The sequence below is a fragment of the Manis javanica genome, chromosome 2 (assembly GCF_040802235.1).
Source record: "Manis javanica isolate MJ-LG chromosome 2, MJ_LKY, whole genome shotgun sequence".
Lineage (NCBI taxonomy): Eukaryota > Metazoa > Chordata > Mammalia > Pholidota > Manidae > Manis > Manis javanica.
This window is the reverse complement of record NC_133157.1, coordinates 34,718,834-34,822,779: the sequence shown is the minus strand read 5'-3', so window position 1 is coordinate 34,822,779 and position 103,946 is coordinate 34,718,834. Positions and strand designations below refer to the sequence as shown.

At 39.6% G+C, this 103,946-nt stretch overlaps 2 protein-coding genes and 1 long non-coding RNA gene across 12 annotated transcripts; all 3 read left to right on the top strand.

The window, feature by feature from the left end:
- The first annotated feature begins 845 nt into the window (after positions 1-845).
- Positions 846-1,805, top strand: LOC108404242 (olfactory receptor 13C7-like). The gene has a single exon (XM_017671770.3). The coding sequence runs from the start codon at positions 846-848 to the stop codon at positions 1,803-1,805; it is 960 nt and encodes a 319-aa protein (XP_017527259.3).
- Positions 1,806-11,483: 9,678 nt separating this feature from the next.
- RECK (reversion inducing cysteine rich protein with kazal motifs) lies at positions 11,484-77,827 on the top strand. 10 transcript variants are annotated; one of them, XM_073227604.1, is made up of 22 exons: positions 11,484-12,183; positions 22,513-22,571; positions 26,645-26,669; positions 28,291-28,365; positions 29,257-29,293; positions 32,748-32,833; positions 34,402-34,449; positions 47,052-47,085; positions 49,193-49,390; positions 51,965-52,232; positions 54,961-55,140; positions 60,299-60,511; positions 61,973-62,109; positions 64,080-64,220; positions 65,024-65,212; positions 66,703-66,825; positions 69,291-69,462; positions 71,462-71,654; positions 72,862-73,072; positions 74,289-74,362; positions 75,192-75,347; positions 76,219-77,827. In XM_073227604.1, exons 2-22 carry the CDS (start codon positions 22,555-22,557, stop codon positions 76,438-76,440), a joined length of 2,799 nt encoding a protein of 932 aa, XP_073083705.1. In that variant the 5' UTR covers positions 11,484-12,183; positions 22,513-22,554; the 3' UTR covers positions 76,441-77,827. The 10 variants fall into 10 exon arrangements, with proteins under 10 accessions (XP_073083705.1, XP_017529496.1, XP_073083713.1 ...); XM_017674007.3 differs by lacking the exon at positions 26,645-26,669; XM_073227612.1 differs by lacking the exons at positions 26,645-26,669; positions 49,193-49,390.
- A 6,202-nt stretch (positions 77,828-84,029) lies between these two features.
- On the top strand, positions 84,030-91,971 carry LOC140844993 (uncharacterized). The gene is made up of 3 exons (XR_012123610.1): positions 84,030-84,153; positions 89,766-89,933; positions 90,715-91,971. It is a non-coding gene; the product is annotated as an uncharacterized lncRNA (long non-coding RNA).
- Positions 91,972-103,946: the final 11,975 nt, after the last annotated feature.

Below are 103,946 nucleotides of genomic sequence, written 5' to 3'. Positions count from 1 at the left end.
AGCATGGATTTATGTTTGCTTCTGTTAAATATTTGGAAGCACCACAAATCTGGAACCACCTCAACCCAATTTCAGGGCTAGAGAGTATTTGAAGCTGAGCTACAGCACCAATTGATGTGTACTTCCTTCTGATTCACTCTTATTCCTATGGTGCTGCCCTTTAGGGGACCTTCACAGTGGGCCTTGTACTTCAAATCTGTTGCAACTTCCAGGAGCCTGTCAGTTGTGCTTCTCAGCCTCTCAGAGGCCATCTCCAGAAGCTGCAAATGTCATTAGCACAGCTAAATTTCTGCCATCAGACTTGATTGTACTAACATGCGGGCTTGAAAAGGGGAGCTAGGAAGCCCTTTCATTGGTATGCTGTGATTCTCATGGAATCAGATAGACCTGTTAAACTTCAATGGTCTGTAAGATCATCTGGCCTCACCCCACTTTGCACAGAGGAGACAGGGCTTGCTCAGGGCCACGCAGCTCTAGTAGCCTCAAATGTTGGATTGACTTCTCGGAATTCCTGTTTTTTCTAGAATCACAACCCATAATTCTTCATCTCATTACCTCTCCAATGCTTAATGCAGATGTTTTATATAGTTTGTCCAGGTATTAAAATTATCATCTGCAGGAGAGTTAGTCCACATTAACTTTCATTCTTAGTAGAAACTAAAGTTAAACACTGATCTCTACAACATTTTTCCTAGAATCTCATAGAGACAACCCAATTGTAGGAGCTATTCTCCAGTTGCTCAGCAGAGTGGAGAATGTTGCCCTATTGCTGAGGCACTTTTGGAGTCAGAAAGTGCTGATACTGACCTCAGCAGAGTTCCTGCAGGTGGCAGAGCAGATGCACCATGGACAGGTCCAATCAGACCTCCCCCATGGTGGGGTTCATTCTCCTGGGCCTCTCTGCCCACCCAAAGCTGGAGAAAACATTCTTTGTGCTCATCCTGCTGATGTACCTGGTGATCCTGCTGGGCAACGGGGTCCTCATCCTGGTGACCATTCTAGACTTCCGCCTACACACGCCCATGTACTTCTTCCTGGGGAACCTCTCCTCCCTGGACATCTGCTACACAACCTCCTCAGTTCCCCTCATTCTTAGCAGCTTCCTGACCCCCAGGAAAGCCATCCCCTTCTCAGCCTGTGCCGTGCAGATGTTCCTCTCCTTTGCCATGGGAGCCACAGAGTGTGTGCTTCTGGGCATGATGGCATTTGATCGCTACGTGGCCATCTGCAACCCCCTGAGGTACCCTGTGGTCATGAGCAGGGCTGCCTACGTGCCCATGGCTGTCAGCTCCTGGGCAGCTGGCATCACCAACTCTGTAGTTCAGACATTTCAAGCCATGAGGCTACCCTTCTGTGGGGACAATGTCATCAGCCACTTCACCTGTGAGATCCTGGCTGTCCTCAAGTTGGCCTGTGCTGACATCTCCACCAATGTGATCAGCATGGTTGTGGCCAATGTGATCTTCCTGGGGGTCCCAGTTCTGTTCATCCTCATCTCCTATATCTTCATCCTCACCACAATCCTGAGGATCCCATCAGCTGAGGGGAGGAAAAAGGCCTTCTCCACCTGCTCAGCCCACCTCACTGTGGTGGTCATCTTCTATGGGACCATCCTCTTCATGTATGGGAAGCCCAAATCCAAGGACCCCCGGGGGGCAGACAAGCAGGACCTTTCTGACAAGCTCATCTCCCTCTTCTATGGGGTGCTGATCCCCATGCTGAACCCCATCATCTACAGCCTGAGGAACAAGGACGTGAAGGCTGCTGGGAGGAACCTGGTGAGTCAGAAACAACCAACTGAGTGACTGTCTCAGATTCCCAGACTGCCAGAATGCAAGACCTCCAAACTCCCCATTGTACCCCTAGGGAAATGATAGCCCAGAGTAGAAAAGGGACTTCCCATCGTCTGTGTTGTGGGCCATGTAAGGATGACTAAAAAGTAAGCTGGTTGCCCCCCAACCCCTATTGTTCCAAGACCCTAGAAGGAAAGAACCTTCATATTTCTAGACATGCTGGCTAGTTGTTGGCTTTGTACACAGCCACAGGACACCTTATCACAGCTATTTTATGCTAGCAAAATCTTAGATTTTCTTCCACCAGAAGTTGGTGCATATCTATGAAGAGTCATTGATGTGTACAAAATTAAGAGACAAACACAGAACCTGTTTTTAGTAGAACTGGTTTCTTGGAATGTGCTGTTCAGCTCTATGTAGAACTGCTGATTACTGTACATGCTTGGGTGTTATCCTAGAGGTCTGTGTTCAGTGAGAATAACATGAAAAATATCATCCATGCTATCATGGTGTATTGCCCAATAGCACCATGCCAAGAATTCTCCTCTAGTCTTAGCACCAGGAAAAGAGGGCTCCTACATGGAGCAGTGGGGCTTATGCACGAGGAAGCACGGTGAGATGTTTGCAGTCTCCTTCTCGGACCCAGTTCCAGCCATGCAGTGGTGCAGTGCTGCAATGTTGCGAGGCAGCCGCTCTTGATTTCTTCTTCCCCGCACAGACTACACAACTCACAACAGTAACACCAACCAAACATTCCTGTGGGGGCGCCCAGACTATAAGGAAATCCAAAAAATGTTTTTGGGAAAGCAAAGTGTTATACTAATCCCCACACAGTTATCATTGGCCATTAGTAAGGGTTGCTCCCCGCTCCCCCGGCTGTCCTGTTGCAGCCCAGGTATGAACTGTGGGTCTGCAAGTTTAGACTCTTGGGTGATCGTAAGCAACCACAACAGCATGGAAGGTGGAGGCTGTATCAGGGAGGAGGCCTTCAGACAGAAGAGAAAATTCTACTCAACCTGGCTTAAGAATAGCATGCATTTATTCAAAAGTAGGACCAGACTCAGGTTAATCAGGCTCTAGCTCCTGTGCTCCGACATCTCTTGACTCTCCACTCGTCGGCTTTGTTCTCAGACTGACTCTTCTCATGGTCACAGGGTGGTTGCTGCATACCCTGGGCCTGCTGTTTCCCTTCCAGAATAGGAACCAGTGGTTCCCACAGTCAGAGAACAAATGTCCCGGGGTTTGCTCTGACTGGATGCATGTGAAAGACAAACCCACTGCAGTGGCAGGTAGGATAAGATTATGCAGCTTGATTGAGGCCAGTAAGGCCCTCCTCTGGTATGGAAGGTGGGGTCAGTCTCACCTAAGTCGATGGTTGCTGTACAAAGGAAAATCTGGAGTCGTTAAGAAAGGCGTATGGAGCAATGGATCCTGGGAGAGCAACCGACAAATGTCCACCATTTTCTGGGGCTGGGTAAGGCTTCCTGACTCTGGGAAATCTGTGGAGAGTAGACTGCCTCTTGTTGAATACTGAGACAGAACGTTCTCATTCGATGGTCAGTTGGGTGCTTCATGTCAGACTTCATTTGATTAAAGGAAATAAATACAAGACTCAAATTTTTTGTACATCTGAGTTTTTGTCTTAGATTCAGACCTGTTCCCGTGTGTTTGTATCATGTCTCAACTCTGCAGCTGGGAAGGCCTCTTGATGGTCTTCAGTTTGAAGTAAATCACACCCCTTCCTGGTTTTGTGATTTTATAATTTTTTTTTATTTTTAATTACCCTTTGCTCCACTTCCTCACCTGTTTTTATTTTTTTGGCCTCAGATGTATTTTTGGGTTGCCTCAAATCCTTTGTGGGATGATGCCAGGCATCAGTTGAAAGGCCAAATATGCCAACAAGGCAACAAGCAAATAAAAACAAACTAATGGCAAAGCATGGCGGTGGGGAGGTGGGAGGAGCAGTGGTCCAGCCGGTGTAGGCTGCAGCCCCTCACAGCTCCTTGCTCTGGGTGTTGTGGTCCCTCTCCCTTGTTGTCAGCTAGTTTGGGACTGGGGAGCCTTGAGGTTCTTTCATGGCTGACCCTCTAAGGCAGTGATTCTAACCCCAGGTCCCCAAACTGGTATGAGACTAGAGATGGGGAAATGGGAGGATATTAAGTCACCTTCCAGTGTCATGATTCCTAGGGCACCCCTGCCCCACACTGTCCCCTCAACCCCCAGGCCCCTGGATTTATTACATGTGTTACATGACATACATAGGAGATGGTGATTATAATTACTTCCACGTGTACTTAGATTTACCTGACTACAAACCCCTGTGAGCGGAGCTCGGGTCCTTTGTCATGGACACCCCAAAGGTATGTCTGTGCTCTGATAAGAGCACTTGAAAGAGTCTGCTCATTCCCAGATTCTGGGCCGTGGCAGAGGTTCCTTTCATGCAGGATCGCATATACAATGTAAAACTACTTGCAAAGAGATTAGGACTTCTTGTGGACTTTCTAGGAGAAGAGGGGAAAGAGAAAACCAAGCTCTATTGACCTTTTCTTTGGGCTTGGGGACAGGGAGAGGAGCTCTGTTGGAATCTCCTTCCCTGGAAATCTGTAAAATGAGGATACTACTCTTACTGAATTGACCATAATCCTAACCTCCTCACGACCCAGAGGTGGGTGGGGCCTCTGCAGAGAACAAGGAAATGGTGTGCAAGCACACAGGGAAGGTCTGGGGCGCCTGGGTGGCATCTCTGCTATCTCTCATTCTCTGTACTGTCTCTGCATTTACCTTTGTTTCATGATCTCCACTGCATCTACTTCCTGTATTAATGTGGTGAGAGCAAGTCTTACTAATGGTTAATAAGAGGGGCAGAATTTGGGATTATTGGAACACATTGCTTCCCTCAAAATAGTTTTAAAAATTCCTTTATAGTATGGGCATGTATAGTTCAGACTCAACCAGCCTCAACTCTGTTAAAATTTCTGTTCTTGAATTCTATGTGATTTGCCTGAACAACCCAAATAAATTCTTACTTAAGAATAAAAATAAGAGAAAAAATTTATTTGAACTTCCACAAGTGAATCTTTGTTCTTATAACTAAAAGAATGAAACTAAACAGATTGGGGTGAAAGTTCATTCAAGAGTCAGTGGCTCACAGCTGGTACTGGCTGTAGACTCAGAGACAGGATTCCCAGGGGAACCTCAGGGGACCAGAGCTGGTGCTATTTGCCACCAATTAAGACTGATGCTGTATTCCCTTTGGGGTTAAGTCTAGGACCCTGAGTTTTGTGGAAAGTCCACTAACATTCCAAATTGAATTATTATAACAGCTTCTTCTAGCACTCCCAAAGAAAGCAAGATAGCTGTTCGAAGGCTGACAGGGTAAGGGAGGACTGGGAGAGGTATGTGAGGAGAGATGGGCTAAGCCACCTTGCTTGTCCCTCTAGAGGTGCTCTCAGCCCAGGCAAGGCAGCCAGAGAGCTACCTTCCATTTCTGCCCCCAAAACCATTTGCCACAGTGAACTGCTTGACTCAGTTTTTTGCCTTCTCTGGGCCTCAGTTTCTTTGTATGAGAGCATATTGCCCTATTGCTCTCACTACACAATGAATATAAGAACACCTGGGGAAAGCTCAGAAAAGAGCTTTCATCCCACAACCTGCCACTCATTGATTAGGGGTCTCCTCTGGGCTCTCTCCCAATTCATGCAGTCCACAGTTCATGAGCAATGCCTCCAAACTTTTAATGCCACTTAAGGCACTATTTGAGAGTGTTGCGGGTGCTGGTTGTGGCTCTGGCTCCCCATGCCTGCTGCAAACCTGCCCCCTGGTGGATATTTCTGCAAGCTCTTGAGGTCTGGGCTTCTTGAACTTCAATATGCTCCCAGGTTGCCAGGGGGTGTTGAGAAAATGCAGGTTCAGATTCAGTGAGTCTGAGGAGGGATCCAAGAGTCTACCATCTCTGACAAGTTCCCAGGTGATGCCTACGCTGCTGCTCTGGAGGCCACACTTTGAGTAACAGGCCTTAGAGGACTTGGGACAGGTCGGAGGGACTGAGGAGGAGGCAGGGAAGCAACTGCTGTATGCAAGGCTCTTGCTATGTGCCTAGTACTTGGCATCTGCAACCAGACTGTTCTCTCCAATTTGAGGGGGCCAGGGGGCAGCAGTTTGTCCTGTGACCTTACTTCTCTTACAGATCTAAGAAGAATTGTTGTGTCAGTTTGTTCAGTCTTTCATTTATTGGTACACAGTGGTGACTTCCAAGTTTCTCACATGCTAGACCAGAAACCAGCCATTCCCATTGCAAATTGCTCTAAAGTGCAGTCAAGTACAAATAAATATAAAAATGTGCTTGAGTGCAAAGTCAGAAGATAACTATAGCAAAGGAGAAATACATGTCCAATTTTGCAGAAAACATAATTACTATATTTCTAAAAACTAACCAAGAAACTATTAGCAGTAATAGAAATTCAGAAAAGTAAGACAGGAATAACTTCTCAATAATCAATTGTATTCCTAAATACCTTCAGTATACAGAAGAAAAAAAGCAGGAATAATATCCTATTTACAGTAGCAACAAGTATCAAATTACTAAGAACAACATGGTTCCAGACAGGAGACTGAGTCAAGAAAAAAAAGAAATCCTAAAAGTGTTACAGGAGTATAAGGAAAGGCAGTGAATGCCCAGGCTCTAGAGAGAAGAAATACAATAAAAATGACCTTAATTTCTAAGGTGGAAACTCTCAAATTGTAACAAATAGAAGAACTTTCTAAATATGTATGCTCTTGTGGTCTACCCCACTATATCTGAGGTAAGGCCAATAGGAAATCTGGATTTTAAAACATAGTGATTTAGAGTTTTTCAATCTCCCAAAAGACTACTGAACTACACAATTTGCTAGTGAAGAACAGCTGAACAGTAGGAGGATCTTTTTAAGGTAACAATGTTAGATTCTTCCTACCAGATTTCAATTTACTATAAAGTAACAATTACTGAACTAGACACCACTGATTTTTTTGTTTTTTCAAATCAGTGGTATCAGAGGTACCAGGAAATTAATTCCAACTATAAGATGTTAATACATATATAGTCAGATCAAAATTAATTGCATGAAGAAGGAATCACTTTTTAATAAATAATGGGAAAGTAACAACACTCAGTTGAGTGAAGGTTTTCTTTGATCCAGACATCACATCATATGCTGCCATAAATTTCAGATGGATTAGAATTAAACATAAACAACATAATGATTATAAAAAACTAAAAAAGGACAGAATGATATATTTATTCCAGCTGTGGAAAGGAGCATGATTCACTATTTTGGAAGAGAAAGAGGGTATCAGAATTAAAACAGACATGTTCTAACACACATTGTACAAAACTCTTGGATAACATAGTCTGGTCAAATGCCGTATTTGTTTTGAGTTTCTTTAAAAAGTGTGCATTATATATATATATATTTCTAGATAAATTTTGATATGTGGTAAGACAACAGACACATGCAAGTTTGTTATATTTTGATAATGGACACACTAGAGGCCACTATCATATTAACATGTGTGCTGTTGACTATTTTGTATGGACCTTGGAATAAATCTTTTCCTGCCATCTCTGTACATTTTTTGATCATCTCTAAGTGTATCCTTGATTAGAAAAAGTGCAGTTCTGCACTGATCTTTTATTTAATCCAAGACTATGCACATCTGCTCACATCTAATTGTACCAGAGAGGACATGTGTACTGTTCTCTATTCAATGTCAGGCAAGGCCCAGAATCAGCTGCTTGGTGCATGGTCTCATCATGGTGTCAGGGCCAACTGCACAGCAGCAAGTGAACATGTAACTGGTCACACAGTAATAATGTCATGTTGTAAATGGCATTGGGATTAACCATAAATTTGGAGTGTTTCCTCTCTGATTATATATGACAAGGAATTTGAACAGTTATCCATTCTTTTTAGTGAATCAATATTTCTTCTGATTTTCAATGTCTCACTGCATTTTTTAAACTAACAAACTTTGATTATTAGAGCAACTTTAGACTCACAAAAGACTGAGCAGAAAATACAGAGAGTTCTCATATACCCCCATCCCTACACAGGCACATTCTCCACCACTCTCAACATCCCACCCCAGAGTGACAGCTTGTTACAATCAGTGAACCCACATTGACACATCATCACCCAGAATTCATAGTTCACATTAGGCTTCACTCTTGGTGTTGCACATTCTATAGGTTTGGACAGATGTATAAGGACATGTATCTAGCGTTACAGTTTTGTACAGAATACTTTCACTGCCCTAAACATCCTATGTTCTTCTTCCTCATCCCTCCCTCCCTGCTAACTCCTGGCAACCACTAATATTTTCCTTGTCTCCATAATTTTATGTTTTCCAGAATGTCATGTTGTTGGAATCATACAGTATGTAGCCTTTTCAGACTGGCTTCTTTCCCTTAGTAATATGCTTTTTAGTTTCCTCCATGTCTTTTCATGGCTTGATAGCTCATTTCTTTGTAGTGCTGAGTAATATTCCATAGTCTAGTTGTACCACAGTTTATTTATTCACTTACCTACTGCAGGACATTTTGGTTTTTTCCAAGTTTTGGCAGTTACAAATTAAGCTGCTATAAATATCTATGTGCAGGTTTTTGTATAGACATAAGTTTTCAGTACTTCTTTTTCAAGGTACCATCTTCATGAAGTCTGAGATTGTAAATTGAGCTATTTCCAAAACTGTGACTCATCTGGATGAATCAGGATTTTCTCTAGAGTAGGCAACCAAAACAAAATACAGAAACTAACTGGAAGCTGAAACTGATGTGATTGCAATTATCATTCATAATTCCAGATTTCGAAGTTTTATACTCATCAAAATCTCATTTATTATCTTTGACTTCTCATTCATTATCTTTGAACCTATTAAATAAAGGCAGCTATAAAACACAGCTTTTTTCTATTTTATATAGCAGGACTCTTAAGATTTTGTTAGAAAAAGGACCCACTGCTAAAATATAAAAATATTTTTTACTTTTGAAAATTCCTGAAATAAACAGGCAAGGAGAATAGATATCAGGGATAATTTCATACTCACAGGCCCGTGTCTTTAGAGGACTCACTGGTGGCCAGCAGGATATTGTACCAGTATCAGAGGTTGAGGGTCCCAATGCTAAATTTTATAACACATTGGTTTTGGATGCCTTGGGGTAGGGGTTCTCATCCTCCTGTGAGATCCCAGTATAGGGGCCGGTGGGGCGAGGCAGAGGGAACCTTTGTTCTCCAAAGCCATACTCCCACTTCTTCCATTAATAGTGAACATGACAGCAGTTAGAAAATATTTTCTCTATCTTGGCAATCGCTGCCAAGCAACAACTTCTAGAAGGGCTGCACAAGTTTTTGCTGGACAACTGTCTGTCTCGGCAAGTGCCCTTCCTGCTTTATGAGTAAAATTTAATCTCAGTCACTTCAGTTGGATCTCAGCTTAGTCAAGGCTTCTCCCTAGCCCCCTCCCTAGTTTTGAGAGGAACATACAGAGCCAAACCCACCACCTGGGCCTGGGAAAGAAGGGAGGACAAATGACCCTCAGTTGTCATCATCAATCCCTGTTGACACCTGCTCTCTCATCTGGTATCCAGTGGTACAGACCATGCAAATAATAGCTGCAGCCTTCTTGTTCTCATCTTGAGGCCCCTTCAGGCTCTGAGCTCTCCCTCAATTCCTGCCCTGCCCCCTCTTGAAGGGCATAGAAAACATTCAGCCACTATTCTGTGGTGCTCTAGGTGGGGTGCAAGGAATAGGACAGACTTGCAGCCATTTCTGCTCCACACATCATGCTGAGTGTGCAGGGGAGTTTTAGGAGGCTAGTCACCTCTCAGAGCTCCAAGGGAAGGAGGTTCAGATCTTCCCTTCTATTTTTAAGCCTTTCTGGGGTTCTAAGTCCCACCCCACTGCATCTCCCAACAAGGGACCCCTTCTCTCCAGTAGCTTGCCCCCTCCCCCATCAGAGAGAGCCAAGTTGTTGCAGACTGGTGAGGGGAGGGACTGTGTCTGCCTGATCAGAGTATTCTTCCAAGTCTGTTGTTCATACAGATATTTTATGCCCTCAGCCTTTCAGGCTAGGTTCTGATATCTCAGAAGCTTTTAACTCTTAAAGCCACTCTTTTTGCCTGGAATTTCAAATGTCTATTTTTAAAACCAAAAAGCTAGGAATTTGTTGTTTATTTTTCTACTCTAATAATTATCATTGAAGAAATGAATGCCTTCCCCCATGTTTTAGTTCTAGTGAAGGAATGAATGGGAATAGAAGTATATTAATTAATATTTCAGAAAATGGACCCACTATATACAAATGAAGCCAGATATCATGAAGTCTTAAAGAATTCAAAATGGACTTTTTCCTTATCAAGATAGGTCAGTTCATGATAATAAAATGTGTTTAGGCTAAACAAACCCAGAAAAATTATTTCCATTAAAGATTAACTTCACAAATGTACTATGTATAAATTCCAGAAAACAGTATATGGGATCCTAGTTAATTAAAATCAACAAAACCTGCCAGGTTACTAATCAAAAAGTTCTCTTCCTCCAGATACCTGAGTGAAATCTGGATCTACATGAAAGAATGAGGAGAATCGGAAATGCTTAACATGTGGGTAAATATAAAAGATATTACTTTTCATTTTATAATTTCTTGTTTAATAATAGACTATTTAGAGCAATATAATAATAGTGTGTGGAAGCAAAATGTCTGACATTAGCACCAAAGATGGGAGAGGGTAAAATGGAAGCATACTGTTGCCTGTCCTTATATTTTACATGAAATAAGTCATTATTAGAAGATAGTATACTGTAATAAGTTAAAATGTAAACTATAAACCCTAGGGCACCCACTGAAAAATCAAACAAACATGAACTGAGGAATTCTGGGCAGAGGAGATACGTGTTATGACAGAGGGGTGAAAGCAACTAAAAGGTCTGGAACAGGGTGAGAGGTTCTGCCAAAAGGATGGTGGCAGGGATACAGGGAAGGTGTGGAGATGAAGCTGGAAAAATAATTAAGTCCAATTGCTAAGACCCTGACACCATGTTAAATACTTGTACATCATTCTATCCTAGAGGAGTTGCCTCTCAGAGAGTTTAAAGCAAGTGATTTGTCATCAGAGCAAATGTTTGATAAAGATTATTGTAACTTCCTTTTTCCTTTTGTTTTACTCATGTTTTCATGTTATCCTTTTGTAAACTTAAGAGAATTGATACAGAGAGACTTAAAAAACATACAAACCAACTTCAATATAGGGACTTTGTCTGGGACTTGAAATACTGTTAAGAGGATTATGAGACAATAAGGGAAATGTTAACAACTGGATACTTAATATTAAGGGATTTAGAAATTTGAACTACAGTTCTGTTTTTTTTTTTTAAAGAGAGGGGAGACAAATAAGTACAAATTCAGGACCAGAAAGCGGGAGGGAGAGGGAGAGAGAACTGGTGCTTTGATAGCCAGCGGACCCTCTCACACATTTCCCATGGTAACTTTGCAGGTAAGGAGTGGAATGGGGACCCACCTCCAAATTGTCTCTTAAAGTTTACATTCAACCTGACATTCAATGCTATGTCTAGATACACGAGCATCCCCTTCCCCACCTTTTCCTAAAAGGAATAGGTTCTTAACAGTACATCAAAGACACATCGAGGCTGCTTGTGCTGAAGAGCTTTAATGGTGAATCTGTGCCTCAGGCCCTTGTCAGGGGACCATGTCTTCGGCAGAGCCCCCAGATTTTAGTGGAGGACGGGTTGTCCCAAGTGGCACAACTTCTTTGGGGGTAAGGCAAAGTCTAGGCAAAGAAATATAAGAGGATCGTTGAGGGTACGTAAAGGGAGAAGCCCCTTTGGTTCAGCCTTGGATTATGCCCTAGTTCTTAGGTGAACTTAAGTGTAATCGTGGACAGGTCGGTCTCCTCTCTGAGCCTCAGTGAGCCCATCTGCAAACCACGGGAGGTGGTAGAGGCGTTCTCAGGGCCCTTCCAGCTCTGACATCCTCTGGCTCCGCTCTTGGAGAACGCTGGCTGCGGGACTCTGCGTCAAGAGCGGACGCACAGCTGGGCCGTAACAAAGAGCCGCAGTCCCGAAAGCGTTCCCGCCCCCAGCAGGTTTTGGAACCTACTCGCGGCCGAGGGGCGGGGCTTGAGCGCGCCGCAGCCAATCACGAGAGGTCCAGCGCCCCGGGGCGGAGCCTTTGCGAGTGCGGCGGCGGCCAGGCTGGGTCCGAGCATCCCGTAGCTCCGGACCCCCCGGCCCGGACATGGCGACCGTTCGGGCCTCCCCACGAGGCGCGCTGCTACTTCTCCTGGCCGTGGCGCGGGCCGTGGGGGTGACAGGGGGCCTGGCTCCGGGCAGTACGGGTAAGTGCTGAGGCAACGGTTCTGGGCGGTCCGAAGCAGTCGCCTGAGCGCTCCAAGATGGCGCTGGGCAGGGGGCGGGAGTGCGCGAGGGCGTGAGACCCCCCGGCCGGGCCCACGTCCGGTGACCCCGGGGCCGGAGTCCCCACAGGCGGGAAGGCGTGCCGGCACGCGACGGGCGACGATTCCTCTCCACCCTTGCTCTCTCCGCGCCGAAGGTCTGCTGACCTGGGAGCGGCGCCCGGGGTTCGAGGCCTGGCTCTGTCACCCACTGGACAGGTTCCCCCTTCGCCGCCCCGGCAGCTCACCTGCCTCAGGTCTCCGTCAGGAGAGGGTGAAAGATCTTCTCCCAGGATCGTCGCCAGGGTTCGACCGCATTTCCGAGTCGCAGCCGGCTTTCGCCCGCCCTGAGCAGTGGTGGTTACTTGCACTGGATCCCCAGTTTAGAAAGGCCGACGGCGTTGATGGACCCTGCAGCCTGCCAGGTTCTAGACTCAGAAGAGAATGGCTGAGCTGCTGCTCTTCCCTGTGTGTCCAAGACAGCGCTGGGCTCTGGCGGAACACAGATAAAAAAATTTGTAAGAAAATTAGTAAACTCTGCTCTCCAGGGGCTGGCATGCTTGAGGAAAGTCTTGTTCTTGCTCTGGAGGAATTAAACTAAGGGCGGTTAGGAAACTGTTCAGTTCTTATTGAGTGTCTCCCACGTGCTGGGCTTTAGGAATTGATGCCAACTTCTGCTCTTCAGGAGCTCTCTGGCTAGGAGGCTGGGTACAACAGGACACAAGCAGCTGGAATTCAAGGTAGAAGTCACCAGGGGAGATGAAAGGCTGTGGGTGCACAGAGAGAGATGATGTGTACCTGGAGTGGGAGGAAAGTTGAGCGATCCTCTTGCTGCACTAGACATTAAAAGATGTCTGAGATTTATACATACAGAGAGGTACATTGCTTACAGGGGGAGACATCTAGAAAGAGCAAAATCAACCCAAACAGGGTGTTAAGGTCATTTACAGTATTAAAGATTTTTTTAAAAACCATGAAGTATTCAAAGAAGGGAGAGAATTGTGTCAGGAACCTAGGATTAAATAGTAAATTTAGCTGTCAGTTAGATGGAAATCAAAGGAGAGACAATGCTATGTATTCTTGGCTAAATCAGTTTACCTTCCTGGGCCGCGGTTTTCTCATTACGTTAAAGAAATTGATCTAAAGCACTTCCAAAGTTATGGTCCATAGAATTCTTGTTGGCTTTTCTCATTACACAATTAGCTGGTTCTGTGGGAGGTAGAGTCGAGTAGTTAGGAATACTTGGACAAGTTACTTAACCTTAGTCCTTTTGTGCCGTAGTAGCCACATATATATAGTACCTTCTCATAGATTTTATTGTGAGAAATAATGAGGTAATACATATGTAGCACTTACAAGCATATAGTAAGCACTGAAATGTTAGCTTTTAAATAGGTTTGGGACATAGCACTCCTCATTAAGTCACAAAACATGTTAGATTCACAATATAGGATCCAAGGATTCCTGTGGTAAAGAAACTTGCTTGTTTGGAGAATGAGGAAATGACTGCTAATTGGTATGGGGTTTCTTTTTAGGGTAATGAAAAAATGCTCTGAAATTTGTGGCAATGGTTATACAACTCCATAAATACACTAAAAACAGTTGAATTGCACATTTTAAAAGGATGAATTTAGTGGTTCGTTATTGTTAATATAAAAACAGGAATATTAAAAATTTAAAATTTTGAGACTTAAATCTGGCAGCTTCAAATGGGGAGTGACAAGTGCTGGGGAAAGACTTTGATAGAGAAGAGGTAGAAGCAAAGCAAGGAAATTGTTTGCCTATAGTGTAAGTGGTTGCCTTATTTGAGAAAGCATGCGTGGCTGTTTGTGATGGATTGTCCATAGACTTAGGTTTTGGTTTGCTTAGGTAAGCTGCTAAGGCATTAAAGCCACCGCAGTCTAATGACCTCCTTGTTTAAGTAACATGATTTATATCTCAATAAAATTATTGTAGAGAGAACTTGTTTGCTTATAAAATGCTATTTATAATACCTAAGGCATGCTTTGGAAAATGCTGGCCTAGATGATTCCTGAAGGCTCTTCCAGCTTTAAAAGTCCATGGTGACATAGAGTTGCATTGTTTGATAAGAAGAAAAATTCCAAGTTTGATCTAAAAGTGAGATTTGGCTCTTGCACTAAATTCTAGGAAGTGTATGTTGCCTGGTTCCTTACATTAAAGGACATTGAGTAATACAATGGACAAAAGCATCCACTGTGGACTTGTAGAAAGTGTGGAAATGTTCTTCAATCCTAAGCAAAAATTGAGAGCACAATATTAAATTGTATTTCAATGAAGGCCTGGCTTGTATTTCTGATTAAGACAACCTTCTTTCCCCCTCTCCTTACCTCTCTAAGGATGGGTACTCGTGTCCCCAGTGGTTGGTATAAGGCTTTACGAGTCTTATCTGTTTTAACTTGGAGATTTTCATTCCTGTTCCTGGGAGGTGGCAGTGAGGGAGGGTGATATTATTTGCCCAATGATTATTATCGTTTGTGAAGTTTGGCCTTCCCTCTACATTGGAGTAATGCTTCACTTCCTATTCCAGTGTACAGTCCCATTCCCCGGTAGGCCCCCTCCCTGCCATACTTGTAGTGTTCCCTTTGGGGGATTGGATGGGACCCTATGCTGCAGTTTTAGGATCTGTGTGTCATGACACCTGATAGTAGCTCTGTTCCTATTTAAGGTGTTCTGTAATAGTACAAAAGAGAGAAAGATGTGACATTAAGGGCTAGGTTTCAGTAAATTGACATTTAAGAAATTACGTAATAGCCTAGAATCCTGGAAGAGAATGTAATGAATTTCAAGTTAGAAAAAGCAAACGCCTTTCTAGAGGAAAGTAATAAGAAGCAGATTTTCTTCTCAAAAAAGTATCTTGGCCCACAGTTTAGAAAGAGCTAGGATTGGTGATAGACCAGATATGATAGTATATTCTGATACGCTGCTAAAAGTTCCTGTCTTGTATCCATAGATTTAAGTAGTCTTTTGTTAATCATACTTTCACAATGGCATATTTTCACTGTGTGCCATTTTTACAAGAATGTGGGACAATGGCAAGGAGGTGGTTTTTATATGTTATAAATGTGGCTTTTTAAAAGAACTAAACAGATAATGCAGGAATTTGTTTATTCAAAAAATATTTATTGAGTGCTTACTATATGCCAGGTATCGTTCTAGTTGCTACTCTCAAAGAGCTTACATTCTAGAGGAGAGAAAAAGACAATAAACAAATAAAATGATTTCTGATAGTGATAAGTATGCTATGAAGGAAACCAAATGGTAACAATTGTGTGATTAGAGGGGAAGCAGTTCTTTACAGAGTGATGACAAGAGGCGTCTTTGAGAAAATAAATTTCAGAACAAGAGATCTGAAAATTGTGAAGGTGCTGTCCTTAGGGAGGATGGGGATAGGGACCAGGAAGTGCAGAGGCCCTAAAGCAGGAAAGAACCAAAAGTCCTAACAACAAAGTGAGCAAAAGGGTAGCTGGGGCTGATGGTACTGAGCCTTACAAAAAGCCACATAAGGATTGTGCATTTTATTCCATGTGCAGATAGAAACCAATAAACTTTTAAGTCAGACTTTTAAGTAAGAGATGTATGCTTTGATAAATATTTTAGATTTTTCTGCTGAATGAAATGAAAGGGTTTGTAGGGATAGGAGTCAAAGCAGGGTGACTAGTCTAGTCTTCTGCAGATGATTGTGACTTAGAGCGGTGGTGAGGATAGAAGGAGAGAGGTTCAGAATACATTGCTGATGGGTTGGGTGTGGGAAGTGAAGGAAGGAGGAATTAAAGATTATGCATAGATTTTTACCTTGAGCAATTTATGCCATTTACTGAGGTCGGGAGGATGGAGAGGAACAGGTTGTAGGAGGGTTGGCAGATAAGCTAGGAAGAGAATCAAATGTTCCATTTTTGTATATGCTTAAGATGGATATTAGGAATAACTGCCTCAGATCCATTGTTCATTAAGCTAAATTTCATACCTGTAATTAATCTATTCAGTAAGTATTTTTTGAACTGTTAATAGGGCCATATACCTTGTTTAGTCACTAGATAGAAAGTGTTAAGCAAAACAGACATGGTCTCTGCTTTCATGGGGTTAATAGTGAGAGTCATTTGCTTTAGTTGTTTCATAGTGATGAGTGTCTGGGTTAATGCTCTTTTGGTCCCTAAAGGAAAGAAACCAAGGTGCCTCAAGATTAGGGGGCTAGTTAATGTAGCATCTAACAGGGACGTGCATGGAAATCCCAGGATAGGAAATTCAGCACAGCACAACCTCAGGAACTGCTGTGGGAACTGGAGCTGCCAGGAATGAAGCTTACTTTTAAAGACAGTTTCTACCTCTCATAGCTTCTCTCTGTGCATCTCTTGCATTTCCAGCTCTCCACCAACCAGCTTCCTCTATTTACTCATGGTTTCTGCACCACCATAAAACTTAAACTTCTCCAGCCCCAGCTCTTGACCTTATAGCTGCAGAGCCCACCCCCAAATGGCTGCATGTCTCTGTTCTTGAGTATATGATTGGGTGCAATTTATCTTTCGCCCTAGGCCAAAAACTCATATGATGTTTTGCTAACTAATTGGTTGGTCACCGTATGAAATGTGGTACTGAAGTGGTACAGTGAAACTTTTTCTGTGAAAAGGCCTTGTATAACTAGGAAATTATTACTTATTAACCAATGAATAAAGTTTTTGAGCTGAGCACCATGCTAAATGGGTATAAGAAATTTACAGTTAATCTGAGGATATCATAAATACACACATGAAATGATTAGAGATGAGTTAAGTGTTAAAGTTTCCAGTTCTGACTGAATAATAGGCCTTAAATAACAATAACAAAAAAAAAAGATCCAAAAACCACTCTGGCTTGGAGTTGTTGGAGAAGAAAGGCTTACTAAAAGTTGAGATGGGATTTAAACTTTGAACGATGTTTGCAATATAGGTCAGCAGAAAGAGGACCCTAAGCATTTCAGGCAGAAGGCTGTGTTCAAGGTAAATGTACTCAAGGCTTTCATTGTTAAAAAATAATAGAAAGTTAGAAGAAGACTGGGAAATGATAGATAGGGAATAATTGCAGGAAGTCATTGAAGGCCCTTCATTGGAAGGCCCATGATATCATGAAAGGTCTACTCTAAAACTAATCTGGGAGTCATATTGGTAATAGAATAAAGTAAATACAATTGGCTCTTGTGGTAGTGAAGTATGAGGCAAGCAGTGGAGGATATCTAACTTGCAACTGATTGGGGGGGTGAAAATATATATATATATATATGTCTAGATAGATAAAGCATTATGACAAGATGTTAGCAATGTTGACTACAGGTAATGGGTATATGGATAATCATTTTTTGTTTGGTTTTTCCTTGGCTGACGATAAATTTTGTACATAAATGCAAACACGTGTATTTTTAAAGGGATAAATGTGACAGTTACAGGAATGCATTTGTAAGTTAAAGTTGCAGTTTTAAATGTTTTAAAATGGTTGTGAGTTTCCAGGCTGTTTTGAAAAGAAAAATTTGATTTAAGGTAAGGTCAAACTTTTCATTAACATATCTTTTTTATTTAGAATGACCTTTTTCCAGTGTCAGCTCAGATTTGGTTTTTCCCCCCTCATTGTGGGATATGTATATATTCTGTTTTAGTAATTCTTTAGGAAGACATTAACTAGAGGAGGGTCTTTATGTTCTTTAGAAAAGAAAAACAAGACTGGCTTTTCATTAACCAAATTGAATTACAGGTTTTAGGTGGCTTCTCTGGCAAAATCCTTTTAACTTCAAAAAATCCTGTAGTTCTATGAATATTTTGGTTTTAGATTAGGTGTGTGTTTGTTTTTTTTAATGCTGGGTTGGTTTTAGAAGTTGCTTTTTTCCCCTTGTGGCAGGAGCATGTGCTTCCTGCTTATTTGCCTCTCTTTAGTACACATGTGGCCCAAACTAACAACCAAACCTTGATGTTTCTAATTATTGATTAATTCTGCTTGCATATTTCTAGGTTACGCTAATACTTTCTTAAACTCAGCATGCTTGGCCTTTAGCAATCAGTTTTGCTTTTTATTAATTTTATAATTACAAACTCTTAGAAGAAGAATGCAAAATATGACATTCATTCTTATGTCTTTAATGAGGATAACACCTGTGTTTTTATTTTCATCATGTCAGTATCAAGTTTTATTTTAAACTAATTTACCTTTATTTGTTCATTTTATGAGAATAGGCAGAGTTTTAAACTATTTTTCTTGAAGAACAAGAAATTAGATTAGACTCAAATTGTAAAAACAAAACATTTCTAGAGTTCATTGTCTTCTCTTGTATAAAATATTAGGTCTTGAGAGTACTTTTTGCACTCTAATAGCTGAATGACCCAATTAACCCATTTTAATACCTCTAAAAAAGACAAAGACCTTTAATTGACACATTAATTACATTTGAATCCCTTCTTCCATGCTTAATGAAAGCATATGAGTTGATGTTAATTTCTTAGAAAATATGCAGTGTTAAAGATTCTAATAAGTTTTTGTTGTTTCAAAGGAAGAAAAATGTACACTAATATAATAATAGCTAAGGTTAAGAATAAAGTATGAAAAATGTGATGGAGCATTTGTCCCCTTGCCTGTTCACAGAGGTGGCAATCTTCTCCAGGGAGGAAATGTACTATTACAGAGGAATACTTGGTTGGGAGGGGTAAGGGGTTGGGGAGTTATTACCAGAGGATTTTGGGTTGCCCTTTTTAACACCATCTTGTCGGAAATAACAGAAGGCTTTTGGAAAGACTAGAAAGGAATATGTCAGAATGTCAACACAGATCTGGCAAGACAGTGCGAGTATAGATCATTTTCCTTTTTCTTTTCCACATTTTGGGGTTTCCTAATGAAAAAAGGAATTATTTGAAAATTTTAACTTTGGGTGTCACTGCTATAAATTTGACATTTACAATTAAATAGGAAAAGAATAGGCTAATTTTTTTTTAATAAAACCTTCCATTGTTACAGGACTATAACATGTTTTCTGTTTCTGTTCTAAACAGACCTTTGCTCCAACAAACTTTTTCAAATATCCCTAGTCCCAAATCAGACTCTTGTCTGCCTGACTGTTTACTTTTTGCTAAGCCTGTGCTTATTGGGACCGTATGTTATCCTGAGTTATCTTTGCTCGTGATCAGCTGGATTTTTTGCCCTCATATGACCTTTGTGTTAGATAGTATGAAGTGGCAACTTCTAGAGCACTTCAGAGAGCACATCAGTGTCACACAGGCGAGCCTTTTTTTATACCCCCTGCCTGCCTTCCCTGTTCCAGTGAGGCTAGGAGCATAACAGAATCTTAGAAGATGGAGGTAGCATGGTGTGGCATGGCAGGGGAGGGTGGGTGTTGGTGAGAAAGCTTCATGAGTGATTGGGCCCACCTTGAAATTGAGCTTCTAAGAAAGTAACTGTAGCCTTACAAGCAAGGAAATTTTTTCTTGTGAAACTTAGTGAAATGTTAATGTTCTTCGGAATTTTTAACTTGTATGTTCAGAACTTCAGAATACCTTTTCCCAGAGAAATAGTGTTAGAAAGCCAGCCCCACAATAGTCTTTTATGAAACCAAACTATAGTAATATGCCAATAGTATATACCCTGTTGTTTTATGTGAAAACAATTTTCAGTTTCCAACTTAGAAGTCTTGTTGGTAAGGTCTAAAAGGACTTTTTTAATTCATTTACTTGTTCATTTCTCCCCAGTACAAAGCCTACCTGCAATCAAAAAGGCTCTGCTTTCCTCTAAATTTGTATGCCAAAATTGTATAGATTTCAATTGCAAAGATTGTTGCAAATATATATATATTTAACCATCTTATCAGATGTAGCTGCCTGAAATGTAGTATTTTCATCTCCTTGTCTCTTTTGTCTTGCCAGTCTAGACAGCCCCTGATCCATCCAGCTGTATCTTTTTCCAGTGAGCTGTACTCTAGAAGAGTAAAAAAGCCCTGCTGATTATCTCCATAGCCAATTTATGAATTTCTCTGGACCCATAATGCTGCTTGGCAGCAGTTTTCCTTTTTTTCTAATTTGGTGTTTCTCAAACTGGCATTCTGAAATGTTAGTAAGTAGCATGAAAGAAGTGTTGTGTGCCCTGAGAAATCTGTCTAGTGATTCCTTTTTAGGAGATTAATAATGCATATTAAAATATTAAAGCCTTCATGAAGTACAGCAGTAATTCTCTTTTTTTAATCCTCTATTTCCCAATTTATTTGAACATGAAGCATTTTTTCTTGAGAAATAGATATCAACAACTCATGAAACAGTGTTTCATAGGACACAAATTTGAGAAATATGTCTGTAGTTGCCTCCTTTATTCTCCAGAGTGGCTGTTCCAGACCTCTACAGTTTTACCTCAAGTCCCCAACCCCATCTCAACCCTTTATGTTTTCAGATATAATCTCCATTTCACCCGAAAATGAATGTCAGCTTCCCACTTATTTTATTAGTGTCCTTATATCCTTTCCTCTTGTCTAGACTTTGTTCTACCGTTACACTGAAACCTGGATGAATTCAGAAAGCATAACATTTATTCACTATTGTACCCCTGACCCCAAACACAGTGCCTCTTGAACCCATATCCCTTTCCAGCAATTGCCTCATTTCTCTGTATTCTGTTTCAACCACAGCTGGCTTTATGGCAATTCAATTCTGGCACTTACTACCCAGAGTTAAAACAGACTCCACAAGTTAAAGGGCATGGTCCCCAACCAGACTGCCCTTACTCCAGCCACCAGCCACACTTTGGGGGTCCCTAGGCCACCCACACTTCTGACCAACTGGCTGTAAATCCTGGCTTTCCATGGCCCCCTCAAAATTGGTAATTCACTAAAATGACTCAGAGCTCAGAGTGTAATCATAACTGTGATTACAATTTTATTACAAAGAATACAAATCAGGAGCCAAATGGAGAGATGCACAAGGCAAGTCTGGGAGGAAATGCAGGCCTGTGCCCTCTCCTCATGGAGTCAGTGTGCATCACCTTCCTGGCACATATGTCTTTACCAACCAGGAAAGGTCCCCTGAGCTTCAGAACCTAGAGTTTTTATTGGGATTTCATCACATAGGCATGATTGAGTTACTGGTGATGTGGTTGACCTCAATCTCCAATACCCCTGTCCTATGGAAGTTGAAAGGTCAGGCTGATATGTGGCTCAAAGCCCCAACCTTCTGATCACATGACTAGTCTTTCTGGCATGGCCAGTCCCCATCCTGAAGCTATCTAGTGAGACCATGGGTCACCTTATTGGCATAAAAAAAGGCATTCCTGTTACTCAGGAAATTCCAAGGATTTAGTCTCCAGGAACCAGGGACAAAGGCCACTCTAAAGAAGGTGGGTGGGGATTCCTGCCTTGATCCTGCATCCCCCTGTAACTACCACTCTTTTTTCCTGCAGTCATTGCCAGACTTATTGAGAGCCTATTTGCTATTCATACTTCCTCACCTCTGGTTTGCTCCTTAATATCATTCACTTATACCAGCTCCACAGAAAGTACCTTGTGAAGGTCACTAAGTGGCCGCCTACTTAGTAAATCCATTTCCTTTCTTAAGTCAACCTGACTTAAGTCAACCTTTCTTAAGTCTAACCTGAATGTTCTGGTCCATGATACTAACCACTCCCTCTTCCGTGATGTCACACTCTCAGTTGACCTGCCTCTCTGACTATTCTATCTCAGTCTCTTTCCTTGTTTGTTCCTGTGTCTCAGATACTGCTGTTTTTGAGAATTTGTTGCTGTGTCCACTTCTCACTAGGAACACTCTCCAGGCAATGACTTTCTTTTCCATATACCTTCTTTGTGCTGATGACTTCCACATTTGGATCTTTAGGCTTGGCTTTCTGACTTTACTGGAATTTCCATCTGGATGTCCTGTAGGAACCTTAAATTTAACATGTCCAAAACAAAATTAACTGTCTTTTTATTATTTAACCTTTCATTACAGATATTAATAGAATATAGCCCATAGGGGAATTGTAAGGATCAAATGAGATAATAAACTAAGTAAAATTCTGGCACATAGAAAGTACACAATACACAGTAGCTATTACTCTTACATGACAGTCTCCCATGGCAGCAACCAAGCCCTCAAACCTAGCATTGACCTTGGTTTGTAATGGATGCATAGTGAAGGTTTGTTGAGTTAAAATGAATAATAATAATAATCTTGGATAAAGAGTTTGTATAACTATCTGATTTAGCTTAATCATATTGTCTACTTAAACAGTAGGCAACATCAGGTGTTTATTTTTTCTCCCTAGGTGCATTGTGTTGTAATCATTCAAAGGATAACCAAATGTGCCATGATGTATGTGAACAGGTAAGCTTACATAATAATTGTAGAGGCTCTTAGTTATATAACTGTTTATTAAGTATAATTGTTTTGGAGAAATGTGTTGGACAGCACCTTAACCAAGAGATCAGAGTTCACATTACCAATAATGGAATAGATTTAACATGTGTATGCTGACTTAAGACACTGAAAAGAGCACAGTGTCTTTAGTAGGATTCTTGCCAAAAATGCATAACCTGAATCATCAGAAAGCAATAGTGAAACCGTGATTGAGGGATATTCTTCAAAACAACAGCCTGTTCTCTTCGAAGGTATCAGTGTTAGAAAAAGGCTAGGAAACTTCCAGATTAAAGAAACTAAAGAAGCATGACCACTAAATGCAACTCATGAGCCTGGATTGGATTCTGGAATAAAAAAAGATTGCTATAAAGGATGTCATTGGGATAAATTGGTGAAATTTGAATATGGACTGTAATAATATTGTATCAATGACATCTTAAATTCGGTGATTCTATTGTGGTTTGATAGTGTCTTTGTTCTTAGGAGATACATGCTGGGGTTAAGGAATGAATGATCATGTCTATAATAAATTCTAAAATGTTTCATCAAAATAGAATATGTAGTAAGTGTTAAATGTTGTGAAAAGTAATGAGTGAGTCTAAATGAAGGCTATGTGGATGTACGTTGTGCCATTTTTGAAACTTTTCTGTAGGTTTGAATTTTGCTGGTTGAGCCTTTTTAGGCAAGTTCCCCTGAGACAATGCCTGTTTGTAAAGTTTTATCTTCTTTAATCATCTTGATTGTATAGTTCTAGGCCTAAGCACTTGGGACTTAATGGTGTCAGTCATCTTTTGGAGGAGTTCTCAAATAATAATCTGGATTTTGTCACTTTCTAAAATTTAGAGAGCTACATAACTGGGATTAAAACTTCTCTCAAACAGTATTTTGAATTTAGTAAGAATTTACAAAATACTCTAGTTATAAAATAAGGCAGTGACTCAACTCATCTGATGGCTACTGTAGAATTCATGTCAAAACACTATAGTAAATTACATTTTCTGCAAATTTACTGCTGGAACAATAGCTTTTAATAGCAAAAGTGGCCCCTTGATGGTGTCACTGAAAGGGAGCTTTTACAGTAGCTCTGCTACTTTTGGAAGCATTGCTTTCCTGATTTTTTGCTTTGTTTCCTCTTGTTTTTTCCACTGGTGTTCCATGGGGTGATTGATTTTTATGAGGCCTCTGCAGTAGGCAAGGTCTAATTTCTTAAAATCTGTAATGTTAGAATTTCTTTAACTTAGCAATTTAAGTGAACACTATAGTCACCTTAATAAAGAACAGTCTTCCCTGACCAAGTTCTTAACAAATGAGAGATAAGGCAAAGGAATAAGGCAGATAGGAACCCAGATATTACTTCTCTTACTAGTTACCCAGATGTTGAATGTACTTTTATATCCAGATACACACTAACCTACAGAATTAGACAATCCCAGAGGCAGAGAAGGAAGGGTTGGGTTACACATGTTTGCTTCCTCCGAACAAACTTAACAGTCAGAGAAGTCAGGCATCCCAGTTACTGGTAGAGTGAATGAGTGTGGTGTGGAGAGAGGCCAGACTGCCAAGACTAGCAGAGCTCGCTCAGAATAAGACTGTGTATCAATCATACCTTAATAAAAAATTTAAAAACGAAAAAAAAAAAGAAATGCCAGGAGTGAAAAATCATTATTTATTCAACCCATAGGAAATGAAAAAAGAATGGAGTCCTAACGACATACAGGTTTTGAGTTGCAATGAATAGTCTACCCTGATGGCTATAGGAGGCTGGGGAAAAGATTTGGTTTCAGGGGAAGGTGAGTTGCTGAGCTGTCAGTGGACAAAGAAACCACAGTATGAAGACAGTTTGGTGATTTGGAATTAAAACTTTAAGGACTGGAATCTAGATAATAAGTGAGGGCTGGTGTTTTATGATAGTAAAATAAGGTGTCAGGTGCCAAATGAAAGTCATGAAGTTTGAGAAAAGAACTTTTTAAGTTTTAAAAAGAAGATAGTTAGGGGAGACAGTTATTCTAGAGAGGTGATGGTTGTTTCCTTTGTTTATGCTGAATCCCCCAGTGCTTAAAGTAGTGCCTAACACTCAAAACTCTAAATAAATATTTCTAGATTGATTGGAGTAGTGGGGCTAAAAGTCATATGGCAGGGATTTAAACTTTTTTTATTTAAATTTATTATGTACAGAATGTGTTCAGTTTTATGTTATGTCTTATGTTCCCAATTACATTATAAATTCTTTGACTTTAGAGACGTATCTTACTCATTTTTGTTGTACTCATACCCCTGCTCCTGGAAGCTGATCAGTGAATGTTCGTATGTTGATTGATGAAGAAATGGTTGCAATGAAAGGAAAAAGTAGGATATTAGTTGAAGTCAGTAAGTCAGTGCAGGAAAAGATTTGTTCCAAGATGAGAGGACTTTGCTAGTTGGAAGACAAAGGGAAATGAGTTAAGACAGAGGGAGGAGGTAAGTATGGGTAAAGAAACCTCTCAAGATCAGGATTGTTAACCCTGTGATCTGATTTTTTCTGCCTTGAATGGGGTATAAGTTCAGTCTTTAAATTTTTTTGCTATGAGATGATTTGTATAATCATAGCATATATATCTGGGTAAGCGTTCATCTTTCTTTTTAGGTGTGATTGCTAGTTGTTTAGTGAGAAAAGTAACTGCTTATGTTTGTGTACGTTGTTATCTGTAAGTATATACGTGCTGCCTTCTTTCAGCTAAATGTATTTCCAGTAACTGTGTTTTTCAGTTTAATTCATTCTCCTTAATAGAATCATCATTTTAAGACAGAAGGGACCTGACAGATTGCCCAACTTCTTAGTTTTGCTTGTTAGTTATTCAGGAAACTGGAATCTGGCAAGCAAAATTTTCTATTTTTTCCTGATGTCCCAAGATGTATTGTTTCATTTACTTCTTACATCAGGTCCTTGAAGGAAATAATGTTGCTATCTGCATTTTATAGGTGAGGAAATTGAGGTATAGAAAAGTTACTAACTTGACAAGTTCTCCAAGCCGGTAACTTGAGGAGCAGAGGCTCAAATCTAGATGTGTTTGATTACCAAGTCCATGCTCTTAGCCACCAGGCTATGGCCAAGAAGGCTGTTAGGCTCACTGTTCTTCCCGTTGTTCTAAATGGTTTCAAGTACTTGTAGGTTTTCTGCTTTTATTTTCTGGTATTCTGTTTTGTGAGAAGATGGAGTTGAGAGAAGAGGGAATGGATCCTGGCCTTCACCGTGCTGCTTCCTGAAAGGAAAAGAGGGGATACCAACTCCATAGTCCAAATCAGGTTTATTGCTAAACCTGAGAGGGACCTCTGTTCTGGCGAGCAGAACAAAGGGGGGAATAAAGGGTCTCTAACAGGCCAAGAGGCTTTTTATGGCCAGAGTTTTTGGTGGGCTCTTTGAGGGGAGGGGTCAGGGAAAAGGTGGGCTTGTGGCTTGCTGACATGTCCTCGGAGAATGCTTGTAGCCTAAGGTGAAACCTAGGTCTCTCTGAGATGGTGGACGGGCTTATTCCAAAAGGCGGTACTCTTGTCCAAATTCTGTCACTTCCCATTCCACTACCAACAACATGTTCATTCTTTCTTTTCTTTATTTCCATTCTCTTTTTCACTCTTTCCTACCTTTCATTGTTGTCTTTTCCATCTATTTTTTTAAATTAAAGTATCATTGATACACAATCTTATGATGGTTTCAGATACACAACACAGTGTGGTTCAGGGTTCACCCATATTATCAAGTCCCCACCCCCTCCATTGCGGTCACTTCTACCAACGTAGTAAGATGTTATAGTCATTAACTATATTCTCCGTGCTGTACTACTGTCCCGGTGACCTGCCTATATTGTGATTGTGAATTACAGTGCCCCTTAATCCCCTTCTCCCTCCCCACCCTCTCCCCTTTGGTAACCGCTAGTCCCTTCTCAGTGTCTGAGTCTACTGCTGTTTTGTTCCTTCTGTTTTGCTTTGCTTTTATACTCCACAAATGAGTGAAATTATTTGGTATTTGTCTTTCTCCATCTATTTTTCTTTTCATCTTTTTACAGTGGGAATTTTCAACTACACACAAAGGTAAAGAAAAGTATAATAAACCCCATATTCAGCTTCAGCTATTAAGTCAAGGCCAGTTGTGTTTTCATTTATGCACCTACCCCCTCCTCCCTCCTATTATATTGAAGCAAATCTCAGGTCATATCATCTGATTCTTAAATTTTCAGTTTGTATCTATAAATTATAAGTACTAGGAAAACAAACTATAATACCATTATCACTTCTTAGAAAATGTGGCTTGCTGAAAGGAAAAGAGGGGATCTCAAATATCTAGTTGTCTTTCAGATTTCTTAATTGTTTTGTAACTTTTTGTTTAGTTTTTGTTCTTAGTTTGAATCAGGATTCAGGTGAGGTACATGTATTGCAATTGGTTATATGTCCGTATCTTTTGATCTATGAGTTTCTCTCCTTGTACTTTATCTGATGAATAAATCTGGTCATTTGTCCTGCAGAGTTTCCTAGTCTGAATTATGCTCTTTGCATCCTCATGGTATCATTTAATGTGTTCCTCTTTCCTCTATATTTCTTAGTAACTGGTAGGTAAACTTAGAGCATTCTGTGTTTGTGATCCAACACAGTAGGCACTAGGCACAAGTGCCAAGTGAACACTTGAAATGTGATTAAGGAGATTAAGGAATAAAATTGCAGTTTAATTTTAATTGATTAAAGTTTAAATTTAGATAGCAACACATAACTAGCAGCTACCTTTGGAAATGGACCCAGAAGCTTGATCAGACTCAGGTTAGGTTTTGTTTTTGTTTAGTCTATTTGGCAAGTCTTACTCATAAACGGTTACTGCGTCTGGTTGTCTCTTTTTGTATCATTACCTGTCATTGTTGGTAATTGGCTAAGTGCATTAATTCATTAATTCACTAGGGGTTGCAAAAAAGTAGTAGTCTAGCTCTCTTCACCTATTAATTGTTGGTAGTTTTGGAGAAAAATGACTGCCAAAACTAACTGAAGGTAAATCCTTTTTCATTGTCCTTAGTACTATGGATTTTTACAGTCTTGACTATTTGCATATAACCATGCAGGTTTGATATATATAATGATTATAATTTACTGGGACATTGAATTATAGTTGCATTAATAAAAGTCCTATTTGAAAGTGAGCCAGTTAGCCTGGTGAGTGAACTTGTCGGCTCCTCCGCATCTTTATTAAAAAATAATTTTGTCTCTATTTTATGGCATTTTCGGGAGAAGTTATACCACAATGCTATTCACAAATTTGTTCTTCACCAATGTCAAGGGTGTGACCTAGTCTGTTTTTTATTGTGGTCAGTTGACTAAAAGCGTTTTTTAGGACAGCTTAGGATAAATTTATCTTTTTTTTCTTTCTTTGACTGTTTTCATGTCTCTTCCTCTCCCCTATCCTTAAAGGTGGTAGCCTGGTTTTCTCTGGTTTTTGACAGTAGAAAAGGGTCTAGACTTGCTCTATTTGGACTTTCTTGATTATTTGCCAAACTAACAAACCTTTTAAGAAATATTATCTCAGCTTTAACTTGGGTCTTTCCAAAGGTTTACCATTTATAAATAGAAGTTGAAAAATATTCTAGACAATTGATAAATCTAGAGGAAAACAAATTTTATCTCTTATTTCATATGAAAAATGTTACAAAAACTTTTTTTGTATGTCGAATAGATATTCTCCTCAAAAAGTGAATCCCGACTAAAACATCTGTTGCAGCGAGCTCCAGATTATTGCCCTGAAACGATGGTAGGTCTTGTTTAATTTTACTACAGAAGCTTTTGTCTAAGGATCACTTTTATTAGCTTTGGTGAATTTATCAAAACGATTGGGGTGTGTAGTCCAAATGATAGACTGAACTAGATACTTTAAAAAGACCTTCACACAAATTGCTGGATAGGATACTGTCCTCCTTTTTTTATTGTTTATTCTATAGTGCAGGTATAAGAACAATATTAAATGTAAATGCAGTCTAGTCTTTAAATTTCATTGTAATAGTTTATCTGAAACTTGGAATTTTACTTGTTATTATATTTTGATGATTTTATGAAAACCATAATAATTCTACTCATTTTGTTTTGAAAGTTGGATTTGGGATAAGGGAAAATATATGACTTCTCATTATTCCTATCTTCCCATTTTCTGGTATACTATAGATATATTGCTTGCCTGTTGGAATCATGTAACTTAAAATGTCTCTAATGCTCGGGCCATCCTCAGTATTTGGGATGCTCATGGGCCAGGCTAAGAAAGTCTGCTTACATGAGAGAGCCTCTTTGGATATGGTAGCTTGCATGACATGTAGCGGGAAAAGTGATCAAACAGTTATGGATGACACATTTTTCCTTAGTCACTCCACAGACACTTTTGTCATTGTGCTTAGAAACAGTGGTTCCAATAAGTATCCTGCGTAAACCCCATCCTTAGTGCTCTTAGATGATGGGGAAAGAACAAGCAATATTTCTATATCTCAGTTTTATTTTTTCTTCCCTGAATAGCTGCTTGATACTCATATAGTTCTAGAACATTGACTGTCTAGAGACAAACATAATCAAATTAGCTATACATAATTTCTGTAGAAAATGTCATACTTAGGAACTCATTATCTACATAAAAGCCTTTTGGTGATTACAATTTTAGGTTGAAATTTGGAGTTGTATGAATTCATCTTTGCCAGGTAAGCAATAGAAGTGTAACATTTAGCACTTTATTTTTAAAAACTTATTCTGAGATTGTAAAATCTGTGTCATAGTCCTATAACCTAATATATCCTTGAGTTTGTATTCTTTCTCTTAAGCAGCTGAATTTTCAGATGTATAACTTACTCTTATTCACTTGATACTTAACAGTATGCTTGTCTCTGCTGTTGGCCTCATAGTGAAACTGGTCTTGAAAAGATCACCAGGATCTCTTGGTTCCTATATCTTAAGGTTTTTTTCTCAGTATTTACTCTCTTTGATTTCCCTATGATACTTGATATTATTGACCACTACCTCCTTGTGACTCCACCTTGGCCTTATGACCTTGTCCTCTCTTAACCTCTTTCCTCTTTAACCCAATAAAATGGTTATTCCTCTGTTTGGTCCTCTTCCACACTGGCAATCTCTTTGCTTCCCACAAGTGTTAAGTAATCACCTCTAGGAAGACACCTTTCAAATTCAAGTTATCATTTGTGACTTCTGGACATCTCTACCTGGATCTCTGCATCCAGGTGACATCCAAAGTGCAAATCTAAAACCAACTTATTTTACAGCTGCCTGTCATGAATGACACTAGACTGGAAACCCTCAAATTTTCTTTGACTGCTTTTTCTTTTTAGCTCCATTGACTCTTCCCTTTTAAAATCTTGCATCTGTCCTTTCTTCTCCTAGTTCAAGCCTTTATTATTGCACTCTTGGGATAGGAGATTTTAATAACCTTGTAACTGGTGTTTCAACAGATCATAGCTGTCCTCCCCAGTACCTCAGGGGATATCCACTTCCATTGGATAAACTCCCTAGCCTGGCATTTATGGTCTCTGGGATCGAAGCTCATTTTCCAGTCCTGGTTAAAGCCAGTGCCTTGAAAAGATATCTGAGTATGTCTTATGCATGTCTGAACTCTAAAGGCTTTCACATTGTTTGAAGTTTGCATTTCAAACAAATTGCACTATTTTGCCTTCCTAGAATTTCCCATGTCCACACATATACACACAGAGTTTCTACCAAACTATATTCCCCATAATGGGATAAATCATATACTTTATTTCATATCCCTCATAGTAACTAATGGAGTGCCTTGTACATAGTGGGGGTCAGTGAATGTAAATGCTTGTTGAGCAGTTTAATATTTTCTAAGAGACTGCTGGGTATGTGGAAACAGCAATATACTGCATTATTGTAGTTTACAGAGTTTATGACCTACATTGATTCCATTCAGAAGTCTTTCTAAAATGTGAGTGATTCTGAATAGCCAGCAGCAGAGGAAGCTATACTAGGCAATGGGATTAGAAGGGAGTCTGTTACCCTTTGTACCCTTAAAAAATATAGGGATAAGAAACTTATGGGTACGTGGTATTTTTAGCCATTTTTAATAATTGGGGTGGTTTATAATTATGCTTTGAGAACTTTGTGGGGCATTTGCTTTGCTTCTGTCTTGTTTTTTAGCAAAGAGTGTTTGTATTTGTATTAAGTCCTAATTTTATTTGGATCCTTGACATTTTTTAAAAATTAAATATAATTTAGTGTACGTGTGGATTTATAGATCTATGTATTACATGAAAGCAGCATAATGCATTTCTGAATAGATAGGAGGAATTTGCAGCATCCTTATAGGCATAAATCTTTAAATCTTTTCATAATTGTTATTTGTGTCTTCTAATTTTACATTAGGAGTCATTCATTGACATTTATGATTGCAAAAAGGGACATTAAAAATGCATTAAAACACTTGTAAATTGTGTTACCTTTTGGTATCACAGTAATTTGGTTGAAGAAATAGCTGCTGTGCATTGAACCAGAATAGTCATTTTGTCCTATAATTAAGTGTATCCATCAAAATCAGTCCTCGTTCACAGGAGATACTCCAGTCATTTACTGTGTATCAGGTTTTAAAGAGAAGAGTATCGTGGGTTTTTATGTATTGTGGGCATTTAATTTGAATACAATGATACTTATTCCCTTTTTGTTTGCTTTTTAAGTTAAATTGGAACCTTTGCCCCCAATTCACAGTCTCAAGGTGAGGAAGGCTTCTCCTTGCTTTCCGTAACCTGTATATCCTCAGAGATGTTGCCTACCTAAGAGTGAGAATGACCTAGAGAGAGTTTAGGGTGGGCAGAGAGAAAGAAAAAGGACCTTGTAATTCAGCTGTGAGGGACCCTGAGAAGACTGATAGCATTGGGAGAAGGGGTTGGGGGAGGGACTTAATAATTATGAGGCCCTACTGTCTGAACTAGTTTTCCTATGTTCACCTCCTTTGACTTTTAGTGATATCCATGATCCAGTCTGGCATGCTGTTTGTGTTTATCACTACTTATGACCAAAACACTTGAACATTCTTTTTTTTTTTTTGACACAGGAAACACTTTTATTTATTTATTTTTTTTGAGAGGGCATCTCTCATATTTATTGATCAAATGGTTGTTAACAACAATAAAATTCTGTATAGGGGACTCAATGCTCAATGCACAATCATTAATCCACCCCAAGCCTAATTCTCATCAGTCTCCAATCTTCTGAAGCATAACGAACAAGTTCTTACATGGTGAACAAATTCTTACATAGTGAATAAGTTCTTACATGGTGAACAGTGCAAGGCAGTCATCACAGAAACTTTTGGTTTTGATCACACATTATGAACTATAAACAATCAGGTCAAATATGAATATTCGTTTGATTTTTATACTTGATTTATATGTGAATCCCACATTGCTCCCTTATTATTATTATTATTATTTTTTTTTAAATAAAATGCTGAAGTGGTAGGTAGATGCAAGATATAGGTAGAAAACATAGTTTAGTGTTGTAAGAGAGCAAATGTAGATGATCAGGTGTGTGCCTGTAGACTAAGTGTTAATCCAAGCTAGACAAGGGCAATGAAACATCCACGGATGCAGAAGATTTCTCTCAAAACAGGGGGGGTGAGGTTCTAAGCCTCACCTCTGTTGATCCCCAATTTCTCACCTGATGGCCCCCCTGCGACTGTGCCTGTCTTAGGTTGTTCCTCCCTTGAGGAATCTTACCCATCTCTGGTTAACCAGTCATCTTCTGGGGCCATACAGGGAAATGTAAAGTTCGTAAGTGAGAGAGAAGCCATATTGTTTGAAAAGGTTAGCTTTTTACTTCTTTGCAGATTTATGCCCTGTGGCTTCTATGCCCAGCATTTGTCTTGAGGTATCTTTACCACTTGGAGGGATTATGATACTCGGTAAATTCAATATGAGGCGTGAATTCTATTTAAGGGTTGTAATTAGGAAGGAAGAAGAAAAGCTATAGAAGTAGCAGATGGAAGAAAACATGGGAAGATTATTTCTTTGACATATCTTCTTGTGGAGTAACTTAAGCATGTATAGGTTTTAAACTACTAATTAAATTGCATGCACACATTAACATAATAGGAATACAGTTACAACACTTGAACATTTTGTTTTTAAGGTGTGTTTAAGAAGTCTGATGGCTGGGTTGGCTTAGGCTGCTGTGAACTGGCTATTACCTTGGAGTGTCGACAGGCATGCAAGCAGGTAACACAGGGCAATCAAGCTTTTAAGCAGCGTGGAGTACAGTGTTTGGCTGTGCATATGTCATGGACCTCTCCTGCCTCATACCTTTGGAGTAGTGACCCATAAAAGCTACAAACTTAGTGTTTCTTGCATAGACCCTTCCTTTTAGACTTGCTACTTTTTCAGTTATGGCTGCTGCACGTAACAACCTCAGCTTTGTCTTATTCTTTCTTAATTTCTCTCCACTGTGTAAAGAAAGAATATTATAGGAATCAAGGCATTTTGTCCTTTGCCTATGGTCAATGCTGAATGACTCCAAAAGGTCGTGTAAACGTAGTGCAGTGTGCATGGGAGCAGGCGCAGTTGGCTTACGTCCTCTCTGTTCTCTTTCATCATGGGTTTGCCCTGAGCACGTTCTATCCCTACTCTGCTCCGAAGGTGAGAATGACTCCCACAGTAAGTTATGACTTCTCTTTGATTTGATGTATCTCTGTCCCGTTCAAGTTAGGCCCCTGAATTCTTGTTCACTGTATATTTTCATAGTGGTTTCTCACAGTGCTTTGAGAAAACTGGTCTCCTGGCTTCTCATACTCTAAATGGTGAGAGTAGACTAACTGGGAAATCCAGGTGGACTTGAAACCACAGCTGGAAAGCCTTCTCTTACTTTCTGTTTCTAGTGACTGGTCTCTGAGCAGGAGTGTATGAGACACGGTACCATCTTCACTGTCATCCAGACCACCATGCTGTGTAGCCTGAGCAACACTCATTGGGCAGCACACACAGCCTAGCTATCTGATGCTCTTCTCCAGACACTGAAATACAGCTGGGTGGCAGAAGATTTGGACTCTAGTCAATCCAGTGGGATGTAAAATAGTTGCCAGTCCATTTTGTTTCTTGCTCTTCCTGTCCTCACCAGCTAGCCTGTTGAAAATTGCTTGAGCCTTGGTGATAGAACCAGAGTGATAGAACAAGGAACAGAGCCCATGGCTCTAGAACTGTCTCTCTAAGTAGGGACTGATGCCATGTGGAAGAATAACCACCCCTTAGCATATTTGTTTGGGTTTGCTTTATGTATTTCCCTGAGCATCAGTTTCTTCTGTAGAAGGGACAGTATCTTCATAAACTTACTAAGAGAATTACATAAAAATAACATTTGTTAATTGCCTAGCATAGCCTTTCCCTCTTTAGCTATCCCCTCCATTTTATATGGATCTTTTCTGAGAAAATTGGCTCATAAGTCAGTATGAGAACTTAGGATATGAAGGGTTAAAGAAAAAGAAAAATATAAATACTCTGGCAGAGCTTCAGAAGAAAATTCACTGCAGCAGAGCTTCACAACAAAATTTGCTACAGAGTGAAATTCAGCTTAAAAAAGTTCTCTAGCATATGAAGTAGGCTCTGGGGCTGTTTGTTTTAAAGAAATTGCATGAAGTTTGTTTGTTGTATTTTAGGAACTTTTAAATACTTGAGCATAGTTGGTGAAATAAAGACTACTATACCAGCAATTAACCTTAGTAATTTGTGTTCTTTTTTAAATCTATGCTGAAGAGCATGTGTAATCAATTAATGGAAAATTTATTATCTTTTAGGCATCTTCAAAAAATGATATTTCCAAAGTTTGCAGAAAAGAGTATGAGGTATGCATTTTATTTAACAAAATTGGGTAGACTATTCAGATGTTCCCAAAATTGATAAAAATCACTTAAATTTTAACAGTGAATCATTCTTACATAAATTGCTTTTTGCCTTACAGAAAATACATCCTTTACAAAAATATTATTGTCCTTGTTTAGAAATGTTACGACTTTGACTTGTTGAAATACAGTATTAATAGAAAGAAATCATAGATACAGAGGATTTAACCTATAATGTTTTCATAATAAAGCAACTGGTTGTTTCCAAGGCTGTAAAATTGTTTTTCTTAGGTTCCATATCCTCTTTTGCCCTTTTTCCTGTACCTTGATCCATCCAGGTATCTATCTTTATAAACTCCCTCTAATCAGAAGGAACAGAATCACACTGTCAGTGTGTAACGACTTTCGTAGCATTTTGCATTTGGGGGGAAAAGGACTAAATTACAATGGCTGTATTAAATGTAAAGGACTCTTGTCTCCCAGTGGTGGTACTTCAAGCACTGTGGTATCTAAATGGAGGAGTATTAGGGCAGGGATAGAGGAGGTATTTCATGTAATACAGATATGTACAGATACAGATTGTCCCTGATGTGAAAAACTCCTCATTGGGACTACTTTGTTCATAGTGTAAGACCATATAATTAAAGATGCTTAAGTGCATGTGCCTCATTTACCATACTTATATATGAACATTAGGACTCCTGTTTTTTTTAATAGTATGTATTCTCTTGGAGAAGAACAACTCTCATAACTGCTTCTAGATTTTAGTTCTGATTTTTTTTCTCAAAGCCTATAATTATGTCTCTTAATTTTTTTGGATTAAAAAAATCTCATTTAACTTTTGTCCCTTTGTACTATTTGCTGTTATATCTTTTTCTCTGAAGACAAATTTCCAAATTAACTGCAATTCTCTGTTCTTATTGAAAGGAACCTTGCTACAAAGAAATGAGAGCTTTCTTTTTTTTCTTACCTCTCTACCTTTGAAATAACTAGTTTTAGTTTCTCTTGAATGAAGTGGCTAATTGTGATAATTCCTTCTTTTCTCCCACATGATGTCTGACACTGTCCATCTCCTGTAGCCTGTCCATTATTTTAGTGTGCTTCCTTCTCTTGTCTGGATTTCTGCATTGCCCTAGGAAGTCTGCCAGTATGTGTTGATGAAGGACGGGACAGGAAAGGTAAGAGAGAGAAATGCTGTCCTATGAGAGAAATACTAAGAGTAGTTTACTTTTCCCAGTCTGTCCTCCCTTATTTGGTCTAGAATTAAGCAACTGTTTTCCAAAAATCTACATGCCAAGAGGATTCTTTTGTATGTATATGTGTGTGTGTGTAAAAAATATACATAATATATATTAAAACCTGACCCTACAAATTATCCAGGATAACTCAAGACTGATTTCTTATATATGTTATTAAGAAATAAAAAAAGAGAAGAGAGCACCTTAATGCAGAAAGAGTATTCTGCATTATAAACTCCAATTAACAGTCGCTTTCATGATTAATGAAGTCTAGGCTTAGAGAAATAATGGCTATTTATTTTAATGTAAATTGGGCAACTTTGGGTGTAGTGCAACCTATTTTAACTGGACTGGTTGTTCATCAACATTAGAATAATTTGTAAAACTAGGTTTTTAGTATCTTACCTTACCACTGGAGTGGTCCCTGGGGTGAACATCTAGATGTGTAAGCTATTCCTTTAAGGCTTACAATTTTAGGAGTTAGCATGTACCCTGAAGGATGGTTTTGTGTAGTTTGATTAAAGATTCAGAGAGTGAACAATTACATTTGGAGGAGCTAATATTTATTTTTACTGGTAAACTGATGCAGAAACCCCTTTTGAGGGGATTTCCTGAGAAATAGACTTAAATGAACAAAGTTAAATAAATTTTTTATGCCATTTAGGGTTCTGTTGTCCAGCCAGACTATGATAAGCCAGTTAAGTGTAAAGTATTGTTATGTCTGACTTTATAACATCTGGTTTCTTTCTTATAGAAGTCAACAAATATTAGACTACCAAGGGAGGGCTGTGTATATATATATATATATATGTATATGAAGGAGCACAGACTTTGGAGTCAGACCTAGGTTAGAATTCTGGTTAATCTACTTGTAACTTAACTTTGAATACTAAAAAAAAACTGTATCTATTTGAGTCAAGACAATTAACATATATACTGCACACACAAGGGCCCAGGGAAATTAGAAAGCAGAGTGAGCATTTGGGGAGTTATCAGTGAAAACTCTGTGAAGGAGAGAAGCCTGGAACAATTGGTATTAATTTGGATCAATAGCATGTTAACAAAATGCACGTGACTTGTGCAGGGGGCATAAAGAAGATAGGCCTATTTGGGGCTGATAATCTGTGCTTGGATAGGCAGGCAGTGTGGAACCAGATCCTGGAAAGATGATGTTTGGGGGCTCAGCCCTTTAGTAAGTAGAGGGAGATGATGAAGATTCTGTAATAGGAGGCCAACATAATAAATAACAAATTTGATATTTTAGAAAGGTTAAAGCCTTAGTTATGTACACACTGTTTTTAGATCCCCCAAACCTCTCTTAGTTAAACACAGTTAAGAACCAAAACTAGGATGATAACAGTAGAATCAGGTATTCAGGAATAAATCAGAGATTCGAAGGTAGAATCCATTAACAGGATTTGTGATGGATTATAGATGATGTTCAGGGAAATATAAAAAACAATTATTAGTGAAAAGACAGGTAGAACTGAAGAAATTATATGGAAAAGCAGCACAGAGGAATGAACTAAGAGGTTAAGGGACATGAAGGATAGAGAAAGTGTTATAGTTGGAAAACTAGAAGATGAAGAATGTGGGGCAGAGGTAATATTTAAAGAAATTAGACAGATCCTCAGGAGTTTTTAAAAAGAATCCACACATTACAGCCAAAGACCTTAAAAGCAATCCAAAATAATAAAAATAAAAAAGACACTGCCTTCAAAGGAGACCAACAACTGATTTCTCAAAGCAACAGGAGGCAGAGACAGTAGAATGTCACCTAAACTGTTCAGAAAGAAAATAACTATCAACCTAGAATTCCATATCCAGCAATAATCCTTTTTCAGTAAAGTGGGCAAAATTAAGATATTTCCAGACACCAAAAACAAAGACTTGCCATTACTAGATTCTTTCTAGAAGTCCTCTAAGGGAAGTTCTAAAATATCTGTAATTATTTGAGATGCAAAATGAGAATGATGAAATACAAAGTGACTGAGTTAAAACACACAGATTATATAAAACAATAATAATGTATTACTGAGTTTTTAAAAGAGAAAGTACACAGCAACAAAAGCATGTATATTTGGAAAGGAGTTTAAAGAAATTCAGGTTATTGAGTGTTAGGTCTTTTTAAATGTAAAAACTCCTATCTCAGAGGTAGTTAGGAATACAGGACTAAAAATAAGGAGAGGTACCATGACCAAGTCGACTGTGAAGTAACCCTTGAACACTGAGATAGAAAGAAAGCTCTATAAAGGGGAAAGTATAGACAGAAGTAGGGAGCTAGGTTTTTGAAAATTATTTTTTTAGGAACTGGAAGAGAAGGAGTCAGATACTGATCTGACACTTTAATAGGAGGACCCTACCTGTGTTCAGTGAGAATGTTAGAATGAGATAGTCGAAGAAAAAGAAAACTTCTTATTACAGGAAATGTGCATGCAAAGACTTATTGGATCCACATATTGTGGAGGGGATTTCTACAGTGGACAAGAGACTAAGCTAATGATATCCCAACTCTTCAGTTCTCTTATTCTGACCCATACTTAAGAAAGTACTTCCTTTAGCATGTAGGAGTACTTCTTTCAGAATCACTCCTGTTTGATTAGAGCTATCAGAATCAACCAGTGGCTTGATAACTCTGACATGGACATGTTCAAGTGTCATGGCATGCTCAGTTCTAGGTTCTCCTTGCATCACTGGTTTGACCCTTGGACCTCTTAGTAGTATTGGTCAGGGCTCATGGGTCTCTGATGTTAGAACCAGGGATGATATTCAGAATATTCAGCAGCTGGAATGATAGAGGCACCAACAGTCAGAACAGATGCTAGTTGTAAATCATCGGTATAGCCATACTTCTGCACCTTGACTGATAAGATCTAAAGTAAAAACTAATTCATGTTTTCCGTGAGGTATGAGACATCCATCTAGTGTAATTCTTTTTATAGTCTGTCTATAAGTTGGCTGGAAACATTTTCTTCTAGCCACTGAAATAATGATTTAAAAGAAAAAAATTGGTTGTTGATAGTTATTTTCTTTCTTGAACGTCAGGGTAAACTCCAAGGTGATGTGAAGCTGTTGAGTTTCCAGAGACTTGTTAATGGCTGTAAAGTAATGAGACAAATTTTAGTTTCAGGTTCATAAATCCATTTCAGATCTTTAATGTCAGACCTTATCTGCCTGCCATTCTTTTAACTCAGTGGCCATAAACATAAATACCTTTCCATTTGCTGCATGAGCCCCTGAAATGCTACAAATTTGTCATCAGACTTTTACATATTTACTTGTTTCTTCCTTATGTCATAGGTCCTTATCTATGCTTTTCTTTATATTCTTTTCAGAAATATCATTTTCAGTTCTTTCTTCGCCTACTCCGTTCCAGTCATTTGATGTTGTTTCATTAAGGAAAATGAGAAACTATAAAGGAAAGTCAGTGGCAGATATTTTTGTGAGGACTCACTTTTTAAAAAATCTTAGGGCATTTAAGTTTTAAACTAAATAGTTGCTAAGCAAAACCGAAGTAATGTTTTCTGTCCTGGAGCTCTGGCTCTGTGAGAATGCCAAGATAAAATTAAGGCTCCAATGATATTAAAAAGAGGCTCTAAGAACCACAAAAACACAGATGGTTCTTCTTGTGAGTTCCAGACTCAGTTCTGTCAGCACCACCCTATCAACACACAGCTAAGTGCATAAGAGAAGGGGGCAGGTGTGTATTCTAATTTCGGAATATTCACATGTTCAATTCAAAACATACACAATAAACAATAAAAAATAAAAAGGTAGGTCTCTTTCCTACCTCTTGTAATATAGCCACCCAGCTCCTAAAGTCATCAGAGATATTTTATGGAGATAAAAATAAGTACATGTGTATACAGTCCTCTTCCACCCCCTTGTAGCACAAATGGTAGTTTATCATACATTTTATGCCCCTGGATGTCAGTGTTTGGTGCATATTTAGGTGTGCCTGCATGGGCTGTACAGTGTACCCTTAAGAAATGTTCTGCTTGAAGGACTTATGTGTATTGATTTTATTTAGTTCCTTTTTCTCTCAAGTTAACCTTTATTCTAGATTTACTACTAGAAGCATAAAGGAAGGGATGAAAAAAATAGCCCTAAAAATGGAGAGAGAGGAAGGCAGGGATGTCAGGACCAGTAGGATTGTCTGGTGGCCTTCTGTGCCTCAGTGTGATTGGGTCTGTGCTGCAGTGGTCCCAGAATAGTAGACGCTCTTTTATGGCAGATGACAGCCCAGGCTGTGTATGGTCCACTTTGAGGGGTTTTAGCAAAATTAATTATGTGGAATTTTCCCCCAGCAAAGCCTTCAGGACCTACATGTAAAGCTTGTTTTAATTAATTAATGTTGGGTGAGGAAACTCCAAGAATTATCAGGATATAGTAAACAGAAGACTGTGACTGGGGAGTTTGTAAATGGAAAATACTATACAGATATGCTGTATCACAGTTGATTTTGAGCCGTTACCTGCAGCTGATGAGCTCCAAAAAGAGCGAAACCTGTTAGGTCCTGCAGTACTGGCTTAAGATAGCATAAAACCTTGATTATGTTCCATTTGTATGTTGCATTGTTTTGTCATATATTGTACTGGGGAAGGGAATAATTCCTATTAGTTTCCTTGTGCTAGTGTATTTCCCTACTAGTCAATTCTCAGAAGTAACCTGACTGGGATTATCCCTGAAAAGAAATCTGATCAAGTCTTGAGTAGATTGTGACCTGGTCTAATCTAAATGGGCAAGTTTTTCCCCCCAGTCAGTCTCACCTGCTCCCATCTACAATATTTTTGCCCCAACAATACAATACAATAATTGCCCCAACATGATGACACCTCCAGAGTCTTTTTTGAGTTCCTGGATCACTATTGGATGTATGTACTTTTGATGTCCAACTGGCATTTCAGATCAGCCAGAATGATTGTTAACCTTCCCTTGCCTGCCCTTCCTTCCACCCTGCAGAACCCTGCACACATACACATCCCAAAACAAAACCCATTTTTCTTACATTTCTTGCTTGGTTGGTCAAGTACAAGTACAATCTTCCCAGAAATATAAATTAAAAGCTAAGAGGTATTGTCACCTCTTTCCTCTTTCTTACCACCTCCCACAAATAACTGACTATCAAGTCCTAAAGAGTTGCCTCCAAAATACATCTTAAATCATTTTCCTTTCCATAGCCTCAGCCACTGCCTTAGCTCGGGCCTTTATACCACTGCCCAACTAGCTTTCCTATCTAATTCCTCCTCTTATTTACTATATCCATTTCTCCTAGGGTGATCTCTTTAAAGATCAAATGTGATCATGTCACTCTGTTAAAACACTTCAGTGGCTCACCTCTAGGATACTTAATGTTCTTCAGCCTGGTATACTAAGCTTTTCTCCAGCCCTAACTCATCCCTCCTTTACACTTCAGCAGCATGCTGCTTATAAGTTCCCAGATTGACCGTGTGATTTATTTGCTGGTTGCTATTGTACAACTTGTTTGTTCCACCTGTAATTCCCTCTCCCTGAATCTATGCATTACCCCCATCTGGTAGTATGCTGGAGCCATCTCCTACCAGCTGGGAAAAGTCATTGTTAAATATTCAGAAATTCTACAAACAGGTTTTTAACTTGAAAGCAGCAGCCATGATTGGGTTATTTACACCCAAAGAGCAAATATTACAAATCAGGACTCCCCTGCCTCCCGTCACCCCTGCAAAAGCTTGTCCCAGTACACCACTACTCCTATCCAACTGGCAACCTTTGCCTCAAGTTCTGTCTTAGATTTCTTCTTTAAAACCTTTCCAGCCCAGCCCTCTTCCCTACAAACACTTGATTGCTACTTCTAAATACTTAACATGGTTTACTTACTGTATAATGTAACTCTTTGTTTATATGTCACTTTTTAATACTTAACTCTTGAGTTCCTGGGGCAGAGTCCATGTCCCAGTTGTCTGCATCTATCATTTCTTCACTCATTTGACATTGATTGCACTGATACATACTGAACTGATATATTTAATGTGTACTAGGCACTGTTCTCAGGGTACAAAGATGAAAGGATTTAGCCACTGTCTGCAAGAAGCTCGTTACCTAGTCCCTGGGAAGAGAGAAATTCAAATAGTCCATTACAGTACAGTGAGACAAGTATATTGCTGGAAGTTTGTAGAAGACACATTGGAGAAAAGAGAACCCTGACCAGGGTATTGGGGATGTCTTAGCAGAGCAGGTAAGATTTAAACGAATGATTTGAACAAAATTTTTATAGATAGAATTTTTTAATAGTAAGTTTTTCCACTCTGGACAGCTAAATTATATAGGGCTCTTTGTTTCAGAGAAAATAACAGTTTTATGTGAAACCCTGTATAAATGTCTATGAATTAGTCATTCCTCAAGTGAGTAGAGACATCACCGAATACTGTGTCTGTTATCACGATGTGTAGCAAACCATCCCTAAACTCCATACCCTAAAACAAGAACAGTTTACCATCTCTCGTTAACCTAAGGACCAGTGAGGCCATTCTGATCTAGCCAGTCTTGGCTGATTCTGGCTGGATTCACTGTTGCATCTGCAGTCCAGTTGGCAGGTCTGCCTGGTCCTTCCTGGTTTAAGATGTCCTTGGCTAAGCCAGGTTAGCTCTTCTCCATGTGTCTCTCCCAGCCCTCTGGCGGGTTAGCTCAGGCATGTTTCCGTGGTGGTGGCAGGGGCCAAAGCGAGGAAGTGGAAACATGCAAGTGTATGTGCAGGCCTGTGCAGGCCTCAGGCTTGCTACTGTCCACTTGACCAAGGCAAGTCATGTGGTTCAGTCCAGAGTTTATGTTGGAGAAGTAGGTACAGGGAACTGAAATACTGGGCCATTGCTGCAGGCCGTCTACCACAGATACGTACTCTGTGCCAGAGTCTGTCTAGACCTTGTGTTGTTTTGCAGATGTTAGTTACCAGTGCATTTGCTCCCAGCTGGTTGGATGCTCTGGTGATAATGAGCAAACTTCTCTTAGCAGGTTAGACCTATTAATCTTACTTGTTTTGGGTGTTCACTTCTTGGATTATTGAAATGACATTTATTGTTTGGGAAGCAGAAGAAATAGAAGAATCACTTGTTTAGTGATACCCACATTGTGATACTAAACTCCTTTGCATATTCTAGTCACTTAAACTTGTTGACTGAAAAGGCATGGTGTCCACAGCAAGGAGAAAACATCTTGTTGTAGAGATTTAACACATGTCTGTATGAAAAGGTCAGTTATTTAATGTCTCCAACAGCATTTGATGAGCTAGATTCCTCCTATGAAATGCAAAACTTTAAACTGGGAGACATTGCAGTCTATCTGTTAAAAGCAGACCTTATGTGTTGAGGCCTTAGGAACAGAGTGGCCCCTTTACTTGTAAGTAGTGGCCTTGGGAATAGAGATCATTAAATAATAGTTTGTAAAATGTGCTCTTTTGGGTCCTTGTCAGGAAGTGACTAAAACATCCAAATTTCAAACCTGTTTTTTTTTTTTTTTTTACAAGATTCACAGGATCAGTGTTTGTCTAGTGTTCATCCTCCTCATCATCAGTGAGAATGGGAGAGGGAGCTGGAGGAGCCAGTAGTAGGAAGGCGGTGGATAGAGAAAGGATTGAGACAAGTGGACAAGCAGAGAAATGTCAGAAAAAGTTCACAGAAGTGGAGAAGTGAGTGGCTGGGACAGAAAATAAATCTCAGGGCTAACTTCTGAGCAAGAGATTGGCCCAGCAGAGTTTACCTTCCAGACGCACCCCAGTGACTCTTTCCCCCTAAAAGAAGGTCACTGTGGCATGAAGGCTCATGTAGGGTTTCCTCAACTTAGATTTTGCCCTGTATCTCAGTTTTTCTACCAGGTGTGCCCACAGGTTACCTGCCTCACTAGGTGGAAGGGCTTGTTGCTGTTCTTGAAAACTAGTGGGAGTAGGGCAGGGAACTGGTTAATAAAAGCAGCTACTGATTTAATGATAAAAAATTTTAAGGGAAATAATAAACTCAAGAGATGATTTTCTTTTCTTTCACAATTTAAGGTGCCAATTTTAAAAGTAGGAAACTGTTGAAGTAGATTATTCTGTGGATGTAAATTCAGCCTTGCTTTGGCTGCATGCAGAAAAATAACCTGAAGTCTTCCTACAGCATAGTGTCGGGAGAGCGCTGGCAGAGCAGCAGTCTGGGTTCTAGCCCTGGCTCTGCTTTCTGCTTACTAATCTGTCACTCCAGCTGCATAGTGAAGGTTTTTGGATTTGAAGATCTTTTGGGACCCTGTCAACTCCAGCACACTGATATGTTCTTTGGATCTCTGAGGCTGTGGTAGATCCTTACCTTGGGAACACTAATTTTGATCGATTCTAGAACAAAATGGGTAGGGTGAGGAAGCTGTAATACGGAGGCACATTAGGTACTGTGTGGGTGGCAGAAGGTCAAAAGAGGCTCGGTTCAAGTGAGTATAAACCATCAGTTACCTCCTGCTTTTCCCACCTGATGGCAATCCAACATTTAAAAGACTTCGGAATTGACTCTAGTTTAAAGACCGCAAAATTGGCCGCCTTAAGAAATGAAACTATAAGTTAATATAATTAATGTAACTCATTATGTGTATGTCTTAAGCTCTGTCAGACCAATCTGCAATAGTTAAAGCAGTGAAAAGTAGAGTTACCTGTAGTTGACACCATAGGAATAGCTACCTAAGGTATAGCTTCTACTGAGGTATAGTTACCTAAGGTTAGAAATCTTATCAAAGAGTGGGTATATGATCGGAGTCTTTGAAATCACGATTAGTGTAAAGTAAGTAGCAGAGAATGGATAAACGCATCAAATACCAATACACTTGAATGGAAGACCGTTCTTTTAAAAACTTAAAATTTATAAAGATAACACTAGAGATGTAAAAACAGTAAAATTAATACTGGAGGTGCTGTCACGTGGAAATATAGAAGGTTTTAATTCAACAAATTAGGATAAACCTATGCATGAAAGGTCTATCAGTGAACATTAAAAGAAATGAAAATGCTTGGAGAACATCTCTGAGCTCCAGATGAGATTCTAGGAAGATAACTGTGCCCTTTTATGACATGAGTCAGCAAACTTTCTGTAAAGCATCAGATAGCAAATATTTTAGGCTTGCAGGCCAGTGGTCTCTTGTCTGGTTAACTCTACCATCATAGTGTGAAGTAACCATATACACTATGTAAGTGAATGAATGGGTGTGACTGTGTCCCAGTAAAACTTTATTTACAGAACAGGCAGCAGGCAAGATTTGGCCTGTGTGTGATAGTTTGCAAACTTATTTGTAAATGAAGCTAGGGTCCCTAAGTATTTCTCCTTTCTAAGCCTCAGTTTCTTTCTGGCTTCTGTCAAACAAGAAATTGCTTTAGATGATCTTTGACATTTTTTGGATTTTGTTTCCTTTAATACCTTTCTCTGAAGCCAAGTGACCCACAAGGCTGACCCAAAGAGATATCTTTTTTTTGTAATGTCAAATTTTTAAAAATCCAGTTTGAACAAAACTGTAGGTCTCTAGAGCAGAGTTTCTCAACCTTGACACTATTGACATTTTGGGCTGTATAGTCCTTTGTGGTGGGGAGCTGTCATCTACATTGTTGGGAGATTACCAGCACCTCTGGGATCTTCTACCCACTAGATGCTAGCAGTGTACACACCTCTCCCCCCACCAGTGAGGACAACCAAAAGTATGAGATGTTGCTGAATGTTCCCTGGGAAACAAGTTACCCCCAATTGAGAACCATTGCTCCAGACACTTCAAGAGCAGCTAGAAGAACACCAAAATGGGAAATCAGGCCTTGTAACCCAGGATGACCACCAAGATAATAAACGCATTTCTTCAGGTACAAGTTCCAAAAAGCCCAAACCAAAAGGAGCAACCAGCTTATTAGAGAGAGAAGGGCTGTGAGAATTGTTTTCACACAATCAAAAGGGGCTGCAAAGCTGGTCGTAGATTGGTTTTTAATATTGATTTCGATCATTTTATGGAAAATGTTCCTGAAACCATTGTACCAAAATAGAGGGCTAGCTATAATAGGTAGGTGAAAAGTCAAACTAAAACAAAGAAAGATGGATGAAAAGAGATAGAAAAAAGATTATTATTAAAGATCACCAAGAATATTTACTTTTCACTACTCTTACATAGCTTGATGAGATAGCTAACAAAAAGGATTCATACTGGGTAAACTCATTAGCCCTTAGGTGTGAGGCCTTGATGTTGTTTTTTGTTTGACTTTAACAAATGGATATATCAAGTATGGTTTATTCCTGCAGTAGAGTATTATTTAGTGGAGAAAATTAATGCAATACAGCTTCACACAACTACATAGATGCATTCTTAAAGACAGGTTTTAAATGTCATAAAGCTGGTTCTTTAACAAGTCCAGATCCCATAGCTGGCTTATGATTTAGCTACTGCTAAAAGCCAAAATCATCTCTACTCAACAATAAGAATGCATTTGATTTCCATCTACTTTTTGTTTATGCTCATATTATTTTTCTTAGGAATTCATTCTCTTCCAGTTGTGAGTGATACTAATCATAGCTGACAAGCCTTCAATATCCAAATGGATTTGAATAAGGAATTTTTTGTTCTTGTCTTGTTTTGCTTCTTATTTTCCTTATAGTGACTTTAACACAGTGTGATGTTTTCTGAACAGTAATCTAAGAGCTCTAGAAATACAAATTCTATTCTCAGTCTCTGCTTTTGACTTGCTCTGTAACCTGGGGCAATCTTCCTGCTGCTAGGGAAACAGCTTCTTCATCTGTAAACTGGTTGAGAGATTCCCCATCTTTGGCCCCAGGATGGCTACATAATCATTTTTGAAGCCTTGTTTAAAATTTAGATTTCTGTGCTTCGCTCCCAAATTCTGATTCTGTATTCTGGGGTAAAGCCTGGGAAGCCTAGGTGGCTCCAGTGCATGGCCCTGTTTAAAAACATTTGAGATGATCTCTAAGGTCCTTTCAACTCTAAAATGCAGTGGATATATGGAGTGTGAATTTCCCTAAATGTCCTTTATTATATTATTTTCCAGAAGCTTTTTTATATACTGCAAGAAATAATTGAGATTAATACACTGGAGATCCCCCCACTGATCCCCCAATGTTCCATCATTGGTACAGGTTTACATAATAAATTTGGTTTGCTATAATGTGATCATCTTATGGCTCAGGGTGATAACCTTGATCCCCAATATGTGTTAGAAGATGGTTTCTCTTTTCAGCAGAATGCAATCTCATAGCTTCTTTGTTTTAAGTCTTGGATTTAGAGAAGAATTAAATAGTTTGAAATCCTGATTTCCACCTAACCATAAAGTGGAATGAAATTAGGAATTCTATGTGGTGGTTAATTTATTTGTTTTTCTTTAATTTACAGAATGCTCTTTTCAATTGCATTAGCAGAAATGAAAGTAAGTATTATTGTCAAAGGTTATACAAGCAGTCCAAATAGTAAAACACAGTTTACAGAATACGATTTCGCTGTTACAAGACCCTAGCATTATGATGTAGGCTTTTAATAAGCCATCTGAAGGAATGTGCTCAGTAGGATTCTGATAGGCTCTTTCCTCTGGGATATCCAGCCTTTCATGAATTATAACAATTCCCATGTCCTAATTGCAGATTTACAAATCAGATACCAGTGCCAAATGGAAAGATCATGCCCCGCTTGAATAAATAGTGTCACTTTCAGAACTTAGGTGCTGCCATGCAATGTAATGTAGCACTTGCTGAGGGTTGCCTCTCAGTTCATTCAGTGTTTATTGATTACTTGCTCATAGATGGGCAGACGCACATCTGTGTGGGACACATCTGTGCACAAAGAACTCAGGAATATGGTGGCCTTGGGAATGTGTCACTGAAAGCTCTGTGAAAGTTCAGAAAAAGGGATCACATCCTGCCGGAGTGCTTAGAGGTGACTTCATCGAGTTGGTGTCTGAGCTGCACCTTGAAAGATGGACAAGATATGAACAGTGGAGACTGAAAGACATTCAATCTGAGATTCAATAATGAGAGCGGTTAGAGATGGGAAAACACATCTGAGGAATGAAGAGCTATTTAAATTAACGTGGCAATGGGACGTATCAAAGTATAATAAGAAACATTAGTTGTCTATACTTTATCTTCTATCCTTTCTGGAGCTTAGTTCAAAGTTTCCCGGATAGTGCCTGGCTAGTAATCTTATATCCTCCCACATTGGTGAGGATGCCAGCCTCCTGGAGGAATCAGAAGATAGGCATCTTTGTCCTATTTTCACTGTCTTCTGTCCTGACCATCCCTGTTATTCTCACTGAGCTTGACCTGGTAAATGCAGCCATTAGTAACTGTTCTTTGTGATGAAACTGAATAGTTCAACAATGAGCACAGTTGTTTGGTAATGATTTAAAGGTGGCACAGTAGGTATGAAATAGTTTCCTGATCCAGGAAACTGAGGCCTGTCCTGCATCACTTCAGTTCTAGTTTAAGTAATTTCTATATGATTTTGTCATAATTTCTGGAAGTTCTCCTGAATTCCCCGTTTATTCTAGAATTCACTGGAAACCTACTTCTGATTCTTTCATAGCCATTTCCTGCTTGCCTTTCTCTTTACCTTTTCCTGACATCCCTCTACCTTGGTTCCCTTCAGCCTCCCACAGATCCCTTAGCCACACCTATGGGGGCCTCTTGCTCTTCTCCAGTCTAAGTCCCATATCTCACCCCCAACCACTCATGTAGCTCTCCACAGATACCTTAAATGGTCCTTCTTGATTTTTAAAAATACATAAATCCAGAATGATACTAACTTTAAATGTGGGTTTTACTTCTCAGTGTTGAAGCAGGTCATATCAGTTGTGAGGTAAACACTGTTTCAGTGTGGGCACATTCTTGCAGATGTTCAAATGGTATAGGCCTTTGGGGATTTTGTTTCAAGATATACAGTTATATAATTGTCAAATTTATGAAATGATCCTCATATCTCTTAGTTTTTACTGGTCCTATTTTATAAATGTGAGGCGTTTGGAGTTCTGTTTTATCTTGGTTTTGTTAGTTTTTTAATGCTTCGCTTTGTAAATCTCCACAAATCTTATGTGGAAAGGGACTGTTCCACTGGTTCTCAGCAGGGGCACTGTTGGCATTTTGGCAGACAGTTTTGGTTATGTGAGACTGTCCTGTGTGTTGCAGAGCATTTAACAGCCAAGACCCCCTCTGTACTAAATGCTAGCAGTAGTCCCCAAGACATCGTGACAGCAAGAAACACTTCCATATGCATCCAAAACCTCCCAGAGGGTGGTACTGCTTCTGCTGAGAACCACTGGACTGCAGATTATAAATTGATGAATAAAGACTTTCTTATACAAGTGAGCACCTGAATGTCCCCATGGCTGTGCCTACAACAGTAATGCTGATTTTAAGTACTTGTTCTATGCATGATTTTATTTCTCAAGTTCAAAAAGACACATATTATTCCATCATTATGATGATTTAATGTTAGCCAGTAGCTGTTTCTGTTTCAGTGTCATCTCCTGTCTTTCCCCTTAGTGGGCTCAGTGTGCTGCAGTTATGCAGGCCATCACACAAACTGCCGAGAATACTGTCAAGCCATTTTTCGAACAGACTCTTCTCCTGGTCCATCTCAGATTAAAGCAGTGGAAAATTACTGTGCCTCTATTAGTCCACAATTAATACATTGTGTGAACAACTACACCCAGTCTTATCCAATGAGGAACCCAACAGATAGTAAGTAAAAGGGACATATTCCTCTCATTTCAGTCTTTGGAAAAATAATTTGCAAATAGGAAATCTGTGTAAATATCTACAGTCTGGGTCATTTCCATTGGTGGTTTAGATTTGGGAGACTGGGCATTCCTGTCAGAGCTAAAAGATTCCAAGAAAGATGGAGCTGTCAGTGGTGTGAGGAAACAGGCTCTGTCTATCCTGTGGGTGGGAGAACTCACTGTAGGAAAGGTTGGATGATGACCTTGAGATTTCTAAGTAGTCATACCCTTTAATCTAGCAATTCCATTACTCAGAATTTGTCCTTCAAGAAAATGCAAAAATTTGAAAAAACATATCTCCATGTAAAGAATGTTCACTACAACATTGGAGGTAATAGAGGAAAACCAGAAATAACCCAAATATCTATCAATAGGGCATTGACTAAAATTGATTAAATAAATTAATGTATCTATATAATAACAATGCTATACGACCAAGATAAAGAAGTCCAAGAATACAATAAGCAAAAAAATCTAAGCTACAATAAACAAAAATGTTAAATTGTAGAACTAAATGTATAATATGGTGGTTTTTAGTTATATACCTGTTTGTTCCACATTGTATGTATCTGTAATGTTTGAATTTTTACCAATCAATAGTTACTGCTTTTACAGTAAAACATCATAAAAAGGAGAAGAGATCTTGATATGTTTTAAAATCAGGGCCTCCTAATGAGCCTGCACCTTATGGGGTTTTCAAAGGCTCAGCTTTGTATGTCCTATAATCCATTTTCTTCATTTAGAGGTGATCAAACTTTATTAAAGAACTGGCATGTTAGCCAAACTGACAGAAGACTTATAAGATTTATAAGCTAGATGCCAGTGTTTTGATTTATACTAGGACATTGAAAGACTTGTTTTTATAAACTCAAAAGCAGTGTTATGTGCCTTGTTTGTCCAGCATCTAAGGCAGGATGCTAAGACTTACAACATTCTGTGGTGTGGCTCTGTGATAAAAATCAAAGGATGCAGCATTTGCAACAAATAACCTTCATCTATATTTTAGAGGCAGATCTGTCCTCACTGACATTTAGGCTGTACTTGGTGCTGCTGGAGCTAAGGTGATAGCAGCTTAAAAAAGAAAGCAGAAAAAGAAAGGTAGAAGAGCAACCATCTCAAATGTCTGTTCTAATACATAGGAAACCTGGAACTACAGATATACCTGAATAGATTTTTTTTAAAGTCAAAGACAACTAAAGCTACTTCAGAGAAGCCCTTCTGAATTCTGTAGTCTGGTTGATAGTATTCTATTACTTTCTGATTCATTGTAGAAAATTAATGGTGGAAGCAAAGTGACAACTTGTCAGAGTTTGCTATTATATATTATTTAAATTACAACTTAGATTAATAAACTTACACAGATATATAAAGCTTTATATCCCAGAATGTAATGAAATGTGTTTGTGGTTATTGCTATTAAAATTAGTCATCTCTCATGTCCTCTCAAAAAAAAACACCAGGCAGTCTCTCTCTGAGAGGAAAAAAAAAAAAATCGCATATTATATGATTCTATTTATATAAAATGTCTAGAATAGACAAATCTATAGGGACAAAAGTAGATTAGTGGTTGATTAGGGCTGGGAAGAGGGGCATTAATTAGGTAATTGGAAGTGACTTTTAATGAGACCAGCTTTCTTTCTGGGTTGATAAAAATATTCTAAAATTGTGGTGATAGCTGTACAACTCTGAAAAACCACTGAATTGCACACTTTAAAATGTTGTACTTTATGGAATGTGATTTATATCTCAATAAAAGTTTTTTGAGAAGTAAAAAAAAAAAAAATTCCAAGGATAAGTGAATTCCAACCCAGAAGCCTATTTCCTCCTGTTATGGACTGCATGTTTGTGTCCCTCCCAAACTCATATGTTGAAACTCTCCCTCCCAAGGGGATGATATTAGGAGATGGGACCTTTGGGAGGCAATTAAATCATGAGAGTGAAGCCCTCATGGATGGGATTGATGTTACGAGAGCGCTTGCTTCCTCTTTCTGCTCTCTGTCATGTTGAGGGGACAATAAGAGGTTTGCAGACTGTAACTCAGAAGCAGGCTGGCATCCTGATCTCAGATTTCTAGCCTCCAAACTGTTGGAAATAAATTTCTGTTGAAAAAAAAAAATTAGTCATCTCTCTCGTTTTCTCTTTTTATCAAGAAAAGAATCCCTTTTTAAGTAGTTGTTTCTAGCCTGAAATAATTCCAGTTTGATCTACAATACTTTTCCCAGGAACATAAAATACCTCACATGTAAGGACTTCTTAGGTGTAGGATGGTCTTTTATTTAGAGAGGAATGGTGCTAGATACTCCATGACTGGGGACAGTGGTGAATTCTGGTAATTGATACCTAGCCCACCTTTAGCTCTTCACTTATATGCTACACTGCAAAGTAATGGAGAGAGGATTTGGTAGGCCCTGTACACTGCAGGTACTGACATATGATTCAGGGTAGTAATAGTTTCCACTGTGCCACCACGTTTTTCTGTTCTGAGCAGTGCCTGACAAAACCAGCTAACTAAGTCACATGTACTCTGAAAATGTAGGTTTATATTGCTGTGACAGAGCTGAAGACCATGCTTGCCAAAATGCCTGCAAGAGAATTCTGATGTCTAAGAAAACAGAAATGGAGATTGTTGATGGCCTCATCGAGGGTTGTAAGACTCAGCCTTTGCCTCAGGATCCTCTTTGGCAGTGTTTTCTTGAAAGCTCACAATCTGTTCACCCTGGAGTCACTCTACACCCTCCTCCCTCTACGGGCCTTGATGGGGCTAAATTGCATTGTTGTTCTAAAGCGAACACTTCAACATGTAGGTCAGTATCTCATTTTCCTTTATTAAAACCAACAGAAAATAGCATTTTAATTAATGATTTTAAGTCTAGCAAATGTGTGCTATGTTTTTGCATTGTGCAGACTTGAGTTTAGAACATATAAAATCTTTCATTCTTTCATCCCGCAAGTACTTACTGAACATGATGCATATATGAAAGATTGTGTACATTGAATGCTAAAAGCACTGTGTTTTGGGATGTGGAGGATTAGCATTGGCAGGGCAATACATACTTAAATATGGTGCAATGTGGATTCTACCCCCAAGTATATCATTAAGTCAGCTTACAATTTAGAAGGTGTTTTGATATGACATCTCAGGGGTATTCTTTTCATTAAGTTATGAAACTTTGAACTTAACCAACCTTTCATATATATTGGTGAATAACCTGGGTTGGCACTTAGATAGCTGTGTGTTGGCATTCATTTGTGATAAAAAATTAATAATGCAAATATAGGATGGAAGAAACACAATCTAGAGACAAGAATAAATGGAGATAACTGAGGTCATGGTAGAACTCAGGTGAAATAAAAGTTTGCATTTTTAGAGACATTTTGGGTGAAAAGGGACCACATATTACTAGAATATCCTGAAGTGAATATGACATACCATGATTGGTTTGCTTATCAAACTTTACCAAAGGTATAAAAAATCTGGAAAAGATCCAAAGAAAATTACCAGAAGAGCTTAAAGAGAAATAAAGTTGGTTATGAAATTAAGGAAATTGGGTTGCTGCTAGGAATTAATAATTTATGGGAGAGACATTTATGGAAGAGATACTGAGTAATTTGAATATCCACAAAAGAGTTTATGTCCTAAATTCACTGGAGGTTGGACTGGCTCTGTCGTCACAGAAGAACTTGAGTAAGAAATAAATAGCATTTGCCCTCTCTTACCTTGACGTAAGATCTTAGGGCTGGCAGAGAGAGGGCTTTCACGTCCATTCACTTTTGTTCTCATGAAACCTTTTAAAATGATTGGTGTCAATTTGCATAATTTCTATTTATATGTAAAAAATGAACTCAGATGTTAAATAGTCTGTCCAAGGTGCTACAGAAAGTTAAGGACTGGAGAAAGGACTGTTTTCCAGGTCCGGGTACCTAATGTAATGTGATGGCTGCTTCCTCGTCCTCATGACTTGTAAGCTCCTTTGAGACAGACCTTGTCCTTTGTTCACCAGTGCATTTCTAGTGCCCTGAACAGGGCCTCACTCAAAATAGGCACTCAGTGAACTGTTTATTGAGCTTATAAGAACAAACTTATTAAAGTAAAGATACCCTTCTTGTAGGGCTAATTTTGAGGGTCAAATAAAATCTGAAGGAAGTGAAGAATTTTTCCTTGTGACTTTGCATATTTCACTCACAGTATTAAAATTTTGTATTACGTGTATTACTTTCTTTTTACATTTCTATTACATTTATAAATTTAAAAAATTTAACTTGAATATAATATGTGAAAGCCCTTTGTACTGATATTAGTTTAGCTATACATATGCACTTAAGTTGTGTTGTGATCATTGAGTACTGAAAAATAAGAATGTCATATATTAACTACTATATATAGTATAATACAATCATATAAATACTATCTACAGTATATAGAAGCTTTGGAATTCATAAGCCTTTACATGTAAACTATCTTGGTATATCTTAAGGAATATAAGTGGCTTTGGAATCGTTTCTTAGGGAGAAACTAGTGAACCCTAAAGGATTCTGTGCTTTTTAAAGGAAGTCTGAGACCGTGTCACGGTTTACCTCCTGTGACTGAGATGTAAATATAGTGGAATATGTCTTTGTGGAGGCAAAACCATATGTTTTACTTTACTTTAAGTAAAGGTAAAAGAGAAATCAGTGTTGAACCACTGTAATGTACATTTGATTAAAAAAAAAGTGAAGGTGAAACAATTTCTGTTTCACTCAGCCTGATTGCAGAACTAGCCCATGGGACAGCCCTCTGTGAAATTACACCTCTTACCACCATGCTGGCTCTCAAAGGGCTTCACTGAAACCTTTTAGTCAAGGACCCCAAATAGGTTCAGTCAACAGAAGAGAGATTCCATTAAAGAGAAAATTATCCCTACAATTGGGGGTTTTGGAGAACAAGTAATGACTGGGAAATGATCACTAAGAAAAAAATGAAAACTATCTGTTGTAATCTTAATTTAAAATAAATCTGATAAATCAAGGGAAAGAACTATGTATGTAATATTATCCCTATATATGTAATATATCCCTAATTTCATGGAAAATATATTTGTATTCATATTGAAAGAAACAGCAAGTGCTAACAATTATCTGCAGTCTAGATGCTGGAATTAGGACTAATTTTTTCTTTGTCCTTTACTATTCAGTATTTTCTACCATTAAAATGTACTCATTTCAAATCAGAAAAAAAGAGGAGTCAGAAATATAGAGGGAAATAACTGTGCCAAGAGGATGTACAAATACTATAATTAAACATTAAGTTTAGCACTTACTGAACTTTCTAGCAATGGCAAAAAGGAAAGAGATAAATGATAAAAGAAGGCTAACTTTTTCATGAAAAAGATCCTGGCTTTAAATTCTAGGTGATAAATGTTAGTCTTTTGGGTTTTCTGCTTTTTTCCTCATTTATATTCTAAAGTATAGTACATAGAATTTGAGTTTTATGCAAATCAAATATTTATTCATTTGGCTCATCTGTATGTTTCTGTATTTGGTTTTTTGTTTCAGGGAACTGTGCACTAAACTTTATAGCATGAGCTGGGGCAATACACAGAGCTGGCAAGAGTTTGATCGCTTTTGTGAGTTTAATCCAGTGGAAGTGTCCATGTTGACTTGTTTAGCAGATGTTCGGGAACCTTGCCAGCTGGGCTGTAGAAACCTTACTTATTGTACTAATTTTAACAACAGGTAGGAGCAAATTATTATACATGGAATGGAAATATTTTATCATTAATTACCTTGTTTTTAATTAAGTGAAAAAAACACTTTAGTCTGATTTTGTTCCTGCTAAGCTAAAAGGAAATAGTATTTCTTTATGATTTCATCTTAAAATCCTGTATTCCATCTGATAAATCACCTCTGGGAATGGAAGCACTATAACAAAGTCTCTTCTAATCTAGAGATACTTCAAGCTTCTAGAATTCAGAGTCTCTTCTGCCTTCAGTCTACCATTCTTCCCGAATCCCTTCTACTACACCAGGAGTGGGAACAAGTCATTGCAGAATAAGTCACTGTGAACAATTTGGTCACCCAAATGACTTCTTGTGGACAGTTTAACTTTGAAGGACCTTCAGACTAGTTGAGGTTCCCATTTAATGAATCCCCAGTTTCTTACAAAAAATTTTCTTTATAGAAGCAATTAGAGTAGGTGTTTTCCTGAGGTATCAAGTATAGTAAGAAAAACAAGGGCCAAGAACTAAAAGGCTGAAGAAGCAGGAAAGAAAGCAGAAAAAGGGCTCCGGCAGCATAGAGAACACCATTACCAGAAAACTCAGAGAGTTTCTGAAGAAGAGAGGGCTAGTTAGGTGAGCTGCAGCCCAAGGATAAAGAGGGCAAAAAGGAAGAGAATGATTCATTGGGCCAGAAGGAGGTTCAGAGGATGTCTACTTCAAGCTAACATATATCCTATCCTCTTAAAAGTATTCAGATTATTATATTGAGTAAGAAAATTGAGATATCTTTACGCCTGGTAGTAGAGTGTTAGCCAATAAGTACCTGGTTTAGAGATTGAGCAAATTTGAAATCCATGAAATGTTTGCAGTTAAACTTGGACACCTAGTTCTAGCTTCTGGAAATGGTGAAATAATTTGTATCAGACTGATACTTCTGCCAATACCAATCATGAACTCTGAACATAACATTGAAAAACTGTTGTCTTGAAGGCACTGGAGGGTGACCAAAAGCAGGAGGGGCTACGTCTCACAAAAGGTAGAAAGCACACTGAGTGAGAGCCATATTTGTCCAGTTTTCATTCATGGGCGTGCTCAGTCATGCTCAGTCCTTTTGTGTGGCATATAGAAATCTATCCAAAAGCAACAGTCTTGGGCTGAAGAGTTAGAGATCCAAGTTTGGGGCTGCCAGAGTGGCTGGACATGTAAGAGGAAAATCTCAGGAAGCAGGGAACCATAAAAGCAAATGCCCTATAGTCTGATACAAACAACCCTTAAATCTTTGAATTTGATAAATAATTGGAAAGTGAAACTTATCTTTTTAAAAATACTAGTTTATATAATTGCATCAAAAACATGAACTATTTAGGGACATATTTGACAAAAGATGTAAAAGCCAGAAAACTTTGCAGAGAGAAATTAAAGACAGCAAATAAATGGAGATAGTATCATGTGCATGGATTAGAAGATTCAATATTGTTAAGATGTTAATTCTCCTGAAACAGATCTCTAGATTCAGTGTAACCCCCAAAAAAATCCAACAGCCTTTTTAAAGTAGAAATTGCCAGACTAATTTTTAAATTCATATGAAAATACAAAGGGCTTAGAATAGCTAAAACAATTTTTTAAAAAGAAAAAATTTAGAGAACTTACAGTACCTGTTTTCAAGACTTATTATAAATAACAAATTAAAACAATGTACTATTGGTATAAATTTGGACAGATGGATCAGTAGGACAAAATAGGCAAGAATATACCCACACACAGTAAACTGATTTTCAACAAAGGCAGCAAGGCAATTCAATGCAAAAAGAAACATTTTCAGTAAATGATGCTGGAAAAATTGAGTATCTATATGGGGAAAAGAAAAGAACCTCAACCTCTGTCTCATACCATACACAAAATTTACTTCAGTGGGTCATAGAACTGAACATAAAAGCTAAAAATATAAAGTTTCTAGAAGAAAACGTGGGATATCTTGACAACCTTGGTATAGGCAAAGATTTTGTAGACAGGACACAAAATGCACTAATTATAAAAGAAGAAAAACTAATGAATTAAACTTCAGTAAATAAACACTTTGTTCACCAAAAGACACCATTTAAAATTCGAAAAGGGAAGCCACAATCAGAAAGAAAATATTCAATACTTCACATGTACACCCCCTGACACACACACACACACACACACACACACACACACACACACACACACACACACACACACACACACACACACACACACTTGAGTAAGGACTTGTATCCAGAATATATAAATAATGCCTGCAACCTCATAATAAAAAGTCAAACAATTCAGGTTTTTAAATGGGCAAAAAACTTTCAAGAATCCTTCACCAAAGACATCAAAATAGCCGTTTCAGTAAGCCAGGTGGAGAAAGACAAATACCAAATGATTTCACTTTATTTGTGGAGTATAAAGGCAAAGCAAAACAAGGAACAAAATATCAGTGGACTCATAGACACCAAGAAGGAACTAGTGGTTACCAAGGGGGGGAGGAGGAAGGGGAAAAGGGGCACAATAATTTCCGATCACAGTATAAGGTGGTCATGGGGACAGTAGTATAGTACAGAGAATACAGTTAATGATTGTGTAACATCTTACTATATTGATAGTAACTGCACTAGAGGGGGTGAGGATTTAATAATATGGGTTAACTGTTGAGCCACTCTGTTGTATATTTGAAACCAACATAAGATTGTATATGAATGATACTGTAATTAACAAAATAGCCATTTCAGTATATGAAAAAGTCTATTATAATTAGTCATACAAAAAGCAAATTAAAACTTCAGTGAGATGCCTTTAACACCCACTAGAATGGCTAAAGTTAAAATACTGACAAGCATGTGAAGCAAGTGAAACTCACAGACTGCTACTGCGAGTATAAGATGAATGAAGTGCTCTGGAGAGTTTTCTTGCAGTTACTTAAAAAGTTAAATCTATGACCCAGCAATTCCATTCTGAAGCATTTACCCAGGAGACATGAGAACATGTCCAAAAGAAGACTTATGTAGCAGCCTTATTAAGAACACAGAATGGGGAAAGTTAATAAAACATCCATCAAGAAGAGAATGAAAGAACATACTATGGTGTACCCAAACAATAGAGTAGGCCACAGCGAGAAAAAAGGCCAAACTACTGATAAACCCGTTTAGATGAATCTTACATGGAGTGTAAGAAGCCCAAAACAAAAATATTCTTTTCAAGTCCATATATATGAGATCCAAGAATAGGCAAAAGTAATCTATGATGATAAAGATCAGAAAGTTATTGCTTCTAGTAGAAGGGGAAATTGATCAGAGGGGGGCATTAAGGGAACCTTATGATGTGATGGAAGTGTTCTATATCTTGTTTAGGGTTTTGGTTACATGGGTGAATACAATTTTCCAGACTAATTGAACCTGAATTCTTAAGATCTGTGCATTATATTGTATATAAATTATACTCCCATAAAATATTTTAAATTAATAAAATAAATGTTAAAAATTGAACAATTTTGCTCATCAAAAAGACATTAAAATTAAAAGGCAAAAAACCATAAACCCATAAACCACGAGAAAATATTTGTAATACATATACCTGATGAAGGACTTATATCCAGAATATGTAAAGAACTCTTACAACTCAGTAGTAAAAAGACAACATTTTAAAAAGGGGCAAAAGTCTGGAAAGATGCTTAACGAAAGAAGATATCTGAATGGCTAATAAGTGCATGAGAAAGTGTCCATCATGATCAGTCATCAGTGAAATGCGAATTATAACCAAGATACCACTATACACTAATAGAATGGCCACAACTAAAAAGACTGAAAAGCGTGTAAAGCAACTGGAACTTTCATGCATTGCTGGTGAGAGTGTAAAATGCACTTTGGAAAACAGTTTGGCAGTTTCTCAGAAAATTATAATCCAACAGTGCATTTTATAGCTGTGAAAAGAGACATGAAAACTGGAAACAACCTTAGTATCTATGAACAGGTGAATGAATAAACCAGGGTCTCTCAAAGTGTGGCCCATGGTCCCCAAAACCCCCATGCAATCAAAACTATTTTTGTAATACTAAGATGTTATTTGTGTTCTTCACTCTCATTCTTACACGAGGAAACAGTTTCCCAGATGCTATATGACTGATAGAGGAATAGATTGAATGCAGGAGCAGATTTAATAGATTAAAATCCAGCTGTCTTCTATTAAGACATCAAAGAGATTTTCAAACTGTAAAATAGTTCTAGCCTCACTAATTTTTGTTTTGTTTTGGAAAATATAGTTTTCATAAAAATATATTAACATTTAAGGGATTTATCATTTTAAATGTATTAATAACTTTAAAATACCTCTCAGTTTTGATTTGTGTGATATTGGTAGATATCACCTACATAAACAAAAGCTTTTTGAGAACCCTATAATTTCGAGTGAAATGGGTCCTGGTATCAAAAAGTTTGAGAACCACTAAGATAAACTGTGGTATATTTATAAATGGAATATTACTCAATAATAAAAAGGAACAATTTACTATATAAACAACATGGGTGAATTTCAAAAAGATTGTTTAGTTAAAGACAGCAGACCCAAATGAGTACATACAACATGATTCCATTTATATAAATTTCTAGAAGAGGCAAAATTAATCTCTGGTGATATTAGTATGAATGGAGGTACTCTCTGGGATACAGTCAGAAGGGAGGGCATTGACTGGACAGGGTCACAAGGGAACTTTCTGACATGATGGAAATACTCCTTAATTGATTTAGATATGCTTATATGGATGTACACATCTGTCAAGTCATACCAGATTATATCATAAAATCTGCATTTTCTTTTTTATAATTATATCTTAATTTTTAAAACTTGGACTCATCTATTTTGTGAAATGAAAGAAATGGTAAGGCCTAGAGATGATAGCACTGTCCCAAGTGTTTTGAAGTTTTTAATTGACTCACAAAGACCTGTGTTAAAAAAGAAAACATGTAGTCAGAATCTTAATGCTAGTGTCTATGCTGTTCATATGTTCAAAGCTGACTTCCTTTGATGGGTTGCATGTACTTTCTTATTTAAGAAAATCAGATTTTCCTGGTGCATTAGTATATCAGGATATTACATGTTGCTTCTCTCTAGAAAATAATTGCCTCTTGATTCCTTCTGGTCTTTTTTCTCTTTAGGCCAACAGAACTTTTCAGGAGTTGTAATGCTCAGTCAGATCAAGGAGCCATGAATGATATGAAGCTGTGGGAGAAAGGAAGCATAAAGATGCCATTTATCAACATACCTGTTCTTGACATTAAAAAGTGCCAGCCGGAAATGTGGAAAGCAATAGCTTGTTCACTGCAGATTAAACCTTGTCACAGTAAATCCCGAGGAAGTATTATTTGCAAGTAAGTTTCTTTCATCCTAATGACTCTACTTTTGATCCAGACCCTCCATAATCTACTCCCAAAGCCTATCTTCAGAGTTTTCCCTCCTACCACTTCCCTTTGCCCACCACCCCCACATGTCAAATGCTTTCTCACTTTTTCCTCCTCTGCTTGAAATATTCTTCCCCCATCACCATTTGCCCATTACCTGTCCTTCGTAGCCCTTCTCAAATGCTTGTCATTCCTCTGAAATCTCCCCGTATTTCTCCAGCTGATAGTAATTTGTCCATACTACAAATTTCTATAGACATCTGTTTTTCTTCCCTTACTGAATTTGGTTCAAGAAGCATTACCTTCAGTGCACAACTCTATTTTTATATTTTAATTTTTGTATTTGTCATACATTCTGTTAGACTTTGCTCTCCTTGAGTTTCTTTTTTTCTTGTCTCCTCTTTCCTCTTTCTCTCCTTTTCAGGGTTTAGCATAATCCTGACACACAGTAGGTATTCCATAAATGTTTGAAGAGTGAAGGAGTTAGTGAATATATTCATTAGGGCCTGTTGGTAGTAAACATTTCATGGATGGTTTGCTTAGGAGATCTAGGAGAAAGTAAAGATGAAAGCTTCTATGGCCTGAAACCCAAAGCATTAGCTATGTAGTAATATATGCTATCTGGTCTATGAGCGTCTTTTTTTCCAAAAAGCTTTTCCAAAACCAAGTTAATACCCAGTCCCTAAGTTGGTGTGTGGCTCAGTGCTGCTGCGCATTTGATGACTGATTGCAGATTATGTCAGCCTTAAACAGGATCCAGATCTATAATCTGACATGACCTGGGGATGACCTGAGTAGGGGAAAAATGAGAGGTAACTGTTGGGTGCAAGTGAGAGGCAATGCGTAGGAAATTTATAGACTCTTAGCCCAGAAAACTCATAGAAAAAGAGACAAATCCCAATTGAAGACTGAGAAAACTTTAAAGTAGTGGACTTTCCAATAGTTATGGGCCAAGCACCTTAATGTTGATAACTAAAGATATATTTAAAAAGAAAAAAGGAAGGTGGGGAGAAGGAGGGGAGGAGGGCAGGCAAGGAGGAAGGAAGAGGCAACCGAGCATTGTGTCCTGAAAGAAGGGACGGGTGATTTTGCAAAGAGCAGAGCAGACTGGCCTAGTTTTTCTTTCAGAGACATTGAAGAGCCACAGTCGTGGAGGTAACAGTAAGTTAAGAATGATTGTAAAATTTGAGCAAGGTCTTTGATCTCAGATAGGAGAAATTTAGGGGTGCTTTGATAGTGTGATATGTCACTTATTGTTCAGCCTGAGGTCCTTTATGACTTCTGTTGTTTTTTTCTGTACTTAACTGCTAACCAATTGTGAAACATTGTTATGAAAATTCACTTTGGGAAGCCTCAGAAGTAGAACTGATTTTGACTAGAACATGAGAAGGTTCCTTGGACCCTAAATTTGTGTGTATTTTTCTTTTCAAGGTCAGATTGTGTGGAGATTCTCAAGAAGTGTGGGGACCAGAACAAATTCCCTGAAGACCATACTGCTGAAAGTATTTGTGAACTTCTGTCACCTACAGATGACCTGGAGAATTGTATACCTTTAGATACATACCTTAGTAAGTTCTTCTTTTTTCAGATTTCAAACCCTTCTCCCTGCTATCTCTGACCATGATGTGTGTTTGGGATGAGCATGTATCTGGTTTAATGATGCTATCTCAATTGCAAACTGTTACTTTATTTGCCTGGCTTTTTTGGCCCTGGGAAGAATTGTCATTTTAAAATATGTAAGCAGAAATGATTGCTGTATCAGTCAGAAGAGGTGGTGAACTGCTGTCAATCAGGAATTCTGAGCATGAATCATGAGCCACCATTCTCAGATAACCAGCTCCGTATCATTGCTGTCTCCTTGCCATGGTTGACCAGAAAGTGGAATTTCCCCCAGGGAGTCTTCAGCTTTTTGTCCTCAGTACAGTGGACCTGAGCCAGGCATTGGCTTGGATTTACCCACCAAACAGGGAGGAAGGAATGATGGTCTGGGTTAGCACATGAAAGTGGAATTTTTATCTCTGCCAAATACTCCTGCCAAGAGTTAGAAGAATAAGGTGGTATCTCATTGAGGGATCCTGGAGCTGAGCTTCCTGGCAGGAGGTGACTATGTGTTAGAAACCAGAATAATAATAATAACTCACACCAGTTAGGGTGAGGGAATAGCTGAAGCTACCACCAGGGGGCATTAGGTTCCTGAGCTGGCTGCAAAGGTGGATGGGGAATTCAGTTCCTGTGCACTTTGCTTTCCTGTATCAGGTAGGATTAAGTTTGTGAATAACAGAACAGATTGAAGTAAAAGAAAACCCAGAAATAAATGGCCCAACGCTGTTATGGTGGCTCAATCATCAGGAATCCAGGCTCCCTTTTCTTTCTCTACCATCCTCAGTGCGTAGCTTCCACCATCAAGATAATTAGATGTACTTTATCATTAAAATGGCTACTAGAATTCTAGCCACTGCATCCTAGTATAAGGGAAAACTACCTTAGTTGTAAGGGAAACTGAGAAAGATTCTCTGTTTAGCTGTGGGCCTATTGCCACCTTAAGTAAAATCGGAGCTCCACTAGTAAGCAGGAAGAGAAGAGTGGGTGGTAGATTTGCAGCTAGTAGTATCAGCTGCATTTTCTCAAGACCAACAAGCTATGTCCCTTAGCCTTTATGACCAGGATAGCAAAAAAAAAAGAGAGCATTAGACTCGAATATAGATCTCTGTGACTTTCAACATACCAATTTTTTGAGTCTCAGCTTCCCTATTTGTAAAATGATTGGACGGATAAGATAAACCTGAAGAACCCTTTTACCTCTATTGGCCTAAAGTCAAGTAAGCAAAACTTACTCTACCACAGCCCAGACTCTGTGAGAACAGTCAAATATATACACAGAAGGAGGAAAAATAAAGAAATGCTTTTTTAAAAATTTCAGTACTCTCTTTAAATATCATATGCACTTTATATTAAGTGAGACACTTCCTTGGTCATTATGTCACAAGTTAACAAATAAAATCATGGTACAGGATCCATTTTACCATAATAAATTATTACCACTTCTGGTAAAATATACTAAATTATCCATCTTAGACATAAACACCTATTTAACCACCTTATCCAAAATATACCTGTCACTTTCCATCCCTTTACACTACTTATTACTTAATATTATCTGACTTTTTTATTTACACACACACCCCAATACACAAAGTCTACTTAATGTCTATTTCCTGACTAGAATGTAAATTCTGTTAGAGATTTGTCTAACAGAACTGTATTGCCTAACAACTGTCTAACAACTGTATTGCCAGTGTGTAGAACCTTGCCTAGCATACTGTAGATACCTGATAAATAATCAAGTGAATGAATGTATGTATGTTTATGCTAACTTGACAGATGACCAAAGAATCTGTGTTTTAGTAACTTGCTAGCATCTGGCCTTGCTTTATGTTCATGAGTTCTCCGTTTGTTCCAGCCACAACTATTTCAGATAATTAACAGAACTCTGTTACTCGTATTGGTTGGTTAAATGGATCTGTTTTTGGTCTTGCAGGACCAAGTACTTTAGGTAACATTGTAGAAGAGGTCACTCATCCCTGTAACCCAAATCCTTGCCCTGCTAATGAGCTCTGTGAGGTCAACCGCAAAGGATGTCCATCTGGAGATCCCTGCCTTCCACACTCTTGTGTTGAAGGTAAGATGTAGATGGGATGGGTGTGGGATGGATGTGGATATGTGCTGCTGGCATTTCTTTGTGGGGATTCTCTTTGGAGTGAGGTTACAAAGAACTTTATTTTCTAAATTATATTTTTCTGTAATGTTTGAAGTTCTCCCAATAAACCTAAAAAAAAGACAAAGGCAAGTGTAATATTCAGTAGTTATTTAGATTATAAACTAATATCAGTCTAAAACTAGACTCATAATGAGTTAGAGGGTTCTTAATAACAAAAGAAGAGAAAACCTTTAGCCAGCCTTTCATATTTTCTTTTCCATGTTGTAATGTTTGAGATATACTGCACATTGTGATTTTTCTCTTCTTTTCTTTACATATGGAGAAATGGCATACTGAGTGGGATGTGCAGTTATCTCTGTAAAGATTAATGTGTTGAAATGTTAATGATTTAAGGCTGATTTAAATTTTCATAGGGAATGAGGAGGGCTAGCTCTAGAATGAAGAGTTTTTATATGATAGAATTTTGATAGTCTTTATCTTTCTAAGCCCAAAGCCAAAAAAAAAGTACATATAGCATTTTGGTACTGAACTATAGCTAACTTTTAGGTATAGTTCCTAAATCACCACCATCTCACAGAACATGGAATTTTCATTTGAGAGGATGTTTTTGGCCAGTGAACCCAACCAGCTCCTTAACTTGGTGGAAGTTCTATTATATAATCTTCAGAGGCCACACAGTACCTATAAGACCTATGTGAAGTATATGTCACTAAACAGTCCCATAGAACAATACTGTCTCTCTCAGCTAATTTTTGTTTGCGCAGGTTGCAAATTGGGAGAAGCCTCTGATTTCATCGTGCGGCAGGGGACACTGATCCAGGTGCCGTCATCCGCAGGGGAGGTTGGTTGCTACAAAATTTGCTCATGTGGACAAAGTGGACTTTTAGAAAACTGTATGGAGATGCACTGTATAGATCTTCAGAAGTCTTGTATTGTTGGAGGAAAAAGAAAAAGTGAGTCTTGAGCTGTAATTGTCTTTTGTTAACTTCGTAAGAAGAGTATTGGATGGATTCTTACTGAAAAGTAAGATCTATAAAGGAGATATTCCAGAGCAGTATTTTTCAAACTGTACTCTACAAGGCACTAGGACTTCTAAGGAATCCTCTAGAAGCCTCCTCAAGAAGGGGCTTTTAGCTAATAATGATTAATTAATACTTATTGCCACCTATTTGTGTGCCAAGAACTAGGCCAAGTCTTGGGCTGCGTTACCACATTTGATCCTCCCAGTTGCTCTTTGGTATAGGTACTATAGTGAGGAAGCTGATGCTCACAGAGGTCACCCAGCTAATAGGAGTCAAAAGCAGAATTCAGTTCCTGGCCTGTTTGACTCCAAAGCCCTTGTCCTCTGCAGGCAAGGATGGGGGTGTCCTCCTCCCCACTCCCTCCTCAGCCGTGTCTCTCTTCCCTGGGCCCCTTTACCCAGAAGTATAAGTCAGAGTTTGACATTGTGGAGAGCAGACTGGGGATGGGAACTACACTGTTGATTAGGGGTTGGGAGGGAGCACATTAAAAGGTGTCACTCTTTGATGCCTTCTCTGAACATCTTAGGGTCTTGCTTTCTCACTGCTTCCTTATTAACCATCTTTTGCCCAAACAACTGTCCGTGTCAATATATGACTTCAACAACTGTAGGAAAAAAATGCTACTTTTGAGCATGTACTTCCCCATACCTGTTCACTCTACTGTCCTACCCCCACCTCCTTCCCCTTACCCATCAACCAGGCAGTTCAGCTTCTATATGTCTCTTGGTTTACTCTTCTTTGTGAGATCTTATTTGAAAGAAGAATACTCTTGGCTAAAGAAGCTTTCAAATTTCTGCCCTAAAGTAAGTCAGTTATTCATTTCTTAGTCCATATTCTACCTAGCTAAAATGTAAAAGAAGTAACTTACACCACAGAAAATATCTGAGGAGAAGCAAATTCATTTCTTCTGTAAGTTTTCACTGATTTGAATGCTTGTTCTGTACAGAATGACATCTTAGTGCCTTGTGGAGCTGACACTGGGATGAGGGACTGAGGTCATGCTTTACATGATAAAATGGGAGAGAATTTGAGCCACAGAAAGGAGCAGACCAAGTGCTTTTCAAGGAGCTAGTCATTCCTGCCAGAGCATTGGGAGAGTCTGCCATCCAAAGATGGCATTGTCTGTCCTGAAGAGACAATGAAGCTCTAGAAAGAGGACGGCAGCATTTGAGGCAGAAAGGGCAGCCAGAAACATCCTCAGAGCATAGTGAGCAGTCTCGTGAGACTGGTACATTAGGTTAGGGGTTTGGAGGGATATGGTGGGAGGTAAATATGAAAATGTAAGTATTGTAGATTGAACGCCCTTCAGAAATAATCTTTCAACAATTTCTATCTTAAAACACTTAAAACTATCAAAATTTTGTTTATGATGTATTTATAAATGCATGATTTATCAGACTTTTTATTTATCTTTCTCTCAGGTCATGGAACATCCTTTAATATCGACTGCAATATCTGTTCTTGTTTTGCTGGCAATTTGGTGTGTTCTACCCGCCTGTGCCTCAGTGAGCACAGTTCCGAAGATGACCGTCGCACCTTCACAGGTAACCATGTCACCCAGAAGCTGTCTTCACTGGGCTACCATCCTTCTGTACCCGTTTTCCCTTCAAGACAGCTTCTCTGGTCTCACCTTAACTGCAGATGTACACAGTTAAATAAATACATCATCTGAGAACAGGGTACTTTCCCTCTCTGGTTCTGTTTCCTCCCCAGTAAGTTGAAGGCTTTAAACTAAATGGTTTCTTAGGGCCCTCCAAGCACTACTGTTTTGGCATTCCATGCGTCAAAAGAACAAGGCCAGTGATTGGAATGGTTTTAATTAAATGAAACTTTTCTACCTGGTAAAATACCCATTTACCCCTATCATTATGGGGTAATGTCTAAAATGTCCATCTATTTTCTAAGTTTGTTTCTGTTCTTATGTTTTTCTCACCACCTTCTTTTTTGACCTTCCTTAGCTTTCTGGTTCATATAGGTAGAGACGCCTATAAACAAAGCTATAGGTAGGAAAGTAAAGAATGTTTCTCCCAGTCTACTACATAAAATCTAGAATTTAGATGCTTAAAAGTCTGGCTTGGGGGATTTCTGGAATGTTAAGGAGTAATACCAAAAACAAGACAAAGACAACAGTTGTAAACTCCTCACATGGGTTCTTTCCACTGTCATCTCTGTAGGAAGGGGCAACAACAAGAAGGTAACTTGGGAAATTACTGTAATTCTGAGACTTAAGAATTTTTAGTGCAATCAGTCAAGAATACTACGTTCTTGACCTTCCCGTGCTTTATGCTGCTAGTATTATGCTCGCACCAGCTATAGTACCAGTGAGATGGGATGCTCTTTTCTCGAGAAGAAGCTGCAGCTGCCGACAGCAACAGCACAGCCCACGGGTATCTATCTGCTGGTATCTGCTTTCCCCAGATCTGAAATATTTTGGTTCTGGGTAAAGAGAAACCAGGTAGCTGCCTTGCCCTATTTCATGCTGCTGCAGCGGCAATCAATTCTTCTTTCCCTGGAGTTAGTATTACACATGGAGTGGGGTGGGAGTGGAACAGAATAGGGATTTACCAGCCTTGTATCTCCAGCCCATTGGAAACAAGAAAGGAGATGAGAAATAAGTGAATGGCAGACAGATGGGAAGGTAAAGGCAGTACTACTTCCACCCCATTCTGTGTCCACCCTGACGAGTACCCACTTTCTGCTTTATTTTTGTTGTTATTCTTTATTATTGTCCTTAATCTGCTCTGCTCTGTTCTGATGAGGACAATTAAATCTGCTTAGAGAAATCATAAAATGATGTGGGGATAAAACTAAAGTTTACATAGAAGACATTTATTTATTTACATCTAAATGTTTTTAGAAGGTGAACTTTACAACTTGCAGGACCCTTTTTTAGTGTGTAGCCCCTAATGTCCTAGAATAAATTAAGTTAGTGACTATTCAGCTAGCAGACTTTAAGCAGATTTTACTGGCCACAAAGTGTGCTGTATTTCCTGGGACTCAGATAATGCCTCAGTCCAAACATGACTGTAGCTCTGGGAGGAGAGGATTCCCTGCCTGGCCTAAGTTCCCTGTGAATTTGGTGAGACCATATTAAGGCAAGGGCAAGAAGTTGGGGATTAAAGAATTTATTCTCATGTCTTGCTCTCTCTGTGCTTGCACCAGTAGGGACCGCCTCTTGTACAGCTCCCAAGGTCGCTCTCTGTAGCCGTCCTCAGGACCCTCCTCTAACACTGGGAGGAAGTCTCTGGGTGGGTCCCTGGTGACTGGCAGATGCCTGCCAATTCCGTCCCAGGAACACAGGCAGAGGAGAGAATGAGTGTTTCCTCTCTACTCCTCCCCTGGGCAGGTACTCCTTTGATTGCCTTGGACTCTGTCACTGGTAAATATCCCATAAATGTGCAAACAGGATACAGTGGGTGCTATTAAGGCCAGCAAGAATACTGGTCAGAAAGTTCCATTTTCCCCACAATGACTCAGAGAGAGACATTCCTAAAAATTCTCAAGTCTCTAAATCAAAATAATTTCCCAAGTTATCTTCTAGATGTTGCTCCTCCCTACAGAGATGAGAGTGGAAGGAACCCATGTGAGGAGTTTATACCAGTTGTCTTTGGCTTGTTTTTGGTATTACCCTTAACATTCCAGGAATCCCCCAAGCCAGACCTTAAGCATCTAAATTCTAGATTCTATATACCAGACTAGGATAAACAGTATTTTCCCTTTTGTAGCTTTGTTTATAAGGCGCTCTACCTGTGGGTCAGGGTCCAGAGGCCCTCAATTAGATGGCAATAAATGGAACAAAGGAAAGCCATTATACAGACAAATGGCTTTTCAGAGCCTTGCCATCTTTAAAAACACTGTGGTAGATTGCAGGGATGTTTCCCTAATTAACTTACAACTCTGTTTTAACAGGAGACCACCACATGGTTGTTAGTGGTTTGCCTTAACTGAGAAATACGAAAGGAAGGGGAACGTACAAGTACGCATTGTTGAAGCTGTTTCTTCTCCTCAGGTCTGCCCTGCAACTGTGCTGATCAGTTCGTCCCTGTGTGTGGGCAGAATGGGCGCACGTACCCCAGTGCCTGCATTGCTCGCTGTGTGGGCCTCCAAGACCATCAGTTTGAGTTTGGATCGTGCATCTCAAAGGATCCATGTAATCCCAACCCCTGCCCAAAAAATCAAAGGTAAATCAAACGGCTCCTTGTCTTTTCCAACTGAAGACTGACACTAAGCATCTAGTGAAAATACAAAGATGAAGAGTTTGGAGTCTAGATGGAAAGAGCCATGTAAAGCTGCTTGGTAGTGTGCAGTGACTGGAGGCCCTGATGTGGAGCAGTTGATGCAACTTTGAGGAGGTGTGGAAAAGCCTCTAGAAGGTGATAACTAGGCTGGAAAGAAGAGGAGGAGATTACAGGCAAAGTTTACAGTGGAGGAAAGGTGGTGTTGGTGAAGGCAGAGAGCAACAGGAGCAAAGATCTGGGCAGCTGAAAATGAAGAGATACTGTGGTGTATGCTGGGAGCTGTGGCAGTTGTGTAAGCCTGAAACCAGTGTGAAGCAAGGAGAGGTAGCTGATTAAGTGGGAGAAATGGATGTGTTCTTATTATCAGTTATTTGTGCCTAATAGTAATGGGAAATTTTCTTCCACTTACCTACCTCCATCTTAGCAACTGAACATGAGAAATCCCTGGAAATGCAATGTCGGTGTTACATGAAGTTATTTGTTTAGGGGCTTCTTCTTCTGTACTTTTCTCATGAGCTCAAAGTAAGTTGAGCTAGCCTTAATGATGGACTTCTGTATGTGGTGGCTGCAGGGCAAGTGTCCTGCCAACTCTCTTAGGTCTCAGGCTTCTAGAACTGGAGGTTTGGCTAGCTGCCTTAGAGACCTGATCAGGACACATCCCAGTGCCACAGTTCTTTACTTAAGAATGGTTTTGTTGGGAAGAACCAATTGCTTCTCCTTCCTGAAAACCCTGGTGTGGTGTGGAAGGAGGCATCTTTCTAAACTTTAGGACACAACAATAAGCAAGACAAGCCCCTGGCTTAATCATATTTACTTTAACTTATCCCCCAACTTCTCAGTCTTTCCTATTGATCCTCTTAATATCTGTGTACTTTAATTGATAACGTTTCTTCTTCCCAACTTACCAAATTTTCCTGATATTCCTGGCTCTCATCCCTTCCATGTTAATAGATAATGAAGTACTAATATTCTTCTCCATTATTTCTCTTCAGATATCTTAAATTTCCAGAAATCCACAACTCTGTGCATTCTGATTTTAAATCCCATCATAAACGAATAGTGATGATGATGGTGGTGGTCATTTCAGTGCAGGAGACTTATCCCTAAAAAGAGTAGAAGTTATTTCTTTAAGATTAAAATAATGCTAGCTACTATAGTCTCCTTTTATTTTATAGTCTGATATTTGTGTATCCTATTATTTCAAATGCCCAGTGAAAGCTAAACATTTTAAGAGGTCTTGTGTTCTTACAAAAAATTATAAATACCCTATATAAAAATGAGGGAGGCAGAAACATCTAAAGAAGAAAAGACCTGCATCCCTAACCCTTCTAAAGAAGTTCAGAAATTAAGAATGATGCAAGGCCCAGGTATTGCTAGGAAAATAGGGAATTCATGGGGTGGCATTCTCTCAGTGATTAACAACTAGACAATGTCATGTCCTCGGTCTTGTAAGCACAGAAACCTGAAATTTACAGCACATACTGGGAAGCCTTCTCTTAAAATAGGCTCATATTAGGAAAGCTAAAAATTAGGCCCCTGAAAATGCTTCATTGATTGTTGACTACCAAGGCCTCTAGCATCAGACCCCAGTCCACCTGGCGGCCTTCTCATATGCCACTTCTAGCCTGTGCGTCCTTTGCCCCTGCCCTGGGTCTCCTGTGCCACACCTTTGCTCCTGCTGCCCCCTCGGCCCCAGGTCTGCACTGCCCTCTCCATCCTCCAGGCTCCCAGTCAGAATGACTTTTCTGTATAGTTTTCTACCTGATAGCCCACTTTTTATACATGCTTGACTCCCCATTCTCCATAAGCTCTTGGGGCCAGGGACTCTTTCTGATTGCTCTCTGCTGTCTCCTCAGTCGCCGTTCCTGTCCGTGCTTTCTTTACTGGCCCCATAGGAGTCCCTTCTGCCACTGGCTCAGGGTGCTGCATTTGTGTTTTTCAGATGCATACCCAAACCACAAGTCTGCCTGACCACTTTTGATAAATTTGGATGTAGCCAGTATGAATGTTTGCCACGACAGCTCACCTGTGACCAGGTCCGTGATCCTGTTTGTGACACAAACCACATGGAGCACAGCAATCTCTGTACTTTGTACCAGAGAGGGAAAAGCCTCTTATACAAAGGCCCTTGCCAGGTACAGTTATTTAGCTGACAAACCCACGTACACTGAGCATAAACTCGGTTTTATGAGATGAATCAGCAGTAAGACTGCTTGAGGGTCTTCTGTGAATCCTGTCAAATCTAGAGAACTCAGTTCTCTACCAAAAACGAGCCACCCCAAGACTAGTTTTTTCTCCTAACTCAGAGGGTTCTCTTGCTAGTGTGTGTACCATTGCACATCACGTGTACAAGCAAGAAGAGAGTGGTTTCTTGCTGCTCATCTTCAGGAAAGAATTTGAAGTTGCACACACTGGCATGAGTCAGCACCATTTTCACCTTCCATAGTTCTGTGGGCCCTCATTAGAAAACAGCTCAGGAAGAATTCAAATTAAAACAACCAAGAAAAGGGTTCTTTTCCACTCTTCCCACCCAAGTCCCACCCACAGTACTGAAAGTGGTTGGAAATTTCTCGAAGACTTAATGTCTTTTTGCATCAGTTTGCCATTCAGTCTTTTAGGGTTGTGAAATCTGTGTTCACTAAAATAACCCCAAAGACAACTGCACTGAGGTTTCCCACCTGCACACCTGATCTGTGTGCTGGCCCCTCTGCCTGAGGGAGCCTGTCTGTGGGCCCTGCATCTTGCCCACAGCCAGCTAATACCTCACATGACTGCTTCTCATTTCCTGGTTTTTCTTTGTCAGGACGATCCCTTCAGGTTGTCTCCCTCAGAGCTCTGGTATTCAAGTACATTGATACCTTCTACTCTGAATTCCCGGTCGTCAGTTCCTACTTGTTCCTTCTTCCTGGCTACAAGTCTTCTCTTACATATTCCTAACTTACCTGATGGATGCAGTCATCTCCCACTGATCTCTCCACTCGTCCCATACCTAACAGGAGATGATAAGGCCTCTAAATTTGCATGAAGATTGATCTTATTTCCTTCAGTAGGCACTTAGAGTAATAGAAGCCTGGAAGAAGGGGGACTTTAATCTCATTCAGTGCACAATGAATGAGTACCCAAGTCCCAGAAGAGCTGAGAAAAGTAGTCTCTCTAGTTCATCTTGGGACAGCCCCTACCCCATGTTAGCCGACCTCAGGAGCTTTAATTAAAAGGGTCCCAGAATTTATACCTGCGTCCTTTTTCTTTCCTGAAAATAAAGGACACCTGCTCTGCCCTCTTGGTTAGGAAAAGTGCACCACAGAGAGGTTTTCAGGCTAAATGTGCTTTGTTTGCCCTCAGCCCTTCTGCAGAGCCACAGAGCCCATCTGTGGGCACAATGGAGAGACATATAGTAGCGTGTGTGCTGCCTACTCGGATCGTGTAGCAGTCGATTACCATGGGCCCTGCCAGGCTGTCGGGGTCCTCTCAGAGTACAGTTCCATCGCCGAGTGTGCTGCCGTGAAGTGTCTTTCGCTCTCAGTGACTGAGTGCAAACCCATCATCCCACCCGGTAGGCTGGCAGTATCTGAGGTGGGGCAGGGGTGGGATGGATGAGACTTGCTTGTCCACTTCCAGAGAGTGAGTTACTGAGGGGAAGAGAGTTGACTAGTTTATTTAAGCTTTTCAAAAAGTCTTAACTCTACCTGGTGCTGATTAGATGCATTACTCTATGTTGACCTTAAAAAGCTGTGGATTACCTTAGACATCATCTGGTCTGCAGGTTTTAAAACAATGTGTCCAATTTTTTCAAGCAAAATCTCACACCAAACTGTTACTAATGTAAATAGATAATTCAGCATTTAATTACTAAAATGATGGTTATTTGTTCGAATGTATAACATTTATTATAAATTTAATGAATAAAGAATTAGTAATTAATGAATGAATAGTTGAAGTACTTTTGATAAACACAAACATTTGAAATTGAAAACAGGATAGTTGTCTTAGATTGGCCCTAGTATCTACTTCATTTAGTTACATATGATCAAGAAAATCTTGTTTCATACAAACTATTATGAGTGGTAACCATTTTTTTAAACAGCTTACCTTACAGTCCCTACATTTCAGTTAAACAGAGGTGCAAGATACTTTATCCCAAGTCTGCACAGACTGGTTAATCTGGAATCTAACAAGTTATTCCTCCATCCATGGATTCCCCAAATGTTTCCTGAGCTTCCGCTATGTGCCAGGCCCTCTTCTAAGCATTGGGGACACGGCAGTGAGCAAAGCAAAGTTTCTTTCCTGGAGACCACATTGTGATATCTTGTTAGCATTTTCTAACAGTTCAACATATTGTTTAAAGTTCATTTGATGACTCTAGCACTCATGGAATCCCTGATATACTTGCTCCCTTTTTTTTTTTTTTGGCAGACAGGAAATCAAGGGCCCAGGAAAGCACTTGCCCAGGATCCTGCAGTGAATTTTGAGGCAGGGCAGGGTCTAGGCCCCACATCACCTGCAAGTCCAGCTCTCTCTGTGCTGTCTTATACCACAGCTGCCTCACCCTGAGAAGTGGTAAAGGATGAAAGCAGGGAGGGAGGAAGGATTTTGGCAAACACATAGATTATAAGACCCCAGGTTGGTCACAAAACTCAACTATAAGTGCAGTCATCCATAAGGACAGCTGTAACTCTCCCAGCACAAAATGAAGGGTTGGTAATTTCACCAACTTTATGAATTCTCCTGGTTTCTAATTCTAAACACATAATATGGTTTCTGTTATCCAGGTGCTTGTTGTCCATTATGTGCTGGGATGTTAAGAGTTTTATTTGACAAAGAAAAACTGGATACTATTGCTCAGGTAAATTGCTTTATGTGGCAGATATTGTTGAAACCTTATTGATAAGCCTATCAGTAACCATCCAGAGAAGAATGTGTTGTCCTGTTTGTAGATGAAGAAACTAATTTGCAGAGAAGCAACTTGCTGCAAGCTGTATAGCTCCAAACCAGCAGAAGTAGGGTTGAACTCAGGCTGTCTAGCTCCTGACCCTGTGCTCCTTTCCTCTACACCCTGGCTTGTAGGGAGCTCTATCTGCACATCAGTCAGCCTGAGCCTTTCTTAGAAAAGGTCCCTTGCTAGCATAGTAAGCAGAGTTTGGGCTAGAAGCAGAACCAGGGAGCCAGAGACTGGGAGATGCCCAGAGGGTTTCCTCCCCTCACAGTCTCCTTTCCTCCTGGGGGTGCTTCCAGGGCCTGCCACCTTCTCATAATAGTTCTTCCCCTTCTCCCTTGCCTCTACCTGACTTTTTCTGCTTGCTTTTATGGAGACAGGGCTTCAGAAATACAGCAGCCAACACCTGCCACTACCTGGAAAACTATCCCCATTTGGACTAAAACACCTGTATTTTTACAAGAAGGGGACTTTATTTCCCTATGGCCTCCAACTCAGAACAGTCACTTAAAAAAAATGTTTCTGATGAGAGTGTTTATCTGGGCCACAAAGCTTGGACAAAACCCCACTGGAATGGACTCTGGAGATCTAGAATTCAGTCCTCAGGGCCCTTCTGGGGCCCTGCACTTTGGGGCTCCTTGGTCAAATGACCCTCTTCCTCTTAGGCAAGGCAGCTTAGGCACTAACATGGAATTGTTCTTTTGTTTGAAAAAGTAGAAATATTTTTTTTTCTTTCTAGGTAACAAACAAAAAGCCAATAACAGTTCTGGAAATACTTCAGAAAATCCGCATGCATGTGTCTGTTCCACAGTGTGATGTATTTGGGTACTTCAGCATTGAATCAGAAATTGTGATCCTGATTATTCCTGTTGATCATTATCCAAAAGCTTTGCAGGTGGGGTTCAGCATATGCTGCTGACTTATCTTCAGGTGGTCTTAGAAGCGGGTGAGGAAACGGAGGCATTTGGAAAGCTAGGCAGAGTAGGAGGGAGGAAAGCTACGCAGTTAGTGAAGGACAGGGCTGCGCCTGGTGAGCATTTTCCAGGTGGCTGAGGTTGGGTACACATTGGACAACAGGACGCAAAGGAGCTGGAGAGGGTGCACACTGGCTCAGAGTGTGCCGAGACAGAAGGCATCTGCTCATCATACAAATAAGGAAGCTGAGTCCTTCCCAGGGAGGGGAGGGACTGACCCAGGTCACACAGCGACACAGCCAGAGTAGACTTCTGTCCCCTGAAGACCATGTTCTCACTGAAGAGGGGGAGCACCCCCAAGCTGGTCCTGTGGGCCCCCATTTTTCTTCCTGACAATCTAGACATGAACCTCACTCACTCATGCAGGCCCAAATGTCAGCATCAAAATAGTGAGGGCTCAAGTGAAGGGGGACTACAAGCAGTTTATAAACCACCACAATCCGGAAGCTGATTAAGCCTAAGTGCTTGCTTGCTGATGTGTAAGTAGGCACTGGAAGTCCAATCCCTGTGGCTCTGTTTAACCACATAAAGATAATGTTTAAGTGTAGATAAACGGTGAACAGGATGTGAGCAGAGAAAGGCTAGTAGTATTGTGGGTCTTTTCTAATTTGATTGCCATTGATGCTGTTGTTACTTGTGTAATAAATTAAGACTTTATTAAGATGTTACTTTGAGGAATAGAAGGACAAAGAAAACATTTTTCTGTGTTAGGATGTAGTGGAATTTGTCTGACTTGACCTTTCCAAGGATTCTGTGGCTTTGTAATAAGAGAATCTGATTCTCCTCCCCCAGATTGAGGCCTGCAATAAAGAAGCAGAGAAGATCGAATCCCTTATCAACTCCGATAGCCCTACGCTGGCATCCCACGTCCCTCTCTCTGCCCTCATCATTTCCCAGGTACAAGTCTCCAGCAGTATACCATCAGCTGGCATCGGAGCCAGTCCCCCCTGCCACTCCTGCTTTTTCCTCCCCAGCCTGGGCCTCACTTTGCACATGGTCTGGACACATAAGTGACTGCCCATAAAAAGGGCAAAATGTTCCTCCACCTGAGTTTTCTACCTTGTGAAAGACAAATACAGAACTGCTGGTTTGAAGTTTAATAGCGGTCAAGTAAAAGCACTTGTCACCTCTATTCACCACACAGTATTTTTTTTTTAATTTGCCAATATTAGTAGGGTTTTTGTTTGGTTTTTACAAATGTTAAAATAAGTTCTTCCAAATAGTAATGAAAAGAGGATATCTCTGGTGGATCACTGCCTTACTATTCACGTTTTGTTCTTTAAATGGGTCCCCCACTCTAAAACAAATTCAAGATCATCGATAAGTGAAATGATCACTTTTTAGAAAAAAACTCATTTTACTATGGGCTTCATATCCAGAAACCTCATTTCAGAGTCCCTTTAGGTATTAAAGTGCCCCCGTGTCTGTGAGTGTGTGTGTGTGTGTGTTTACAGGTTTTACCTACTCTGTCTAGAGGCTCTAGGGGTCACAGTGAAGAGCCACTGTTGTTAGAGTATGAAGTAAAGATAAAACATCTTTGAAATTATCATGTAAATCATCACACTTAATTTATAGAAATTTAATTCAGGAACCCATCTGTTGTGTTAAGCAAAGAAAGCTAACCAAGTGGCACTCACATAGTATATGGTGATAGGCTCAGTGGTTACTAGTGTGTGTCTTTGACTTTTGTGAAAGGGAAAAGTTATATGGCATCAAGGCATCTTGTGGTGTGCATTTTTATAGTGACCAAATATATATTCTCCAGTATTCATCAGAGTTAAATTTAGAGTTTTTAAACATCACTCTTTAAACCAATTGCTGCTACTTATATAATGCCAAAAAGTGAAATAATTAGTAGTGCATGTAAATAATACATGATTTTTCTATTTTATTATGAAGAAGGTGAATAGCCATATTTGTAAAATGACAATCATGTGTGTTAACCCAATATTTTCTGTTCATGAAGACACATTTGCTTTTTGTGATATGCACAGTATAATAAATGTTGTCTTTTTTGATATAGAATTATAAAGAACAGTGGTTTATATATTTAAAAATGTCAATCTAAGTATTAAAATGTTTGCATATGGCCTAAGAAACTGAATACTTTGAATGTGTTTCACAGTTTGAAATAAGCTATTCGATGTAATACTTCTTTATATGCACCTAAATTTAGATTTTACATGAAGTCTTTTTTTTTCAGTATTATGTATACCCTCTGAAATATGGGGATATGCTCATTATACCAAAATGTTGTTTAAAGTGGGCACTTAAGGCTTTCAGAATATCTCAGAGCTGATGTAGCATGTTTGTTGCAATTGCTTTTTTTCTATATAAATGTGTTCAATGCAATATACTGGAAAGCTTTTCTATTTTAATAAAAATAATTTTTATATGATTATGTTTACTTCCAAGCAATGTGGACACTTAAAATGAAACCACTGATCACTCTTGTGTGAGCTGTGTCATTTGCTCTGGAATAAGAAGTTATGGGAGTGTTATTATTCCAAGCCAAGGGCCCTGGGAAAGTGGGGGACCTGGAACAGGGCCAGTCAGACCAGATCCAGGCATGACCAGGGGAAAATGGCAGGGTCAAGTACAAAGACCCCAGCTTTATACCCTGCAAAACTTGGGAAGTGCTACTCCCCACAGTCTTGGGCCTGATGTTCCAGTTCCAGAGTGTGTTCTGGGGCAGAGAGAACTTTCAACTGTGGAGAAAGAGGCCCTATTGACCAGGGCCTGAGAGGTTCTATCAATCAACTGAGGCTCGGGGCCCTGAAACCTCCATGGCTGACAATAGCTGAGACTTCCATCTTGTTCCTGCCACATGTCCAGTGTGGGTCAGCTGCACTTTTTCTCTACATTATTGTCACTCCAGGACCTACTCCAGTGTCCTTACAAAGAAGAGGAAAGAGACATAGAGAAGTGCAGGTGGCCTTTGGGGTCTGCCCAAAAGTGACATCGTCATTTGTGCCTACATCTTACTGGCCCGGGCAAGTCACATGGCCACTCCTGAGTTCAAAAGGCAGGGGTGTATAATGTTGTGTGTGAGTGGAGGGAAGGTGGCAGGGACGGAGCTGGGGAAGGGACCCGGAGTGTTTTGAACAATAACACAGTCTACCACAGAGGTCCTTCCTCACCAGGTTAGGCCAACAGCCAGGTCTGATTCAATTTCTTAGTAGAAAAGCAGTAGACGTTTCATGGTCTGGGAAGGAAGTAGAGAAATGAGAGAGGTGCTTGTGTTTTGATAGGGGTAGGGAGCGGCGTTGTATCAAGGGAGAGAAAGATCGAAAGGTTGTTATTCCTCTGAGAATACAGTCATGAGATTCCAAAGATGGTGTGGGCAAAACAAGCTCAGGTCAGGTCAGTGCAGGGAGGTAATCCTCCTCACTTGCCAGTTGCTGTGGTGGGCACACCCAGGCTGCTTTCTGGACAGATTGCCAGTGCTTCCCAGCATCAGAGCAAGATGGAGCCCCTGCTGCATGGCTCAAGCATTCTGCCCAGGCCAAGTGTCTTAGGCTGGTGGAGGTTTGAATTGGGATCCAGTGGGAGACAACTGGGGCTGTGAGGAGAGAGAAGGTTCCTATGCCCCTGTGATTTTTCTAAGCTAGTAGTAGGTAGGGCCTGAAGTCTAGAAGAAAGCAGTTCTGCAGGAGGACAATTTAGAAGGTGAGTAACTGCATAAGAAGTAATTTCCAGAGAAAATACTAAGAAGCTTCCATGGCCATGGGTAATGAAAGATACCCAAGATACTAGAAAAACAGATGAAATAGCTCCCTGTCCAGTCTACAGAAAGTGATTGGGCAGGAATGGACTCCAAGAGGATCATAGGCCTGCTGGGGTCATATGCCCACTTCTGTGAAGAAAAGGAAAGTTAGGGAAACTTCAGCCCCACCTAAACCAGATGGAATGGATTTCTCACAGGACATAACTGTTCCTGGAAGAAGTCTTCTGCTAGATGTCTCCTCTAGGGAGTTCACATGTCTCCAACAGGCTGTTAGCCCCCACACCACTCTGAGCACGCAGCAATGCCTCGCCCTTGGGCTGGGCACACACTTCGAGGTGTTGTATCCATCAGCCACCAGAGCCCAGTAACAACCAGTGGGGTGCTTTGTATGACTGACCTGTTAAAAAGGGGATTATCCAAAGTGACTAATAATTCAACAGTTGTTATACCCAGAGCAAAAATGCGAACCAAGAGGAGATGGTGATGGGTGCGGAAAATGTAAGTTTGTCAGTATGAAAAGGAATGGGCCAACCTGGGGGAGGTTCTGCTTGCCTCCTGGATGCCTGGCTGGATCCTCACTTTATGTCCACAGTACAGAGATCACAGCTCTGTCATGGGCTCCTGGTGTTTGTCTCAACTGCAAGCTGAGCTTCAAGCACGGTGTTCTGAGCAGGACGAAAGGGAATGAGCGTCACAGTGCTGCCTCCTTTTGCTCTCAGTGCCTCTTGGGAGTGAGAGACATATTTCTCAGAGATCCCTCAGCAGCTGTCCCTCGTATCTCCTTGGCCAGGATCGGCTTGTCTTCCCACCCCTGGATTATTGGCCAAGGGGAGCAGGATGGCAGGAGCTGGCTGCCTAAGCCAAGTCGAAGTGCAGAAGGGAAGAAGGCAGAGGCCACCAGCAGCAGCTGCCTTAAGATAAAACCAGGTTTTTGCAGTCGTAAATTACTAGAATATAAATTTTAAAGCCATTTTGTTTTTCCAATAATTGTCCCCAGCTACGCTAGGTGGACCCCTGTTCTGGTTAGGTAGTGGAACCCGTATCAACATCTCTGTCTGATTCCATAACGCAGTACTTTCCTCGTAATTCAGACAGCTTCGCTTCATTTCTCAGGCCTCTTCCCTAGTCATTTTAAAACTTAAATCCGTATCCAATGCAAAGTTCTCTTCTGCCTAGGCTAGATGAGTGTCACTAGTTGCTTAGAATAGAGAGGAATGGCAGGTATGGTCTCTTGACCCCACACAAAGGTAAGTCTCACTTCTCAATGAGTTGGTGAGCTTGGCATGGTGTCACTATTGGCATCAGTCACAGTCAATCATTAGGACATCTTTAGTACAAACTGTCGGACATTTGTTTCCATTAAGAAAATTGTCCACTAAGATCTCCTGAGTGACATTACCCTTAGTTATGGTTTGCCCATATAAGACAGGAGCAGGTAATCTGATTACACAGACAATGTGCCTTGGGAGGTGTGAGAAGGAGGGAAAGTCTAACAAGGGGAAGACAAAGGCTTCTTAGGGTTTGGTTCGAGCTGGGCCTGCTTAGAAATAGGGAGGCTCTGCTGGATGGGTTTGAGGAGAGGCATTCTAGGTAGATGGTAGAGCTTGAGCAAAGGCACAGAAGTGAGACAGCCTGGGCCCATCCCAGTGGTAGAAAAGTGGAGCTGATAAGTTGGGAAGGGGTGGTGAGGGACAGTGTTAGGCAGATCACACTTGTGGCTTTGAAGGCCACATCAAACTGGTGTCCACAGCCTCTGCCCTTGCCCTCGCTGACTGACCTGGGTAGCTCTGGTGTGCACAGACCTGTGTGCACAGCTTCTGTGTCATGAGAGACCTTTGAGATCATTCAGGGATTTCGTTATCTGTCCTTCCTTTCCCTCTGTCCTGTGAATATCTTGGACTCTATTAAAGAAACATTAACGGAGCCAGGCTGGGTGCCAGGCTTTTCCTGGGCCTGGCCTCCTCCTTCGGGGTTCAGCTCCACAAAGGGAAGGAAGTTAAACCCTCCAGTAACACTGATGGCCTTGACACAAAATCCATAGAAGACATTTATTTTCCCTCATTTGATTTAATGGCTTTCCTTCACCCTGGGCTGATGGGAGTCAAACCCACACACTCCCATAGAGGGCGCTCTATTTCTCAAAGGGACCCAGGGCCCTGCTCCAGGATCCTTCTCTCTCCCTCTCCCCGCCACTGTGGAAGAGGCCTGGGTTGTGAGCTTTGCCAGTTGAGGTGAAGCAAAGCAGAGTGATCACTTCTAGGGAAATTTCTTTCCCCAATCCAGCAATCTTGGAGCTAGCGGGGGTTGATCTCCACTTTGTACATACAGGGAAAGAGCCCAGAGAGCCAAAGTACTAGCCCAGGGTCATACAGCAAGTCAGGGCAAAGCCAAGACCTGGGGCCAGCTCTGGGCTTTCCCTGGCATAAGGCAGCTGGCAGGATGTGTGCTTCTCAGACATGGCGCCAGCCATGCAAGAGAGCTTCATGAATGTGGACACCAGGGGGCGGACAGAGCAAACTAGGTTCAGCATTAGATCAGACTGACAGGCAGGTACACCTGGTGGGGTCTGAGAAACAGGCATAAGGAGAACAGGAATCATAAAGTAACTGACACAGCTCTCCGCTTTCTGTGACCATTTACACAGTGCTTTGCACCTTGTTCTCTCACTGGCCCACAGCAAAATGGTGCACAGAGAGCACATGCAAAGTCTAAGGTCCAGTTAGAGTCTGGAAGTTAGGCTGGTGGGGGATAAGGGTAAGGTAGGAATCCTTCAAGTGGGGAGCATGCTGACAGCCCTACCCTTGGCTCCACCCACTCTTTCATTTTCCAAAATGAAGTTCACCATATTGTTTTCTCATTACAGAATAACATTGTATTCCCCCAAATACCTGGAAATAGAAACAAAGGAAAAAGTCACCCCAAATCCACATTTTATCTCCCTGCCTCTACCAGTGAATGCAGAATCCTTCTAGAGCCTTCTCTACTGATATCCCTCTGTATCTAATTGGGGCTGGGCCCCTCCTCTGACTGCCTGCAGCAGAGGCGGTTACCTCACTGCTCTGTGAGCAGAGGCTGGCGCCTCCCGCCTAATGGTTCACAGGTGGAAGCCCCTGTCTGGTGACATGACCAGGTGACGTGACTCTCCCTGAGAGCCACCTGACCTGTCTTCCCCAGACCCATTCTCCCCCTGAACTCTCCTGGAGATGTGAGCAGTTGCTTCACTGAGCAGTCAGGTAAGCATTTATGTTGGGCAGGACCCAGCAGGAAAACAGGTGGCCTATCCACATTAGGATAATTTGAAGAAGGCTTAATGAAGTGACACACAGAGGGTTGTAAGGAACCATAGAGAGTGCAGGACACAAGCTATAACGGGACTGCAAGTGGCCCTTAAGCACAAAGTGTAGAGGTTGCTACCAGAGCCCAAGGAGAGCTCTGTTAGGACCCCAGGTCCTCCTTCCCTCCCCCAGGTTTCCCCCCGTTGCTGAGCCCTGCCAGAAACTGGAGGACAAAGGAGCCTGTGTGGTAACTATACAGGTCAGCCTTCTGGGCAGAGAGCAAAGTGAGAGCCCATTTAGGGAGGGAAGTGGAACAAAAGTAGATACCAGCACAGCAGGCCAGGCCAATGCTGAGGGGGCCAGGAGCCAGGACAGTATCTGCCCACTCTTCACAGCACACGGCTCAAGACTGGACAGCCTCCCTGTGAAACCTCTGGAGGTGTCTCCTGACTGCACCTCCTCCCCACCTCCCTCTGCTAGGCTTTCCTCATGCCCACAAGTTTCAGTATTTCTCCCCACCAGCACCTGCACCCCTCCATGACCTAGAAATGAGCCCAGGCCCTCTGCCCTTCTTGAATCCCACAAACGTGGCCCTCCAGCTATAGTGCTTCAGACAGAAGCTCAGCAGGCTGTGCTGGGGCAGGCTGCAGCGGAGCCGTCCTTCCACCAGGCTTTGCTGGCTTCAGGTGCAAGGCCAGGCTCTCACCCCATGGGTGGGGGAGGTGGGCACCCCAGATCCAGCTCATCTTCCCTATCAGCAGGAGCCACCTAAGAGCAAGCTGCCTCATCACAGTGAGTATTCATTTTTCTTCCTGAAACAGCCCAGGCTGTCCATGGACAGAAGGTATATAATCCTCATAATAGAATGAATTTGATCATGTAGCTAGTGAAATAAAGCTATACCTGGGCGCTATTGTCAATATTTTTCCCATGATAAAATCTAACTAGCTATTGATACTATGTAAAAACGCTATCGATTTTTTAAAATCTTGGGGGGCCTGGCCATCATTTAACATTGTTTAATTTTTTGGATTTTCTTAGGTTTTTCCAGAGACAAGCAATAATGAAAACTTTGCTCTTCCTTTCCTAATATTTATAACCTCCTGTCTCCTTTTGTTGTCCTAGTATTGACTAGAACTCCCAGAACAATTTTGACCAACAGTGGTAGTAGCAAGAAACCTTTTATGTTCTTTATATTCTTTTATTTTAATGGGTATTTCCCATTGTTTTACTGTTAAGTATGACATGTTTGTTTTAAATATGACATGTTTTACTGTTGGTTTCAGGAGGCTTTACTCTGTTAAGGTAAAGTCAGAGAGTTTTTAAAAACTCAGTAATGGGTATTGACTGTATCAAAGATATTTTCAGCACCCATCTACATTATATTTTTCCTTTGACTTATAAATTGTGAATGTATTTCTTAATATTAAACCATCCTTATACCCTTGAAACAAATTTTATTTGGTCATGATGTATTGCTGCTAGATTGGATTTGCTGATATTTTTTTTAGGATTCTGGTGTTTAGATCCATAAATGATGTTGCACTATAGTTTTTTGTATTTGTTGTATTTTACAGGTTTTAGAATCAGAATCATTCCAGCCTCATGAAATGAATGGGAGAGGTTTTCTCTGCTTTCGAACATGTAAACAGTACCAGCATCATCTGGCTCTCAAAGGTATCATAGAACTTGCCTGTAAACCTCTCTGGGTCCAGCTCTATTTGGGTAAGTAGTGATGTTTTCCTGTTTTTTTTTTAGGTTATATTGGTTCATTTAGATCTTTTTTCTCTCTTTAAATAAATCTTAGTAATATGTATATTCCTAGAAAATTGCGCATTTCAGAAAAACTGTTGGTGGCAAGTTGTCAGTATTCTTTTTCTGAACATTTCTAAAGAGATTACATCTTCTTTTTGTTTCCTAATGTGGTACATTTGAGTTTTCCTCTTTTCAGTTTTTTTTATCATTAATCTACAATTACATGAAGAACATTATGTTTACTAGGGTTCCCCCTTCACCAAGTCCCCCCCACAATCCCCATTACAGTCACTGTCCATCAGCGTAGTAAGATATTGTAGAATCACTACTTGTCTTCTCTCTGTTGCACAGCCCTCCCCATTCCCCCCCTGCCACATTATACATGCTAATCGTAATACCCCCTTTCTTCTTCCCCGCCCTTATCCCTCCCTTCCCTCCCATCCTCCCCAGTCCCTTTCCCTTTGGTAACTGTTAGTACATTATTGGGTTCTGTGAATCTGCTGCTGTTTTGTTCCTTCAGTTTTTCTTTGTTCTTATACTCCACATATGAGTGAAATCATTTGGTATTTGTCTTTCTCTGCTTGGCTTATTTCACTGAGAATAATACCCTATAACTCCATCCATGTTGTTGCAAATGGTCGGATTTATTTTCTTCTTATGGCTGAATAATATTCCATTGTGTATATGTACCACATCTTCATCTATTCATCTACTGATGGACACTTAGGTTGCTTCCATTTCTTGGCTATTGTAAATAGTGCTGCAATAAACATAGGGGTGCATCTGTCTTTTTCAAACTGGGCTGCTGCATTCTTAGGGTAAATTCCTTGAAGTGGAATTCCTGGGTCAAATGGTATGTCTATTTAGAGCATTTTGAGGAACCTCCATACTGCTTTCCACAGTGGTTGATGTGGGAATTATATGGAATTATATATAAAGTATGAAAATTGTATGTATAAGCACTTTTGCCTTGATGGTTTGTTTATGGTTCATGATTGTAGTCAAGACAGAAACAGCAGCCAAGACAGAAAGAGTTTCTGTGTTCATTCACCATGAGGATTTGTTCGTTATCCTTCAGAACGTGAGAGTTGAATTTAATGAATGATTGTGCATGGAAACCCCAATATTGTTGTTAACCATTTTATCAATAAATATGAGAGATGCCTTTTCAGCACCACTCTTGCGCTGTCACGCCTTGAGTCCCCTGGCTGGTCCTTAAGATCTTCGACAAACAATTGCGTCTCTTCCCTCATCTGCGGGTCAGAGACAGGGAAGGGACCCGACAAGTGGCGCCGGAACAGGGACCTGAAAGATGGTCAAAACTAAGGGCGGAGAACCTCCGCTCGGCGGCACTTGCAATTCTAAGGCGGAGAAGCTCCGAAGATCGTCGATCCAGTAAGATTCCCGGGAAAGCGTACGTAGGGAAAAGGATCAAGACGTCAGGGACACTAAAATGGGCCAAACAGAAACTAAAGCAACTTAACCGGAGGATTATTTAAAATTACTCCGTGCCTTCCTAAAAACATCAGGAGTGAAAACTTCTAAAAAAGATTTTGCCCAACTCTATAAGTATATTAAAAAATATTGTTATTGGCTACCACCACAAGGGACACTTAAGCAAGCTGATTGGGATAATGTTTTAAGAGATTTTAAAAAGGCTCCCAGGCAGGGAAATGTCATCCCTGTGCCTGTCTGGTCTTTATGTAATTTGATCACTCTCGCCTTGCAGCCTTTGCAGACTCCCCCACTGTCTGAAACTAAGTCAGACACACAAGAGTGCGAGAGAGCTCTTAGATGATGTGGAAAGATCAAGTAGGCGATCTCCATCCCCACATCTACCTAACTCCTCTTCATCCTCCTCTTCCTCTTCTTCAGAGACCGAGAATGAGAGTTCTGTTCGCTCCTCTCATCATAAAAAATCCCCAGTCCCTGTTCCTGCAACGTCTGCCTGCGCGGCAGGAATACGTAAAGCTCAGAGGGAGGGTGATAGAGATGCTTATCTGACACCCTTAATAGCACCAGTTAGTTTAACTCCTTTTGGGCCAGGTGAAGATCCTGATTTTCCACAAGGAGGAGTTAAAGCACTTTATACACCTAAAGACATTAAAAGACTTTAAACAGGCTATTTCTTCATATGGTACTAATTCTCCATATGTTGTGGGTCTCTTGAGGGGGTTAGCAGAACAGGAAAGGATGATTCCTCATGATTCGGATTTGTTAGCTCGTACTTGTCTGGACTCTTCTGAGTTTTTACAATTTAAAACCTGGTGGTATGAGGAAGCAAACCCACAAGCTTTGAGAAATCAGCATGCCAATCCTCCAATTCTTATAACTGCTGAACAACTAGCAGGACAAGGAGACTGGCTGCAGATAGAGAGACAAGTTAGATATGAAGACATAGCAGTAACACAAGTACGTTTGTGTTGCTTAAAAGCCTGGGAGAAAATACAAGCAGCTGGAAAGCCTGTCTTGCCATTTAGTAAACTTTAACAAGGGCTTAATGAGTCCTGTGTTGACTTTGTTGCGAGATTGCAAGATAATTTGAGAAAGACAGTAACACATCCAGAGTTGAGAGATATGTTGTTACAGATGCTAGCCTATGATAATGCAAATATAGAGTGTCAGAGAGTTCTTAGACCTTTAAAAGCCGCAGGAGCTAAGATAGAAGATTATATCAAAGCCTGTGCTGATATAGGTTCTCCTACATATCAAGCTAATTTACTAGCAACTGCTATGAAAGTCAAGGAGAAATGCAAGAAATTTAAAGTGTTTTAGTTGTGGCAGACAAGGGCATATGAAAAAAGACTGCCGATTGCAGAAGAGAACAAAAGAGTCAAATTTTAAAGATAAACTGCCATCTGTTTGCCCAAAATGTAAAAAAGGGAGACATTGGTCTAATGAATGTTGTTCAAAATTTGATAAAGATAGTAATCCTATCAATGAATCTCAGCCTTTAAACCTCCAATCGGGCCAGCCTCTGAGGCCCTAGAAAATAATACAGAGGCATCCTCTCCAAGTAAAAGAACATGGCATGATTTACAAGCTGCAACTAAAGGAAGTGCTGCTGTAGATCTTGCCTCTTCTCAATCTGTATATTTACACCCATCACAAGAAGTTCAATTACTTAGTACAGGAATTTTTGGTCCTTTACCAGCTAATTCTGTAAGATTAATTTTAGGCCGTAGTAGCTGGACTCTAAAAAGATTAATAATAAGACCTAGAGTTATTGATCAAGATTATATAGGTGAGATTAAAATAATAGTGTCATCTGATAAGGAATTATATATACCTCAAGGAGAAAGAATTGCTCAATTACTTTTACTTCCCTATCTTCCACCTTCAACAACACCTTATGAGAGAGGACAAGGTGGATTTAGAAGTACAGATAAACAAATATAGCTTAATACAAAAATTACATCAGATAGACCTCAATGCAAGATCAGTATTCAAGGCAAGTCTTTTACAAGATTGTTAGATACAGGAGCTGATGTATCTGTAATTGCTCTTAAATATTGGCCAAAAAATTGGCCCAAACAAGAGAAGCATATTCAAGTTTCAGGTATTGGTACAGCTTCTCAAGTATGGCAAAGTTCAGCTACCTTGCATTGTCTTGGTCCTGAAAAACAATTAGCTTTGTTAAAACCTTTAATTGTTAATGTAGCAATTAATCTCTGGGGATGAGATTTAATGCAACAATGGCATACTACATTGTCTTTTAATGAGCCTTCATCAGTTCAGTCTTTTTCTTAGAGGTCATTGATAAACAGCAGCCAGCTCCTATACCATTACAGTGGACCACTGAGACGCCTGTTTGGGTGGATAAATGGCCCCTCAATAAGGAAAAATTGGCAGCCCTACACACATTAGTTCAAGAGCAACTTCAGCTAGATAAGTTAGAATTTTGCACGAGTCCATGGAATTCTCCTGTATTTGTTATAAAAAAGAAATCAGGAAATTGGAGACTTTTACAAGATTTAAGACAAATTAATGCAGTTCTTAAACCTATGGGACCTTTGCAACAAGGCCTCCCTTCTCCAACTATGGTTCCAAAAGACTGGAACATGGCTATAATTGATCTTAAAGATTGTTTTTTTACAACTCCTTTAGCTATAATGGACAGGGAAAAGTTTGCTTTTACTGTCCCTTCTTTAAAAACTAAACCCTCCTTACAACCTTACATTGACAAAGTAGCCTCCATTATCCTTAAAGGACGACAGAGACTAAGACAGATGATTGGTCAAGACCCTCACTCTATTATTGTTCCTTTATCTAAACAAAATATTATGCAAGTATTTCAACAAAATACTCATTGGCAAATTGCACTTTCGAATTATTTAAGAAATATTCACTGTCATTATGCTAAGAATAAGTTATTTTCATTTTTTCAGCACCATCAGTGGATCCTTCCTCAAAAAACTTCTCCTAATCCATTATTAAATACTGTTACCTGTTTTACAGATGGTACAAAATCTTTTAAAGCAGCCTATATAACTTGTTTTGGTTTGTCAAAAACTTTTCAAACATATTTTACTTCTGCACAACAAAATGAGTTATATGCTGTGTTACAAGCTTTGCAAGATTTTCCAGGTCCTGTCAATATTGTTACTGACTCTGCTTATGCTGCTTTTTCTGTTCCTCTCTTAGAAACTGCAACATTGGGCACCGTACAATCTCCTATTAATACTTTATTTTCTCAGTTACAGGTGTGTATCCGTTAACATCTACATCCCTTCTTCATTACTCATATATGATCCATTCTAATTTACCAGGTCCTTTATCATATTATAATGATAAAGTAGACAAGCTTGTTTCTTTAGTTACTTACTCACCAGCTGAACGATATCACGACCTGACTCATGCTCCTTCTTTCACCTTACAGAAGCGTTTTTCTCTTTCTGCAACTGAAGCTCACAATATCTTGAATTCTTGTCCAACCTGTTCTCAAATTAATTCTCCTCGTTTGCAAGCAAGAACTGTTCCCAGGGGAACACGTCCTAATGCTCTATGGCAAATAGATGTTACTATTGTTCCTGAATTTGAAACTCTTAAGCATGTTCGTGTTTCTATTGATACTTATTCTTCCGCTTCGTGGACAACAGCTTTACCAGGAGAACGATCTCATCATATTATCACTCATCTTTTACAAGCATTTGCCATACTAAGTGTTCCTGCCACCATAAAAACTGACAACGCTCCAGTTTACCTCTCCTCTACGCTAAAAAGATTTTTTCAGCTGTATAATATTATTCATAAAACAAGCATTCCTTATAATTCTACAGGTCAAGCTCTAATTGAACGTCGTCATCTTACTCTTACGCATTATTTGTTAAAACAAAAAGGGGGATTACTCCCAGATATGATAAAATTAACAGCAAATCAACGCTTAATGCATGCTTTACATGTTCTTAATTTTGATCTTTTCAAAAGTGATGGACGATCAGCTATAGAAATACATTTTTCTGACAATGTTTCTTTTCCTGAAACAACAGCAGTTCCTGTATGGTGGTCTCTACTAAGTTCTTCACAGTAGTATAAAGGTCATATCAAAGTGTGGGGCAAAGGGTTTGTTTGTGTCATTACAGAGGATCAATGCTTGATTTGGCTACCCAGAAAAAGAATTAAGATATGATATGAAGAAGAACTTCCAATATCAACATCCTCAGAAAGAGCTGCTCCAGAAGATGGCTACCAACAAACTTCATCACTGGAATGAAGCTTCCTGGATAGTGAAGTTTCTACTTCTAATTTTGGTAATAACATTCATACATACACACACTGCACAAGCTTGCACTATTACAGCTAGTGTGAGCAGTCCTCCATATTTAGGCCGAGGAGTAGTCCTTCAGTGTGTATCCACCTGTTCTACTCCTGTAAGTCCTATAGTATAGAAAAAAGATGGCAAAGTGATATATAGACAAAAGTATGGAGGAAAGCTTGGATAGAATAATGCAACTGATCAGTCTAAAAGGGATAATACTCGCTATGATATTTATAAAACAGTTTTCACCAGAAATGATATTGGCAATTATTCTTGTGAGAAATATCAAAAAGGATCTCCTGATATATTATATAAAAGTAGTTATGTCTACTTAGACATATCACTGTCTCCAGAGTGAGAATTTTCTTCACCTAATATGTGGCTACAACTTGCAAGTCGAGAACTGAACAAGTCATCTTTTTGTGTAGCAGGAGATTCCTCTATTAGTGGATTATTAAAGAAGAATTTAATAAGTATAGGACTCCCTTTTTCTGTTTTCACTAATATCTCAGGAATAAACATTACTCCTAAAGTTCTTACTCGTGAAGTTCAATTGAACTTACCTGTCAGTACTACTATAGTTTCTGAATGTATATGCATTAATTGCACTCATATTCCTTCTTACTGTAATTCTACTATTCGTGTAAAATGGCCTTTTAGATATAGACTTCCAAATGGCTGGGTATTTTTATGCAATAACAAAACATATCAAGCCTTTTCTTCACATTATCAAGGTGTTTGTGGAGTAAGACGTATTCTTCCTGCTCTTATAGACCATCCTGGATATAAGCACAGACAGATTTCTCGAGCCCTGTCACCTGATTGCGATGACAACTTGAAGTTGTTGGATCCTGTTGTTGTAGCTGTCGCTGCTGCACTCATCTTACCAGTTCCAAGACTCATTGTAAGAATGCAGAATGAAATATCCAAGATGGCCTGTGCATATAGTAAAACAACAAATCTGACTGCTTCTGTTTTATCTGAACTCAACCAAGAACTGGGAGAAGTACGAGTTGCAGTACTTCAAGACCGCGCTACTATAGACTCTATTGTTAAAAGAACATATGGGATGTGAACAGTTTCCAGGCATGTGTTGTTTTAATTTGTCTGACTTTTCTCAAACTATTCACAATCAAATAGACAATATTCATCATATTATTGATAAGTTTTCTCAAATGCCTGAATTACCTAAATAGTTTTCTTGGTTTCACTAGATTTAGCCAGTAATTGTAGGCCTGTTTCTTTTGTGTATTTGCCTTCCAGTCTTGATAGCCTGGATGCGTCATATAGTCACCAGTTTGTTGAAACCAATGCATGCTTATGCTACTTTCCTGGAAGTAACGTCTAAAAAATAATGTTCTTTGTTTGCATTGTTACTCATGAAAGTCCGTGCACTAAATCTTTGTATTTTGTGATTTCTATGATTAAGGCTGGACATAAGAGTGAGAGTATGAAAACAAACATCAGTCTACTCCTAATGCCTCCTTTTTCCACACGTTCTCTCCCTATGTGGCCCCAAGAGATAGCTAGTTAGCCAGAGACGGGTAAGGTTCCTCATGGGAGGAACAACCTAAGACAGGCACAGTCATAAAGGGTCAACAAGTGAAGAGGTGGGGGCCAACTGAGGCGAGGCTTAGAACCTCATACCCCCACTTACATGAGGCATTCTCTGCTGCTTTTGTCCAGTTAAGTTGATATTTAAAAAATTAAGAACAGATCTTTCACTTGAGTTACAACAATCATTATCTTGAAGCCTTTTAAAAACAAAAAGGGGGAAATGTGGGAATTATATGGACTTATATATAAAGTATGAAAATTATATGTATAAGCACTTTTGCCTTGATGATTTGTTTATGGTTCATGATTGTAGTCAAGACAGAAACAGTAGCCAAGACAGAAAGAGTTTCTGTGTTCATTCACCATGAGGATTTGTTCGTTATCCTTCAGAAAGTGAGAGTTGAACTTAATTAATGATTGTGCATGGAAACCCCAATATTGTTAACAACCATTTTATCAATAAATATGAGAGATGCCTTTTCAGCACCACTCTTGCGCTGTCACGCCTTGAGTCCCCTGGCTGGTCCTTAAGATCTTCGATGAACAATCGCGTCTCTTCCCTCATCTGCGGGTCAGAGACAGGGAAGGGACCCGACAGGTTGAACTAGTTTACATTCCCACCGGCAGTGTAGGAGGGTTCCCCTTTCTCCACAACCTCGGCAACATTTGTTGTTGTTTGTCTTTTGGATGGTGGCGATCCGTACTGGTGTGAGGTGATACCTCACTGTGGTTTTAATTTGCATTTCTCTGATAACTAGCAATGTGGAGCATCTTTTCATGTGTCTGTGGGCCATATGAATTTCTTCTTTGGAGAACAGTCTGCTCAGCTCCTCTGCCCATTTTTTAAGTGGATTATTTGCCTTTTGTTTGTTGAGGTGTGTGAGATATATTTTGGATGTCAAGCCTTTATCGGATCTGTCATTTACGAATATATTCTCCCATACTGTAGGGTACCTTTTTGTTCTATTGATGGTGTCCTTTGCTGTACAGAAGCTTTTCAGCTTGATGTAGTCCCACTTGTTCATTTTTGCTTTCGTTTTCCTTGCCCGGGGAGATATGTTCATGACGAAGTCACTCAAGTTTCTGTCTAAGAGATTTTTGCCTATGATTTTTTCTAAGAGTTTTATGGTTTCATGACTTACATTCAGGTCTTTGATCCATTTTGAATTTACTTTTGTGTATGGGCTTAGACAGTGATCCAGTTTCATTCTCTTACATGTAGCTGTTTAGTTTTGCCAGCACCATCTGTTGAAGAGACTGTCATTTCCCCATTGTATGTCCGTGGCACCTTTATCGTATATTAATTGACCATATATGTTTGGGTTAATGTCTGGAGTCTCTATTCTGTTCCACTGGTCTTTGGATCTTTTCTTGTTCCAGTACCAAATTGTCTTGATTACTATGGCTTTGTAGTAGAGCTTGAAGTTGGGGAGTGAGATCCCCCTACTTTATTCTTCTTTTTCAGGATTGCTTTGGCTATTCGGGGTCTTTGGTGTTTCCATATGAATTTTTGAATTATTTGCTCCAGTTCATTGAAGAATGTTGCTGGTAATTTGATAGGGATTGCATCAAATCTGTATATTGCTTTGGGCAGGATGGCCATTTTGATGATATTAATTCTTCCTAGCCATGAGCATGGGATGAGTTTCCATTTGTTAGTGTCCCCTTTAATTTCTCTTAAGAGTGACTTGTAGTTTTCAGGGTATAGGTCTTTCACTTCTTTGGTTAGGTTTATTCCTAGGTATTTTATTCTTTTTGATGCAATTGTGAATGGAATTATTTTTGTGATTTTTCTTTCTGCTAGTTCATTGTTAGTATATAGCAATGCAACAGATTTCTGTGTGTTAATTTTGTATCCTGCGACTTTGCTGTATTCCGATATCAGTTCTAGTAGTTTTGAAGTGGAGTCTTTAGGGTTTTTTTATGTACAATATCATGTCATCTGCAAATAGTGACAGTTTAACTTCTTGTTTACCAATCTGGATTACTTGTATTTCTTTGTTTTGTCTAATTGCCATGGCTAGGACCTCCAGTACTATGTTGAATAACAGTGGGGAGAGTGGGCATCCCTGTCTTGTTCCCAATCTCAGAGGAAAACCTTTCAGCCTCTTGCTGTTCAGTATGATGTTAGCTGTGGGTTTATAATATATGGCTTTTATTATGTTGAGGTACTTCCCCTCTATGCCCATTTTGCTGAGAGTTTTTATCATGAATGGATGTTGAATTTTGTCAAATGCTTTTTCAGCATCTATGGAGATGATCATGTGGTTTTTGTCTTTCTTTTTGTTGATGTGATGGATGATGTTGATGGATTTTTGAATGTTGTACCATCCTTGCATCCCTGGGATGAATCCCACTTGGTCATGGTGTATGACCTTTTGATATTTTTTAAAATTTGGTTTGCTAATATTTTGTTGAGTATTTTTGCATCTACGTTCATCAGGGATATTGGTCTGTAATTTTCATTTTTGGTGGGGTCTTTGCCTGGTTTTGGTATTAGGGTGATGTTGGCTTCACAGAATGAGTTTGGGAGTATTCCCTCCTCTTCTATTTTTTGGAAAACTTCAAGGAGAATGGGTATTACGTCTTCTCTGTATGTTTGATAAAATTCTGAGGTAAATCCATCTGGCCTGGGGGGTTTGTTCATGGGTAGTTTTTTGATTACCGCTTCAATTACTTTGCTCATAATTGGTTTGTTTAAATTTTGTGTTTCTTCCTTGGTCAGTCTTAGAAGGTTGTATTTTTCTAGGAAGTTGGCCATTTCTTCTAGGTTTTCCAGCTTGTTAGCATATAGGTTTTCATAGTAGTCTCTAATAATTCTTTGTATTTCTGTGGAGTCTGTCATGATTTTTCCTTTCTCGTTTCTGATTCTGTTGATGTGTGTTGATTGTCTTTTTCTCTTAATAAGTTTGGCTAGAGGCTTATCTATTTTGTTTATTTTCTCAAAAACCAGCTCTTGGTTTCATTGATTTTTTTTTCTATTGTTTTATTCTTCTCAATTTTGTTTATTTCATCTCTGATCTTTATTATGTCCCTCCTTCTGCTGACTTTAGGCCTCATTTGTTATTCTTTTTCCAATTTCTATAATTGTGACATTAGACTATTCATTTGGGATTGTTCTTCCTTCTTTAAGTATGCCTGAATTGCTATATACTTTCCTCTTAAGACTGCTTTTGCTGCATCCCACAAAAGTTGGGGCTTTGTGTTGTTTTTGTCATTTATTTCCATATATTGCTTGATCTCTATTTTAATTTGTTCGTTGATCCATTGATTATGTATGAGCATGTTGTTAAGCCTCCATGTGTTTGTGAGCCTTTTTTGTTTTCTTTGTACAATTTATGTCTAGTTTTATACCTTTGTGGTCTGAGAAGTTGGTTGGTAGAACTTCAATATTTTGGAATTTTACTAAGGCTCTTTTTGTGGGCTAGTATGTGGTCTATTCTGCAGAATGTTCCATGTGCACTTGAGAAGAATGTATATCCTGTTGCTTTTGGATGTAGAGTTCTATAGATGTCCATTAGGTCCATCTGTTCTAGTGTGTTGTTCAGTGCCTGTGTGTCCTTACTTATTTTCTGCCCGGTGGATCTATCCTTTGGGGTGAGTGGCGTGTTGAAGTCTCCTAAAGTGAATGCATTGCATTCTATTTCCTCCTTTAGTTCTGTTAGTTTTTGTTTCACATATGCTGGTACTCCTGTGTTGAGTGCATATATATTTATAATGGTTATATACTCTTGTTGGACTGAGCCCTTTATCATTATGTAATGTCCTTCTTTATCTTGTTACTTTCTTTGTTTTGAAGTCTATTTTGTCTGATATTAGTACTACAACTCCTGCTTTTTTCTCCCTGTTGTTTGCATGAAATATCTTTTTCCATCCTTTGACTTTTAGTCTATGCATGTCTTTAGCTTTGAGGTGAGTTTCTTGTAAGCAGCATATAGATGGGTCTTGCTTTTTTATCCATTCTATTACTCTGTGTCTTTTGATTGGTGCATTCAATCCATTTACATATAGGGTGATTATTGAAAGATATGTACTTATTGCCATTGCAGGCTTTAGATTCGTGGTTACCAAAGGTTCAAGGTTAGCTTCTTTAGTATCTTACTGTCTAACTTAACTTGCTTATTGAGCTGTTATAAACACTGATTCTGCTTTATTTCTCTCCCTTCTTATTCCTCCTCCTCCATTCTTTATATGTTGGTTGTTTTATTCTGTGCTCTTTTCTTTTGTGTTTTCTTTAACTGCTTTTGTGGGTAGTTGATTTTATTTTTTGCCTTTAGTTAGTATTTGGTTGGTCTGCTTTCTTTGCTGTCATTTTATTTTCTCTGGTGACATCTATTTAGTCTTAGGAGTGCTCCCATCTAGAGCAGTCCCTCTAAAATACCCTGTAGAGGTGGTTTGTGTAAGGCAAATTCTCTCAACTTTTGCTTGTCTGGGAATTATTTAATCCTCCTTCATATTTAAATGATAATTGTGCTGGATACAGTATTCTTGGTTCAAGGCCCTTCTGTTTCATTGCATTAAATATATCTTGCCATTCTCTTCTGGCCTATAAGGTTTCTGTTGAGAAGTCTGATGATAGCCTGATTGGTTTTCCTTTGTAGGTGACCTTTTTCCTCTTTCTAGCTGCCTTTAAAACTCTGTCCTTGTCCTCGATTTTTGCCATTTTAATTATTATGTGTCTTGGTGTTGTCCTCCTTGGGTCCCTTCTATTGGGAGTTCTATGTACTTCTGTGGTCTGATCAATTATTTCCTCCCCCAGTTTGGGAAAGTTTTCACCAATTATTTCTTCAAAGACATTTTTTATCCCTTTTTCTCTGTCTTCTTCTTCTGGTACCGCTATAATGTGAATATTGTTCCTTTTGGATTGGTCACACAGTTCTCTTAATATTGTTTCATTCCTGGAGATCTTTTTATCTCTCTCTGCGTCAGCTTCTATGTGTTCCTGTTCTCTGGTTTCTATTCCATCAATGGCCTCTTGCATCTTATCCATTCTGCTTAGAAATCATTCCAGAGATTGTTTCACCTCTGTAATCTCCCTCCGGATGTCATCCCTTAGCTCTTGCATATTTCTCTGCAGCTCCATCAGCATGGTTATGACCTTTATTTTGAATTCTTTTTCAGGAATATTGATTAGGTCTATCTCCATCTCAAGGGGTAACTCTGTGACTTTGGTCTGTATCAAATTCTTCTGCCTTTTCATGGTGATAGAGGTAGTTGTGCAGAGCTGGCGCATGTGTTGGCTGGGAGAACGTCCCTTCTTGCTGGTTTGTGGCCTTCCTCTCCTGGGAGAACAGCAACCTCTAGTGGCTTGCTGGAGCCTCTGATTCTTGCCCAGCCTCTGTGGAGTCAGCTCTGCGGTTGCTGTGGGCGTGGCTGGCCTCAGGCTGCTGCTCCAATATGGCAGAGCCGCATCAGAGGGGAAACAGGTGGGAGCCTGTTTATCACTCTAAGGGGCCTCCGAGCTGAGCTGCCACCCAGGGGGTTAGGGTACCCAGAGTTCCCTGGGATTCCCAGCTGCTGGGCTAAGTGTCCCAGGACACTTCCATCCAGCGGTAGAGTTCCTGTCCCTTTAAGACTTTCAAAAAGCACTCGCTTTTCTTTGTCCCAGGGGCGCCAGCTGTGGGGCCTGCTCACAGGTTTTACTGTCCTGTTTCCCTAGTATCCAGCACACCACGCATGCACTGTGTCTGTGCTCCAGTGCGGATGGCTAGGGCTGGCTATTTAGCAGTCCTGGGCTCCCTCTCCCTCCCCGCTCCAACTCCTCTCCTCCTGGCAGGAGCTGGGATGAGGGATGTTCAGGTCCCACCGGGCTGCGGCTTGTATCTTACCTCCTTTGCGAGGCGCTGGGTTCTCACAGGTGTGGATGTAGTCTGGCTGTTGTCCTGTGCCTTCTGGTCTCTCTTTTAGGAATAGTTGTATTCGTTGTATTTTCAAAAATATATATGGTTTTGGGAGGAGATTTCTGCTGCTCTACTTATGCCACCATCTTGGCTCCACCTCTTTTTAGGTTTTTTCTTATTGACTTGCTTTTTGTGGAGATTTATCTACTTGATATGTCTTACAGCTGTGGGGTGTACTTTTCAATTCTGCTCTTTTTCTGTTTTCTAATGTATAATTTTCTGTTTTATCTACATTAATTTCTTCATTTAATTTTCCAACACTTTATTATGGAAATATCAAACCTACAATTTGGAAGGAAAATCTATGTATCCACCATCTAGATTCTACAATGAACATTTTGCTGTATTTGCTTTATCACTATTTATCCACCTATCATTCTATCCATCCACCTTATTTTTATGTGTTTCAAAGGAAGTTGAATATATATTTTAATTCATTTCAAAGTAAGTTGCGAACATCAATACATTTCACCTCAACACTTCAGCACTCATTCATTAGCTAGGGTTCAGTGTTTGTTTGTGGCTGCTTGATTTGTTTTTTGTAATTTGTCTATCTCTTTAACCCAACAGATTGTTTATTTTTCCCTTTTTAGATAATTAGTACAATAATATTTAAGAGTTGTTGACCATCAGTCATGTTTCAAACCATTTTAGGGGAATACTTTTTGATATAAAAAGGTAACAGGCTCTTTTTATAAGTCAGTAAATGTAAGATTCGGAATTCTAAGATACTTGAATTCTTGAGATACTATTGCAAAGTACCATAGACTAGGTGGCTTTCAAACCACAGAAATTTATTTCTTGCAGTTCTAGAGGCTGGAACTTTGAGATCAGGAGGCCAGCATGTTCAGGCTCTGGTGAGGGCCCTCTTCCAGGATGCAGATTGCTGACTTCTAATTGTATCCTCACATGGTGTGTGGAGAGGGAGCTCTCTGGGGTCTCTTCTATAAGGGCACTAACCCCTTTCTTGAGGACTCCATCATCATGACCTAATCACCCCCAGAGTCTCGACCTCCAAATACCATCACATTGGGGATTAGGTTTCAACATAAGAATTTTAAAGGGAAATAAACATTCAGTCTATAGCAATACAGATATCAGTATGAAGGGAGTTTCATTAAAGTCCCTTTATTTTCTAATTAAGGTAGTATTAAGTAATAATTCACCATCTACATTCTTTTTGGCCCTTTGATAGTAAAGCTTCTCTCCCTTTTGGTTTCCAAGCTCTGGGCAGAGTCGGGTGAACCCCCTCTCTTGGTCAGTGGGGACAGTAAGAAGCTCATGTACAGTTGAGCTCCATGGACATGACCTGGCGACTACTGCTCTCCTTCCCACCTTCCTGCCTTCCTCTTTCTGATACAGATGGACAGTGATGTCATCTAACTACAGCTTTCCTTTCTCATTTGGAGCACTGAGAGATGAACTTGGTCTACACATTAACAGGAATATCATGCTACAAATCACCTAAAATCTAGCAAACACTCCATGCTCAGCTGTGTCTGTTACCTCACAGAACTAGAACAGCTTGAGCCTTGTGTCTCATGCTTTTCTATTGACAGTTTCCACTAGAAAACACTCAGGTGACAAATGGTCAACTATGACCCAAAGGTTCCTAGACCACTTTCACAAGATTGTCCAAGGATGCCTTTCATACAAGCATAGTATCAAGTACTTTAAATTAATTATCTCATGCAGTTCTCACAAGCTTTCTGTAAGGTAAATAGTATTCCTAACACTCTTGACAGTTGATGCAACTGTAGGCTTGAGGAAATGAAATTATTTCTCCAGGGTTGCATGGCTGGTAGGTTGCTGAGCAGGGTTACTTTGAACCCAGGTCTAACTCAAGCCATGCTCACACTTATACTGTGTATTTTTCTCTAAGCACAGTTTTGGCTGTTTCCCATATGTATTTGAACAACAGTAATAAAGAAGAAAAATAAGATAAAGAGAAAAAGTATAAATATCTCTGATAAAATAAGGAGATTTTCTGCCAAGGTTTTTGGCAGGGTTTTGTTTCACCACTTTTTTAGTTGCTGTGGCCTTCTACCCATTGAGCTATTACAGTTAATTTTTTATTCCAAAAACCTCTGCATATCAAGAGCCAAAGCCTGAAGGGCTTAAAAGCATACTGTATATCTTAAGCCATAGTTTAGGGAAGAATTCATAATGATGGAAAAGCTTAGACACTGAGGTCTGAGTCATAGAGTGGGGCACATTCTGGGCAAACAGATTTAGGACAGAAACAAAATTTCCCCTTCTGAAAAGAGAGATATAGTGGACATTTGCTAGTTTGGGCTGCTGAACATGTGGAGGAGGCTCTATGTGAGTATAAAAATCTTGCATCTAATATGGCCATAAGCTGAAGGGGGAAGACATTTCTCTGTTCTCTTTCTGAAAGCTTGTGTGAAGGCATGTGACTGAAGTTCAGCCAGATAGATGCTTCTGCCCAAGAGGAGTTGACCCAGAGGTGTGAAGAAGGGCAGGGAAAGATTCTGGATTTTTGTTTGTTTGTTTGTTTATGTATTTATTTATGTATTTATTTATTTATGTATGTATGTATGTATGTATCTATCTATCTATCATCTATCTAATCTATCTATCCCCAAGGGTTGAAATATAGATGTGACTGAGTTTCCTTCAATGCACAAATTTAAGTTTAACACCATCAGCAGAATTTGGGCTTTATCTCTACAGAGAAACAAAGTTGTCTTTTTACATACCTAAATTGTGACTGTGAAATAATACACACACAAAAATAAGTGACGTTCTAAAGAGTGCTTTTAAGCATCTCATTTAATCTAAAAAACTTAAAATCCCCTTAGACAAGTGTTACGATCTTCATTTCAAGCACCTGTGTCAGAACCAGAGTTGGTGGTCAGAGGAGCTGGAACTTGGTCTAGGGCCACGTGACTTCACACCCACGCCCCATAGTCTTAAGTCAGTGCTCTAATCGTCATTCATCTCTGAACATCTGTTTGATTTTGCCTTTCATACTCCAGGAGGGACTTTTTAAAAATTTCTAAATAGTTAACATTTTTCAGTTAATTTTTTGTTATTAAGCTTACTTTTTTTACATTGTGTTCAGAAAATTTGAAGTTTCTACTTTCAGAAATTTACCATGGAGTACTTCAAGGCCTAATATATGGTCAACTTTTCTGTTTGTTCCATAGAAATTTGAAAATAATGTTATCAGATAGAAATGGTCTTAAACTGAAAGGTAGCTATTGTCAGACTGGATAAAAAAGAAAGACCCAACTTGCTGAAAGAAGGGAAAAAAAAGTTAAAGGATGGAAATTAGATGAACCTATTGACACTAATTAAAAGGAAAGCTAGAACTACTACCTTAATATTACCAAACTAGATTTCACAGGAAGGAATATTTCCAGAGATAGAGTCCTTTTATAATGAGAAGAGTCAGTTTATCAAAATGGTGTAAGAATTGTCAATGTTTATGCTCCCAATAAAAAAGGTTCAAAGCACATGAAGCAAAACTGATTAGAACATGAAGGAGAAATAGACAAAACTACAGTTACAGCTGAAGGTTTCAACACCAGTCGCTCATTATTTGATAAAACAAGTAGACAGAAAATGAGTTTAGTATAAAAGATTTGAACAACACTATGAATCAACTTTATCTAATTGGCATTTATGGGACATTCTATCCAATTACAATAGAACACACAGTCTTGTCAAGGATACACAAAACATTTATCAAGATAAGCTACATGAACATATTCTCATATTTATGGCCCATAGAACAATTCTCAATAAATGTAAGAAAGGATTGAAACCATACTATGTATATTCTCTGTCCATACAGAATCAAAGTGTGAGTCAGTAACAGAAAGATACCTGGAAATTTCCTGAATACTTGGAAACTAAATAGCATTTAAAAATCGCTCGTAAATCATGAGGGAATAAATCATGAGGGGAATTAGATATTATTTTGAACTGAATGAAAATGAAAACACAACATACAAAATTTGGTAACATGCAGCTAAAGTCCCACTCTTAAAGGGAAATTTATAGCACTAAATACTTGCATTATAGAAGGAGAAAGGCTTAAAATGAATGACCTCAGCTACTATCTTATGAAGCTGGAAAAGGAAAAGCAAATTAAATCTAAAATAAACAGAACAAGTAATAAATACAAAAAGAGAAATCAATGAAATAGTAAATGGGAAAAATCAATGAAACAAAAAGCTGTTTGAGATCAATACTGCAGTTGATTCTTGTTATTTCCAGTAGTTCTATAAAGTTGCTGGGACACTGAATTAGAGAATACTGAACCATTGCTTCTAGGGGAAATACAAGGTTAGGTTCCTGCTGGCCTCTGGTCACATTTTGTCAGCCAGTCAATAATAATTTGTCTTAATGTTGTCTCTGTTTAAAAACACCCTATGGAATTTATATTGTTGATTCATGAACATTGGACACATGGCCAACAGCACTATCACTCATGCCTGAGTGAAGCTCACCTAACACATACATTTTCTCCATAAGGCACACCACAGCCTTCATACTCTTAGGACCACTTCACGGCATTTCATTGGGGGCCATTTTAAGAAGCAAAATTACAAAACAAAACAAAACAAACACACACACACAGAAATGCAAAAATCATGGTACTCAATAGACTGTGAAAAGGACATTTGTTTACAGTATGATAGCTGAAACAAGAAGAGCATCCCTTTGAGCAACCTCAGCTGAGAACTTGTGTGTTGAGCAACTCAAATTTTTCCATCTGTGCATGTCCTTGGATGACTATGAAAGCATCACAAGTATTGACTTTGGGATTACAAATAAATCTTAGCAAGCAGGTAAATTCCTAAATAACAGAATCCACAAATAATGAAGACTGACTGTATTGATAAAACTCTGGAAGTCACAATTACCAATACCAGAAATGATAAAGGGACATCGCCTCACATCATATAAACAATAAAAGAATAACAAAATATTAGCAACTTTTTTCCTATGAATACCACCACTCAGATGAGTGAAATGGACAAATTCCTATTAAGAGAGCTGAATTTGTAATTTAAAACCTTACCTCCCCTCAAAAAGAAAAAAAAAGAAAAACACCTCCATGCCTAGATGGCTTCACTGATGAGTTATGGCAAATATTTAAGAAGGAAATAATACTAATTCTATACAAACTCTTCCTTTCCAGGTTCTTTTATAAGCCCAACATTACCCTGACCCCCAGATCTGAAAAAGACATTATAAGACTAGAAAACTAAATATAGAGCAACAGCCCACAAAACAAGCTGAGAGATTGAAGAAGATGTAAATAAGCAGGAAGAGACACCATACTAATGGGTCAGCAAACTCAGTACTGTTAAGAGGTCAGTTTTCCCCAAGTTTATCTATGAATTCAAGTCAATCCACATCAAAATCCCACCAGGCTTTTTGTTCGTTTTATGGTAAATGACAAGTTGATTATAAAATTTATACAAAAATGCAAAGGATTAATATGAACAAAGCAACTCTGAAGAGAAAAAAAAGAGTAGGAGGGTTAACAGTATCTGATTTCAAGGCTTACAGTAAAGCTGCAGTAATCTAGACAATGTGGTATAAGTATAAAAATATATACATAGATCAATGGAACAGAATAGAGGGCCCACATATATATGACAAACTGAGAAAGAATAATCTAAGAAATAATACTGGAGCAATTGGATAGTCATATGCCAAACAAGAAAAGAAAATGAGAGATTGAGAAAGAGTTGATTTCATACCACACACCATAATCAAAATCAATATAAAAGCTAAAAACTGTAAAACTTCTAAAAGAAAACAGCAACTTTTCTTGATCTTAGAGTAGGTAGGGAGTTCTTAAAGAGGACATTAAACAAATGATAACCTTGGTCAAACACTTTGTGTTTGACTTCTGTTGCCATTTCTTTTGTCTCTGTCTGCTGCCTGGACACTAGCTGGAATCAGCTGGGCAGTGACTCCCCTCCAACCAGCCCATGGCTCTTGGTAGGAGGCAACTCTGGCACTGCCCCAGATCCACTCAGCACACTGTCCCTACTCTGTGCTTGCTGCTAAGGCCAGCTCTGAGGCCCATAGGATACAACCCCACACAGACTCCAACAATGCCATGAAGTTTGCATTTTGTCCCCCACCCAGTCCTGGGCCCTCTCTCACTTCAGCCCTCACCTCTGTACAAGGAGATTTGAATGGAACTTGGTGGTCCCCAGATGGGCTTTCCTCTGCGTGCAGTGAGTGGCACCACTGCACTCCCCTTCTCCACCTACGGCCTTGAAATTTTGGGTACAGTGGAAACAGCCTTCCAGAGATTCTAGAGGTGATGTGGATTCTTCCTTCTGGGTTCATTTGGTCGTGTCAGGGGGTTTGTTGGCAATTGGAAGTTGAGCATAAGTGATTAGAGCCCCACCTAACACCAGAAGTCCCTTTTCATTCAGAATGAGCCATACTTTCTAACACTGTTTCAACAGACTAAAATACAGTAAGTGCGTTTGTCTGGAATGGAGTGAGGGAGTAGACAGAGCGGTGTCCAGCCTTCCTGTTGCCCTAATGGG

Coding starts and splice junctions, on each gene's coding strand:
- LOC108404242 (XM_017671770.3), top strand. CDS start 846: ATGGACAGGTCCAATCAGACCTCCCCCATGGTGGGGTTCATTCTCCTG.
- RECK (XM_017674007.3), top strand. CDS start 12,084: ATGGCGACCGTTCGGGCCTCCCCACGAGGCGCGCTGCTACTTCTCCTG. Junction 29,294..32,747: donor TATGAATTCATCTTTGCCAG/GTAAGCAATAGA, acceptor TTTGTTTTTAAG/GTGTGTTTAAGAAGTCTGAT. Junction 65,213..66,702: donor TGTTGGAGGAAAAAGAAAAA/GTGAGTCTTGAG, acceptor TCTTTCTCTCAG/GTCATGGAACATCCTTTAAT.